This window comes from Onychostoma macrolepis, chromosome 11 (genome assembly GCF_012432095.1).
Source record: "Onychostoma macrolepis isolate SWU-2019 chromosome 11, ASM1243209v1, whole genome shotgun sequence".
In the NCBI taxonomy this organism is placed as follows: Eukaryota; Metazoa; Chordata; class Actinopteri; order Cypriniformes; family Cyprinidae; genus Onychostoma; species Onychostoma macrolepis.
Window position 1 is genome coordinate 11624360 of NC_081165.1, and position 144179 is coordinate 11768538.

Sequence of the window (144179 nt, forward strand, 5' to 3'; positions counted from 1 at the left end):
TCGTCACTAACACCTAGTGTTCTTTTACGTCTAGGTGTGTTTTGGTAGGCTATACTTTTTTTCTTTTCTTTTTCTTTGCTGATGTGATTATAATTTTTGCATATATGCTTACTGTTCCATCCTTTATCTTTATGTGCTTATCATTAAATCATAATTTATTAAGTGCATTAATGAGATGATTGTATCCATGCAATCACTGAAACAATTGCCCTGGAGTAAGTCTCTCATGTTCTTTGGGCAGAAAGACCAGCGATTTATGGTTGCCCTTTCCTACCAGAGTTTCCAGTAAAATATCTAAAAATCCCTGAAACAAGATGCATTCATATGAGAAATAACAATGCATAAGATATTAGGACTTGTTTTCCTTTGTGTATCTAGCCTTGTTTATTGTGTAGTGTACTTTTCACTTGTTGATTGTTGTATAGCTAATAATAATAATAGTAATAAATATAAAATCTGCCAATGTGTTGTGAAAAAAAGTTGCATAGCCTATTATTTTCTCTTTTTAAGTAAATAAAAAAAAAAAATTACCCCAATACTTTGGTTTACTGACGCAAATGCCATCATCAGCATAGTCAGATTTTTCTAACTAATGCACGCAAATGCATGCTCAGCTCGCACTTGCGCCTTGGGGTTTTATTATGCAGTAATTAGTTTGTCTACAAAGTAGCAACACTGAACCATTATTTACAGATTAAATCAGTCATTTGAAAACAGCGTGAGTGATTCAGCTGGACCGCGTCTTCTCTCTTTCACTCTCTCAAAGCGGCTTCACATCAGCGCATCTGGTCTGCAATACAACGAGCTGCTGCACGGTGTCGCTGATCCAAGACTTTCGCTCGCATTTCGGGACAGTTGACAGAATTGTCACTTGCTTAATCGGGTCATTGTTGCATCGTCACAAAAATGCACGTCTTTTTAAGCTAATGGGTACTCGCAAGCTCCAGAGGCGGTCTCAAGGCTGAGCTCACAGTCACATCCAAAGCCGCCTAGCGAGTATCATATTGAGTTATTTTTCGTAGTTTGTTGTTGAGTGGCCAAATACACACAAAATTACGCAAAAATGGCCGTCCTGGCGAATATCCAGGTTTTTTCTTAAGTAAACGTGAACAGTTGAGAAAGAAAACGCATGTGTATAGGCCAGGGGCGCTGCTACGGATCCTGGGCCCCCTGGACCGCATATTCACTCGAGCCCTCCGTACAGATCACGTTTCAGCTATTAAAATAATTCAGTTTTGTATGTTATGGCAAATTTTCAAAATTTCGTTTCGTTTTTTTTATTAAGTTAATTTAGAAAAACGTTTGGAGCATTTTTTTGTTCATTAAATAAGTTTATTCTTTCTTAAAGTAACGACCAAGCGGCCAGCGGCAGACCTGCAGGCTGATCCTAGCCATGTTTGATCAATTTAGCCTTCTCAAATCATCACAACTTGCCTAAAATACAATCTATAGATATACTAAAACAGTTCAAGCATATAACAATGTTTAAACGTTAAACCTAGATAAATGTGCGCTGTATGCAATAGTTTGTGCGGAGAGCGGAAGCTAAAGCGCAGGACGTGGAGGCCCCAGCGCAATCAATTGCATTTTTTTCAATGGAAACAACTTATGCCGTAATTTTTGCTCATAAAGGTAAGAGTAATGCATCATTCGGAATTGTAAAGGGTCTACTTTTATTTGTGTGCACTCACAATATAAAAATAAAAATAAAAATAAAAAAATAAAAAACTTTTTATAAAATAAATAAAATAGTTTTATAAAATAAAGAAAACGATGCGCCGTCTCGTCTTGAACAGGAGAGCTTCACAAAAATGAACCGAAATTCAGCGAATACATGCCTCACAGACATGATAAATATATCTATAGAAAGCTTTAAATTACTACTTAACGAAATAAATCTAATCGAAAACAAAAACTCTTTCATTATAATCAGTGAAGATGCACTTCTCTCTAAAGGCGCGTCTAATGAGGAAACGGCGAGTCAGGATCATCATCTTCATCTTTGCGACACTGACACAGAAAACACTAGTTTATTAGTAAATAATTAAAATATCTCCTTACTATTTCCCCCCGACTAGGGATGCAGCGATTAACCGGTTTTACGATTAACCGCGCTTTAAAACGTCACGGTTAATTAATCGTAAAGGCTCTGCTACACCGAGTGTTTCTGTTGCACGGAATGGAACTGTTGAAACTTGCGCAAAACGAAAACAAAGTTACACTAGCGGTGCACCATCTTAAAATGCCGTGCTTATCAGAGACATGGAGGCTACTAGATTAACCAGGGCTCGCAAAATCGCTAGTCCGACGTCCCGGGGCTATTGTGTTTTCCAGTCGGGCTACCAAAATGTATCACCGCCTGCCCGACGGGCTCCTTAAATACAGATCTCCCGCGGGTCCTTAAAAACTCTGAAAGTGAGTTGTATCAAAATTAAGGCCATAAAAAGTTTTAAATACGTTAAATGGTGTAAGAAATGTCCTAATTATAATTTTAAGAGTTGGGGACTGAAAGACATGAGTCGCGATACGGCAGGATTAAACTTCAAAAGGCAATGATGTCATTGAATAAATATGAGCGCGCACGTTTCAAGTCAAAACATGGCGCGGATGTCTTTATGTGAATGTATCTGAAGGAACCGACTGTCCTCAGAAACGTGTCATTGGCATTTTAATTTCATTTTACCTATATTTCCTGATAAAGCAGCATTTATGAGCGGAGCTGCTTTGTGTACAGCGTTCCAGGAAACCGCAATATTTCAGCGCTCCTAAAGCGCCACCTCGTGGCAGAGAATGAATACAACGCTGTTGTATAAGATTTTTGTTTTGTGAAAACCTGTATCTGAACTGTAAATCATGTAATTTTATGGCTCAAAACTGTGTTACCATAGACATTGTCCAACCCCGCTCATTCTGTGTTCATTTTACTTGTGCAGCTCTTAAAATGGGTCATAAATTGCCTTAAATATATTTTTAAAAATTCTGCAGATACCCTGTAAATAGTGAAATAAAATTCCTTCCTTCATATTTGAAAATATTTTTGATTGACATTTAAACTCCTATCTGATTTTCTATATTAAAAAAAAATAATAATAATAATAAAATAAAATAGTAATTTTTTAATTTGGGCTAGTTAAATTAATTTTCGGGCTACCAAAATCTAAAGAGTACCTGCCCGAAGGGCTACCAGGATCCTTTATTTCCACCAGAGAAATGACTGAAGTCGATAGTGTCCTCCTAAATGTTTGTGTGGGCAGCTCGATCTCGATCTCGATCTCACAAACCAAAATAATAGATATTTTCTCAGGCCATATGTAAAATCAGATGAATAAAGGTTATTAAAATGAATAAGTATGGATCACAGTTGATTACAATAATAGTTTAGTTTATTCCCCTCATTAGTAGCAGTGCCCTCTGTGGGATAAAGTTAATATTAGTCTTATATTTTATCATCATTTTATATTTAGATTTATCATCCCTGTTATAGTATTATTCATAAGTCAATTTATTCTTTCCAAGTTCTGTACCGAAATGTAGAAAGAATATACAAAATGAAAACACCAAATACATTTGTGATCTATTTCCATTCGTTATTTTCAAAAGGGAAATACTGACATGGATGTTTACAGAGCAGAGGTCACGTTTTTTTTAATTCCAATAGGAGAGATGTACTTTTTTTGTGCTGTATTATTGGTTACGGTGTTATTTCTGTTTCAAAAGGTAGCAATCAATAACACTTTAATATCTAAAGAGTGTTTCTGATTTTATGTTGTGAAATGAATACATGCATAATAATCGTAATAATCGTGTAACCGTGATTATTCCTCAGACTATAATCGTACCAACAAAATCTATAATCGTTGCATCCCTACCCCCGACACATTCATGGTACTTTTGCTGGGTCTTTGCAGCAAGCTTCAGCTATTGCGTGCATTTGAAGGCAGAACTTTTCAGCTGCGCTGACGGCGCGCTCTCTCTGCTGCTGCGGGACTCTAAACAATTGTTTTCATCGCTAATTGATGGATGTCTAAAATATAAAAATAAGTAGAAGCCTAAAACAGGCCCGAGGCTCGGCCCGCGTCTGAACTATGACGTGAAAATTGGTCCGATCGAAGCCCAGGGAATGCAGGGCTCTAGCGTTCCCCTCGGTAGAAATCAGCCAAAATGAGGTGCCGGATGGGATTTCGGAGGTGCCGGATCCGGATCCGGCTTGTTCCGGCACAAATTAAGCCCTGATTCTGATTCTGAGTAAAGACAAAATTGCTCAGTTTGCTGTTACAGTACTTGAATCTGTAAATATAGCTGCAAGCAGCGATGGCGGGCCCAAGCCGTCAGCGCAAACGCCACCCCGGTGGCATCAGGAAAACTGTGCCTAGTGGGCACATGCATTACAGTAACTAATTATTAATATTAACTATATTAATTAATATGAACAATAATTATATAGCTTTTATTAATGTTAGTCTCTCTCTATCATCCCTCTCTCACACACATAAAGAACGATATGTAAATCTTTTGTAACACTTTTCAACAAGTTTTCAGTTTTTAACATTATATAAGTTAACACGAAGTTAACACGAACAATAGTTTTATAGCATTTGTGACCCTAGACGACAAAACCAGTCTTAAGTGTCAATTTTTCGAAATTGAGATTGATACATCATCTGAAAGCTGAATTAGCTTTCCATTGATGTATAGTTTGTTAGAATAGGACAATATTTGGCTGAAATACAACTATTTGAAAATCTGGAATCTGAGGGTGCAAAAAAATCTAAATATTGAAAAAAAAAATCGCCTTTAAAGTTGTCCAAATGAAGTTCTTAGTAATGCATATTACTAATCAAACATTAAGTTTTGATACATTTACTGTAAGAAATTTACAAAATATCTTCATGGAACATGATCTTTACTTAATATCCTAATGATTTTTGGCATAAAAGAAAAAAATGATCATTTTGACCCATACAATGTAGTTTTGGCTATTGCTACAAATATACCCCAGCGACTTGAGACTGGTTTTGTGGTCCAGGGTCACATTTATGAATCTTGGTTAATGATATGTTCAAAATTGACTACTACATTATTAATTACAATTTCTGTTTAATGTACATCAGTTACTGTACCATGAACTAACAGAAAGATTTTTTTTACTAACACAAAAATATAGTAAAACATATGTTGTTCATACTTAGTTTGTTAGTTTTGAATTAACTAATGTTAAAAACTATTTTATTGAACTATACTAGTTAACATGAACAATAATTATATAACATTTATTAATGTTAATTAATGTTAAGTTAAAAATGTATTAATACATTATTAAAATTTAAAGTGTATCTTAACATTAGTTTATGGTCTGTGAATTAACATAAAATTTATATTTTTGTTAGTATTAACTAACATTAAATAAGATTAATAAATGATTTTAAAATATATTGTTCCTTTTAGTTCATGTTAATTAATGTAATAACTTATGTTAATCAAAGAGACCTTAATGCAAATTGTTACCAATACTTTTTATATTCTATAACTTTTTTTAAAAAATGTAAAAAATGTAAAAACACATACATATATGTGTATATATATATATATATATATATATATATATATGTGTGTGTGTGTGTGTGTGTGTGAAAGAATACTGACAGTACAGAACATTTCAGCTGATTCTATGCATTATTTTTCATTCTGATAGACATATAGGCAGCTCAGGCAGCTCTTGAAAATTAATGCTATGCCTCCATCTGGTGGTCATCCTTGGTATTACACTTCACCTTTAAACCAATTTCAGTGATAGTTTTAATTGTTTTGTGGTCCCTGAGCATGATACATTTTTTAAACTAAGCATGTTTCCTCAGAATGATTTGTTATATTTATGTAAAAAGTTTTGAAGTGTTTGGAAACTGCACTTTAAAGATATAAGAAAATTACTGCTATTTTTGTATTGTTACTTTAAAAAATCACCATTGCCAAACCGTTCGAGATATCCTAAATCCGTCCGCAATTTAAAATCTTCAGTATATTGGCATCATGTTGACAACGTTTGGTGTGAACTACTTGTTTCTGCTTGGAGGAGTATGAATTTATTTACAGTCTGTTTTCTTCAAAAACAAACATTCAAATAAAAATAGCCGACTTCCTGTCGGTCGTAGCTAATGACTGTAAATTAGAAAGTTGTCCGGCTAAATAAGAACAATTTATGTACCGAGTTTGGTGTCTGTAGCTAAAACCAACCCCCCCACTTTTGACAAAAGGTGGCGCTATAGAGTGCCTCTTCCACGCCCATTTATGAGCTTTTGCCGGTGTCTAACTATCATTAATACACATATGTGTATTGAGTTTCATGGAATTCTAAGCATGTTATCTGCCTCAAAATCACCGGAAAAGAATATTCAACTTTGACATATTACTACGGCAACAATATTTTAGATATCAATACTCCCTTCACAGTTTTACATCGGCCATGTTTTGTCATTATTCTGATGAAGTTTGAAGCAAATCGGGTAAAAATAAGATGCTGAATTCAAAGCATTTTGAAATTGACACATTTCCTGTTGCCAGTTGGTGGCGCTATAACTTTTACTCATAATAATCACATCTATTCGATCGGCATCATGCAACGAACAAACCCCTGAAGTTTGATCAAAATCAGACAATGTATGTGGATGTTATTAGACATTTCCTGTCTCTCATTTTTCGCCATAATTTATCGCCTCGCCACGGGCAAACCGTTCGAGATATCAAAAATACCTCGGCAATTTAGCATCCCCAATGTCTTGAGATCATGTTCACCGATTTTGGTGGCAATCGGATGGAAGTCCTCAGAGGAGTATTTCAAATTCCAGAGCATGCGCTTTTCAAACTGCCCTAAATAGCCGACTTCCTGTTGGGCGGAGCCTATGACATGTAGCGCGAAAGTTGTTCAGCTCAATGAGATCTGTATGTGTACCGAGTTTCATATGAATACGTGCAGGTATGTGTGAGCTACACATCATGTTTTCAGACGGTGTTCTAGGGGTCGCTGTAGAGCCCCTGTGCCACGCCCAGGTCCCAGCCTCTGCGGCGTCCTAATGACCGCAGATTCCAACGTGTGTTCAAATTTTCAAGAGTTTTTGAGCACGTTAAGGCCCCCCAAAACCCCCGGATAATCGAAAAAAAATAAAAAAAATAATAATCCTGAAGGAAACAATAGGGCCCTGCGCCATTCTGGCTTGGACCCTAAATATGATTAAAATATGAATACGAGGCAAAAGTGCAGAGTATCACATTATTGCCTGTTTCAGCACATACATGTTTTACCAACTAACTGTAAGAGTTTCATTCCCCAGTCTAATGTGAGCAATGAGCATAAGTACTGCCTTTAGTCTACTCTTCAGATGCATGAAACATGAATTCAGAAATGCAAGTTCAATCGGATTTAAATCTGGAGATTGACTTGGCCAATCTAACACCTTCCATTCCTTTGCCCTGATAAACTCCTTGACTGAACTGTCAGTGTGTTTTGGGTAATTATCATGTTGCAATATGAAGCGCTATCTAATGAGTCTGGTGGCATTTTCTTGAACATTGGTAGCCAAGATGCTTTTGTACACTTCTGCATTCATTCTGCTGTCACCATCATTTGTTAAGTTATCAATAAAGGTGAGAGAGCATGCATGCCCATGCCATGACACCACCTCCACCATGCTTTACAGATGAGGTTATATGCTTTGGATCATATGCAGTTCCTTTTTACCTCCAGACATTTGCTTTCCCTTTAATCTTAGTCTTATCTGTCTATAAAACTCTGTTTCAGACCTCTATTGGCCCACGACGTGGTACTCTCGATAATGATAGTGGACGGTGACACAAGGGGAAGAACAGTCAAATAAAGTTATTTTGGTTTTCTTTGCGCACAAAAAGTATTCTCGTAGCTTCGTAAAATTACGGTTGGACTATTTTAACAATGTCCTTACTATCTTTCTGGGTCTGGGAACATTTCAGTTACATTGCTCTCTATGGAGGGTCAGAAAGCTCAGATTTCATCAAATTTATCTTCATTTGTGTTCCGAAGATGGAATGACATGAGACAGAATTAATGACAGAATTTTTATTTTTTTTTCAGGTAAAATATGTGTGTAGAAATGTCAGCGCATTGGTGTGGTTTTCTCAGTAGCTTTACTTGTGCCTGCAGTTACTAAACGTCATTCCCAGTGAGGATATACCACACTTCTGCCTGTCACTGCATTGTTGTTGTTCTCTGGGCACAGCGGGCATCATCACGGGCATCGCATTCAGGCAAAAGAAGATCTCATCATCACTAGCCTCTTTTGTCCCATTTGTGTCCCCCAACAGACAAACCTCTGTCTCTGTCTTATCTGATAGCTCTGGTGTCTCAGTGCCAGTGGTGGGCACAGTCGTAGCAGTGATTGGCTGTTCTCCCCCACCGGGGTGATGGATGATTATCGGAGTGAATAGCTGAACACATTGAGGATAGAACGGCTCAGAAACCCACATGCTTATCTCCCCGACCCATCTCAGAGGGGGAAGGGGTGCCATCCTTTCAACATGCCATCATAGACTGTCATTATTATGGAAAGGCCTCTATTCATGCTTACAAAGTCTTTTGTTCACTGTTTCAAAACCTCTTTATAGGTCTGACATGAAAGCTTCAGAATAACTTTATTGATTATGTTTTGCCCAAGCAGATGTTTTTAGAAGTGTATCACTCTGGAAAGAAATGATCGGATGGAATAACACTTTTTAAGTAACCGGATCAGTCTTGAAGCACATTAGGAGAGACGTTTGCTGGTATTATCAGGGTGTGAGATCTGGGACACAGAGGAAGCGATTCCTGGCAATGCCATTATAACATTCAGAATGTAGGGTAAATCGTGTACAGGACGTCAAGTTTGTAAAGTTTTGTGGTCTGGACAGGACATTAGTAGGCCGGTACAGACTCACAGACGTCCTTTAAAGTGGTTTAGATGCTGCTGATAAATGTGGATTCATTCTCAGACTTCGAGGTTAAGTGATGCACTGGGCAGAGGATAAAATGTTCTCATGTCTTATTACCAGAAGAGAGAGAAGCCTTTGTGCTTATTGTCTGGATGATATTCTTTGAATGTTTACTAAATGATGTAATTATATATGATGTACTAAATGATGTGAACCAGCAGAGGGCAAGCTTTACTAAGCATCTAGGATGCTTGCTTTCTGATGCACTGCAAAGGAGTAGGCTACTGCTATTATAGGGTTCTATGTATTTATTTATTTATTCTGTGTATGTATGTATTTTTAGAATAAAAGCAGAGGGAATATTCATCTAAAACTCATTATTCATTAAAATTGTGAGAGAGGACTGAGTGATTGTGAAGTGGGCAATAAATGCCAACTTAAATTTGTGTCCGTTCCTGTTGTGTATGACCAATACTCTCAAGGCACTGAATATGCATATGGATTTTTATTATTTTTGTCTATAGCAGTGGCTAACTCTCAAACTTCAACCTTATGTGTTTTTCCCTTTTATTTTTATTTTGTTTATGTATTTTTGGTTGGTTCCTCTGTCCATCCTATTGTCCATCCTCTGAATAGTGTCAAAATGTAATTTTTTTGAATAACAAGTACATAAAGAGTACAACCATGTAGGCCAATGTGCCTCTATCTATCTATCTATCTTATACACATATAGACACATACGTATCTATAGAGATTGTTTAACTGTTGCATTAACAGTCATACCTTATTAGGAAGTATACAGCGCCAGATAACATTTTGTTAAATAATAGGGCTCATTTTCACTTCAAAAATCGTCTTACCTATTTAGTTATATACTTATTAATATAGTTGTTTTAATCTGTTTTTATTTTAATCTAATTTAGATTTTTTTATTTCAAAATATAAAATAGCTATAATACTGTGTATATCTATATATATATATATCTATATATATATTGAAGGCCCAGATTTGCACAGGTTGGTTAATGTTTTGCCATTCACTGTAACTTCACATTCTCATTCTCCCAATGCCATTTACAAAATCCAAGTCAAACAGTATTTCTTCCCTTCCTTTTACCTTTTCCCCGTCTAATATATATCATATCCTCATAGGACATATACATGGCAAATATTAATAGACGTTGACGTTGAGAAGAACAGTGTCAACAAATAACTTCATTTAAGGATGAGTCTGACACAACATTTCTCCATGCCATGCCAAATAATTACTCTAAGAGCCCTGTGCAGATGCTATTCCAAGACTGTTAATTGTAACTGTCTACTTTTTTTTTAAAATAAGACATGGTCTTCTTTCAGCTTTTTGACAACATATTTAATTCTCAATGTCTGACATTAAAAGTAAAAGTAGTAGTTGGCTTCATGGAGCATGTAACATGCAGCATATAAACATATGACTACTAATGGATGATCATTCAGGATGTGTTTATTTTGAAAGCATGAAAGTCAGTTGAAGAATACAGAGGTTAAAGTGGAGAGAGGCCAGTCCTCAGTGTATTCAAAGGTTCACAGTCAACCACACTGATAAGAACATCAGAGAGAATGAGGAAATCAACAGACATCGAACACCAAAGGCAATAGTGAAGCACTGTTAAAAAATTGCTTTGAATTGTGTAACACAGTATCTAGCTGCGGTTTCAGTATACATGAATGCTATAAAAATCTTTTTTTTTTTTTTTCTTCAAGACCCACATGAAACATTACTTACCACGCTTTTTATTTTAGGTCTTAACGGTTTTAGCTTTCAGTATTTTTATACGAAATCAAAGACAAAAAAACAGCATCTCAAAGTCTCTGAGTAGATAGAACGAATAAAGGTATGGGACAGATTTTAGAAAGGAAATATTTTAGAAGTTAAAAGAAGTGAAAGATACAAAATGACAGTGACACGTGTGAGATCCAAAGTATATCAAAGCTGACTTCAGTAGAAACCTGTGACAGCCCATGCTGTGCATCATCTTCAAATCAATAGACCACTGACAGCATAATTGCATATCGAGGCCTTCTTCAGTCAAACCTCCACTGACTCCTGTGATGTTTAGAAAATTACAGCATGTCACCACTGCACAACAATTACAAATCGTTGGCCACCGAAGGGCAAATTTTGTTACTGTTTTTGTTCACCTACATGAAATAATTGTACAATAGGTGCACTGGCTTCATCTGTCCTGTGTAATCCTGAGCTTCTCACCCTTCACTGTCAACTTCAACGGAGGACACGCCAATCAGAAACTGAGTGTTCACATGGACACTGACATTGAGAGTAGCATCACAGTATCGCAGTTGTAGACTATTGCTCATATTAAGAGGTCGACCGTTTCGTTTTGCTTTCATTAAGCTCTTTTAATCCTACATCACCTGCCATTTCTCTGTGCTAAAATTGAAATATGTTAGGCCTATATGAAAACAACCCATCAATGTATACTGAAAACAAAACATCAATCTGTTCATGTAAAAATCATGACAGCACAAAATGAGTTCTAAATTTACTGTAGAACGCACCAACTAAGAAATGAATCAGTACTGCCATCATGAGTAACAGACAGTAAACTCCACACACTAGTGAAGCGTGAATGTTTAATGAGAAAGATCTGTGTGAAAGATGAGGTGTCTGTTGCTGACAGCAGACATTTCTATAAAATAAGACAAAAAAAGCTATCGGCTAAAATCTTAAATCGTTAAGGTTAGGGTTTGGTTAATAGGGCTAGACTTAATTAGGATCATTAGTGTTTAAGACTACTTGCTTTAGGCAGGAATATATCTAACCAATGTAGAGAGCTGCAGGGAGGATGTATTTTTGTAACCCAAGTTAGCATCACCCTGATTCCCTTAACAAACAGCCAATAGGATTTTAGTTATTTCAGAAATAAGCTTTGTGACCAATGAGTTTATGATTCTTACACATTTTGTGCAAGATAATCCCGAACACAATAATTTTGAAATCTAAATTCAATCACCAGAAATAAAAACCACGGTCACACAACTTTTCTCTGTCTCTGTCTTTGAGTTGGAAAATTTGAGTCAGTATAGTCCAGAAAAATTTGATAGATAAAGGCTTAAATTATAAAAAAAAAATACTAATTCATTCCTGCAGCACATGGATTAGTCAATGCAAATTTTTTTTTGTAATCTGAACATGAAAGAAATTTTTTATTATTTTTTTTTTTTCAAATTAAGTAACTTTGAAACAATCTGTATCATATTAAGCCCTAAATAAATAAACTTGACTTGACAGGAATAAGAAAATATCTGATCCCTGTTTCATATTTGGAATTTAAAAAAGATAAATATATATCATTTGTGTTTTATAATTTTATGTTTAAGTCTAAGAAATTAAATATCTCAGAATATATTCAAATGCTTTATAGATTAGTAAAGGGAGATACAATGAAAAGATAAATGTAAGGATTAATATATTGAAGGGTTTCAAAGTAGTAATACATCTATGCCTCAGATGAAATTCTATTGAAAACAAAGATCACTGTGTGTGGCTATGTACTTTTAAAATGGACAAGTATATTATTACTCAACACATGTACAATGTATGCAAATGAGTATATAATACATTATAAGAACAAATCACATTTTCCACTGTTCATGTGGCTAGCTACCAAGCAGATTTGAGGTATTTCTTATGTTAACCTACTCTGCTCCATTTATTGGGCCACATGTCTCAACCATTAAAATGCCATTATGAGACGAATTTAGCCGCCTTAGTTGCTGCCGAAGTATTTTTTTTCATATAAATCCCCTTAAACTGATGACAACATTTCATGAGCGCATGTTCGATCAAGACATGAAATGTCCATGTAAAGCTGAAGCTGAATGTGGCAGTTATCTGGTGTCATAAACAGCAGATTTGAAAAAGCATGCTGTTCTTGGCTAAGTCTAATCTACAGAGGTTAGTAAGCTATTTACAGAAACTATACATCGCACACGAAGCTGTGTATCAGTGCTCCTGCTCAAGATGGACGTTAACAAACTGCGATGCAATAAAATAAAAAAGTAATTTTATAAAATGAGGCCTGCTTTGATCATCTATCCTAAAACATGTATGCAGATCGGTGCTAAAGTTTCCAATCTTGGCTTAATGTAAGCAGAAAACAGCTTTTTTCTTCTTTTGCGCAAAGTTAAAGTGGCCAGAGCCTTCGATACACGTCACGCAGCTTTGTGATTCAATAGAAAACAGATGCTTGCTGGGAAATGTTTTAGAAATCGGCTCACGATAGAGCGTGTTGAGATTAATGCTATGTGCTGCGGGATCAGTATTAGCATGCTTGCTGCTTATGTACAAGTGTGTGGGATCTAAACGCAGGTGGGAGAGAGGTAGCAAGATTAACCGCTCTGTTCCTCCCCTGTGTCTGATGGCAGGGGGGCTGAAGCCTCTCCGTTGCATCGCGATGTAGGATCAGGCTGTTCGGGAGCCGGAGCGTGAAGAACAGGCTCAGCTGGTGGCTGGGCAGCAGCGGCCGCTGCTTCCACGGCGGGGGCTTCTGTGCTCATTGAGTTGCTTTCAGCGGTGCTCGACGGGGCTGTGGAAGCCTCCGATGGAGCTTGAGGGTTTTCCTGAGCCCCTGCTGCAGGGTTGGGCGCACCAGGTGCTGCTGCTGCTGCTGCTTCCGCCGCCGGTGCCGCCGCCTGATGCTCTGGTGCCCTGAGACGCTTCATCATAGTCGTGACCCGTACCGCTTTCTACAGGGAGGTGGAAATCCAAATTTAATTTGGACAAGCTCAACTTCTTAACACGAAAGAGTGAACTACATCTAGAAATTACCTTCCACTTAGCTTTAGCAAAGTTCTTCTCGATTTGTGCACACACGTTTTCCTTGATGTTCTTGTCTGACGCAGCATTTCCAGATATCCTTTAATGGTAAAAGAAAACTTATTATATGGACATGGAAACTTGTTTTTAGATACAGTAATGTTCAGAAGTTTGGTTCAGTAATGATTCAGCATTAAGCTGAATCAAGTGACAATGACATTGTTACTAAAACTTTTAAACTTTAGTCATAAAAGAATCCTGAAAAATAAAATAGTAAGCATAATGCTGATAATCATCTTGGGCAGCAAATCAGCATATTAGAATGATTTCTGAAGGAGCATGTGACACTGAAGACTGGATGATGCTAAAAAATCAGCTTTGCTTCACAGGAAATTAAACATTTTAAAATCTATTAAAACAGAACACGTTTATTTTGAATTGTAATATATTATACAATATTACTGTTTTTACTGTAATAAATGCAGCATGGTAAGCATACAGCAAGAGACTACTTTGAAAAATCATACAAAAGTTTATGTAAACCAAACTTTTGAACAGTGGTGTATTTCATACACAAAATTTTCTCTCAGTAGTTAGGAATGCCAATATATTGAGTAATTGGGCGAGTAATATTAATTAAGTACATGTTCTTACCATATGGTTAGGGTTAGGATTAGGGTCACTTGCATGTAATTATGCATAATTAATTGTTATTATAATAGTAAGTACATGCCACCTGTGTAACACACTTTAAAATAAAGTGTTTTTGTCAGTAATTGTCAGGTATATTGATACTATAAGTACCATTCATGGTTGATGGCTTCTTGTGCAGTCAGTCTCTGATCCTGGTCCACCTCCATAAGACGTGACACTAAGTTTTTAGCTGCAGATTGACAAAATGGCAGATGTAAACACAAATAAACTGTCACATCATTTCTTTAAAATCAAGGTTTACATAAGACAAGTTTGTGCTCTGCTAAGCATGTGAGATTTTATCAGTATTCTTCACTAACAGTACCGGAGTCTGAAATTTCATCCCAATATGGTGAGTCAAACTCATAGTCTCCAGCAAGAATCTTCCGGAAGAGGTTCTTGTCATGGTTTTCGTAGTCATCATCATCTGCTTCATCATAGAATGGAGGATTTCCGGAGAGCCTGTGCATGAGATGAGGGGAAATTATTATAAACAGTGAGAAGGATCTGGGTAATGGTACTCTCATGCCCACACAGCTCCCTGACATGCATTAGCATAATATTAGAATTTTTTATCATTGTACAGATTTTGTGGAGACTGCAGAAACACTGTGTGTGTGAATTAGATGACTCTGATCTATTAATAAGGTATCATCGGTTTCACATTTACTCCTCAGACAGCAAATTCTAGTCAATGTGGGTGGTTTTTGGCCAGAATAAGGTACAATGTGGACCACACTTTAGCTGATAATCAAATGTCTGGCTGTGGAAGACTAGTTAAATGCTGTATGTAAATGAAGGTATTATGAACTCCTGGTTTTGGTTTACAGGAGAATATACTCACAGTATGTACATGATCACACCAAGGGCCCAGCAGTCCACAGGTCGGCCATATCTCTGTCTACCAACAACCTCTGGGGCTGGTTGAAAAAAAAAAAAAAAAAATGAACAAGGACAAATCATTTAAAAAAAACCCATAATGACTCCTATTACCATAGTTTGCTATTCTAATTTTAACAAATGCATGCCCATGTAAACAGAAATCTTGTAAAACAAAAAATGTTGTTCATCAATAAAGACCATCTGTTGCAACTGGCCCCATGAGTCTTTAAAGAGGTTTTGCCTGTTTTGAAGAGCTTCTTACCCAGATACTCTGGGGTTCCACAGGGCTCCTTGATGAGTCCATTCTCCAGTTTTGCCAGATGGAAATCACTGATGACTATTTTCGAATGTTTCAGTCGGTTGTAATACACCAGATTCTCAAGCTAGAGGGAATGAGAATGACAAGATGACATGATGCTTCGTGAAATTCCTTTTCTCAAAACAGACTTTTGTTTGTGTGTCAAGACAACTGATGTAAAACAAGTAACATTCTAGAGCAAAATTTAGGAACACTATTTACTGAACAATACATTATTAGCAGGGCTTGACATTAACTTTTTTTGCACACCAGCCACTGTGGCTAGTGGTTTTCCAAATTTACTAGCTACTCAGCATTTTCACTGGCCACAATTTTGTTGTTGGGAAATTAGTTTTATATTACTTAAGTTACTGCATACTAAAATTAAATTTTTTGCGCGCATTTTCTGTTTGACCCGTAGTTGGAGAAATGGAGATGCACAGTGTTGCCAACTTTGCAGACCCCTTTAGCGACTTTTTTCCCTTCAAAAAAACATCCAAACCTTATTTAGTTTCTGAGACTCATTGGTACTGCCGCACGAGCGGAAGGTCTTGCTGCCCCAGCGCACGCACACCTCTCTCTATCTCTGCGTCTGCTCTGTTCAGCGAGCGGTGGAAAGGAACAGCGCTTTCAGCTAAACACAGATATTATGTCGCTTCTCTAATTTTACATGCAAGTATAGTAGAAATCATGGCACAGCTATTGTCTTTATCTTATGTGTATTTGATTTCATCAGACGACGGCTCGATTATCAGGATTTTTGTGCAGATTAACATCTTGGAAGGGAGAGCTGGTTATAACCACTATTTCACAAGTTCACACTTACATATAATAATTGAGTAAAGTTTATGTGTATTTGGTGTGCGCGCTGAGAGGGCTCCGAGCTCGGTAATCATTCCCGAGCCCAGGATACTCCCCCCGACTGGGAAGAGGGGTCCGAGCTCGGCATTTAGCCCGGACCCAGAACGCTCCCCCCGAATACTCCTCCCAGTGCTGGGGTAGCACAGGCTGAAGGTGAGGAGTTGGGGTGGTGGAGGGATGCTGGAAGATGAGAGATAATGGTCTGAACCAACCCAGTTGGTTTTTCACCAACCCTGAAAAACCTGGAAGAATCAAAGAAATTATGAATGAAGAGAAGGAGGCATACATACAGCATTGGAGAGAACAAACCAAAGACCAAAGTCGTCTCCAATGTTATCTGAAACTCAACAGAGAGTACAGTCTGGCTGACTATCTGGTCTCAGTCAGGAATATAACTCACAGACATTTAGAGTGACTACCAGCTGGCCATAGAAAGAGGACAACATAAAAAGACGTGGTTACCAAAAGAAGAGCGAATCTGTAACGAATGTAGATCTAGATCAGTTGAGACGGAGGAACACTTCCTCCTTCACTGTGACAAATACACGTCCTTAAGAGTACAGTCAAATACAGCAGATTATTCCTGAGTTCCAGTCACTCCATGAAAATGACAAACTAGGAATATTACTTGGTGAAGGACCTGCTTCCTCTCTAGTAGCACAACATATTTATAAATGCCACAAACTAAGAAGTAAAGAGTGAACACATCTGCATTAGTAGTACCATTAATGTTTATATATGTGACCCGTTCTGGCAAAATGAGTCGGAATGCGCAAATTTTCCAAAATGAGTTCTTTTTATTTTCACAGTCTCCATTAAAATACCTTCAAAATGATATATGACTTGTTGGAATCGGATAAAAAATGACTGAGCTACAGCCGTTTGAAGGCAATAGAGGCAGCAGATCTGTTTTTGAGAAAAATCGAGTTAAAGATTCCAAAGCAAAATCACCAAGCAACGTTGCATATTTTCCTCCAATTCTTTTCTTAATAATAATTACTATATTATTAATCACAATATAGCTATTTTTATTTTATCTTTGTTATTAAAAATAAGAACAAAGATGCAAATAAACAGAAGTTTAATCAAGAGCAGCGAGTGATTCCGTCTTTTCTTTTAATGTATGATTAGCATTGAGAGTCTCAATTTGAGACAGATCTATATTAAGACCTACTGTAATGCATGGATCGAATATAATGTTACACATCAGATTTTCCCCCAACCATTAACTAAACGTTCATGTAAGACAACAGATTTTGATTGTGTGAATCTCGCCAATACATATTTCGCAATAATGTTCTTTATAAGGGAGATCGTGCGCTCACGGAAAGGCGCGTCTTATACACGCGCTTTGCAAATGTCAGTCAGTGCGATCGTTTTGTTTTCATCAGTATGGGTTTAAAAATAATATTTCACTGGTTTGGACTCATGTCATGGAGAATTCTATATGAATATTCACAAAGCTGGAATGCTGCGCTTTGCAACAATAGACTTACAACGTGTGGTGAGAAGCAGCAGCAGCCGTCTAGAAGTGCGCAGCGAAAAAGGTACTCTTCTCAGAAAACATGCAAATAAAGATCATTTTAGATGTTTAATTACTATTTGGAGCATTGGGATCACTAGAAGAGGGCTTAATGAACTCATTTTTGTGAAAACCTCAAATTTGACCAAAACTGACATTTTTCATTTCTTTTGCCTGTAGCTCAAAATTAGTCCGTGCGACTTCCGACTCATTTCGCCAGAACGGGTCACACATATATATATATATATATATATATATATATATATATATATGGATGTATTTTACATGTATTTTGTTTTGTTTTGTTTATTTATGGATGTATATTATATGCATTTTTGTTTTGTTTTTATTCTGCTATGTACAATGCTTTGCCAATATGTATCTAAGTATGTCATGTCAATAAAGTAATATGAATTGAACTGAATTAATGAAGGTGAGACTGCTTTGATTATTTATAGGGGTTCTCTCTCGTGCTGATTGGATAGGTGGTGTAATTACTGATGATGAATTGGCTGTGTTAATTATCTTCGCATGCTCCTCCCGAAATTTGTTAATAAAACATCACTTCACGAGTTCACACTTACATATAATAATTGAGTAAAGTTTATGCGTATTTGGTGTGCTGTCCGGGTAGAGGGCTCCAAGCTCGGTAATCATCGGCATTTAGCCCGGACCCAGAGCGCTCCCCCAAAATGCTATCATCGCGGGACAGCAGCCAAAGTGGGGCTTGATAACCCCCCAAAACTTGCATAGCTTAGGGCTAAAGTGATGCTGGACACCGCTTGTAGTAGCGGCACTGCTGCGGCATCTAAAAAGAGAAAAGCGGCTTCTGCAGAAGCAGGCACTGCTGCAGCATCTGAAAGAGAATGAGGCTTCTGTGGAATCAGCCACTGATATGGCATCTGAAAAGAGAACGCGGCTTCTACGGAAGCCGGCACTGCTGCGACGTCTGAAAGAGAAAGCAGCTTCTGCGGAAGCGGGCACTGCTGCAGCATCTGAAAAGAGAATGTGGCTCCTGCTGAAGCGGGCACTGCTGCGGCATCTGAAAAGTAGAGATGAGAGGGAAATACAGATAGGGCTCCTGCAGGAACAGTCACTGCTGTGGCAGTGGGGAAATACAGATAGTGCTCCAGCGGGAGTAGACACTGCTGCTGACACGCATGTAGGTCTTGCTTCAAGCGGAGGCGTCCTCATGCTAGAGTTGGGCAGTGGGGCTGCGGGCCATGGGTAGGGGAGGGGGTTGGTAGTGGGATAAGGAAAAGGCTGTGGATGGGTCTGCACCACTAGCGGAGGTAGCCTCACGCTAGCGTCTGCTATGGAAGCTGGAGGTCACTGGAAAGGAAGAGGGGTTAGAAGTAACAGGAAGAAAAGACATGTGAGGGCCTGTGTTGCAAGCGGAAGCAGCTGAAGCAAGCCACGGGGTTTGTGACATTTGGGGAAAAAGCTGTAGAGCCTGTGCAGCTTGCACTGCTAGCAGAGGCGGCTAGTGTCCGCTATGGGAGCTGGAGGCCTCTGAAAAGGAAAGGAGTTAGGGGAAGTATAAGGAAAGTCTGACATGTGAGGGCCTGCGTTGTAAGCGGAGGCAGCCACATGAAAAAGGGGAGTGGTTTGTGACTTTGGCGGGACATGCTGAAATGTCTGGGTAGCCTGCAGTGTTGCCAACTTAGCAATTTTGTTGCTAGATTTAGCAATTTCTCAGACAACCCTAGCAACTTGTCTTTCAAAGCAACTATCAACAAAATGTAGCCATTTTAAAAGTTTATTTGGCAACCTTTAAAGTGATAAAAAAAAAGATAAAAGGCATGCATTTTTCTCTTAACCACAAAGGAAGAAAGTATTGAAACAGCTAGCCAGTCAAGCGGCACATCGGCTGGTACCGTTAAGACACTTTGAGAGGTGCATAGCAGTATGCACTATAAGTAGCAGGTTGCATTTGTTCAATAATTGTTTATTTATGATACGTTATAAGTTTGTACTTATGATTGCTAATAATTTACTGTTGGTCCACTGTGAAACAAAAATTTATCTTATATCTATCCATTTATCGAAATTCAATGAGTAAATTAAATACAAATAAAATGCTGGTGAAAAATTCGGCAAGTTTGAGTGATTTCAGTGTGTATTCTATCATGGTTACATAATGACATTAACATCCCACGATGTCGCGACGTCATTTAACAACTTTTAGCAACAAATGATCTGCCTTTAGCGATTTTTACTTAAATTATTTGGCAACACTGGTGGCCTGCGCCGCTAGCGGAGGCAGCTTCGCGTTAGCATCTGCAAACAGAAGTTAGAGGCCCGGCTGCTTACGACGTTGAGGCCGGAAGAGCCGCGGTGAAAGGCTAAGCCGAAGCGGGAAGCGAGTGAGGCTTTGCTGCGGTGAGAACTGGGGTGCGGCCCAGGCTCATCGAAGGCCTGCTGCTGCGACCCGATGCTCGTGGAGAGACGGGTCTTGTGTGGGACAATGTTGGTGTCAAGCGAGGCGAGTTCGGGGCTTGCTCGATCTATTGACCGCCTTGGTGGCTGGAGTGGATTTGGAAGTGAGGTTGGCTGATTTGCAGGGTGACGAATAGATCAGAACAGATCCACTTTGTTTACACTCCGCGAGAACGGTACATCGGAATTAATGAGCCTCAGGCTATACTGTCCGCTTTCTGAGGAGGAATTGTTGGCGTGGCCGAATGATACGATTGCCGGGGAAGTTGGAAGTTCGTCAGAGGAGGCTAGGTTAAGCCTCAGCGTTGGGGAAATCGTGTGGCTGGTCGAGCAGAGCGGCGGCCGTGATAGAGCCTGGGGCTCAGCGGCAATGACTGGCGGAGAAGGAGTAATCCTGGGGCCGGCGGATTGCTGCTGAGGATCCGAGTATAGATCTCGTTGTTTGGATGGGGAAAAAATTGGGTCTGTGATATAATGGAAAGGAACGAACCGAATGCTGGAAGACGAGAGATAATGAAGTTGAGACTGCTTTGATTATTTATAGGGGTTCTCTCTCGTGCTGATTGGATAGGTGGTGTAATTACTGATGATGAATTGGCTGTGTTAAATATCTGCACATGCTCCTCCCGAAATTTGTTAATAAAACATCACGTAGTCTTAATGGGTTGCGGTTCAATCACTATTTCATATTCATTCCGTTGTCTGACAACCGAAACAGTAAAATATATCAATGAAAACAGTTTTATTGAGAATTTAGCTGCATCAAAATACAGTATGTGGGCACAGAGAGGGAAACAAATGTAATAATAAATAATAAATGTACATTTTGCATGTTCAGAAGAAGTGAGCTCCCATGTTAGTATTAAAAACCTGAAAAGTATTAATTTAAGGTACATTTAGAACAAATAAAAATGTGCAATTAAGTTGCGATTAATCACAAGTTACCTCATGACAATCATGTGATTAATCGATTGACAGCCCTAGTATTAACAAAACCTATCTTTCCACTGTACTTCCGCTCAATTTCATTTCGCTTCTGTACTCAGTCTGATATAGCAGACCATCTCTCAGTTTATCTCCGTCTCCGCAGCAGCCGGGCCAATCAACGAACAGAGGGCGGGCTGAGAGCCGTAGACGCTAAGCACCGAATTTAAGATTGTAGTTTAGGTGAGGGACATCTAACACGACAACGGACGGGATGATATTTGCTCTGTTGTGGAGAATATTCCCGGCATTTGCCAACTTAAGCCCGAAAAAGAAGAGTGTTTGGTTCACATTTTGAATGGAGGTGATGTTGTGGCCCTACTCCCGACAGGTTTTGAGAAAAGTTTAATTTATCAACTGTTACCGATCGTCAGCGAGAAACTGGGGAGGCCAAAGTCCGGCAAGGCAATAATTGTGATTGTGTGTGTGTGATGTTATTACTTCACATAATCTGCAAAAGTTGTTCACAGCCATCTTCACTACGGTATTTCGCTCGATGGTTTTGTTTTCACCGCATACCTATGTTTACAGCGGAAGTTCGAGGCGGCACGTAACATACGTCATAACCAACCGTTATGTGATTGACTTACGGGTACACCAATGATTTTAAAAATCAGACAAGCGCTCGCCCACGAGTAAATAAACGCTTGTCAATTATGCCCTTCCAGACTCTGTCTACGAAGCAAAGCGAAGTAGCAGAGTTTGGTATTACCAGGCTATTATATTGCAGCCATTTGCTAAAATCATTTAAGTTCATTTTTTTCCTCATTAATGTACACACAGCACCCCATATTGACAGAAAAACACAGAATTGTTGACATTTTTGCAGATTTATTAAAAAAGAAAAACTAAAATATCACATGGTCCTAAGTATTCAGACCCTTTGCTGTGACACTCATATATTTAACTCAGGTGCTGTCCATTTCTTCTGATCATCCTTGAGATGGTTCTACACCTTCATTTGAGCCCAGCTGTGTTTGATTATACTGATTGGACTTGATTAGGAAAGCCACACACCTGTCTATATAAGACCTTACAGCTCACAATGCATATCAGAGCAAATGAGAATCATGAGGTCAAAGGAACTGCCTGAAGAGCTCAGAGACAGAATTGTGGCAAGGCACAGATCTGGCCAAGGTTACAAAACAATTTCTGCTGCACTTAAGGTTCCTAAGAGCACAGTGGCCTCCATAATCCTTAAATGGAAGACGTTTGGGATGACCAGAACCCTTCCTAGAGCTGGCCGTCCGGCCAAACTGAGCTATCGAGGGAGAAGAGCCTTGGTGAGAGAGGTAAAGAAGAACCCAAAGATCACTGTGGCTGAGCTCCAGAGATGCAGTCGGGAGATGGGAGAAAGTTGTAGAAAGTCAACCATCACTGCAGCCCTCCACCAGTCGGGGCTTTATGGCAGAGTGGCCCGACGGAAGCCTCTCCTCAGTGTAAGACACATGAAAGCCCGCATGGAGTTTGCTAAAAAACACCTGAATAAGATTCTCTGGTCTGATGAGACCAAGATAGGCCAAAAAGTTCTTAATTCTAAGCGGTATGTGTGGAGAAAACCAGGCACTGCTCATCACCTGTCCAATACAGTCCCAACAGTGAAGCATGGTGGTGGCAGCATCATGTTGTGGGGGTGTTTTTCAGCTGCAGGTACAGGACGACTGGATGCAATCGAGGGAAAGATGAATGCGGCCAAGTACAGGGATATCCTGGACGAAAACCTTCTCCAGAGTGCTCAGGACCTCAGACTGGGCCGAAGGTTTACCTTCCAACAAGACAATGACCCTAAGCACACAGCTAAAATAACGAAGGAGTGGCTTCACAACAACTCCGTGACTGTTCTTGAATGGCCCAGCCAGAGCCCTGACTTAAACCCAATTGAGCATCTCTGGAGAGACCTAAAAATGGCTGTCCACCAACGTTTACCATCCAACCTGACAGAACTGGAGAGGATCTGCAAGGAGGAATGGCAGAAGATACCCAAATCCAGGTGTGAAAAACTTGTTGCATCTTTCCCAAAAAGACTCATGGCTGTATTAGATCAAAAGGGTGCTTTTACTAAATATTGAGCAATGGGTCTGAATACTTCGGACCATGTGATCTTTCAGTTTTTCTTTTTTAATAAATCTGCAAAAATGTCAACAATTCTGTGTTTTTCTGTCAATATGGGGTGCTGTGTGTACATTAATGAGGGGGAAAAAAAGAACTTAAATGATTTTAGCAAATGGCTGCAATATAACAAAGAGTGAAAAATTTAAGGGGGTCTGAATACTTTCCGTACCCACTGTATAAATATAAAATGTTGGAAAAAATAAAGATAAGCTACTGTACACTACTTTTAAATATGAAAGAAAACCACCAGTAGGTGGCAGCAAGTGACTGTCTTAATGAGTGAGTCATTGAGGCATTCATTCAAACAATTCGTTCAGATGGCTGATTCAATCAAGAACAAAGCAAGTGTCTTTATGAATGGACCACTGAATCATTGACCCAAATTAATAATTCAGAAATGCTGAATCAGTCAGTAACCATTCAGTAACAAAACACCGTTGTGCTGCTCAGAGATGCGCGACTGTTCTGCTGTGAGCTTTGTTTGGAACTATTTTCATTAAAGTTCCTCTATTATGGATTTTTGAAAATTACCTTTCATGTAGTGTGTAACGCTGCTCTAAGTGAATGAAAACATCCTGCAAAGTTTTAAATCTAAAAGTGCACTGTGTATAAAGTTATTGTCTCTCAAAAGAAAGAGTCGACTCAGAATCATTGAAACGAGTCGTTTTTAAAACGAATCCCAAGCCGTTTCATGTTAACCTCAACATGAAACATTAGCATATTGCCTGCTCACTTGTTGGTCTTTCCGCGTTGGTCTGAATGGAAATGCAAATTCATTCTTTGCTACTAGGTGTTGCTTTTGGAGCTATAAAAATAGCGGTTTCCCTGGTAACGCTGTACTCAAAGCAGAACTGCCGTCACAAATGCTGCTTTACCAGGCATTACAGGCTTGATGAAATGGAAATGAGACCAATCACCACAGATTAGCGTCACACAAAGGAGGGGTTTGGAAAAAATTCATCTGAGCGAATCGTTGAGCAAATAAGGTAAAAAATACATGCATATTATAAGACAATGAAAGTGTTTTTTGACCTTGCATGCATGTCAAGCTGTTGTTGGGGACTCCCAAAACCAAAATATGAACCTTTCATTACCCATAAAAGGAGCACTTTAACCAAAAACAATCAACATTGACAATATTGTACTAAAATGTATATTAACTACTCGTTTAAATTCTATAAAATCATTAGCAAATTTGCAAATTTTCTGAGAAAACTTCACTCTCTTGGTTGTGTTGCTTAACTAGGCTTTATGTTATAAATATAAAAACTAGGGGTGTCAACGTTAACGCGTTAACGCATGTGATTAATCAATTTTTTACACGTTAATATTTTTTAACGCAGATTAATCATTTGATAAAGTTTGACCCCAACTTCCCGTCATCGCAGCGCGGAAGGTTATCTATCATTGTGTGATGAGGGTACAGCACCTGTGTTGCCAGGGTAACAGCACAAGTGGGCTATTTTGAAAATACAGTTGCGGGAAAAATTACAGAGCCATGGTTTGCGGTTTTTTGGGCTACTTTTGTAATGTACCGCGGCCACCCAAAGTGTATATAGACAAATAAAAATTAAAATAGATCCTTTTACTAATGTGTATTATGTAAGGGATAATCAACGGCTAGCTGTGCATTAAACGATTTGAATGCACGACGTGGAGGCGAAGAACCACCCGACGCGCAGCCTCTGCGAAGTTGTTAATTATTGTTAATAATTGTTAATTATTGTTAACAATGTTAAACATTGTTAACAATGTTAATGACATTGCGCTGCAATATTTGACCGGAACGATAAAAATGACGGTTATTTTCGTCTGTATTACTATTCAACTCTAACTGTATGTTACAATGGTTACCAATGTTTATAGGAAGCGCATTAATATAGAACGTGATTAAACTGACCTGGAACTACCTGTGCGGTTCAACGAATTTAATCAACACCTTTTATAGTCGTGGCCTAATGGTTAGGGAGTCGGGCTTGTAACCTGAAGGTTGCTGGTTCGATTCTCGCGCCGGCAGGAATTGAAGGTGGGGATTGTAAATGAACAGCACTCTCTCCACCTTCGATACCATGACTTAGGTGCCCTTGAGCAAGGCACCGAACCCCTAATTGCTCCCCGGGCGCTGGAGCAAGGCTGCCCACTGCTCTGGGTGTGTGTTCCCTGTGTGTGTGTGTGTGTGTGCACTTGTTCACTATTCACTGCTGTGTGTGTGCACTTGGATGGGTTAAATGCAGAGCACCATTTCGAGTATGGGTCACCATACTTGACAATACGTCACGACTTAACTTAACTGAACACCTGCCAGCCAATCAGAATCGAGTATTCAGACAGACCATGACATAAACTTGAAATGTATACCTGGCAACTTAAGAACGGAGAGGTAGTTGTAACGTCAAACAACGTGAGTTTCAGCAGAGCATACATGTTAAAGCTTTTACACAGCAGAAATAAACTTGATAACAGCCACTATAGATTATATAAGATAATAAACACACGATTACGATAGATATGGTCTGTATGTGATTTTTTTTAAATGAATGTGTACGTCTGAAATGCTAATTTGTGCAGCGATATAAAAGGCTATGAATAGCATATTTTAACAACAGTAAACGACCAAATTCCACATGTGATCGCAAAAGGAAGTTATTACAAACACTCGATGGTGGTTTAAATTGAGTTCTGAGTAAAAGTGTACTATTAATATCATAATCATATCTGTCTTATGTAGCATGATGCTAATGTTAGCTCTAATGCACCTGCAGAACAGGTCCAATTCTTCTTCATAATGCATTTTGTCATAATACTTCACGTAAGGTCGCAAGAAATGTTTTGATGTATTTATTTAGAAATACTTTTGATAATAGTTGGGTAAATGTATACTGGGATTGAAGTGATGTGGCTTCGTAAATGTTTTATTGCCAGTTTAAAGGCTGATAATGGCTGAATAAAAACAAAAGAATAATGATAAAAGAATAATAAGGATTATGTCTCATACCTGGCAGAAGTGTGAAAGGTTCTGTTTCCTTAAACTAGTTTGTCATGCATTTCTTTTTCAACACATTTACAGGTAAATCCTAGTATTTAAAATTTGTGATTAATCATGATTAAGTCCACGACTGTGATTAATGCGATTCAATTTTTTAATCGATTGACAGCACTAATAAAAACTAAGTTACATTTTTATGTTTCTTCTGTGTGCAGTTGCGTTCATATATTTTGATTTCTCCATGAGCTTGTTTCACATACAGACAGGCTGTGTGAGCCTCAACTGGCACGACCTTGTTACTGCTGATTATCCATTATAAATTGATGTTTACACCAAATGTAATAAAATCAGAATCATTCTCACCAAAATTTCGGTTCCTCCGTTGCAGCTCGCTGTTCTAAATTAAAGGATTTGGATGATGACTGGTAATCTTTTATATGTTAATGACATTAATTAGGAATCATTTACAAGGCAGAGAGCTGAAACCATTCAGTTACGTGCAAGTTCAAGATCATTTGTGATTCATAAATTTCACATCTGAAAGAGAGGTGCACATGCATTTTCTGTGTACGTTCATTCTATGAATCACACGTACGCATATTTGAAAGATGATCATAAGATCAAATTTAGGATGGTTTCTGCGCAACATTTTATAAATGAGGCCCCACTGCTAAAAGTCCTGATACATAATCTTGATACTTTTAAGTATTTTCCCTTTGTTTTCCAGTAAAAATATCTTCTTTTTCTTTCACAATTGGCAAATTATTTCCTTTCTGTATTTTAGACACAAACCTTAGTAAATGTTAGTAGATTTATGCTTAAATCAATAAAGCCACAATTTGCCAATAAACAAATAAGAATAAACAAAATTTAAATTAAAATCTATTTTACTTGATAAGCAAACAGCTTTTGCTAATGTTTGATGCTTAACAAGAAAATTTACTGAAGAATTTACCAAAAGAGTATATCATTTATTAACAGCCCAAAAAAAAAAAAGGATTTTTGAGATTGAGATAACAATAAACAAACAGATCTGTAATCATTACACAAAAAAATGAAAGTGCTTCCCTAAAATGTAGCTTAAAAACCAAAACAGAATTGTGTGTCTTGTGTGGAAGTTTCTAGGTAATAGGGTTAATTAATTATGAACAAGATGACCACCAGAGGGCACTGTGTGGTGTACCTTTAGGTTCCTATGAACAATCTTCAGGCTGTGCAGGTAAGCAACTGCCTCCATCACCTGTCTGATAACATTACTGGTGTCCCTCTCAGAATAATAGCCTTGATCCAGAATCCAGTCAAATACCTCCCGACCTGTGGCTCTGCAAGAAAACACAACATGCTGAGCTGCTTTTTCTGTGGAATTATGAATTATTCACACCCTGCTTTAAACGTTGGCACCTTCAAAAGCTTTACTTGATCACGCAGATGTAGCAGACGCAAATCATCCAGTCCACGCCACACATACAGCGTACAGCAGGGATGAGGCATTAAAATAATAAATGCAAATCCAAACAGACAGGTAGGAATGTGACAAGGACGAGGCGAAATAATCGTGCTAGGACAGTCTGAGCGCAGGGTTTATTTCTGTTATGTCTCAGGCAACAGTAACAGCAGCTTTAGCCTCTTGAAGTCAGTATCAACATGATTAGAAGGGAACCTTTGTCGCCAAACAACCTTTTCCAGAGGAATTTGTTTTATGCAGCTTTTCTCAGTCTTTTGCAGCAATGCATTTGGTACCTGTATGTTGCCTGAGAGACAGGCGGCAGCTTTCAAATGTTTTTTTCAAAATTATACATATTACTATGACATATTATTAGGACATACAGAGTGACAACTGATATTTAAATGCATTTTATGTAAGTAGTCTGCTAAACTGTTATAAAGATTAGTGATGGGAAGATCGGATCATTTTACTGACTCGGATCTTTGAATCTCGTTCATCAAAATGAATAAATCTTTTTTTAAGTCATTGTGCTCATTTCAGCAGAATATATTCAGCCAAATTCCACGACACAACTACTTGCGCGGCATTTCGAATAGGACTGTTAATGCAATAAAACTATAATGCAACCAAGGTCAGATTATGAGAAACAGAAACAATTAATTCATTGTTTCAGATTATGCAATCTGTTAGTTTCCCTCACCTCCCGATCTGTATCGTTCTTTCTTTTGTCATGTCACATCCCTGTAAACTGAAGCTACTGTATGCAGTCTGTACCGGAAACAGAAATGATTAGTTCATCTCTCGATTATTCGGATTCAAGTAGTTCGTTCCCAGCCCCAGAGGATATAATGCTAAGCAGTCCCAGAAACAGATTCGATTAGCTCATCTCTTGAGTCTTTGGGTTCGAGTTGTTCTTTTGTCACGTGCTAGTTTCCTGGCTCAGTATCTTATGACAAATACAAACATTATATGTAAGAAACAAATATTATATGTTGGTATATTTGCTTTATCAGAGTGATTTTTCCTCATCATACTGATAAAGTTTAAAGCCTCTTTATTACCACATTATGTTAACCATCATGACAGAAATTCACAAATGTATAAATTGCGAGAAATAAAAAAGCTACAATTTGAGACCAGAAACGCATAACATTACTGTAAGCATGTTTGTTAGGAAGTTTGGGAATTATTAACTCATTTCTGTATCAAATACTGTTGTCATGTCATGTGACAAAAGAACGAGCGACTCAGACCCGAAGACTCGAGAAGTGAACTAATCATTTCTCTATCCGGTACAGACTGCATAGCGCCTATAGAGCTGTCACTGGATGAACAAATGACTCGAGAGGTGATCGAGCATATGCACGGTCAACACGACATGAACGAATCTCTCGCTGAGACGACTCATTGTTCTCCAGTCATATTAATGATTAGTTCAAATTGAACGAATCATTCATGAACGAAACATCACTGATAAAGATCTCAGTGGCTTACATTACAATCTATAAGAATTTCATATTACTTTTTATTCAGCAACTGCACCAAACTGCATATTTTTGCTTAGTTTCCTCTGGAAAAAATTTGTATTTTCCTCCTCAAGTATCAGCTCCATATTCTCACTATATCATATGAGATTATACAAAAAACCTTGATGTATCAAATACGATACTCAATACAAAAACACATATGCAGATTTTTTAAGATTGTTTTTTTATATTTCGTCTAAAGGTAAAAAAAAAAAACGGATTTGAGGACTTACAGCTCAAGGAACAGGTAGTACTCTTTCCGCGTCTCATAGACATCGACCAGCTGGAGGATGTTGGGGTGTTTCACCCTGGGGAGGAGAGATGGACAATCAGTTAGGAGACAGTTTGTGGCACACAGGAGGTTGATGCACATGTAGCTCTGTGCCCAGATTTATCCCGGCCTGCCGTCACACTCGTGCCCCATCTGCCACTGTCATCCAACGCCAGACACACACGCCTGCATCCCTACTATTTGCATTTCACATGGATTCCTTTATCCGCTATAATCATATTTAATTAAACAACAAATGTCAGTATTATCATTAATGCTCTGTGGCTGAATCACATCAGTTCAAATCAACATTTATGTATATATGCTTTATGTAATTGCTTTCAAGTATATGCCAGCCTGAAGATGCAGCTTCCCATGGTTTCTTCTTCATTTACTAAATCTGCTTTTTCTTGCCACTGCCGCCATTGACTAATCACTGGAGTGTTTGAAACACATTATTCTTATTTTAAAGTAACTTTTCAACAATACGTATTATGAAAAAGCCCTATTTAAATAAATTGAGATGAACTGAATAGCAGATGCAACAAAGTTTGCAAGAAACTTCCCTTAAAGCATATTACATTTTAATTCCAGCACGTATAATCGTATAATTTAATTCATTATGTAACACGGACACTATAAAGAAGTGTTTCAGAATTTTGTAAAGGTGGTTATGTCAGCCAACTTTTAAATTAAGAAATTAATACACTGATTATGCTTTGAAGACACTAATGTGCTCTTATGCCAGCAATTGAGAGGGGAACTAAAGGTGAACCATAAAAAAAGCTCATTCTAAAAGTGACATTTCTTTTATGTGTTATTCATGAGCTGTTGTGATTTGTGAGCGGGACGCAAACGCAGCAATGCAGGATCAAAGTGACATCAGTGACTCAGAAGATCAGCCTTTTAGATGCAGAATAATCATATATAATCATACACTGTGCAAAGCATTTATATCTAATATCTTAAAGCTTTGACATGTTTGGTATATTTAACAAAATGCTTTGCACCATTAGGTGTTTCCACTCTTTTGAGATGACTGAAAATGTCAATAATGAACATAGGCTACACACAGGGCCGCATTAAGACCTCACTGGGCCCCGGGGCTATGACTTACTGCAGGGCCCTCCATCACAATAATTATATATATAGCTTTAAATAGGATTTTTATCCTATCAACATTTTTGATGCACTGAAATTTCATAATTCTTGTTACTAATTACAATATCACAAAAAATAATACTAGCCTAAGTAAAACCAAGCTTACTTAAGACAAGTAAACAGTCATGACAAGAGAACAAAGATACATAAATCAACCCACTTGAAAAACTTAAAATACTGAATAAAAAACATTATATTGTATAAAGTAAATATACAAATAGAACTGTATAAATTCAATATAGATTAATTCTTATTTTACAAAAGTGATTCAGTCAAGGACATGGAGTGATTTTCTTTCTGATGTTTGATTCACATTATTGACACAAATGGCAACAGCAGCTATATCAGGCTGCTTTTGAGGAATAGTTCACCCAAAAATGAAAATTCTGTTGTTTTTCTTAAACTGTATGAGTTTCCTTCTGCTGTTGAACACAAAATAATATATTGGGAACAATGCTGGTAACCAAAAAGCTGCTGCATGACTTTCATAGTATGAAAAAAAAAAAAAAGACAGAAATAAAAATACACTATTAGGAGTCAATGGGGCCCAGAAACCTTCTTGTTATGAACATTCTTCAAAATATCTTCTTTTATGTTGAGGTGAACAAAGAAATTCATACAGGTTCAGAATAACTCGAGGCTGAGTAAATGATGACAGTATTTAGATTTTTGGGTGATCTATCCCTTTAAAATCACATCATACAATGCCAGGAACTCACATAGCCTACACTTCACATGCATGCTTTATCTTTAACTATAATGTTCATGTAAGACACAAATGACTGTTTACGAGGATACTCGCATTTTGACACATAGGCCTAACCATATTTGAACGTTTAAGCTCAAGGCGCGAAAAAGAACTCAAGTTTAGGCAGGTGCTTAACGTGCTGCGCGTTTTTAGGCTATAACGCGTGCATCTGCCAAAATAAATTCTGCCCCGCTTCTTAATGTCCCTGAACAGTTAAATTTGTTTTTAAACCACAATGTTTAAAATGAGTTTAAATGATAAGCTAACATCATTAAGCTAAACGATTTACATATTTCTACCGGATTATTTCTCAACCCAAAAGCGAATATAGGCCTATAGAGCTTGTTCAGATACAACAAGCAATATACATCCATCAAGTTAATAATCAAACTAACCTAAAATCTGTGGCGACAATGACGCTATGTTTTTATCTACTCCATGTGTCCGGTCCGCTTGCTGTACCATAACTTCCACTCCATCATCAGCTTTAGTAAAATAACCTAACAGCTGGGAATTTTACTGACTAACTCATGTTTTTCCCTCTCTCCTTATTTTTATTTTTTTAGAATAGCCCCTCTCTCACATTTTATTTATTTATTTTTTTTGAATAGTTGACATTTTTACTTTTCGAAGATTGTTCTTTGCATGACCATTTCCAGATTATGCCAGAACGAAGCGAAGAGAGGTGAGTGCGGACGCAGCGGTCACCTGATAGATAGTCTACACAGGTCGTTCAAAAGCAATATATAAAATAAATGCATTTGATTGGTGAAAAAAAAATGCAAATGTTACGTTTCAATCTCTAATGGTACTGCACTGAAATTTATGGAAAAGCTCCACTAAATAATAGCGCTAATAAGTGGGGGGCGTGGTGGGGCTTTGGCAATCGGCGCTACCAATGACCAGTCAATCTACTCCACAGCCAATCATGGGCCCCCTACTTGCTTGGGCCCCGGGGCTTCAACCCCGCCTAGCCCAATGGTTAATGCCCTGGCTACATATAGCTTCACAAGGCAAGAAGCTTTTTGTTAAAACTCACTGTTGTTTCACTTTTTACTAAATTAAAAAAATTATAATAAGCAATTTGCAAGCTATTTTTGTGCCATTAAACTGAATATGTTATTCAAATCAAGCTTATGTAATACAGATAGACTTTTGCACTCACATATTTGCATTGGGCAAGTTTCAGACATTATGCAGTAAAAATAAATTATTAATAAACTGCATCTATCACAATTTATCTAACACATTCAGCACTGCAATTGATTTAAGAAAAAGAAAAATCACTTTTTTGGAGTTATGGATGAGACAAAAAAAAAACTCGAGCTTCTGCAGTACACAAATCATCTTAGAGGAACAACAGTGTTTAATAGAGCTTTAAGAATCATTATTCATAAATGAAATAAATATGATTCTACTTAAACCAAATAAAATCAAAAGAGCAGATCTGAGGACACCAGAGGAAGTCCCATTCTATAAAATGATTGTTAAGGGTTTTAAAAAAGAAAACTATATGTAACTCACATCTTTAGGATGAGAATCTCGTTTTTGGCAGCCTTCCGCACCTTTCTTCCATCTTTCTTCAGGAATTTTTTGCAGGTGTACATTTTCAGTGTGTTCTTATCCTTCGCCCTGAAGATCTCACAGAACTCCTCCCTTGAGAAGAAAGTGATTTTATTGCTCTAATTACATTAGAATTTTAGAGTGAAATTAAGGAATAGTACACACAAAAATGAACTTTCTGTGAATTACTGTATTAAGTCTTCATACACAGCTAGAATACTCTATTCTAATTAATCAGTCACATTATTCGGTAAAACGTTTTCTCTAACTTTCCTACAGTGTACTAGTCTCTCATAACATTACACAGACTCACATAATCAAATTAATTCAAATCAATATTTCATATCTCTTTATATATTTATTTGGTAAGTAGCAGTATAATTAGAGGGATAGTGCACAGTCAGTTGATTATAATCACAAAATAATCCCCTTTGGGATGATACAAGAGCCATTCTGGATATATTTTGTGATAATTGCTGGCTGACCGCACATTATCCCTTTTAAAAAAAAGTACCTTCAAGAACATCTTCTGCAACTTACATGCAAAAATAAAAGGAAAGGATTGCAAAAAAACACATTTTACTCACGATTTAACAATCTGGCCCAGATCATATTTGTCTGTGATTTCTGTTGGACTGTTGTAGTCCTTCTTCTCACCAGGTTTTAAACAGCCGAATGGCATGGCCCACCCTGCCCTTGAGGGAAACAGAAAGATTGAGAGAGTTTACAGATCAACTTAAATCCAGTTGTCTGCAGTCAAAAATCATGTGAATATGCATTGTTCACCCACACCAGTCATTCTGGATTAATATGCATGCTGACTTGCAGTAATATCACGTTCAGTGACATTTTTAATTCCGAAGGGAAATAACAACTGTGCATAAACACCCCTCTTTGACATTCACAAACAAAACATATTTGGTGGCCCCGAACGTTGAGAACTGCTAAGGGATTTGTCTCTCTACCAATCTAATTTCCAGTGAAACAATATTCATGCAATTTATGGTGCTACACATGCAAAACTTGCCATCACAATGCTAGGGTGTTCTAGGTGGTTGCTATGGTTTTCTAATGGCGCTTTTGGACTGCACGGTACGGCACAGTACGGTTCAGAACGGCTCACTTTTGGGGGGTTTTCCACTGGGTACAGTACCTGGTACCTGGTACTTTTTTTAGTACCACCTCAGCTGAGGTTCCAAGTGAACCGTACTGTAACCAAAACGTGACGTGTAAACTCTGCTGATCACTGATTGGCCAGAGAGAATCGTCACTGCCTGCATCATTGAACTTGCTGCACGAGACACAACAGACCCGCTAGATTTAAATCAGCACAGCCAACGAAGGATCGAACGCAACTGTTTTGAATGAGCGCACCCTTCTTTTAACAACCAAAAAATGGCTGTTTTGTTGTCTGTTGAGGAAGTACAGACTGTCCTCTCGTTGATAGCCGAGGAGCGGATCCAGCGAGAGCTTGATTGAGCAACGCGGAATAAAAAAAAATTTCAGGAGTCACAGCAGTGCGGCTACGGCATTAGGCGGCGCAACTATAACGACATGTGAATAATCCCGCCCACTCTAAATCGGTACTAAACTGCAGTGGAAACACGAACCGAGCCGAACTGAGCTGTGCCGTGCCGTTCTGAACCGTGCCGAGCCGAGCCGAGTCGTACCAGGCAGTGGAAAAGCGTCATAAATGATTTTAATTGGTTTCCTACACTGTAAAAAAAATTAATTTTGAAAAATTGAGAAACTGACAATAACACACTGGCTCAATTAATGGCTTCCAAATAATTTTCCCCAAACAAAAAGATGCATTGTGGTAATAATTGTGGTTATAATTAGAAAAGTACAATTACCAAACATATTTAATTGTGCTCAAGTCAATCTATCAAGTCGAAGTGGAAAAACCACTGGTATGGTGAATTCAAGTGCAGTGGAGTGGAGCCTTCAGAATCAGCTGAAGGCCGAAACAATCACCAATCCCAAGAAGAGACAGATATTCATGGTGAAAATTCCGCTATAAAAGACGTTATGGTGAGTATTAAACACTGAAAGTATTTTTCCAAAGGTTTTGTGTTAGGACACGGTGTAAAGTTAGGTGGCATTATGCAGAATTGCGAGTTCATGCATTAATTGGTTTCATGATCTAGTTTTCCCAGTTACCCCATAACTATCTGCTGGTAGCCTATAGGTTTATTTTTCTCATGTCATATACCGTATGTGTACAATGCTGTTAGACCGACTTCTGAGATATTAATTTGATGCAATATGTGCACCATGTAACCACTGAATACAGTTAGTGTTGCTTAGACCAGGGGTTTTCAAACCTGTCCTGGAGGCTGCCCTGCCCTGCACGTTTTGTATGTCTCCCTCATCTAACACACCTGATTCAACTCATTATCTCATTAGTAGAGACTGCAAGACCTGAATTTGTTGTGTCTGATAAGGAAGACATACAAAATGTGCAGGGCAGGGGGGCCTCCAGGACAGGTTTGAAAGCCCCTGGCTTAGAACCAGGCACAGGTGTTGTCTGCTTCTTTCAGGGCTTATTTCCCTTTAATCAGCCTTGTAATGTTCATCCATTTATTTTTTCACTAGTGTCAGAAACTTTAAGCAGTTTAAAGCTGGATATATTTACATACTATGAAATAAACAATAAAGCATAACACTATTTGTCAATGTATATCTCATCCTCATTATATAATTAAATAATTTCTGTTCTGTCACTTGCCATATGTGATGCAGGAGAACATTATTATTTTTTAAAGGTTTTCAACTTATGCAGTGCCGCTTTTGAATCTTTTCTTTACATCAAGACATCCTGTTATGCATACTGAACGTATTCAGTGTTTTTCCTTGTTTAAAATCAGGTATTTTCACCAGATATCCTGTATTGGAATTGATTTGTAAATAAAGTGAAGTGATGATGTCAAATCTGTTGTCGGTGTTCTGTATTTTGTTTAATGTATTTCTGTTTTTATTTTTTTGTTTTATTTTTCTTTTGGGACATTGAGAAATAGTGAGAAAAGACATTTAATTGTACCAACAACACTGTTCGGTAAACAACATTTTTCTAGTGACTTATCATGTTATTTCAGATTAAGCCAATGTTTACAAACTGTTGCCACAATTGATAAAATTCACAGAAATTCAACTATGCCAACTAAAAAATGTAGCTAACATGCCAACTAAAAACAATTAGCTGTAACATGTCACTAGAAAAATTAGTTTTTTTTTTTTTTTTTTTTAATGGTGTTCTGTGTGCTTTCTAGAATATTGCTAGGATCACATAATTTTTATTTTTAGTTGTTGTTTTTTTTGGTTGGTTGGTCATTTAAATTTCACGTAAAAAGTTTTTATTATCTTTATTTAAATAGATCAGTATATATAAAATTATTTAATTTAAGTGTCATGTTTGTGATTTTTTTTAAATTTTTTTTTTCATGTGAGCTACAGCTTCTCAATTCAATTAAATTTTCACTTTATTGTTGGAATTTCTTCCAAAAATTGTCTCACATCCCATAGCGTTTACTGTCTAACATTAATTAACAGCAGTACACATTACACAATACAATACACACACACAAAAGTACACATTGGTACACATCCATCTGCAGTGCAAAAAGCTTAAGTACCTTCCATTCCTCAGAATCTTGCTGCCTATAAACCCCCTATTCTGGTTAATTAATTTTACTGATTGATGAACATAAGATTTACGTAATCTGTTCAATCTGGCATATGGTACTCTCAGTCTTCTATTATTATTTGTGTATTTGTGTATTTTGCTTTCATTTTATTACAAGTAGGCTAACAGCGCCCCCTACGGAATAAAAACTCCTTATTAAGCAGGCATTAGGACCCGGGGGAGTATGGAAGCAGAAAAATTACAATAGTTTTTGAAACATAAAGCATGCTGAATTCCACAAATCGAAAAAAAAGATGCATTGCAATCAACAGTGCTTGCATTTTAATGCCTTGTATTTCCAGGGCTTGCATTTTTAGGTTCTGAAATTTAACATAGTTGTTTATTTAAGCTGTGATATATATCCCTAATATATACAGGGAGGCAGTGTCTCCTCAAAATTGGATGAGAAAATAATCGATATTACAAAAATAAAACAGCGCAAATATGACTAAATATGATATTAAAAGTCTAAAAGTCACTCGTTTTTATAAAATAACACTGTCCAACGGCAATACCCGCAGGTAAAGTTACAGCAGAGGCTTGCCTCCCTTCAGTCCATTGACTTTCTACAGAGACCCCTATCGTGCCGTGACTTTTCTGGAGGCTCATTAAGATGAATGGGGGAAAGTCACATGAGAGGAGGCAATGTCTCCATCGCACTATAATTGGATATGATCGGTTATGATTGGATGTGATTGGTTCTTGCGATAAATTCCACCTCTTGTTTTCGTGCGAGCTCTCGGTCTGAATGAAGAAAATGATGGTGTTATTGACTAATTATAATGCAAGTAAACAACTCTCCCGCTTAAGGCCAAAGTATACTTCGGCCGTCCGTGTCCACACACCGTCCGCATTATGTCATTTTCGTCATCAGGAGGGCTCGCAAACAGCAGTGCACCCCATCCGTGTGCAGGCAATTTTTTGAGACCGCATAGACAGTGCGCGTTCAACAGCGCATGAGCAACAAAAAGGCAATGGGGTCTGGCTGCAGACTTGCACTTGCACTCTCAGTACTTGCACTCTCAGACACCTGCGCTTCTGCTAGTGACATCACTTGTAGTCTTTTTAATTTTTAAATTTTTTTATTTTATTCTATTTTTTTTTTTTTTTAATTGAATCACTCAACATTTTACAAGAGTAGCCAGGTGGTGAGGACGAGAAGAAAGAAATTAAATTACCATGTCACTTGCAATCGCGACTTGCACTTTCCACTTCCTGCAACGTTACTTGGAATCGACACAAATCATGCGTGTTGACAATGGAGACAAGACGCTCTGGTGGTTAAGCGATTAAAACTAATCAGTACCATAACAGTCTCTCATTAAGCATTTTTCTCCCATAGAAAACCATAAACACTTAATATGGCTTAGTGTATTAAGTGCTATTAAAAGACCAAATTCGATATACAGTTTATTAATATAATGTATATTTATATGTATAGCCTATATAGTGTTTTCTTCCCACACCGCAAAACGTGACATAATGTGGCATAACAGACTGAGATGATAGATTACTCCTCCTCATTATTAAAACTTAAGTAACATGTACAAGCAGAGCCCAAAATAATCGCAATGCGCAAAGTAAACTACAACCCGAATTCCGGAAATGTTGGGACGTTTTTTAAATGTGAATAAAATGAAAACTAAAAGACTTTCAAATCACATAAGCCAATATTGTATTCACAATAGGACATAGATAACATAACAAATCTTTAAACTGTTAAAATAAATGTTAAAGTTACAATTTTATGCACAAAATGAGTTCATTTCAAATTTGATGCCTGCTACAGGTCTCAAAATAGTTGGGATGGGGGCATACCATGGTTTAGTATCTACTCTTCTTTTCAAAACAGTTTGAAGACATCTGGGCATTGAGGTTATGAGTTTCTGGAGTTTTGGTGTTGGAATTTGGTCCCATTCTTGCCTGATATAGGTTTCCAGCTGCTGAAGAGTTCGTGGTCATCTTTGACGTATTTTTTGTTTAATGATGTGCCAAATGTTCTCTATAGGTGAAAGATCTGGACTGCAGGCAGGCCAATTCAGCACCTGGACTCTCCTACTACAAAGCCATGCTGTTGTAATAGCTGCAGTATGTGGTATTGCATTGTCCTGCTGAAATATACATTGTCTGGAGGGGAGCATATGTTTCTCTAAAGCCGTTATATACCTTTCAGCATTCATAGTGCCTTCCAAAACATGCAAGCTGCCCATACCATTTGCACTTATGCACCCCCATACCATCAGAAATGCTGGCTTTTGAACTGAACGCTGATGACACGCTGGGTGGTCTCCCTAATCTTCATCCCGGAGGACATGGCGTCTGTGATTTCCAACAAGAATGTCAAATTTGGACTCGTCTGACCATAGAACACTTTCCCACTTTGAAACAGTCCATTTTAAATGAGCCTTGGCCCACAGGACACAACGGCGCTTCTGGACCATGTTCACATATGGCTTCCTTTTTGCATGATAGAGCTTTTGTTGACATCTGCGGATGGTTGTGTTTCCCGACAGTGGTTTCTGGAAGTATTCCTGGGCCCATTTAGTAATGTCAATGACAGAATCATGCCGATGAGTGATGCAGTGTTGTCTGAGGGCCCGAAGACCACGGGCATCCAACAAAGGTCTTAGGCCTTGTCCCTTATGCACAGAGATTTCTCTAGTTTCTCTGAAACTTCTGATGATGTTATGCACATGATGTTATGATGAGATTTGCAAAGCCTTTGCAATTTGATGCTGAGGAACGTTGTTTTTAAAGTATTCCACAATCTTTTTATGCACTCTTTCACAGATTGGAGAGCCTCTGCCCATCTTTACTTCTGAGAGACTCTGCCTCTCTAAGACATCCCTTTTATGTTACAGACCTGATGTCAATTAACTTAATTAGTTGCTAAATGATCTCCCAGCTGAATCTTTTCAAAAATGTCTTGCTTTTTCAGTCCTTTGTTGCCCCCGTGCCAACTTTTTTGAGACCTGTAGCAGGCATCAAATTTGAAATTAGCTCATTTAGTGGATAAAAGTGTAACATTTCTCAGTTTAAACATTTGTTATGTTATCTATGTTCTATTGTGAAGTCTTTTAGTTTTAATTTTATTCAAATTTAAAAAACGTCCCAACATTTCCGGAATTCGGGTTGTACAGCCTTTTTTATATCATGAACTTTGTCCATTATGCTACATTACGTGTTTTATTTATAATTTTCAATGGGAGGAAAACGTTTAACATGCAATTTAAGACATTGTGTTCTGGGCTCGCCTGCTTGCCTGTATGGAGTTTTAATACCACTTCCTAATGCATTTCTTATCTGTCTGTATAGTTTGTCAACAATAAGACTTATAAGTTACTGAATTTGGTCTTTATCATCTTAGTCCGTTAGCCTAAGCCACATTATGCCACGTTTTGCAGTGTGGGAGGAAAACTCTATATAGGCTACATAGGCTATGCATATAAATATATGCATTTATATTAATAAACTGTAATAAAATGTATATCGAATTTGATCTTTTAATAGCTCTATCTTAATACATTAAGCCATATTAAGTGTTTATGGTTTTCTATGGGAGGAAAACGCTTAACGAGAGACTTTGCGCATTGCATTCATATTCTGCATCCACTGATTTGCAGGTCATGTCTTTTTCTCCTACAGATGAGTTGCAGGACCCTGTGCGTTATGGTACTAATTAGTTTTAATCGTTTAACCACCACAGTGTCTTGTCTCCATTGGCATCACGCACGATTTGTGTCGATTGCAAGTGACGTTGCAGGTAGCGAAAAGTGCAAGTCGCGATTGCAAGTGACATTGTAACTTAGTTTCTTTTTTCTTGTCTTCACCACCTGGATACTGTTGTAAAATGTTGAGCGATTCAATTAAAAAAATGATAAATAAATAGAATAAAACAAAAAATAAAGATTGCAAGTGACGTCACTAACGGAAGCGCAGGTGTCTGAGAGTGCAAGTCTGAGAGTGCAAGTCTGAGAGTGCAAGTACTGAGAGTGCAAGTGCAAGTATGAAGTCCTTAGATGTAGTATTCTGGATTCTCCAAAGATCGATTACATTAAATTATTGAATAAATTTATCACTGAACTTAGAGGATGGGTTAGCTGTAGTATCTGGGTGAGATTTATCCAGTGCAGGATTTAAAACAGCATTAAAATCACCACCCATCACTATAGAACAATCAATCTGCTCAAGTAATATATTGGAAATATTTGTGGAAAATGCACTGTCTGCCTCATTCGGGCAGTAAATGGAGACCAGTGCTAACCTGTCATTATGTATTTTACAGCGTATAAAAACAAATCTACCTTCATCATCATTCCCGGTATGTTCAATAGTTAAATGTAACTTCCTATCGACTAAGATAAGCACCCCCTTAGTTTTATTAGGAGCACAAGAGAAGGCTGCCAGTTTGTAATACTTGTTTTGAAAACGTGCCACATCGCATTATTTTAAATGAGACTCTTGTATCAGGACACAGGAAATCGATTTACGGTGCAAATATTCTAATATCCGGGTACGCTTAATAGGAGAATTTAGGCCATTCACATTCAATGATAAGATATTCAGAACATGCATTGTGTGCTCGAAATGCCAAGATTCTGTCGAAGTAAAGAGAAACAAAAGCAATGACATAAGTGACATGTAAACATTAGTATGTATCCTGGATACCAATCCGCCTAGATGCATAGTCCTTTTAAAAGAAAAGCAGAATAAATAAAAGTATTGATGTCTTTTGAAGGGCATAGAAAAAAAAACAAGAACAAGGAACGACAAACAACTGTGTATAAAAACCAAAGCAGACCGCACATTACTGAGAGTGCAGGTCTGCATAAACAACAGAAACAAATGTTGATCTGTGACCAGTCCACTTCAACGCAAGACATGTCCCCAAAAGGCCCACTGAGCCAAAAGCATAGTGATTGAACCTGCTCTCCATCAGCCCGAAGAATAATAATAATAATAAAGAAAAATAAAGAAAATAAATCATTATTATTTACAAATCAGCGAGACGAACGTGCAGGGCAGGGGCAAGATTCCAAAAAGAAATTAACAAGTGTCCATGGCCATCTTGTTATTGTCCTCTTCAGGACAGTTAGGATCACCACAGACCTCATCGTTAATTTTCCCTCGTTGAGCTGAGAGGATGGAGACGGTAGCCGACGCCTTCCCGCTGCTTTGTAGCGCTGCAGAATACGTCTTCAGTGACAGTGAAGTAACAAAATCCACCGCCTTTTGAGGAGAGACGAACATCATCTGCTCACCTTTGTGCTGTAGTTTAATTAACGCCGAATAGGTGAGGAAGGGCTGGAGACCAAGTGCTGTCATCTTCTTCAAGACTGGATTAAAGCTCTTTCTCTTGGTAGTTGTGGCTGGACTAAAGTCGGGAAAAAATAGTAGCGTGACATTGTCCTGCATATATTTCACCGGATATGCCTGCCGAGCACCCTTCAGGATCGCCGATCTGTCATGCCACCTTAGTACTCGGAAGATGAGAGTGCGTGGCCGATCAGAGTTTTTCCTTCCATCATACACGCGATGGGCCCGGTCAATCTCGATGTCACTGCCTTTCAGGGAAGGGATCCAATTGGAAAGATTAGCTTTGAGGAAGCCAGCTGCATCGGAGCCCTCCGCCCCCTCCGGCAACCCCACCATTCGTACGTTATTTCTCCTGCTCCTATCTTCAATGTCTGTAATTTTTTCGGTGAGTTGCTCCAGCTGATTTCTTAAGTTTGTGACTGTCCTCCTATCCTCACATGCAGCTGCTTGAACAGAATCGACCCGGCCACGTGTCTGTTTCGCCGCGATGACTAGCTTTTCAACTTCTGCTTTTAGCTCTTTTGCTAATAGTTGGTCGTTTGTATATCCAAATGTAGATCATGGAGGGCTGGGGTCAGTACAGAGTCTATCGCTTCTCTTTCAGTCGAAACACTACCGAATCGAGAGTACTTTGTTGCTCTTTAAGCGCTTGCTTGATACCGTTAGCTATAGCACCGTCGAGATCCTCTCTGGAGATGGTGGAATCTTTGAATTTTTTCTTTATTGGTGATTGTTCACTCTCTCTTTTCCGGCTGTCCTTGACTGCTGGGGTACTCATAGTGAGCTAAAATTCCCCTATTATGGATTTTTGAAAATTACCTTTCATGCAGTGTGTAACACAGCTCTAAGTGAAAGAAAACATGCTGCAAAATTTTAAATCTGAAAGTGCACCGTCTACAAAGTTACTAGGCTTGTTTGAGATGCGCCTCGCCTCACCTGAAATGTAGGCGAGAGTAGGCGGCTGCAGTGAGGGGAGGAGTGAAATAAGCGCAGTCAAGACGGGCAGTTCTGACCTCTCGAAGTGGAACAGATAGCCGAGATCAAAGGCAGATATTGCGTTATTCTCACTCATGTGCTGTGCTGTTGATAAACATGATATAATTTCAGTTCTTTTGTTTTTATATTAAAATAAATAGAATGAACAAGACACTCAAAGTCCCTGCTATTTAATTCCATACGAAAGGCATTTTTATCATCCATTTTTACTTTAATACAAACATGTATTTTAGATTTTTATAGAAATATGACAACAATCACATATCTCACACAGAGATCACACTGTCATAGTGTTTGGGAATATTCATGCATAATTTAAATGAAACCAGAAATCAGAATGATTTCAGAAATCACATGAAATCAGAAAAAAAGCATTTTAGAAGATAACGCAACATCACAGTTGTTTGAACCAATGAGCATTAAGCTGTATCGTCAGTCAGTCGTTTCCCAACATGCTTTTGATCATCGCAGTCGGTGGAGGGCAACTGCACCCGACTGCGCAATCCGACACAGCCGCCTTACCGTCGCGTGAGTTTTTTGGCATACGTCAGCATGACATCTAGGGTTGGGTACCGAAACCCGGTACCAATATGGCACCGGTACCTATGTAACCGGTATGTACTAGAACCGAATCAGAACGGAGATTTCGGTGCCTCATTTTGGTGCCATGCCTGAACGATCGATTGAAATATTTGTCCTTTGTTTATCCAAAACGAACTTAAGAAGCATCATCAGCGGCACCGCACGTGAAAAATAATTTCCCGAATGCGAAAATGCACGTGAACTCAAGTCGGAAAGCTCTAATAATACAAGTCCAACAAATCTTTGTAGTAACGCGAGCGTGTTGTTTTCACATTCCGACTTAAAAGCACAACTTGGGAAATGAGCGCATCCGAGCAACGCGTGAATGCAGAAATTACACTTGCTCTGACGGCAGCAGGTAGCCCTCCATTAACTAGCTGAGCTAAACATTCTTAAATTAAAATGCCTAAAGCTAAAAATGTATCTTGTATTCATGTTTTTAAACCTGTTGTCCAACAAAAGAGAACATTATAACCTTTTTAGTCCACAACACCAGTTAAATGCTTCCTTTTGTGATCTGATGTAGCTTCTTGTCACAGAATGAGGCAGAAAATGTTCCATAGGCTACTAATACATCGATTGGCAATGGATTATAAATATATTTAATTATTATGAAAATACCAGAGATGGCTTGAATAACACAGATAAACTATATATTGTCGTAGTCAAGAGTTTATTGTATTTGTTTTATCATTCAAAACGTTTATATCTTGTTTACTCCGTTACATCCATAGCAATGCATTTGTCCATATTGGGGATTTCCTGGAGCTTCATGAGTTCCGCTACTTCTGTGACTGGATATGTGGATTTTTTGTGCGAGGGCGCCCTCTGGCATCCAGTATGAATGAAAAAGACATCATGTGTTTAGTACTAATGGCCAATCCAATTACTAATTGGTCATTTTTATTTATTTTTTATTATTTTTAAGTATCGGTTCAGGCACCGTTTAGGCACTGGTACCATTTTAAAAGTATCGATTTGGCACCGGTATCGAAAAAAACCCGAACGATACCCAACCCTAACGACATCAGAGCAAGTCGGACATAACTCAGACCCTTTTCTAACCGGCATGCATCTCGTGGTGATCATTTCAGTTTTTTTATCGAAAAACTATTGTATGTGCAGATGAAATCAGGAGTAAATCAATTTAGGACTTTTGCTGACTAGACATTTCCCTTGATTTCACTGGATTAACATTGGATTATGCTAAAACGATGAATGGATTTCATTGTGATGCTAGTCAACAGCTGTAAACACTTAATACACTGTTAATAAATGTCATAATGATCCATTTAGATCAATTATGACTTTGTTTCTGGACAGAATGATTAAAGAACCTGTGTGCTCGTAGTCTTGGAAATTGCGTAATGCAAGCCAATGAGATTTAACCAGGCAATTCAAGCCAGCTCTTGCTAGTTTTGAGTACAATATGCATCAGATGGTCAGTGAATGAATTATGGGTGGTTGTGGGTGTGCAATTTGAGACTAGGCTATAAGACACATTGCCCCACACTAAGAAACGACTTGTACAGCTGACTTAATTAGTTTCATCATAAGACTATGGTAATATGTGAGCACTACAGGGTCTACAGAGTTTATACTGTAGCAAAACAAAAGGCAGAAAAAAAGGACAAAATGCGCATATAGTCAAGCAGAACAGGGACACACTCTCTGATTTACTGTATATACTGGCTTCTAAGACGCACAGATTGTGTCCTTAATTCTCTCCCTCTCTCATTTCACTTGTTCCTCATTTCTCCTCTCTCGCTGTGCTCTTTATCTTGTTCCTTCCCTCTTTGTTCGTTTTTGTAAACCTACAATGCAAAGAAATTTATGTAAGTGATGAAGCTCTCTGCTCTGTGATTAATTACACATCTATTTGCTGTGTAAATTGCATTGAGCTCCTTAAAGGCATAGTTCACCCCAAAATAAAAAAATAAAAATCTGTCATTCTTTACTCTTTCATGTTGTTCCAAACCCGTACAATTTACCTTCATGCATGGAACTCAAAAGGAGAAATTTTGATGAAATTGCTGTTATATATACGATGAAAGCATTACTGGGTTTAGAAATTTGTGTCAATGATCCATAAAAAGGGCCTTTCTTCATAATTTCCAAACAAAATAAATGTATAAATGGCACACTAAATTCGATACAGTATATAATATAAATAGCATAAATAATTCCAGATAATTGCATAAATGCATTAATTAAATAATTGTTAACATATTAATATTGATCATATTTTATTTGCTGACTGTTATTAATTTCCCAGAGAGAGACTGTTACTCTCTCCGCATCCATATGCATTGATATTACTAACACAGCATAATGGGCCATTTGGCATAAGCACAGAACGTATATAAAGCATTATAATCTAGGTATCTGGCCTGCAGGTCTATGGCAGAACACAGACAAGGTGATCAATAATTTGAAATGTTTTAAAGCTGCCTTTGTACTCTAGCCAATACCATCAGCTTCTGTATCATCAGTGATTTTCTGCTGACAGAAAAAAAGGTTTAAAGGTGGGTGGACATCTGAAAGAAATAGTTCACACAACAATAGAAAATTTACTTAAAGTGTTACTCCACCCCAAAATGAAAATTTTGTCATTAATCACTTACCCCCATGTCGTTCCAAACTCGTAAAAGCTTTGTTCGTCTTTGGAACACAATTTAAGATATTTTGGATGAAAACCGGGAGGCTTGTGACTGTTCCATTGAAGTAAATAACACTGTCAAGACCCAGAAAAGTATGAAAGATATCATCAAAATAGTCCATCTGCCAACAGTGGTTCAATCTGAATGTTATGAAGCGACAAGAATACTTTTTGCACACAAAGAAAATAAAAATAACGACTTTATTCAACGATTCGTCTCTTCCGCGTTTCCTCCGAGTCACCGTAGCACCATTTTGGAGCAGCTGACGTAGCGCCGTGCGGTGCGGCTGACACAGAACAGCGTACACGGTTTGAGTGCAGCAGATATTCTCCAAAATGGCACTACGGTGACTTGGAGGAGACGAATTGTTGAATAAAGTCAAAGCTTCATAGCATTCAGATTGAACCACTGATGGACTATTCTGACGATGTCTTTCATACTTTTCTGAGCCTTGACAGTGATATTTACTTGGCAGTCAATGGGACAGTCACAAGCCTCCCGGTTTTCATCCAAAATATCTTAAATTGTGTTCTGAAGACGAACAAAGCTTTTACGGGTTTGGAACGACATGGAGGTAAGTGATTAATTACAAAATTTTCATTTTGGGGTGGAGTAACCCTTTAACATTAACTCTCCCTCAGGACATCCAAGATGTAGATGAGTTTTGTCTCTTAATTGCAAAAGATTTTGAGAAATGTAGCATTACATTACTTGCTCACAAATGGATCCTCTGTAGTGAATGGGCGCCGTCAGAATGAGAGTCCAAACAGCTGATAAAACATCACAATAATCCACAATTATTGCAACGTCATTTTCCCAAGATAACAGCTCTGAGTTTTCTCCTACAATGCCTGATGTGTTTGGAGAACACCTGATAAGAGAATCACATACAGAATCTCTCCAGATCCTTCAGATTTCCAGATCCATGTTGGTGCTTCTTCTCTTTACTTCACCCCACTCATTTTTATAGGGTTCAGGTCAGGGAACTGGGGCGACCATGGCAGAAGCTTCATTTTGTGCTCAGTGACCCATTTTTGTGTTGATTTTGATGTTTTTTCTGGATCATTGTCCTGATGGAAGATTCAACCGCGGCCCATTATAAGATTTCTGAGAGAAGCAGTCTGAGAGAACTGATTTTTTATCTGTTGATATTTGCTAAAATCCATGATGCCATGTATCTGAACAAGATGTCCAGGACCTCCAGCAGAAAAATAGGCCCACAACATTAAAGATCCAGCAGTATATTTAACCGTGGGCATGGGGTACTTTTTATCCCTGTTTGCACCCAACCATCTGGTGGGTTTGCTGCCAAAAAAGCTCTTTTTATAGTTTCATCTGACCATAGAAGCCAGTTCCATTTGAAGATCTAGTCGTGTCTGATAACTGAATATGCTGGAGTTTGTTTTTGGATGAGCGAGGAGGATTTTTCTTGAAACCCTTCCGAACAACATGTGGTGATGTAAGGGGTGTTTGATATTTTTTTAGGCTTTCTGACCCCAAGACTCAACTAATCTCTGCAATTCTCCAGCTGTGATCCTTGAAGACTCGTTGGCTACTCAAACTCTCCTCCTCACCGTGCATTAGGATGATATAGAAACACAGCCTCTTCCAGGCAGATTTGTAACATCTTTAGTTGACTAGAAATTCTTAATTATTGCCCTGATGGTGGAAATGGGGATTTTCAATGCTTTAGCTCTTTTCTTACAGCCAATTTCTATTTTGTGCAGCTCAACAATCTTGTTCTGCACATTAGAACTATATTCTTTGGTTTTACTCCTTGTGATGGACGAATAAGGGAATTTGGCCTTTGCATTCTTCATATTTATAATCTTGTGGAACAGGAAGTCATGGCTGGATAATTTCATACTCCTAGTCACCCTGGTCAGCTAAAAATGCAAATTTGAACAGGAATATACTTCAGAGATATTTTACTTAAAAGAATTTCTAGGGTGCCAGTAACTGTGGCCAACATGCATTGAAGAAAAACATTTATTTAATAATGTGGGTTTCCCCCACTTTCAGTTGTTTTACTTTAATGAAATTTTTAATGTGATTTTTTTGAATGAAATATCAAAACGATAAACAATGCAGATTTATTTTCACAGCCCCTTAGCTCATATTTACCAAGCAACCTGATCTCACAGAATTCCGTGTAATGTAATGTTCACGCCAAAAATTCCGTGATGGGCTCACAGAAGGCATCAGCCGTGGTCCATGCACGGATTCACTGGTTCAACACCAGAGCTGCATCGGACCACGTAAAAAGAGTGACTCCGATGCAGTTATACTTTCACTGGAGTACCTGACCCCACCCCTACCCTAAACCTACCCAGTTCTGAACAATAATGATGACGATAAATTTCCCAGTATCGCGTCGGCATATTGATGCTAAGGGTTTCCGTGCGTGGAGCACGGCTGATGCCTGTCACTGACTTACATTAGTATCACTTCTGTGAGCCCGTCACGGAATTTTTTTCTGTGAGCCCATCACGGAATTTTCGGCGATTCCGCGATGCCACCACAGATTCGGAGGTTAATTAAGTCCGTGAACATTACATGGAATTCTGTGAGATCATGTTGCACCAAGAGATGTTTAGAAGCCTAATTTATGCAGTTGTTTTTTTTTCCATTAATCTTTATACTCTTTAGCTAATCCTCCTGTGTTTGAAAGTTTTCATATTTCTTTAAAGCATCTTGCAGTTCTACTCCATGCTAATGTATAAAAAGTGATGTAAAACGGTATATAATAAATACTATATTGCGCATTTAAAAGGTGATACATCCAAAACAGAAAACAATGTCTTCAAATTGTTGCCCTGGTTTCATCTCTCCAATGATGCGATTACGATAAAGTAATTCATAACACAGTTTGTATAATTGCAAGACCAGTTCCTCTTCAAACGCATCAGGATCCACAGAGCATTCCTCTCTTTTCATGAAGCGTTCCTCTGTGCAACAAGCAAAGAACTTAATTGGCTGAAAACTCAAGAGGTTTTTGGAGAAGCGAAGAGAGCAAGAGGAAGTAAGACAAATGGACTGCGTGAGCGACAGAGAGAGTGAGCAGAAGGAAGAATACAGCGGGGTAGACCTGCATTCTGCAACATCATCGCCAGCTCCTCATTACTGCCTCTTGAAAGAAATCAGGCGATCCAGAACTTAATTCGAAACAGGAAACTTCTAAGAAAAAAGAAATGAAAGTTCCTTTGCTTTCCCAAGGGCACTGTGAATGCTAATTAAACCCAGTGGCTGGTACATTAGACTCTGTTTCAACCTTTCTGCAGACCGTAGAGAAACACAAAAAAATAGATACTAGGGGGAAAGAGAGTGATAATAATCTCATGTAGGGAATAAGCGAAGGAAGGAGAGAGAGAAATAATAGAGATAGTCTTGCTGCGCACATCAATCATGAGTCGGGAGACTTGATAAAATGACAAGAGACAGAAAGACAAGACAATAGTATTCATTATTCACACATCAGCATCTACGTCTCTCAGGAAGGGTGGTTTGCAGCTAGTAACTGAGCATCTCATGTATCCTGCGGTATTGTGCTACCCGACCAGCTGAAACTTCACTCTCACAATTACACCATCTTCTCCAGTTTTTCAGAGCTGGCAAAATCTGTGCCTCCCTCCATCAGTCCCATCTGCCTTTAGTTTGTAAATACATGACATCAGTTTAGGCCACTGATAGAGACTGAGATCACTGAGCTTCTGATGGCCCACAGATTGGCTTACAGCAGGTGGGTTTAGACATCTGATTTGACATCGTACTGCACACTGAGCTGGGTCGAAATTGACTGGGGATTTGGGCAAAAATCCCCTAGATCTTTAAAGTGTTTCTTGTAATCTACTAACATCTGATATATTGCTTAATATTCCTGTTTTCTTTCCTAGCTGTGAGTTTAATGCCTCTTGCTGACACTTTAGTGACATGTAGCTGCCAGATATAAGTTCACTGGCTCAAAAAAAAAAAAAAAAAAAAAAAAGTGTTTTAGAATGTTTTGTTAATATCAAGTAGTTTTTAATAAAAATAAATTTCTTTGAAAATACTCTCAACACCACAAAACGCAAAATAGTGATATGATTTAAGAGCTTACAAATAGTGATCACAATGATGTAATGTAACAACAGAAAGCTGTATAATCTTACACAGCGACTGGCCAATTATAAGCAGATCACTTATAATTAGAACTGAGGATCTGAATAAATCACTAAGTATTTAAATTGAGTTAATTTATTATGCACACACTACAGATATGAATAATACCTAAAGTCATGCAGATTGTTGTGCTATTATTTTGTAAAGCAATCAGACTATGCTTTTCGCTTAAGGATGATAAAAATCCCATAATAAATGTGATTGCACAATTCATTTTGTCCACAGCTAATATTGATGGTTTAATGGGTGCAGGTGTGCAATAATCAATGTGGCACTGAGGAAGAGCTGTGTCTCGAAAACGTTTTGCACCTTTGTACACTTTTTGCACTTGTTTTTATGGCCTCTGATGAGGCATTGAATAAAATAATTTTTGAGGAGGTGTAAGGGTATATAACTGTGTGCGGATCTTATTTTCTGCTGACTGCACAATTAATTGAAATGAACCGCTCATAATTTGGGATCAGTAAGATTTTTTATGTTTTTTAAAGAAGTTTCTTCTGTTCATCAAGGCTGTATCTATTTGATTAAAAATACTGAAAAAACTTTTATTTTGTGAAATATTATTGCAATTTAAAATAACAATTTTCTATTTAAATATACTTTATATAGCTAAATTTTCAGCATCATTACTCTAATTACATGATCCTTCTAATCAATCATTCTAATATGCTGATTTATAATCAATGTTGGAAACCGTTGTGCTGCTTCATATTTTTTTGGGGACCAGTGATATTTTTTTTAAGGATTCTCTGATTAATAAAAAGTTAAAAAGAACAGAATTTATTTAAAAAATAAATGTTGTGTTACAATATACAATGCTATTCAAAAGTTTGGGATCAGTACATTTTTTCTTTCTTTTTTTTAAAGAAATTAATACTTTTATTCAGGATGGATGTGTTATTTTATTAAAAAAGTCATAGTAAAGAGGGAGTGTGCTGGATGTGAGGAGTCCAGAGTGATTTTGCCAGCCCTTTTGCTCACTCTGGATGAGTACAGTTCTTGGAGACTGCAGCTCTTGTGGCAGGTTGAACTTCCTCAGCTGTCTAGAGCTTTAAATATCATGTGACCATTAACCAACATCAGAGAACCGTTAACATCCAAATGTGTTGTTAAATTATTAAAATAATAACTTAAAATCTCAGGGGGTACTTCAAGTAAACATTTTACGTCTAATGGTTTGGCTGAAAAAAAACATTTGGGAATCCCTGGCATAGAGACTTGAGAGTAGGCTTTTTTGGGGCCAGAAAAAAAATCTGGCAACCACCCTCACATAATGGAGTGGTTTTGCACCACTCACATTTTCTACAGATTTCTAATCTATCTTAAAATGCATTGTAATAAGCTAAAATAGTTAGTTTTTTAAGGTCACAGCCACAACTGCTCTGATTAAATGAAAGTATTTGACATGAATAGACATGCTGTGAATAAATAAAATAAATAATTTCTTGGGTGCAAATATGGCCTGTTTAGACTGGATGGGATTCAACTGAAGAATGCATAGTGTTTGTGCCAGGGTTCTAGATGGCCCATGAACATAACAGACATGTCATTGAAGACTTCATCCAGCTTCTGTTTTAGTCTTCAGTCAACGTGACTCTCAGATCTCATCTCTAGACAGCTCCCCCTGGCATATTTCTTACTTTAAAATGTGAGGACTGACAAAGGAGCATCTGCTGTCCATCCACAGTCATTTGGGCTTCACTTTATCCTGTTTGGGCTGTTTGGAGTGTTTTTAAAGATTTTTTGAGGCTCGTTTCAAAGCAAAGCTGCACCATCTCAAATGTGCGATGATATGTTTGAGTTGGGCACTAATAGAGTCGCTGCTTCTACGAAATGCTCCAAGCCTCATCACGTTGTTGGACCAATGGAGAAAAAAACATAAGATATCGAGCAGTGTGAAAGAGAGGAATGCTCTATCAATTAATTCTGTCTAGCGCCACTCTCTGACAGTTCTCACGAGCTCTGGAACGACTGCTCTTTTGAGTTATTCTCTGTGCATTGTTGAACCAAGGCTCCTCCGATTCCTCATTGTTATTCCTGTCCTCCACGTGGCTTTTTCTCCTTCTCTCTGTCTTTCTCTGTTCTCTGGCTGTCTGTTTTGCAGTGGTGTACTCCATGATCATTGATGATTTTGTTAAAGAATGAAAAATGCAATTCATGCATCATACAGCATCTACACAAACAACACCTTTGTGGTTGGAAGGGTTGACGCACCACTGTTGCAGCTTTTTATCAGACAAAGGAAAACTACCTCACTTTTATTGTGAGTATAGACTACAGAAAGAATCTAATCATCACCGTCATCGCTACATAGAGAGTCCTCAATACACCAATTTGGTCACTAAATAGGGTTTTCTCCTTTGACTTGCTAAAGAACTTGAGGTGTCCTAAGATCTAAAAGCTCTAAGCTCTGTCAGGACTTTCTCCAATTATAACATTCAGGGTTAGAGACAGTTCCGCTGTATGCTGTAATGCATGGGGACAGCAGATTGTACAACAAGCTTGAACTATGCAGCAACCTCTGATTGAAGCTCAATGCTTTCTTTTTTGAAGTCACAGCAGCTGTGCCAGAGAGAGTTCTTGATCCAGGCTTACTACAGGGCAGCTGAGGAACATTATAAATGATAAAAAACAAATATAAATGCAGCTCCAGTACATATGGCTGAGAGTACAGGGAATTGTGTAAATGCATATACTGTACATGCATATCCAGGGCTCGCAAAATCGCTAGCCCGACGTCCTGGGGCTATTATGTTTTCCAGTCGGGCTACCAAAATGTATCACTGCCCTGCTGCTGCTTGGTGTACAGCGTTTCCGGGGAAACCGCAATATTTCAGCGCTCCTAAAACGCCACTTCGTGGCAGAGAATGAATTTGCATTTCCAATAAGCCTTTCTTGCTGTTTATGGTCAGATCAATGCAAATATCAACTCATGTTTTTACGCAGCAAACACATAGAGTTGTAAATGAGAAAGAAGTTGATGTGCCTTCTAAAAATCTAAACAATTAAGACAGCAATATTTATACGTTTTATACGTTTGGGGACACTTAATTGCTAGCGATTATCGCCGATTTGATTGCACAGATACTATTTAAACTAAACTGAGCTAGACAATGACATCTCTGAATTCAATAATGAAATGCCTTTAACTGAAAATTGAGTGTTTAATCTTATCATTATACATTACTGACACTCTATCCTCCAATTTGATACTGTTAAGTGCTTTGACACAATCTGTATTGTTAAAAGCGCTATATAAATAAAGGTGACTTGACTTGACTTGACGTTTTAAAGGGGTGGTTTACTGCGATTTCACTTTTTTCATTTTAAATAGTGTGTAATGTTGCTGTTGGTGCATGAACAGTATCTGCAAAGTTGCTGTGCTGAAAGTTCAACGTAAGCGGAGATATCGTCTTTTAAAAATCAGGAAGTTTAATGCCTACAAAAATGACTCATATGGGGCTACAACAAGATACTTCCCGGGTTGCATACGTAAAAAACCCATAAATTTGCATCAAACCCCTCCCTCCGGAACATGCCAAAGAGGGGGCAAGGCCATGTTCTGCGGCTTTGTCGAAGAGGAAGTGTTATAGTGGAGAGTTGTAGCCATGTAAGCCACAACCTGTAAGTAAGATTTCATCATTTTAAATGTATTTGCATGTATAAATTCAGACGTAATGTTTTAGTTTTATCAAGGACGTAAACAAATGCCAACGCTGGCTTTAGTAGCCAGTTAGTTAAATGCTATTTCGTGTGTCTATGACAAACGCGTTCAAACATTTTGGACCTGAATTTGTAATTATGTACTAATTTTGTAAATGTATTTTCCATGTATACTTTATGACGTAATTTTTCGATTTGATCAAGAACGTAAACACAAGCCAACGCTGTTTGGTTATAGTAGCCAGTTAGTTTGATGCTATTTTGTGTGTATAAGACAAATGTGTACGAACTTCAAAAAATTATAATGTTATAAAACGTTTTGTAAGAGCCGTGCTTGTGGAAGTTCTGCTTGACTCTCTTCATTACCGCTTTCTGGGTCTGATTCTGGCTCAAACTGATACGGCAATATTGACACCATTATTTACATTTGACCGGAGCACATGCAGCTGTCGCCCGTGAAGGTAATGGGCGTGAAGTTTCCGGACAATGTGCAGTACGCAGTTTAGCCAATCACAACACACTGGCCCAACTAACCAATCTGAGCCCATTGCCTGTTTCTGAGGGAGTGGTTTCAGAGAATCAGGAAGTCAACCGGTCGTTCAAATGACAGAGGAGAAAGCGGCTTACAATAAAGATGAAAAATATGAAAAAAAAAGGCGTTTTTTAACAAACGAAACACGAAGACATGTTATATTGCACCCCATAAACACAATCAAGCAAAGAAAAAAAGCAGTAAACCACCCCTTTAAATTAACATAATAATTTATATGCTTGATTGATCCCTTTTCATAAAAACTGTCTATAGCCTGAAACGCTGTTGTATAAGATTTTTGTTTTTGTGAAAACCTGTATCTGAACTGCAAATCATGTAATTTTATGGCTCAAAACTGTATGTTACCATAGACATTGTCCAACCCCGCTCATTCTGTGTTCATTTTACTTGTGCAGCTCTTAAAATGGGTCATAAATTGCCTTAAATATATTTTAAAAAATTCTGCAGATACCCTGTAAATAGTGAAATAAAATTCCTTCCTTCATATTTGTTGATATTTGTGTATTGAAAATATTTTTGATTGACATTTAAACTCCTATCTGGTTTTCTATATTTAAATTTTTTTTAAATAAAATAGTAATTTTTTCATTCGGGCTAGTTAAATTAATTTTTGGGCTACCAAAATCTGAAGAGTACCTGCCCGAAGGGCTACCAGGGATTTTGAAATTTTGCGAGCCCTGATATCCATATGTACATCAGCGTGCAGAGCTCCTCGGTACAGCCTAAAAATCAAGACACAAATGCCTACTGATAATAAACACTACGGTTCAAAAGTTTAGGATCCATAAGATTTGAAATGGCCATTATCGTTATTTTATCGTTCCATTTAATATCTGAAATTTGCTGTCAACCAATCAGGAATTCAAGTAGTACGGACTATACAAATGTGACGTTGACACATCCAACGAGCCCGCTCAGCTGTGAACTCTTCATAGGTAAGTCGCAATGGCAATGCACCAGCGTTAGAGTTTATCCGAGGATAGTGTAAGATGGATTCAACAGATCTTACGCACCTGCAGCGCTTCTGTGAATGGAACAGAATAAAACTATAGGCTTACATATAAAGGAATATACTGTATATGCCTATACACTAAATATATTTCACTTAAATCATTGACTGATTAACGAAACAAAAGAAAAAAAATGTGCTGAGCAAAGCCTAAGGTTCATTGTGACGCATTCCAAAGTTCTCGGAAAGGAAAACGAGATGGCAGAAAGTAGTTTTCTTTATTTTGCAAAAGCTTTACAGTTCTATTTATTTTACAATTGCATTTGTTTTGCAAAAGCTTGACAGTTTTGAATGATTTCTTGCATCTGTATAACCAACCAGCGTTGGTATGGCCATGTCATGCCAGCGCCTCTCGCTCACACAGACACAACATATTTTTGCAACATTGCAGCCTTTTCATTATCAAAATAAAATACAGTTAAAGAAACGTATAAAAAGTTCTGCTCGGAGTGAACCAATTGACGTTTTCAAGCCCTGTTTTTAACATTTATAATAATTGATGTTTCTTGAGCAGCAAATCAGTATATTAGAAGGATTTCATAAGGATCATGTGGCACAGACTACTTTATTTTCTGATAAACTGAGGTTGTGAAAATCATTCCTAATCATGATTCCATGATTATTTTTATTATTATGTAAATGAAGATCACACCACATTATATGAGCTACTCATGTAGACATCCTGATATTTACAAGCAGTTCACAATCTTTTTTACTCACAACTAAGAAAAAGTTGTGAAGGTCTAAAGCAGCACAAAGTGTGTGTGAAGTGACCATGTGACTGATTTAGAATTTTAAACACACTGCATTTATATTCTGCAACAACATCAGACAGATTCATTTATGCTTACCAGAAGATCTGGCAACAAGCATAAATGCAGGGTGATGACAAGCCCGAAATACTAACACACTTTCCAGTATTTCCATGACAACAGCAGACTGCTCTCTTACCACCACTGAAATAATATACACACTGAACAGCAATGAAACTAGCAAGGGATCATTTTTATGTGCATCGATGCATCATCAACTTCTGTCAGACTTTACACTCTCATTTGACAGAGTTATGCATTTACTCAAATCTTTTGCTACACATAACATCGATGGCAATTCCACTGCAGGATGGCCAAATGAATCTTCAAGACAGTGAGGAGTGACGTGCACATTTTCAGTGACTCTAGAGGAGTCGCTGCCATAAATATGTCTCTTCATTACAGAACGAAAAGTTTATGAGCACACACCCCTCCCCGATCCCCCTCAAATAACCATGTGCACTCTCTAATCTCATTAGATGTCTATGCCTCATATGCTGCTTCAGCTACACACATTTTAATTGGCTTGCATAAAATTGACATTACGAGAAATATTTTAAGCTCACACGGCAGATAAATAATAATGAAAGTCAATATGAATGCAGGCCGCACAGTAATTGAAGGTCCATTCGGAATGCTGACTGCAGTAGTCAGGAGAGAAGAGACCAATTACAGGCTATAAATTCTAGTGGGCTTGGCATCCAATTGGATGGAGTGTGAGTGTGTTTTCAGATTCATCTGATCACTTGCAAGTATCATTTTCACGATAAAACCACAGAATGTATATTTTTGTGAGAATTACCTAATGCACTAAATGAGTACTCATTTTCTAGATCATGTCATGCATGAACCTGTCCTACCATGCTGCTAAAAAAGGTGTTCATTTATGACAGGTGCATGCAGGCCTGTTGGGAGCACTACAGTACACTGTGCTTCTTTCCCCCCATTGCCATCCTCTATATTGTAGTTGTACAGTCTGTCTCTCACATTCTAAATATAGCAGACGTGTCTTACAGTGTCAGCTGGCAAAGACTGTGCCATCTGCATTACAACTACATGAACAAATGCACAGAAGTTCACTTCAGTTTTATTCTGTTATGGAATATCTTCTCATATTCTGGTCCATTCAATTCACTCCACTTCTGTTACCAGCTAAGATGTTTAGTTTAATAGTGTATAATAAGATTAATTGTGTTCATTTCCGGCTGAGCTTCCACTTGGAATTAAAGTCCCCATTTGTACCATAATAAAAGGAAATCAATAATATGACTAATCAATGGCTATTCTACATTATTCAGGGGTAACTGCACTCTCATTTGCCCCGCTCAATATGCACCAATAATACTTCTCAGCCTATCAAGCATAAAGGGCCTTTCATTACAGAAATATCATTTTCATTAAGAAATGTTCTTACAACAAGTGTCCAAAGACTACATAGTGAATGAGAGCAATATTGCTTGTTATCTTGTATGCTCTCAGCAAAGACACCTCTGCAGTGTTTATTTATTGCCCCAGGTTGGAACACTTTATGGCTTTTACCCTACATTGAATATATTAGATTAATCTGATCTTATATTATTCACATGTGTAGTCATCATCTTTTTAGTAAAAGAAACCCTGATTTGTTTTCCTCGGTTGGAAATAAAAAGACTGTAAGACCCAGGGAGCAATATTTGAGCTAAAAGGCTCCTCTTCGATGTCAGCTCTTCATGGTGGTAATAGATGTTGACTCCATAGAGGTGACAAGAAACAACTCCCAGCAATCACTGTTTTAACAGTAATGCACTCTGCACTACAAGACGAGACAGATAAAGTTTCAAACCACACAAAAAGCCAAATCCACAGTGCCTGGGGAGTAATAGTCCTTTTTCACAGTTTGAAGGCATCAGTTTGATTGGCTGCACAAAGGAGAGTGTATTAAAGGATTGTGGGAGCAAATAGACTAGCAGAAACTGTTTATATTTGAGTTGCATCTACTCATATGTATTACTTCCATTTAGTAACGGATGACTGCTAAAATATAATGGATGGTGCCCACTTTCTATTATGAGATCTTCGCAATAACTTCCTGTCAATAAAAAGACATTGAAGTGATTTACAGTACTGGTATAGGGTATTTTTATGACAAGATATTCAGACTTTTGACAGCATTGGTGAAAAAATGTTGTAGCATAAAGTTACTGCGCTAGTTGAGCTTTTACTGCTTTGATGATTGAGGTGCCATTACAGTACAATGGGATGCACTTTTTGGTTTACAAATGAGAAGATCCAAAGATACTATATGTTTGCAGGGTAATTTTGCAATCCATGCCACATTTAGAGCCCCCCACTTTCAAAGAGAGCAGGAGTCAGGCTTATATGATAACTGGCAGTGGTCTTAATTAACAGTTTGTTGACTTTTTCCCTTCAAAAGGAGATGAAGGGGCCATCTGCTATTTTCCCCTATTTTAATCTTGAAAGCGCTGCCTTGTAGCTTTCATTCCTATTTCTCTTCATGTTGTGGAAATCCATCTCTTCTCAGAAGAGTGCAATGGGTAGAGATGAAATGCTCATTAAGACTGACTTAGCATCAGTATTATGTATCGATGAAAACAGTCATAATGCAATTGCTGCATGGCCGATGCTGTTTAGGTCTTTGGTGTCCAGTCACAAGGGAAAGCTAGCACCATCTTCATGCAGAACATGTTCCAGAACTAAGAACTCTAAATCGAAATATTACTTTACAGGATCTGCTCACAGATTTCTTGTGCTTGGTAGATGCTGCATGGGTCTTTGATGTTTAATCAAACAGGAAACAAGATACGTTAGTTTTGCAGAGCAGAACTCATTAGTAAGCAGTTTAACAGACAGATTCTAAACTTGAACAGACAAAAATGGTCCCACAGTATTTAATATTTATATCTCTAGGCCTAACTTCTACAAAACATTGTCTGAGCACTTTGAAGACTGCAAAATATGCTGACATAATCAAGCACTAGAATGTATTTTTTCATTTTGTTTAAAAAACACATTTTGTCTCAGAGCAAACCAGTTTTAAAAGAAAAAAAAGTCAATCTTTGCTAAATAGCAAAAATATAATAAGTATAACAGTTTAATTCTAAAATAGCACAGTAAATGAATTAAGTAATGTAATAAAATGCAGTAAATTAAATTTTGGAAAAAGAGAAAGTTCCTGTCTAAGGCAAATTATGCCTGGCAAGCATAAAAGGATTCATTCAAGCTTTTTAGATGTAGAAAAAAAATATTGTTGTTCATAAATATATAGAATACTAATCTCTGAGGCAATGCATTATGTGACACTTGGTCTTATGAACAGAAAATTTATGTTAAAAACATAATGTCTCTTTCACTCGTCTAGAAATCAAGACTTAAAAAAACACCAAATCATTTGAGAAAATGTCTTTGATTCACAAAGCAAGATGTCATTTCAAGCTAAATTTGTCAGAAAGCTGTGACTTACATAATGGAGGAAAACAATATGTGGGGTTTGCTGAGACAAAAGGCAAGGAGAGACTACATGGGCAAAAAATATTAGCCAATAAAACAGAGAATACTGAGCCAATGGACAATACAAATCATCTTTATATGGCATAGTATGGAAAAGTAGATTATTAAATAATCTACAAATATCTCCAAGTTACCCACTGCAGACATGCATACAGAAATTGCAACAAACACTGCCATCTGAGGCATATTAGCTTGTTTACTTCATAGACAGAATCACCACATGCTCTCAACAGATGTCATTTTGAACCCTACGAGGCTATAGAATGACTTTCAGTACAAAACCTTTTTTATTGGTTCAGGTTCAGCTTCTGAGTTCTCATCTCAAGCTATTTAGTGCCTTAATATGACTAATTTCTGCATCCATCAGCTTTGGACTTGAGTGTCTCTCTGTCCATGCCTCTGAGTGTTCATCTTTGAACATCACAGAGTGCTGGAACATGCTGTAATTAGATTGGAAGCAACCCACAAACACATTACGACTCGGAAAGAGAGCCAAAGACTGAAATTTGCAAGAGTTACTTGGGCCTTTATGTATTCTCATGGTCTGATTATTTCAGTGGTGTTATCACTGTGTACTGGCAAGCCAATAGTTTTGTTACTCTTCGCTGCCATGCAGACATGCTGTTGCTTAAATCTTTTGCACCTTCAGATATGACAGAGCTTAAAGTGATTAATTCATAAGAAAATAGACAATACGATTGCTTTGAAGTACAGTTGAGAGCTTATGTGGTAGCAGAAATAACTATAGATGAATATGTGTGTCGGTAGTCAAATATGTTAAAATGTTACAATTATTTTAAATTGTTTTACTTTTATATTTTCTTTTTTTATATTTTAGATTATAGATTTCATTTTCATTTTTTGTGTTGTCATTTTTATTAGTCTAGTAGTTCTAGTTTAATTTGTTATTGTTATTTTAGTAATTTAACTTAAAAAAAAGAGAAACATTGCCATGGCAAGTTTTAATTTTTATATATTACATAATTTCAGTTAATGTTAATGATATTTCAAGTAATGATTTTTTTTTAATGGTTTTAGTTTTAATTTCCAGTTATTTCCAGTTTCCTACCCCATACCTAAACATATCTACTACAATGACTACCTTACTTACTATGAATAAGCAGCAAATTGGGAGTTTATTGAGGAGAACTTTTAGTTAAAAGTGAATGTGTATTCCCAATTCCCAGTTCCCAAAGTGTTACTGTTTTAATTCTTGTATATGATTTCAGTTCATGTTAATTTTATTTCAAGTAATGAAAATGTTTTCTATAGTTTTAGTTTTAATTTTATTTCCATAACGATAATAACCCTGACAACACAAACAAAAAAAGTGTACTTCTCTGTTTTGTTGTGTTTAAATGCATGCACACTCATACACACATACACAGTGCTCTGGGAACTGAAGCATGTCTCACACATCCTGTCTGCAAAAAATCTGTCCTGGACGCTCATATGGGTGACTACCAGCTCTTACCCGAGAACAGCAGGGCCTTCCTCTCTCTCTCTCTCTCTCTCTATCTCTCCTCTCTCTCTCTCTCTCTCTCTCTCTCTCTCTCTCCTATTCACTCACACCTATTCAATCAAGCCTTGAGGAAACAGATCAAGCAACACAAGAAAATGAACCTGTACTTTTTATCACCATAGACAAATCCTGCTGTTCTGCAAAATCAAAGTCATACAATTAACTTTATAAAAAAAAATAAAAAAAAAGGATGGGTCACAATATTGATTATAAAATGTCCAGAACAGCAATGAAGATGTAAATGTAATGTAAAGTGGTGAAAAACATATGTAACATTATTAAAAAACAGTTACAAATAGTTTGTTTAACTTGCACTCTGTATATATATATATATAAAACACTGTGTCCTGACCCAAAGTTTCCAATGCAAGCAATTTGTCAGTTTACAATGAATTTAAACTGATGCACGACATGACGCAATGAGATTTCACTGCTACCCAGGAAGATGCCAAAGAAATAAAAAGCACTCCTTGTGTCTAGTTAGGACAAAAACTCATGAATTGGATTCACGTACTGTACATTTTGTATGCTTTTCCCCTAACTAAGACATTGTGTAATGTGAAAATGCCCTTGCACTGAAGCTTTCGTCCACTTTATTGCATTATAAGGTGCTGTATTTAATAGCAAGACAGTTTAAGGCAGTCATAGCCAGAGTGAAAGATGAAAGAACGACTGCTGCTCTTATAAGCTTTCAGACCAGCATTGTGAGCCAACAAAAATGCCCTCTGCCGCATATGTTAATAGAGCTGAAAGCCGTTTCACTGCTCAAAACAGCCCCACCAGGCATTACAAAGGATGAATTCCAGCATCCTCACACCCACATGGGTGAAAGAGCCCTCCTCGCTCGATTATCTCTCCCAGTCAATTGCGTGTAAGAGCTTTTTTTCTTTCCCGCGGCCTAAATATAAATGGAGGTGCATTGCTGTAGTGTTGGTCTGAACTGGACAGTGACTAGTCAGTGTTTTTATGTCAGTACATAGTGTGATTGGAGAGAACAGCTCTGCAGAGAGAGAGAGAGAGATGAGTCACTGAACGGATGACAGAGGTCAGCACGGTGGGAGGATGAGGAGTGCTGAGTGATGAAGGTGAGAAACAGCTTGGTTAATAGAGGACTAACGCCCCCGTTAATCGTGCCACGCTAATACCAGCAGAAATTGTGTGTGTGTGTGTGCATTTGACTGCGCTCCAGCTGACGCAGCTCACTGTGTGCAATTCGACAGCGTTTATTTTTTGCTTTTGCTGTTGCTATTGAAAAAAAACCTCCTTTGAAACGGTTGGTTAGCTTATTAGACTCACACTGCAGGAAGTCTGCCAAACCTGTCCAACACTTATCCAAACACCCCATCCAGAACACATCGCAAACATTTCCAAGAGGAAAAAAAGTCACAAATGACACCTCTTTAATATTGCAGTTGTTTTTCCAAGACACGAATAGGGTTAAATAGATATCAAATTGAGACTTTTGTCTTCTCATTTATCTCCAGAGAAAAGGACTTCAGTAATCTTATGTCTCTCAGAAGAGATCTCAACAATGTCACACAGATTATACCAAAGACAAAAAAGATTACTGCTCTACAAATAATTCCAACACTAACTTATCTGAGCTATGCTGTCCATATTTATTTTATAACTCTATTTCTTCTACTGTTACTGCATGTCAACAACTGTATCATTTGATGTTGATAGCTAAATGAAACATAAATCCATTACTCCATTAAGTCTCTCGAGCTTTGAAAAAAACAACCTCTAAGCAATAACGTTTTCCTCTTGGTTACAACATACCTAATTATCTGCTACACATTATCAACAGCCTAAAGAGCTATTCACACAGGACACGTTCTATTAAAATAAAACTGCAAATGAGTTTATTTAACTACACATTGTCATAAGAACAACCAGTCAGGCTGATATTGAACCTTAAGTACACGCAAAATTTGTTTAGAAATTTGTTTAGAAATCTTAAGAAAACGTTGAAAACAATGATGACCTCCAGTTCGGTGAGTCAAATTCAGTGAGTTATGACTGATTCAGTGAGTTTAATCAGTCCGGGAACTTGTGAGTTTCTGAAACTGTCTAACTACTTTTCCTTTAGAGGACAACTTAATTTGAAAGACATACAGTATTTTCAGACTATAAGCTCAGACTACTTTTTCTGTGGTGCTGTAGATTCAGTAATGCCAGAAAATCCAGTGAAGAAAACAATGGTCCATGGACACTTAAACACATCTTTCAAACAGTGTGAAGCATCACAACAATCAAAGATTTCCATCTAGTGCATGTTCACACAAAAAGCGCATCCAGCGTGAACAGTCCCTAATGTGTTGGTACAAGGCAGCGTCATTCTTGTATTACAGTTTTGTGTTTACAGCTACAGAAAGATGTTTTGTTGTAAAATAGCTCCACTGCAGGAGAGGTATGTCAGTCGTTTCACAACATGGCTCAAACACAAGTAATATATAGAAAAAAATCTCAAGTTTAAGCCCTTCACTCCTCACACACTAATCTGACCATTCTGCACTGCTATTGTTTGTTGCCTTGGTTACAAAGTCCCTCAATGGCATTTCACTCTACAGTTCCAGTAAATCAGCAAGCGAAAAAAAGAAAACGCACATGGTTTGGGAGCATGATGTTATACAAAGCTAAATTTAGGAGCCGCCTGTTCAAGCACTCATCGCTGAGAATTAGGAGGAAAAAAAAGGAAATGTCTCACTTTTTATCTACGATCAAGCAGTTAAAATAGAACATTTACATGGACAGGAACATGGAGATGAGGTCTTTGTGTGGGTAAGTGGAAGCACAGCGAACCACGTGAATGAAAGCCTTCTGAATTAGAGCTTTCAAATACGCTTGGAAGTATTTGACGACATATCCCACGCACACTCAATTCATCTGCTGGATATGCTTTGCCTGACAAAGTCGACTACATCTCTGTAAATCAATGAAACTGCTCCTTCTCACTACTTAATCTGTCTCATCCCTCTCTGAATTAATCACCTGGTATAAAAATACAGTATTGATAAATAATAATCAGTCAACAGTCCTGTCACTACTTACATCTCCCAGCATCCCTCTTGATTCCCACCTGCACTTAGTCAGCCATCATCACACATGGAATGACCAATCTCTTATTGACTTGTTTTGGATTGGATTAGACTGTCACCTAGCACAACTGATACCACCAGGCAATTCTACCCTCACCCATTGACAATATTTAGACTTGGTGTTGTGGATTTGTGGCTCTCCCCTTACAGTTGAAGAAATCAGTGAGGTGTAGGATTTTTCCATCAGGTTTGTCCTTAAGGCAAGGATATCAAGATCAGCAGTTCTAAGTCAGCCCTTTTCGAATAAGTCACTTAGTTCCCTGCCAGTCCATAAGTCTGCTCCAGTCTTGTCAATGCTCTGTCAGATTTTGCTCCAGCCCAGAAGTCAGCTCAGAAGTCCATCCCAGCCTTGGTACTCCATCAAATACCCGCTCAATCCACAGAACATCCTTTCATCACTCTGATCTAACTCCTGAGTTCACTCCAGTGTCGGCTCCAGAGACAATGCAAGCTCAACTGCCACTCTAGGCAAAACACTGACATGCCGCCCCCACTTCACACTCACAATTAGGGCCTGTTTACACCTGGTCACTTATGCATTTTCGCAGATCAGATATCTATCTGATTTGTTTAAACGCTTCCATTTACACTTGGCCACATAAATGTGTTGACGCAAAACGAATATAAATCCGATCTTCAATTCTCGCGCTATATATATATATATATACATATATATGTATAGTTCACGTCAACGAAAGCAACAAATAAGTGCCTACATTTTATTCATTATCAGCTAATTTCAAGATCAAAGACTGCAATAGGAGAGAGCGCAGCATCATGGAAAGATAAGTATGTCTTACTAATTTTAATGAAGATGATTGTGTGTTGAGCATCTGCGTCTTACTTTCAGTTTCATCTGCGGCAGTTTGCGCGCCGATGTGTGTTGCATTAGCGCTGGCATATAGCCTATCTGACTATAACATATTGTATAGCATATACCACGCTCTCACACATTTATTACTTTAACATTTTGGGAGGAGTAATTTACATATGTGGTTTCAACAACCAGATGCATTTAGATTTGTCCGGTTTCGTCTGAAATTTGGCCCAGACTACCTCCTGAAGTGGTTTAAGCGATCGTGTTTAAACCCATCTCGAAAGTGTTTTGGAGGGCATTTAGGCTACACCTAGTCTTTTCACAATATGATTGCAAATCTGATCAGAGAAAACGCATGAAGTGACCAGGGGCCCGTTTCAGAAAGGAGGTTAAGTGAAAACTCTGAGTATGTTAACCCTGAAATGAGGGAAACTCTGGGTTTTCAGTTTTAAAATGGGGGGTTTGTCAAACCCGGAAAAGCAGGGTAAGTCAAGTCTGTTTCTGAAAGAGAGGTAAACCTGGTCGGGAGCAGGTTTTCTTCGCTAAACCCAGAGTTTCTTTCAGTCTCCACCCCTGTTTTAAAGCGTAAACGATGTTTAAATACCTTATTAGTTCATTTGAGCAGTACCATTTTAAATGGTAGTTTTCTTTAAAACATCGGAGATGCAGAGCACATTAGTAAGGCCGCTGTATACAGACGGATAAGGAAAGTGTGCGTCACTATCACACTCATTCTGAAAAATTTTCCTGTATCTCCTGTATACTAATTAAGAAATGCAACCGGTTGGATTAGAGAATATTTAATTATGTGAAAAGAGTGTTAGACTATGTGGAAAAAGCTGCAATGCATTGAAATAGACACTGAATTATATTATTAATGTCAAATGTTTGTAAAGTCATTTAGCCTACACCCATAAACCTTTTGTGCTTAAAGCTTTACCTTGATTGAATTGTGTGTGTATATTTCATTTTTAGCTTCTGCCACGTTCTTGTTTCTTTTTTCTCTTTTTCCTTTTTTTTCGCCATGGGATACCATTAAAATTAATATTATTTAATAATTTACAGTTTTCACCTCTGATATTATAACAGTTATTAAGAATTAAACTTACATATTGACGGAAGTACGCGGACGTCTTTTTGTCAGGTGCTGTTGCCATGGTGAATCGTAATTTCTGAGCGCCACTGATCATGACTTTTCATAGTTGTGGTGCACACGCTAAACTCAGAGTCAGCGTACTCAGAGCTGAATGAACTAACACAATTCATTGGTTCTGAAACCGAAAACGCTGAGTTTCCCATTCTACGGTACGTCAACCCAAGAGTTCAAGTTTAAACCCAGAGTTGGTTGAAACTCCTTATTGAAACGGGCCCCAGGTGTATTCTGATTATCATATTCTATGTTTATATTTTTTTCATACTGCAACATAAAAAAACACACCCACTAGTACAGCTGCAAATGCAAATTAAGCGAATGAAATGTCATCAGAAGATTTCGTAGAATTCCCGGGCGAACAGCTCGGCATAAATGCTGTTCAGGACACGGAAAGCACAAGTCTGTAGTTCATTTTCAATAAAGGAGAACAAAATCTGTTCAAGCCGTACTCGTACAGCTGAAATCCCGTTTTGATGACATTTATGAATGTACATGTGGGTGTTTTGCATGTAGAGTATTGATGCCGCTCAGGTGGGGGGTGGTGCGGGATCGGCATGAAGCAAAGTTTATTTAGATTTAGAATAACTAATGGGGTGATAACTTGTTGATTTGAGTGCAAATTCCAAATGAATGCCCAAAAGATAAAATAAAACCTCTGTCTTTTTTGCCGCCATGACTGTACTGCAGCCCTAGACAGCTGCCTAGTCAGCCCAGTGCCCGCTCTCGTCCCAGAGCTCAGCCCAGTGACACTCTTTCCCAGAGCTCAACACAATACCTGCTCTACTGCCAGAATCCTCAGCCAACAGGGCCACACCAAGTCAGAGTCTCCCACTATCATGAATGCCTGAGGCTCCTGATGTCATGGTCATTATGCCAGAACCCAGCCAGATAGTCCCAAGCACGGAGGATTCAGAGATCCTCCTTCCAATGATTGCTATACCTGTTACAGCGGTGGCCATAATGTATGTTTGAGCTGCACATTGCTTTCCCACTCATATCTAAGTGGAAGTGTTCATCCGTGAACTTCCTGTCAGCCCAGAGAGGTCGTTCTTAAGTTTCCCGTTTGCCCACATGTGGTCACGTAGGTTGTTCCCAAGTTACCTGTATGCACTTATGTGATCATGGAGGTCGTTCCCAAATTTCCTGTCTGTTATGATGCGGCCACGACGGCCATTGCCAAGTTTCCTGTTTGCTCAGATGTCACCACAGAGGTCGTTCCTGAGTTTCCTGTCTATCTAGATGCAACCAAAGAGGTTGTTCCCGAGTTTTCTGTTTGCCCAGATGCGACCATAGAGGTAATCCCTGAGTTTTCTGTTTGCCCTGATGTAGCCACATAGGTTGTCCCCGAAATTCCTGTATACTCAAGCACGGCCATGGAGGCCAATCTATGTTCCTTCGTCATGGCCATAAAGGCCGATCAAAGCCCCCTCATCAAACGCCCGTCTCTCAGCCAGTACACCAGATGCTCATCCTTCAGCCGGCACTCCGGACGCCCATCTCTCAGCTGGTCCCCCAAATGGTCTCTAGCCAGCCACTCCTCCAGATGTTCTCAAGCCAGCTGGTCCTCCGGACGGTCTCAAGCCAGCCATTCTGCCTGGTGTTAGTTTTATCTGCTTGGCTGTGGTTTCCTTCTGCTCCACCGTGGAGATCTCCTGCTCAGCCAGCCCCCCAAGAGCTCTCAAGCCAGACAATCCTCCTGATGATCTCAGGCCACCCAGCCTACCTGGGGTTAGTTTCGTCTGCTCAGCTGTGGTGGTCAATAAACCACTGTTTTGGAAGTTACCATTGTGTATCTTCTACTGTTGTGACAGCTTGCTACAGGGAGACATTCATCTAACGATCCCTCAACATAGTGTTTCCTCCATGATTGCGTTGAAATTTAATTGTGTAAAATATAATTAAAAGCAACTATTGCATATCAGCCTCTAAACACAGTCTTTTTGGGCAGTCTGTTTAGACTAGCTTTTGATTTTGAAAAGGAGGCTTTTTTCATATCTATTCATATTTTGCACTTATCTTATGCAAGCTACATGTCCACACAGATGTGGCACAATCGTTTTCTGGTGCATTTTTACTGAAGAGGAACATGAAATTGCCTTTGACTTGTCTAGTGCAGAAGGCTTTCTTAAATAGTTCCAAGAGTGAATATCAGGCAATACATTCAGCTTTTACACACAAGGGTGGGCTGCAACTCCATCAACTGTGTACAAATACACTACCTGTCAGAGCTCGAGGAGATTGCTCTTTATTGATCCCTACATAGACATTCATGCAAACACAGGCCAAATACTCGAGTCCTGGCAGTTTTAATGAAAATGGATTTTACCCTGTCCTTCACCTGAAAGTGTGACTCTGTCCACTGGATCATACAGTGCTGTTACACGGTGTCCCTCTGCAAATATAAATAAATCACCGCATTTGTTGACAGACAACTTAAAAAAACCCGAATAAGGACAGGCAATAACTTACATGGACATTTTAATGTGTCACTCGCTGTCAATCAAAGAATATTTCTTTTGGGGTAGAAACCGAGAAAGAGCATGCAAGACACCTTGAGAGCAGTATAAATCCGTTGTCAAAAATGCTGCAGAATAAAAAACAGTGTGCCCTTGAGATGGCATGAGGGGAGCATCCAAAATATAAGTGGATTAAACAGACTTTCTGTTTCATAAAAACAACTGTTTGCATATCAAAAACATAGCCATTATAGCTTGTCTTATAATGCATTTCTTTTTCTGTAGTTCTGAATTAAATTGAGAATGATGGATGTGTTAAGATAATGAAATGTTACAATGCACAATAAAAAAGTTTAAAAAGCATGTGAGAAAAGATGTGATGCTCAGATGATGTCATGGATCATGGGAATAAAGTCATCATAATTCCTCAACGATTCAGAGAGATGAAAATGTCTTCAGTGGCAGCATGAATCAATGCGGAGGTGAAATATTAATCAATTTTTGATTTAAAATTCCCCTTCAAATTCGCTATTTATGGACGCTATCAGCTGGAGTGGAGCTTTGAAGTTGCCTCATGCCACAAGTAACCCTTTCAGCAGAGAGCTGAGCTTCAGCTATGTTATACTATTTTTTATTTTTTTGTCTCTGAGAAAGTCTTGACATCACTGTATGCTATGTTTTACATGAAAATAAAAGAACCAATTCCCTTCAGTCAATGTAACTGAGCGCCTAGATGTCTTTTTTCTTCTTTTTACTACTGGATAAAGGAATGATCTGCCAAAAGACGATTGATACACTTGTGGTGATGGACCATTTTGGACACATCACTCTGTCCCCAGAAGCAGCAGAAAGCCTGCAGCCTAAAAAACATGTTCCAGCTGGGACATATTCAGTAGTATCAAATCTTAAATCTCCTGGTAGGTGGTACAGAGCTGAACAGGATCATTCTCTTATTAAAACCTGCCACAACTATACTGTAGAATAATTTGTCACAACGACTATGCTAAAGTAAAATCTCTAACCTCTTATAATTTCTCCCCAAGAGAAACAGTGCTGCCAGTGATGATGGCTCCTTACATCATAAAGATCAAGAAAACGGAAGCATCTAACCTCTATTAGTCACCACACAACCAAGGATGGTGCACTTTGTTTCAGTGAGTTTAATGCATGCGACTCAATGTAGCTTAACCATTACACCACTTTATTCTCAACACCATTAGCATATTACGCTGATCAATCACTGCTTATGCTGATTACTGTGAAGAAGAAATTCACTAAATACCAGTTAGGAAAGGATCTCTGGGTTGTGCTAAAGCTAACATGCTCCTGGCCAACACAAGTTACTTTAAACACACATCATTTAGTCAGACAAAATATGGCTGCTTCCTCCAGTTTTGCTGATGGTGTGGCATTTTCAGCTTGTGTGATTTTTAACCTCCACCAGATCAATATACTCTTAAGAGTTGTTATCTTTCAGGAAAGGTCAAAGGAATGCAAACACAGAGCCCCAGGGGTCAGTTACCTATTGATTGAGGTCTTCAACACTAATGACCTACAAAGAAATATTCAAATGAGCATGCTGGTTCCTGACAGAAGATGCTAAAACAAATATCAACTTGTATTGTATGAACTCATAGATTAAGAGCTCTATTTTAATGATCTAATGGCATGGTCTGAAGCGCATGGCACAGGTGCACTTAGGGCATGTCCCAATCCACTTTTGCTAGTAGAAAAAATGGTCAGCACGCCAGGCACATGGTCCAAAAGGGTTGTACCTATTCTCTTAATGAGTCATGGGTTTGTTTTGGGCATAACGTGCAATAAACCAATCAGCGTCTCATCTCCCATTCTTTTTAAAAGCCAGTTGCACTTGCACCATGGTGGATTTGCTATTTACGTGGTGGAATTTACAAGAGCAAAGACTGAATGCTTCTCCAGAGGGGAAACGGATCTGCTCATGCGTGAGGTTAAAGCATACACAATAATAATCTTTTACATTGTGGTCCTTTAATTTTTAATATTTGGCATCTTTGTGTGCTGCTGCGCATCCCTGTGTGTGTAATAAACAGAGTGTACGCACGTTGTACCTATAGGCGCATATTACTTAAATAAACGCGTCCTTAAATTAAAAAAAATAAATAAATAAAATACTGCGCCATTGACTTTAGACCAGGTTTTAGTTGGTCAACTGCCTCAAAATAGCAACGTGCGAACAATGCGTCTGAACACACCTTGTTTTCAGACCAGCACGCCCATGGGCGAACAGATAGGCACAAGTGCATTTGCTATTTAAACAACATGGTGCTCGACGTGAAAATGATAACTGTGTCAGGCTGAAACTAGCAAAAAACACTTGCGTTGCGCCAAGCGTCGCATTGAGCCAGGTGTATGATAGGGTCTTAAGTGACAGTTTGAAGCTGATGGCATCAAGACTGTCTTTTCTTTTTTCTGATTTGACTACAACGTTAAAATTTACAGTTAAACATAAACAGGTCATTTTAAGGCTGCTCAGTGACTGTTAATTCTTTTTTTTTTTTACATTTCTCTGAACAGCAATAGGCAGCCTGTATAAAGGAACTTTTTTGTGGTAATACAGATGCAGGTTCTGTGCTGCATTTGCAGCATAAAGATGGCATTAGGCTTTTCTGTCTGGATCATTTTCCACCAGTTAAAACATATTATGTGCAGACTTCATCTTAACATAAAAGATGTTCTTATATCTTGATACTGTCCAATGTTTTAGAGCCTGAGTGCAATGTACTTCTACCTACAGTATGTGTTAAAAATAAAGCAATAGTGAATACGCATGGTATTCTATGTGCATTTGAATTCCTAAGAGATGAAAAAAGCAATGTCAGACCTTATGCAGAGAACTGATTCATTAAGCATTCATTAAGTTTTTAAGCGTCACTGCTTTTTATAAAGCATCAGCATTTCAATGAATCAGCCAAGTTTCCAACTGAATGGAGTCATTTGTAAGTACTTCTTGTGCAAAATAAGAAAAATGTAAAAAAAATAATAATAATAATAATAAAAGATTCCCAGCACAAATCCCTGCAAACATTCACTATAATGGTCAAGTTGCTGGCTTAATTTGATGTCCACTTTATTACAATATTTGTCTAGATCTACTTACTGGAATACAGTAAGTCAGACCACAAAACTCACTCAGGAGCCGTGGAATAGCAGGTGACATGAATCTTGCAGCATTTCCTGATCCTATTCACTTGTTCAATATCAATATCATTCCTATCAATAAAAGTGGCAGCATTTAATTTACTTGAAGGCAGTGTTCACAATACGCTAGCCATGCAAAATCTTTAAATACTGATTACATGACTTCCCAGCATTCACAGTTCCATAATTCAAAGTACAGTTCAATTTCCTTCAAAAGTGTGATAATATTTATGTCATGTGTCAAAAGTTATAATCCATCTCTTCAGGGGAAAATAATAGTGGAAGACATTTTCTAGTAGAAGACCTCATAAAAAGGCAGGGATCTGCAAGAAAAAGACATGGGAACTCACTTCATGACCAGTGGATTTCAAGGAATAGTTCACCCAAAAATGAAAATCTACAGAAAATTTCCTCACCTGCAGACCATCCAAGATGAGTTTGTTTCTTCATCGAAAGAGATTTGGAAAAAAAATAGCATTACATTAGCGCATATTTATCTCCTGATTCACATAAGATGATTTTTTTTTCACTGGTGAAAAAAATATTATGAATAGAGAAACGGTTTGTTAAAAACATCTTGGAGGATTTATTACAATACATTCACTTCGTTAACTGATGGACTGGAGTCATGTGGATTACTTGAGGATTATTGTGATGTTTTTATCAGCTGTTTGTATTCTCATTCTGGCGGCATCCATTCACTGCAGAGGATCCATTGGTGAGCAAGTGATGCAATGCTAACTTTCTCCAAATCCGTTCAGGTGAAGAAACTAATTTACATTTAAAAAAGTATTGGCATTTTACTGTAACAGCAAAATAATTCAGTGTCCGCTAATGACAAACGTCTTTGGGTACCTGTAACAATTCTGAAAAGTCAATAAATCAAAGTAAAAAATAAATAAACATCTTTAATGGCCTGAGGGTGAGTAAATGTTCAGCAAATTTTCATTTTTGTGTGAGCTATTCCTTTAATAAATGTGCTCAGTGTCTGTAAAATACAATTCAAGGGTACATGCAATTTATTTAAAACAATACACTTCTCATTATCCATGTCAAAGAACACTCATTAACAGCATGCACAAACTTAATGACAAAAGGGGTCAAAAGTTTCCCACATGTGCTTGCAAAAGACCACCTGAGACACAGAGATATACCCCATATGCTCTTAAGAGTTAAACCCACCATGTGTGAGTCTCTTTTTTTATTATTATAATCATGCTTACTCTCCTCAAACTAACAATGTAATTTCTGATCATCTTGATATGTACTGCCAGCAGAACAGCTCCTGTTAGGCATGGACACAAGAGGATGCCTGCAAAATGTTGGTGCAACTATCCAGAGTCAGTATGGACAGTTGTTCACATTATGGACTTCAGTTCTCAGCTCATGGTCCAACAGTATGGAGGAACTCTGGTGTTTACCACTGGAGTAATACTGCATTGTAAGATAGCTGCTTTTATGACGCTAGCCATATTTCAGCACCACGGACAGCAACACTATCTGCGCAGCCCACAAGAAGCACTTAATTTAAGTACAACAAACTTCAAGAAAGCAAGTTATAACCCAGTCCTACCTGGTTTCATTTATAAGCAGAAAAGACTGATGGTACATCCCAAAGGAGTACCTTAGGAGTTCTGGTGAATGGCTAATATATACGATTATTATGTAACACTAATAGACTCTTGCATATCACATTATGCAAAGTGAGAATGACAATAACAAAGAATGCATATGCAAATACTATTTTATCCTGTTTTCTATTAGCATAACAATCTCAACAATACTCTAAATAATAATAGAAACAACATAATAATGGTTAGCATTTACATTATGTGGGAACTAAATAAATTCACCATTAAAAGATTGAATAATTGTCATAGATGAATAACAGACCATATATGTTTAGGCAACTATTGAATAAACTAGTGAGTTGGTTAAGTAAAAATTGGGCTAACACTATAAAATATATTTGCATGAACACAATATTGCTTTATGTAACTGTTTGTTAAAAGGACAAATTGGATTTGGGGGAGGGGTATTTTTGTGTTAACAACTGATTATGCAGCACGAGATGGTCAACTTTTATACTCCATATTCATAAAGATGAAATGTGATTAAGGTCTTCCCTCTCAAAACAAACGAAAATAAAACAAGCTCTTAAGCACAGATTGTTTGGGGCTAGTGTCTTTATTATGAATGAATGCATGTGTCTATCGTTCCCTAATGATGGCTCTCCTTTCAACAAGTAGCTCAACGTTTACCAGTTACTATTTTGCATAATGTGTTAGACTAAAATGAGCAACTTGGTGTATATTAAATCACATCATATCGTCGAATAGGCTAAAGACCCTAAAATTAAGCTGCTAAAAGATATTACATGACTTTTCAGTATCACTGTTATTTAATATAAATAGGTTATACTATATTATTTCTCGTATAGATTTTTTTTGTTTTGTTTTGTTTTCGTTTTAAGATTACAAGAAAACCATTTTGTTTTAAACAGGTTTAGACGCATCACATTATAAAGCCTTCCGCAGCAGTGCGTCTTTCATGCAACGCGTCACATCAAATAAATATATAAATAAAGATTAACATATTTCTTACATTTAGTGTCTATTTTAAATGTATTTTGATATTACTCGGTACTTATGTAATTACACTGCGCTGCAACATTCATTCAACACTCATGTAAAGTGTGACCAAACCAGTGTAGGGCAGGCTATACTGAGTAACGTTCAACATCAATCTGCTTTTTAAAGTTATTATTTGTCGAATATAGCCCACAAAAAGCTTTTCTTCGACGGATTTTACGTACTAATCCACTCCACCGACATAAGTTCTGTTCAACACGGTGTCATTAATGCAAAACTTACTTTTCCAGTCGTGAACAGACGTGAAATGTCCTCAAGTTCTCAGTCCAGAAGTCTTCTGGACAAACTGAACTTCTTTTCGCTGTCCGTAAGTTTTGACGGCTATTCTCTGCTCGGTAACGGTCGCAAATTCCGCGGATGCCTTCCCATCTGTTTCGCGCTGGCGGGTTTTTTCTCAGTAGCGAGAGGATGATGGAGATGAGCGCGCGAACGAGAGAGAAAGGGAGAGGGTGAGAGCAGCGCGAGTGAGAGAAGTAATGCGCGCTAATGTGACAGGCGTTTGTAGGGGTGTGGCCATCTAATGTCATCAGAGCAAATATTAAGAACATAACGTGTTATTTTAACTTGCTCTGTTGCTGCTCATAATATATTAATATATATATATATTAAGCATGATAAGTAGGCAAATCACACTTTTACCTAAGCCTATGTACTAGTCCCACTGGGCAAAAATAAAAAATAAAAATAAAAAGAGAGAGAGAGAGAGAGAGAGAGAGATAAATGTTTATATAGCCACTTTATGAGATAACATGAAAGAAAAACCCTCATTGATATATTTTCAATGTTCAAATGGATAAAACTGAATAGATTGTGTAAGAAAATATTATATTTGCAGCATATGAAAGATGATCAGCTTGTGCATCATCATAAAGACAAATTATGATTAAAGGATAGACTATTAAGGAATAATAAATAGGAAAACACCAAACTGTTTTATTCCATTATCAGTAAGCATGACCAGTAAAATGATAATGGTTATCATTAACATTATTTGTCCAATGCACCATTAAAATGACTTTTTAAGTAATAATTAATACTGATTAATATTTCTCCATAAATGCTCATTCAACTGCTTTAAATGAATGACTGAATACATGGTTAAGTACATTGATTGCAAAGTCAAAGAATAGAAGGGTGAAGTACCATAAAACATAGGCTTTTTATAAATGTCTAATTGTAAAACTTGTCTATACAAGTGTCTAATTTGGGGGGAAAGGAATTCACTGTCAACAGCTGATTGTGCATCACAGGAAAGACTTTTGCACATTATCATAAGGAGAAAGTGTGATTAAGGTCTGGCACTTTCAACTTGAAACTAATTTACAAAGTAACTGCATGCAAAGACAGTCTCTTAAGCACAAATTGCTTGTTTGTCTGATTGGTTTCTTTATGAATGAACGCATGTAATTCCCTAATGATGGCTGTTGATCTTTAGATGATGTTTACCGCCTTTAGCCAGTCATTATTTGATATGATCGTCTCATATTATTATTCAATTAATATATACACAAAGGTGTACAACAGAGTCACTTTATGATTGAAAGAAACTGTTCTCCTACTCGTTTCACTGTAATTTTTGTAGAATTATGTTTGAAGTGTTCAGAAGGACATATTTTGGTTCACTATCTTACAGAGACCATTTCACACCACTTCATCCTCAGTGAAACAGCTGAGCAGAAGGGGTCGAACTCAGTCACCATGGGAAATTTGTTGTTGCAAGCTACATTCTTGCGATAACAGTTTGCCCCTAAGGGTCTCAATGTCTAAAAGAATTAGTTGAAGCATAAGTGTAGCATATCTGCTTGAGTGGCTACTCGTGTTCACCAAAATTCATCTCATAGAAAATATGATGAAACCAAGAAATAGGATTCAAGCATGTGAATGCCATCTCGAATTAATCTATGTACGACTGAATTTTTATCTACACCATACAAAAAAAATAAAATAAATTTTAAAACAAATCTAGTCTCTTATGACTAAATAAGATTTTTTTTTTTTGGCTGATTATGCACTAGAAGCTGAGCTATTGTAAGCATGAACAGAAAAGGATCTCCTGAAATAAATCTGAATGTTTGTACTATCCAGAAGTGGTATGGACATTTTGGAGGAGCTCTTATCTTTCAAATGTATTGTATTTTGAGAGCCTTCTCCATGATAGCAGGCAGCAACACTTCAAGTACCAAGTAATGTTAATAAATAAACAGCTTGCATAAATTGCCATTCTGCAGGGGACGTCCTCTGCCACCAGCCTCTAAAAACTGTCAGAGCTCACACCAAAATCCACCAGAGACAACACTAATCTGCACATCCTCATATTCATTTGACACATTTTAGTGTTACAGTACTGTAAACTCAAGCAAGCACCCGCCATCAGTTTCATATCAGTGTTAAAAAAGAAAAAAAAAAGAAAAAGATTTTTACATGTAAATTAAAACAAATATTATTAGAGTATGTTTTTACAAGAAAATACTATTTCAGTATTTCTACTTTGCCATTAATTTGTAATTGTTTGTGAAATTTACTAGCAACAATAGTCAAAATTGATTCTACACATTTTTTTTTTTCAGCGCAAAACAGAAATGACTTTTAATCAAAAGGGACCAATGAAACAGACCAGAATTTTTTGTTGTTGAATCACCGTTGCATTACCAAACTGTTTTTAAAAAATCACAACAGTCTTTCTAAACATTTTAGAAAACAGACTGACAACATACTAATATCTACAAATAATCATAAATCTTCTGATGATGGGTTGAAACAGAATTTGCCAGAATTTTCATCACCATTATCATCACATTTAATTAATCTCATTTAAAGGAATAATTGACTGAAAAATGAAAATTTGTTGACAATTTACTCACCCTCAGGCCATTCAAGATGGAAATGAGTTTGTTTCTTCATCAGATTTGGAGAAATTTAGCATTACATCACTTGTTCAGCAATGGATCTTCTGCAGTGAATGGGTGCCGTCAGAATGAGAGTCCAAACAGCTGATAAAAACATCACAATAATCCATACGACTCCAACCCATTAATTAGTGTCTTATGAAAAGCGTGTTTGTAATAAACATTCTGACGGCACCCATTCACTGCAAGGGATCCATTGGTGAGCATGTGATATAATACTAAATTTCTCCAAATATGTTCTGATGAAGAAACAAACTCATCTACATCTTGGATGATCTGAGGGTGAGTCCATTTTCAGCAAATTTTCATTTTTGGGTGAACTATGCTTTTAATGTTAATACAACAAAATGACCCATTTAATTCCATTAATTTAATATTTACACCTTGATGGATTTGAAAATATTGTCTTTAGAGCTTTTCAAACATAAAAAGCATTATGTTTTTTTCTGTATTTAAGTGTCTATACATACCACCAGTATTATCTCCACTAAGGTGGTCCTCCTTTTTATTGGTATTTAGTATATGAAATTTGCCAGTCAAAAACGACCTTTAAAACTCAAAAGGCCAGAAGCTTTATTTATCTTATTTTTGTTTGTTCCTTGTCTCTCCCCCATGCTAAAAATACAAAACTGAACTAAGGCTACACTCGCTGTTTTTCAATATAGGGTAGTGCTCATCTGTGGTATCACAGTGTTCATGCACTGTTAACATCACCACATTACACAAGCCTGTGTTACTATGGTTACAGATTATCACAGGCAAATATGCACAGCATGGATATCATGACTGGTGAAATGGAAGGGGGACAAAAAGTGATGCTTTACATCTTCAAAATATACTGAGATGGTTATAATCATCTATGAAATTTACTGATAGATCAAAGCACATTCACCAACATTTTTAAAACACATTCACATAGTGATCAAATCTGGGAATGTCTATGCTTGAAATGATGTGTTCCAGTACAGTCAACTCAAATGATGCATTATGGCTTCAGAATGAGCATTTACAGTTTGCTGTGCTGAGCATTCATAAATTCTGAAGACCTAGACCTCCTGAGATATGACCTACTGTTCTACAAATCCACATAAGATGTCCCCTGACACTCACAATTTATAACGCATCCAGTGATGACTTTTTTTAATTTAGTGCCACATCATATAGCAACCCAAAATGTCAGAGGCTCTTTCTAGAAGACTTAAGTAAGAAACAGGATTTGTGATGGGATTTATGAAAGAACCCTGGGGTTTGCAAGTTGATGTTGATCTGGTTGGATCTCCTTCTTACCACAACAGATCTCTCAGCTGAGTTTGTAGCAAGGATTTACTAATCACTGTGATACCTCCTTTGAATTACTACATAAAATCAACAACAAATCAAAACTAACACCGTTAATTCTCTTATTGTCTTAATATGAATAATTCATCAGTGTGTGGTATCAAGAAAAAACGTCTTGTCTTCTTAATTCAAAACATAATAACTTAGTCCACCTCTGAAACAACTCTCCACATGGATGATTTTTCCTATTCACAAATGTAAGCGGTTGGTAATGCTGACTTGATATCTGCATTACAAAGGAAGAGGAATATTGGGGAGGTTTCCATCATGTTTGAGGTATTTTACTCCAGAATGCTTCCAAAATTTGAGGCAACAATGAATTTCTGTCCTTGAAGTCAACATTAAACCAATCCCCTTTTTTTGAGTATCTTGTTTCACATAAAGAAAAAAATACTTTAACTGAAAACAAAGGTTCCAAAAGGGGTTTTCACAATGATGAATAACCATTTTGGGTTTTGTGAACCTTTGTGAAGAACATTTTTGCAGTGAAAATGTTCCATGGGTGTTAAAGGTTCTTCACAGAACCTTAAATGCCAAAAGAACCTTTATTTTTAAAAGTGCATGTTGACTTCATGTTGCAATCATCTTGAGTTTTAACATATATTGAAGTCAACTTAAAATCACTATAGGCTGAAGTTAAGGTGCTTTAAACAATTGCAGTTAGTGAGTCCATGCCATTTGAAAGCGCACTCTTAGAAAACACTCTAAGAAAAGCAGCTAGTTTTTATATTATAGTTTACTGTTGTGACAACGCATTGCGATGCTTCTACTGAACGTGACACATAAGCAATCTAAACAAGTAACTTTATGACTGTAAGACAGCGAAATTAACCAGAGTCTGCTGAAAAGCAGTTGGATAAAGCTAAAAGAAAAATATCTGTTGGACCAATTCATAAAATATAAATGAAGCTTTCCAATTGTATAGCCTGCACAGACGGAAATTACTGCTTCATCGTGGCATCCACATTTTTTTTTTAAATAAGTCTAAAAGCACTTTCACATGATTTGCATCAGCGTTCTCACATTGAAAATACAGGTGCATCTCAAAAAATTTGAATATCATGAAAATGTTTTTTTTTTTTGTTGTTGTAACTTATTTCAGAAAGTGAAACTTTCATATATTCTAGATTCATTACATGTAAAGTAAAACATTTCAAAAGTTTTTTTTTTTTTTTGCTTTAATTTTGATGATTAGAGCTTACAGCTCATGAAAGTCAAAAATCCAGTATCTCAAAATATTAGACTATTCATATTTGAGTTTCATTAAATGACCATCTCTACAGTATAAATTCCGGGTATCTCTTGTTCTTTGAAACCACAATAATGGGGAAGACTGCTGACTTGGCAATGGTCCAGAAGACAATCACTGATACCCTCCACAAAGAGGGTAAGTCACAGAAGGTCATTACTGAAAGGGTGGCTGTTCACAGAGTGCTGTATCAAAGCATATTAAATGCAAAGTTGACTGGAAGGAAGAAATTGGGTAGGAAAAGGTGCACAAGCAACAGGGATGACCACAAGATTGAGAATACAGTCAAGCAAAGCCAATTCAAACACTTGGGAGAGTTTCACAAGGAGTGGACTGACGCTGGAGTCAGTGCATCAAGAGTCACCACGCTCAGACGTCTTCGGGAAAAGGGCTACCAAGCCACTTCTGAAACAGAAACAACGTCAGAAGCATCTTTCCTGGGCTAACTTCAACTTTTATTTATTTGTATAGCACATTTTAACGCAATTCTATTGCCCAATGTGCTTAACAATTTAAAAGAAAGCATATACAAAGATTAAAACAATGACATCTAACATAATTAGTAAGAATAAACCACTTGATGAACCAACCCACATGTGACAAATACCCTTTATCGGGGTTGTTCCACTAAGCAGTGCCACTAAGGACTGTTGCTCAGTGGTCCAAAGTCCTTTAGCATCTGCCCACAGTGCCAAAACCACTTCCAAGTGGTGTGCTGACCATGATATTATTGTGTTTGATTGGCCAGCCAACATGCCTGACGTGAAACCCATATGGAATCTATGGGATATTTTCAAGAAAAAGATGAGAAACAGTCGTCCACCAATCCAGATGAGCTGAAGGCTCAATAGTCTCTCAGCAGTGCCACAGGCTGATCGCTTCCATGCCACACCTCACTGATGCTGTCATTTTTGCAAAAGGAGCCCCGACAAAGTATTGAGTGCATAAATCAACAAACTTTAAAGAACTTGAACTTTTCTGTTTTGCAAATCCTTTTTTTTTTTTTTTTATTGATTTTAGGAGATATTCTAATATTTTGAGATACTGAATTTTTGACTTTAATGAGCTGTAAGCTCTAATCATCAAAATTAAAACAACAAAACATTTTTTACTTTACATGTAATGAATCTAGAATATATGAAAGTTTCACTTTTTGAAATAAGCTACAAAAAAAAAGAACTTTTTCAAGATTTTTGAGATGCACGTAAAATGTTGATCTTAAAATGGTGTGATAACATCTAAATTAATCACTTTTATTCAAGTCAAAAAGGATTTAAAATCACTGAGCCACAAGTTGTTTCTTAGTTACTGTAGATGTAGACCTTCCTTAGAAAAATGTTAAAGGGACTGGTGATTTTCTGCCAGGACATTATCCATTGAGTTTATAAACATTTTCTTTAGCCCTACAGTAAAACGCAACACAATTCAATATGTAATTCAAAATATATAAAGAAATAACCACCTGTGAAAAATCAACTCAAATGCACATATCACGAATCAACCTAATAGGTTACACCAACCAAACTAAATCATTTGAAAATATCTCCTTAAGATAACTACTGCAGGTTACCACTTTTCTCTTTAGTGTTAAAACATACAGGTTAAGAGTTGTGTAAGACACAATGTCTAAAGCATTTCATAACATTTAAAGAACAAAATTGCATTACAGTAAGTCAGTCTAGATACATGCTAAATTCCCCTTCCGTGGCACTATTTGCTGTGCTCATGTGTGTTGAAGCTCTGACGCAAGTCATGTGAAAGGGACTTAACACCTCTCTAATTGTGTTTATGTCTCCAGAGCGAAGCTTTTAAACTACTATCTTTGAACGCTGCACCACAAAACAGAGCAAATGAGAGCTGAGAGGTGACTATGAGCTTTCTAAAGCATTTAAAATCAGTCCAAATGTCTTGCAATCTTCCCATTTTAGAAATCCTAACTCAGAAAATATTATCCCTCTATCTTCTAAACTACCTCTATATATCCCTTCTGGGTCAGTCTATTGTGCTAAACTCTTACCTTAGTGTGGGCAAATCTTAATTTTCTTTGTCTCTGAGAGATCTGATCTGGAAATATAATTAAATTCCAAGAGATGCATTGTCTTCTCACATTTTCCTTTAACACTTTCATTGTACAATCTTTTCAGAAGGTGTAGTTTGTACATGGACTCTGGGTAGAAAGACAAAACAGTTAACCTGAAGATAACTGAATCAAAACAGCAGTTTCTATATTGCAACTTAAAGCTGAAGTGTGTGTTATCTTTGCACCACTAGCATCCTAAAACAGAAATGGAAAAATAATGTATTCAGTTGGTTGGACAAACATAGAGTTAAAACTAACATCACTAGTTGAGTCAAGCTTATTGAAATGTTTACATTATGCAGGAAATCAACCTGCTAATAACTTACAGTTCTCTCGACATAATAAACTGAGACAGGAGAAAGGGTTTGAACATCAGAAAAAAATCACACACTTCACCTTCATAGGTGTTAGGAAAATGGGTAAAATGATTATGTCCTGCAACAAACAGCACAGATTGACCATTATCATCATCCAAAGCCATTTTCTCAGATTATACCTCTGATTAGGTCTCGTCAGGAAGAAAAATGAGCCTTTATGTCAGAGTCAGCTTTTAAAGGTCTCATTCTCTGCCTCTTTTCTGACAGGCTATAATTAGAGAGATTTTCCACAGAAAGATGTTTAGAGGTACAGGTCAACAGTTCACTGATGGATGTGACCTGAGTCAGACTCTATGAAGGAATAATTGACAACGGGCCGTTAAATTATTGAAACATAATGCCAACCTGAGGTGGTTATAGGGCTACAATGTGAAACAGAGTGGCCGTTACACCTCGGGTGTACATTATTTTTCAATAATTCAACAGCACGAGTCAATTATTCCATTCATGGTTACCCCTCAAGACATTGTTCAGATGTTTTATTTCAAGACATTTGTCAGGTTTTTGTCCTTAAAACACTCGTGTGTAGGAATTATTTCTTACACATCTCATCCCATGTCTCTGCTGCTAATTCCAAAACGTCATTTTAGAGCTTATAAGGGAGGTTTGAGAGATATGCAAATTAATGCAGTTATTAGAGAGAAACGAAGTGTGATCTATCAGTGTCTTTACAGCAAAACTGTACATTTATTTGCTTCAAGAACAGCAACATCTCTATACTAAGAATTGTCATTCATTTGCAAACTACTGCAATCGCGGGACAGCGCGATTCTGTGCACGTTTGTGTCTGTAATGTATTTGTGTGTGTGCAGAGAGGGAGAGAGAGAGCGGGAGGAAGACTAAAATAAATTAAACGTTCTCAATATCACTTTTTTCCATCCTGATAGTCTTTTGTGTTGTCATTTTAACTAACAAATTAAAATAAAAACTCCCTAAAAACATTATTATCTATGAAGAGTGATATGATTTTAGGAAAACAACGGTACAAACATCAGTGCGTATTAACAATTGATTTGATTTAGGAGGGGAAAGGAATGAATAACATGTCAGCAGAAAGCAAAATCTCTATAATGTGCATTAATATATAAAATGTGAAAAATGTTTTACTCTGAAATATGCAATTCTATTAAAAATGAAATGACAGAAATATGCATTATAATATCAACATTTGGTGTTAAAACAAAAACATAAAAAATAACTTAAAGTTCTTGTGTAAGTTAACAGTCAATTCTATGCAGATCTTGTTTGGTATCCTATTCATTCTATTGTAATACTCAGGTTATAATTGATGATGTTTAAGGCCTATTTTTATTTAGAGTTTTCAGACGGTACAGCAGAACAGGATGACCAACTAAGTGTGCATCAGGCTTCAGTATTCACTATGTGCAAAAAGTTACTTTGAAATATGTCAACAGTTTGATTTCCAGTGAGCAACAACAAAACCTCAAAGTCAAAATGGCTGACATTGATATGATCTTGTGAAAACTACGCCTGAAAGCTGTTCATGTTACAATGCACACTATGTTTGCAAAACCTGAATATAAAAACTCAAAACTCAGAACCATACAACACCAAGAGTAAATCCACTTCATTCTTTCAGACAAGTGACACAACATGTCAAAAAGACATCTATCTGCTCGGATTTCAAAATCGCACATGCTACTTTTATTTCTTTGAAATGGTAAAATACAGAGTAAACACCAGTGAGAATATAGAAACAGTACATTGCAGAAGATTTGCAGAAGTTCTCTGCTGGCAGACTTTCTCAAGTTTCCAGCATCATTCCAGTGATGCTGATTTACATTCTGCAGATTTGCTTATTTGTCTCGGTCATAAAAATGATAAAGTTCATAAGGTTCAATCTTGACAACCTTGCACCTCGTAGCACAATCCCTCACACAAATCATTTAAATCTGTCAGTGTATATACTGCAGGTGTTCTCAGGATCATCTCAGCTGTTTTAATCTCCTGCATATAAAATTAAGACATGCTTGAATTCTCCTGCACTGCAGTGGAAATTACTGACAGAGGTATGGAAGATCAATACATTTTATAATTATTAGCAGTGCTTGCCAAGACAAGTATCATTATTACTATTGCTCAAACTTTTACATACGGTATCTGAACAAATCCTTAAACTTTGATAAGTGACTCAGCATACACTCAAATCACATGAGAAGTGATTGTTATGTTATGTCAAAGTTTAAAGTTTTCATATATATATATATATATATATAGATAGATAGATAGATAGATAGATAGATAGATAGGTGCATCTCAATAAATTAGAATGTCATGGAAAGGTTCATTTATTTCAGTAATTCAACTCAAATTGTGAAACTCGTGTATTAAATAAATTCAATGCACACACACTGAAGTAGTTTAAGTCTTTGGTTCTTTTAATTGTGATGATTTTGGCTCACATTTAACAAAAAAACATCAATTCACTATCTCAACAAATTAGAATACTTCATAAGACCAATAAATAAAAAAAAAAAACATTTTTAGTGAATTGTTGGCCTTCTGGAAAGTATGTTCATTTACTGTATATGTACTCAATACTTGGTAGGGGCTCATTTTACTTTAATCACTGCCTCAATTCAGCGTGGCATGGAGGTGATCAGTTTGTGGCACTGCTGAGGTGGTATGGAAGCCCAGGTTTCTTTGACAGTGGCCTTCAGCTCATCTGCATTTTTTGGTCTCTTGTTTCTCATTTTCCTCTTGACAATACCCCATATATTCTCTATGGGGTTCAGGTCTGGTGAGTTTGCTGGCCAGTCAAGCACACCAACACCATGGTCATTTAACCAACTTTTGGTGCTTTTGGCAGTGTGGGCAGGTGCCAAATCCTGCTGGAAAATGAAATCAGCATCTTTAAAAAGCTGGTCAGCAGAAGGAAGCATGAAGTGGTCCAAAATGTCTTGGTAAACGGGTGCAGTGACTTTGGTTTCCAAAAAACACAATGGACCAACACCAGCAGATGAAATTGCACCCCAAATCATCACAGACTGTGGAAACTTAACACTGGACTTCAAGCAACTTGGGCTATGAGCTTCTCCACCCTTCCTCCAGACTCTAGGACCTTGGTTTCCAAATGAAATACAAAACTTGCTCTCATCTGAAAAGAGGACTTTGGACCACTGGGCAACAGTCCAGTTCTTCTCCTTAGCCCAGGTAAGACGCCTCTGACGTTGGCTGTGGTTCAGAAGTGGCTTAACAAGAGGAATACAACAACTGTAGCCAAATTCTTGACACGTCTGTGTGTGGTGGCTCTTGATGCCTTGACCCCAGCCTCAGTCCATTCCTTGTGAAGTTCACCCAAATTCTTGAATCGATTTTGCTTGACAATCCTCATAAGGCTGCGGTTCTCTCGGTTGGTTCTGCATCTTTTTCTTCCACTCAACTTTCTGTTAACATGCTTGGATACAGCACTCTGTGAACAGCCAGCTTCTTTGGCAATGAATGTGTGTGGCTTACCCTCCTTGTGAAGGGTGTCAGTGATTGTCTTCTGGACAACTGTCAGATCAGCAGTCTTCCCCATGATTGTGTAGCCTAGTGAACCAAACTGAGAAACCATTTTGAAGGTTCAGGAAACATTTGCAGGTGTTTTGAGTTGATTAGCTGATTGGCATGTCACCATATTCTAATTTGTTGAGATAGTGAATTGGTTGGTTTTTGTTAAATGTGAGCCAAAATCATCACAATTAAAAGAACCAAAGACTTAAACTACTTCAGTCTGTGTGCATTTAATTTATTTAATACACGTGTTTCACAATTTGAGTTGAATTACTGAAATAAACTTTTCCACGACATTCTAATTTATTGAGATGCACCTGTATATGTACAGTATAAAACAATGCACTAAAACCTTGAAAATGTACCTATACACAATACTTGAAAATGTCACTCTACATTTCCTTCTTGCTAAGAAATCTCAGAATCCTTGAATGTATTCTGCTCTGTTCCTGGAAGCAACTGTAAAGCTTTGAAGGAGAGTAATCATGTGGACAGAGAATACATGGTGACTGAGTGGCAATGCTTTCTGCTCACCAACATGTTGCTGTTTTCCATTGGTGGTGAGAACAGAAGAACCATTACACCAGAACGGTGACTGAAAGCCTTAATGATCTAACGGATATCCACACCGTCTCTGACTGCAGGTGGTACGGTTAGCAAAAACTTTCCTCCCAGTCGGGTCCGGTATATTTTTAATCTTATTGGATCATTTGCTGAGTATGGCTCCTCACACCAGCATTGACTGAATCATCATAATTAAAACTGATACAAAGTAACGAACAGATACATTCTGAAAATGAAGGGCCACTTATAAAGGACAGATTTATGACAGAGATCTTAGCCTCATTAAAAGAGTGGGGGAAATGTGAGCAAAAAGGCGCTTTTTACCCGCAGCTTGCCAACGCAACTCTCCAGAGAGACCCTGCAACTGCTAGAAAATCACAGCACCGTAATGAACCCCACAGGAATACCCCCACTCTGATATAGACAGCTAAATAAAGCTTCAAAAATTTCTAACAAAAACCCCATTCCTTGAATAGCCTGGAAAAAAGTAGTATCTATAGATTTGATTTATTGCATACAACATCAACCACATAAAAAACAAGGTTTATATATATAGAGAGAGAGAGAGAGAGACTGAACAAAATTATAAATGCAACATTTTTGTTTTTGCCCCCATTTTTCAGGAGCTGAACTCAAAGATCTAAGACTTTTTCTATGTACACAAAAGGCCTATTTCTCTCAAATATTGTTCACAAATCTGTCTAAATCTGTGTTAGTGAGCACTTCTCCTTTGCCGAGATAATCCATCCACCTCACAGGTGTGGCATATCAAGATGCTGATTAGACAGCATGATTATTGCACAGGTGTGCTTTAGGCTGGCCACAATAAAAGGCCACTCTAAAATGTGCAGTTTTACTGTATTGGGGGGGTCCGAAAACCAGTCAGTATCTGGTGTGACTACCATTTGCCTCACGCAGTGCAACACATCTCCTTCGCATAGAGTTGATCAGGTTGTTGATTGTGGCCTGTGGAATGTTGGTCCACTCTGCAATGACTGTGTGAAGTTGCTGGATATTGACAGGAACTGGAACACGAGTACTAGAACTCTTCAATATTTGAGAGAAATAGGCCTTGTGTACATAGAAAAAGTCTTAGATCTTTGAGTTCAGCTCATGAAAAATGGGGGCAAAAACAAAAGTGTCGCGTTTATAATTTTATTATATATATATATATATATATATATATATATACATATACACATATACATATACATATACAGGCCTGTACATACTTAATGGCAGGATCAGAGTGGACTCTTTAGGGAGGTTCACGTGTTGTTCAGGTCTTGGAGCTAATGTAGTTGACTATGCCATCACTGACATGGACCCCTCCTCCTTCAGTGCATTCACTATCTTACAACAAACTCCGCTTTCTGACCATAACCAAATTAACATTTATATTAAAACACATCACACACTGTTATGTTGTGTTGCTAATAAACGCACGATGAAGGAGAGTAAATCCTTTTTAATAAATTCCAAACAGAAACAGAGACAATCCAGGAGCGAGGGGTAGCAAAACACTTAGAACAAATAATTGCAGACAAAGCAGCAAGGCTGAACACAGGATTTAAATACAAAACGTAATCAAGGGGAAACAGAAACAGGTGAGGAGTTAATTAACTAATGAGGAGAACTAAGGAAACTGGGTCAGCATGTGACATATCGCTCCCTCCTGGCCGACAAAAACAGTCCAACGGAGGAGGGACGGGGACGGACGGACGGGGACGGACGGACGGACGGGGCAGGAGAAGGGCAGGCAATGGGGAAGGGACAAAGTTCATAGGGCCAGGGTGGAGTCGATGGAGGAAGGAGCCAGGGAGGAGCCCGGTGCAGGAGGAGCCAGTTGGCAATCCAGAGACCAGCCAGGATGGCGGCCCACGGCAGGAGGAGCCATGGTGGAGAAGGGGCCGACAAGGGAGACAAGGGAGCTAGGAGCCGAGGTGGAGCCGATGGGTCGGAGGACCGAGGTGTAGTCCAAGGCTCGGAGGCTGGAAGTGGAGACAGGGGATCCGCATGTCTGGGCGGAGCTGAAGACTAGAAGTCCCGAGGCGACGGAACAGAGTGCATGGCAGGTGCTGACTGAGGGTGAGCTGAGGGACTGACAGGCATCAGCGGAGCTGGAGGTGAGGAACTAGCTGGTTTGAGAGGAGGCGGGAGAGGGAGGCTGGGAGGGACCACAGGAGGACTTGAGCTGGACGGGACCAGCGGAGACACAGGAGATTCATGGCTGGACGGAACCAGCGGAGACACAGGAGATTCAGGGCTGGACGGAACCAGCGGAGACGCAGGAGATTCAGGGCTGGACGGAACCAGCGAAGGCGCAGGAGATTCAGGGGCACAGGTTTGTACTTCTCCAAACCAGTCGATCAGGTCTATCTGGAAGATGTCCATTAGTTCCTCCTTATAACTCCCAGAAACCAGATGTAGATCACCCTCAGTCGTAGGAGTGTGGGCGGGGCTTCCCTCCAAGCCCTCGTACACCACCAAAACTCCCTCGACGACAGACGATGTTGCCGGCTCACGCACATGGTCAGAGGCTGTTTGGGGCTCAGTCGCAGCGGGCTCAGGCTCTCCGTCTGCAGTGGGCACAGGTAGTATCTCCGTATATCGGGGTGACGGCAGGCTGGTCTCTGGTTCGGGAGTGGGGCTGGAGAGCTCCTTTTCTAAGGGGCTGACGGAGAAAAACAGTCCATTATTCTCCAGCACCCACTCCACACAAGCGGCGAAATCCTCTTTGGGACCATTCGCTGGCAGGCGTGCATTACACCGCTCGCTGAAGCTGGAGATGTAGAAAATGCATAGCGAGCGGCCAGGGAAGTGGGTTAGGCACGCCAGATCTAGAAAGTCCCTTGTATGGTCCTCCAGCGAACGGTCCATCTGCTCCAGGCACAGGAGTTGGACGGCTGGCTCGACCATTCACTGTTTCGGTCTGCTATTCTGTTCCGTTGTGTTGCTAATAAACGCACGATGAAGGAGAGTAAATCAAAACAGAGTCTTTTTCATAAATTCCAAACAGAAACAGAGACAATCCAGGAGCGAGGGGTAGCAAAACACTTAGAACAAATAATAGTAGGCAAAGCAGCAAGGCTGAACACAGGCTTTAAATACAAAACGTACAGAAACAGGTGAGGAGCTAATTAACTAATGAGGAGAACTAAGGAAACTGGGTCAATATGTGACACACACACTAACACAAAACATACCCAAAACCTGTGAAATGTATCAAATCCAGCCAGGATACAGATGGGCTTCAGACAGCACAGACAAATTTATTCAAGCCCTCAATTCTGAAGAAATGAAAAATCTAATCACTACATTTATTAACAAAAAATTTGAAATAACTAAAGATGATGTTAATTTGGCTATAAATTAAAAATAAATTACATATCGTTGCCTTGGAATTATAAGGTTCTATCTGCGTTCTGAGTGGTTTTGAGATATTGAGCTTCAAAGTTTTTGCATTACATATAGCAAAAATTATATGGGGGACAAGTCTCTTTCCTACATGAAAATGACAGAGACCCTAAATGTATTCTAAATGTACAATATCAAAATCCTCTCAAATTTTTAAATGGGGATTTTTGGAACAGGTCAAATGCAGATAGAACCTTCTAATTCTAAGAAGTCATTTTCCGCTTGGAATTATAAGTTTCTATCTGGCAAAACATTAATTGAAGCAACAATTTTCAAGAAAAACAAGGTTTTTTTTAATAATTTGTTTTAAAACATAAAATTAGTGTTGTAACAATGTGTCAACATGTATGAGAGAGGTACATTTAATACTTTATCACATTTATTCCATATTTTAGGAGAAATTTTTTTTTTTTGGTTAAGTTAGGCACGAAGGGCAATACTAAATATTTTGTCCAGTGCTGATGTTAATTTTAGCTGGATTATAGTGGGTAATTAAACACATTATTGAGGGAACAATTAAGGCAGCTAACGTTACTCTAATCCATCTGACCAGGACTTTATTCCACAGAAAGCAGCACAGGGAAAATGGCATTCTCTTTAAATCAGTATGGCCGAGATAACATGCTGATGTTTATTGTTGTAATTAAGACACCAGCATTTAAATTGTTGACTATTTGATTGGTCCTCTTGCGAGCATTCGAAGTGCTGATTGGCTGATTCGCAGATAGAACCTTATAGTACCAAGTTAGAGTTCGACTTTGTAGATAGAACCTTTTTGTTTTCTAAATAAAAAGTCCTAAAATGTACAGAACTTTAAAAAAAAAACATCACATAATGTAAATAAGTTGTCATAGAATAAGAATATGTGAATAACTCAATTTTGACAAAAATGTCAGATAGAACCTTATAATTCCAAGGTGATGATATACAAAAAATGTAGTAAAAATACATACAAAAGATGAAAAATGGTTTGACTCAAACTGCAAATGTCACGATACCAGGAAGCACGGAGACGAGGAATTCACAAAACGAGAGTCTTTAATATCCAACAGGGTAACACAGAGCATAGGCAAGGAAGACATTCAAGAAACAACAAACACTAACTGAAAGGACTGGGGCTTAAGAACACAGGACAATCAGGGAGGAACGAGACACACCTGGAATCAACTTAACACAATCAACATGAGGGAGAAACTGGGTCACACGAAACACGTGGGGAGCAAAACACAACACAGACAGGTCCATAACCCTGACATTACGTCCCTTCCCGGAAGGTGTGCCCTCGCACCGTAGATACAACATGGGGAGGGGTGGGTGGGAGCTTGGGTGGCGGCTCAGGAGGAGGACGGACACTTGGGAGGGGGCTGGCAGACAGAGTCCAAGGGGGTGACGACGGAGGGAGGAGCCCAGCTGGACCCAGGCCACAGCCATGATGTTGACCCAGGGTGGAGCCGATGGAGGGAGGAGCCATGGAGGAGGGATGGCCGCCGACTCCAGGGGGCCGACCTACAGCAGTGGAGCAGGTGGTGGAGGGATGAAGGGACGGAGGTGAGGGATTCTCCAGCCACGGCGACGATGGAGGATGGCAGACCCATGGCGCTCGCACTGCATTGATGGTGGGCTGAGGGCGAGCAGAGGGGCTGCCAGACTACAGCAGTGGAGGAGGCAGGAGCGGGTGGGAGGGCGGGCATTTGTGAGCCTCCGGGCTTCCAGGGCTGAACTTTCCCTCCAAAATTGAAAGTCACCATTGGCTCTTTGAAACCCCAGAGGTATGACCTCTATATCAGATAAAGCTCTCACATCAGTCTGTGGTTCTTTTAGATCCTAAGAGGATGAGGAGGATGTGAGCTCCAAAGATCCTCGGGTCTCAGCAGATCTCTTTCTTAGCTCTTTTTCACTTTCTACCTGGGAAGAAACTCCCAATCACCACCGAGCCAGAATAACATCTTTTGGAGTTCATCACTCTTCAAACCCGGAAGAACCTGAAGAACTCCAACACCACCAAATCTTGAAACCATCAGAACTTTCATCCGAGACTGCATCCGGACACTCAGTCAACAACCAAGGCAATGCAAGTATCGTACATTTAACTAAATGAATCAGAGGTTTAGTATAAGTTATAGACCCCGTTATGAACGGTGCTGATGGTTTTACTCAGGTGGTTAACTGACTCTTTCCATAACTGCTTTCTCTGGTTTCTCTAATGGCTTCATTCATCCACTTTAGCTCCCCTTTGTATGTACGCGTGAGTGTATGTTTATTCGTTTGTTTGTTTAGATTAGTTATGTGTGTTAGCATTTAGTTAATAAAAGTTGTGTGCACAAATTACACGAGTTTCTGGTTCTGCCTTGCAAATTAATGTCTTTTTACTATTTTGACCCTCGCTACATGCTCTAATGCATATTTATATACATTTCCCTTTTGAGCTGATTTGCTACATATGTATATAACTCATCCAACCATATCTTTATGGACCTTACTTAGTGCATAGGGGCACAATCATGCTGGTACAGAAAGGGGCCTTCCCCAAACTGTTCTCACAAATTTGGAAGCATAGCTTTTGTCAAAAATGCCTTGGTTTGCTGAAGCATTAAGATTTCCATTCAAACCCCTGAAAAACCCATATCAAGCCCCATATCCCTCCTTCACCAAACATTACAGTTAGCACAATGCAGTCAGGCAGGTTACAATGTTCTCCTGGCATCGGAACGGAAGAGATTTCCACTGCCTCAGAATCCGGTGGTGGCATGTTTTGCACAACTACATCCAGCTCTTGGCATTGTATTTGATGTGAGGGTTGCATACAGATGCTCAGCCATGGAAACCTATTCCATGAAGCTCTTGCCACACAGTTTTTGGAATTAGCAGAACGTCCGCGACTTTTACGCACTATGCGCCTCAGCACTCAGTGACCCTGTTCTGTGACTTTACATGGTCTTCCAAGTATCTGTATTTTAGTAACTTTTCCCCAAAGTCAAAAAGCGTTCTGTGTTCTGCATTCTACATTCAGTGCTGCTGATACCTCAGACAAATGTATGTGACTTCCTTCACAGCATTAACATTTCATGTCACTTTGACAATTTAAGTTAAGATGTCTGTCTCAAGGTACATTACTGTCAAAACAGAGAAATCATTTCCCTACAACCTCCCTATAAAAAAGCAAACCAAATCTCAACAAGAACAGCATGAACAAGAACAGCAATATCCTACAGGGTTCAGTGAATCACTGCAGCACAGGGCCAAACAGGATATCCATTATTTATTGGAAGATCACTTCAGGAACAAACTAAGTTAAATAATCCATACTGCAATCATTTTTTTAAAGTATTTCTAGGAGAATCCCAACTTTTTTTTTCTTTTTTCTTTTCCTAAGTAATTGTTTGAATTCATTCACACACACTGTAAAACATGCACAAAAAGTTCACAAGTCTGGGTAAAAGTGAAGGTGTAAGTGTGAAACCATATAGAAATCACTCCAGATGTTCTGTCAGGGCTTTGCCATTAGCGTTTGGGTGGCATTTATCATCTAAACATCTTGTGGTAGAAAAAAGACAGAATCTGTCTGTGACACACTGACAGAGAGCTAAACAGTGCTATCTATAACCTAACATTCAGCATCCTGAACATACTTAAATATCATAGGGATCATTCACCATCAGTATTAAGCAAGGGGCCAGTATTTGTCTTTATATCCATCATGTTACATATGTTATAGGGTTAGTTTGCTCAACAACGATAACTTTATCATAATTTATTCACTTTCATGTGACTTCCTTCTTCATCATGCCTATGAATCATGTAACAATGAAACAGTTAAAGGCATAGTTTATCAAAAAATGAAAAAGCACAAGTAATAGTGAGCATTTTGGGCCACGATTATTATCATATCATGTCACTCTTTGCACGGTTACATTATAAAGTATACTTAAAACCAGTGACGTCCTCTTGGGCAGCAGATCAGCATTTGCATAACCAAACAGCCACTTATCTGCCTTCTGTCGCTCAAGCAGGGGTCCAGAAAAACAGTGTGTTTATCATCGATGCCATTCGGCCCCAGAGGAATAACGTCATGGCTTCAGTACCAGACCTGGCCTTCCGTTACAGACGACACAAATTTATCAGCCAGATGACGTAAGGTGCAGAAAAAAAACAGTTTTTTTTTATTATTTTGTGCATATGATTGCGTAGGATGAGGCACTGATGAGATTAGCTAATAAAAGTGCAGCTGCATTCATTACACTGAAAATTACACTGTTTATTAGCTGGACAATCTGGTTCCTTTTAAGAAAGATATGAATTTGCATCTTTCGTTCTTTCTGAATGTTTCCAAGATATTTTAATTTACACACGTTACATTTTCATGAATTTCTTAGGAATCAAACTCATGGCCATCACCATGCATTTTAAAGAATATTAATTTTTCAATCAAATGTTCCATGTTCTTTATGGACTGTCATGAACTTAAATCACACCCAAACTATTTCTTATGCCACACACTAGTGCACATACTTGACACCAACAGTGTACCCGGATTTATTTTTAATATGGTCATCTGGTCATCATAGATAGGGGAACATTAGGATTTTTTTGACGTGTATACTGTGTCTGCCTTTTTAAAAATAGCTAAAAAAAAAGACTAAAAAAACCCTCATCATGTCAAAGTCACTGTACTTAAAACCATCTTATTTTTCTCCTAAAAGCTAGAGTCTCTAGTGACAGCAGTGCTACGTCTGTACGAAGATCTCTTGCCCAAAATGACGTTATTCAAAGCACAGCAGTTAATGCACTAAATCTCTGAAAACAAGCAATCCACATTAGTGCAACGCATGAATGAGATGACAGATTTCAGTTTGAACTCAAGAACACTTTTAATCTCCTCACTGATTGTAGGCTGTAAGGCTTCTGAATAGCACTGCACATATCATAGATACAAGCAGCCACACTGTACACATTTGAACACTCATTATTGTTTACAGCTAATTAAATCTTACACTGGTCATATTAGAGCGAACTGCTCACATTGTTTATTGCACATTATTTGAAAGAGATTTTAAGGGCAAAGGATAGATGTCTAAATGAGATTTTAGCTCCCTTGGGGCTCCACTTTAAGCCTGTTGAGAGAACGCTGCAAAGAGATCTATCAGAATCCTTTCTTTTTCATATCTGTTGCTTATCCACATGCAAAGCGCAATTCAGTAGTTCAGATTGCATTACAGAATTTGCCTCTGTCTCGCAGGTTTCAATGGGCTTTGAGTAGAGTAGATTATGCTAGCAATATGTTTGGTCATTTTTATGCAACCCTTGGATTTGTTAGAGCACTGCTTTTGAACTATTCACATTTTACTTTCAAACACCAATCAGTATTTTAATAAGTCACACAACAAATTATACAGGTTACAAAGACTTTTTTTGTCAGTGTCTTTTACTATTCATAAGGAATTTATCTTTCAGAACATTCAGTTCCACATTTGACTGCTAAGAACCACCCATAACACTCTAACTACCTAGCAGCCACCCACCTAAGCAACAGCATAGCAATGTCTTAGTAATGACTAGAGATGTGTGCTATGGATAATTTTACTGACATTTAGTAGAATTGTAACGAAGTCAACGAGACGTGAGACATGTGGATCCATGTGCGAGCTTTATTACAAATGCGTGGTCCGAAAACAAGCAAGGGTCAAGCAGTGGAAAACAGGTATATCACAGGCAAGGCAAAGAGTCATCCAAAACGGGCAAGGGTCAGTCAACAGCGATCAATATCCAAAGGGGCTAGACAAGAGGTGTAAATCCAAAACGTGAGCAAAAGGCCAGGCAGGGGAAAACACAATCCGAAACAGGCAAGGCAAGGCAAGGCAAGACTAGGAAAACTATCAGGGGCTCTGTAGAGTAACTAAAGCTAGGGGAGCGATAAGCGCATACAATACTCGGCAGTGAGAAAGAGAAAGTCCATGGCTTAAGTAAGGTGTGCAAATGGGAATCAGCTGTGTGTGATCACTGCAATGAGCTGTGTGCATGTAGTCAGTGCAATGGATGATGGGAACTGTAGTCCGGAGGTGACGTGCAACAGTTAGTGTAGTGCAAGAGTAACTGTGGTGAGTGAGTGACCTCTGGTGGTAAGTGAATGGAAGTTCACAGACCGGATTCATTACACTGAATGTTTAGATTAGATTAGATTCAACTTTATTGTCATTACACAAGTACAGGTACAGGGCAACGAAATGCAGTTTAGGTCTAACCAGAAGTGCAATAGCAGCAAGTGCAGGATATACAATGGTTGAATAAGTGCAGGACAAGGATATGTACTGAATATATGTATAAATATATACATATATATTGTCTGCGTACCCTCGTCCTGTTCTGTCACAGTCAGAAGGGCTGTCCCTGAACTCTCGTTCTGCTCTGTCACGTAGAATGTACGAATCAGGAGAGCACCACAACGGAACAGGAACCCACAGCAGGGACTGGGACCTAGGGAAAACTGAGACACAAGAAAGAGACAAAATATGCACAGACCCAAGGATTGAGGTAGGGAACATGGGAAGTCTATCAATATTTTCTCTGGTGGCAACTGAGCGGGCAGGCAGTCCATAACTAAAAACATTGGTGGGAAGGGGACAGACAAACTGTTCATTAAAGATTTCTTTGGCAGTGACAGACAAGACAGACAGTTCACAATCAGCCACCATGGCTGGCTCAGAACGGGGCGAGAGTTCAGAGATGGCCTCCTCGGCCAGTTCAGAGCAGGGCAAATGTTCAAAAGCGGCCTCAGTGGCCATGACAGAGCAGAACGAGAGTTCAGGGACAGCCCTTCTGGCTGTGACAGAACAGGACAAGGGTACGCAGATGGCCTCCATAGCTGTGACAGGGCAGGACAAGGAATCACAGAATGCCTCCATAGCCGTGACAGGGCAGGACAAGGAATCACAGACGAATACCATTGACACCTCTGGAGGTCAGTGCAATGGATGATGGGAACTGTAGTCCGGAGGTGACGTGCAACAGTTAGTGTAGTGCAAGAGTAACTGTGGTGAGTGAGTGACCTCTGGTGGTGAGTGAATGGAAGTTCACAGACCGGATTCATGACAAGAATAGTCTAAGAAACTCTCAGAAGGCAGTCAAACATATTGTGTGTATATGTGATCCAGTTTAAATAATTAAACTATGAACCAAATAGTCAGATAATTTCGGATATTGAAATTATTCTTTTTTTTCTATCAAATGGTTCAAATTTACACACTGACGGCAACAAAAGCCAACCTAGGCTCATTGAAAATATGTGCCTCTATATACATTTCTGCAAAACTGAAAAAATGTACCTACATGTACAAATCACTGCAGTTTCCAGCCGAAATGAACACTAGAGGCAGTAAAACTCCGACAACTTTTATTCTTGTTCACACAAAGTATGATTCACAGTTCTCATTAATAAAGGCTAATTTTCACGCAATTATTTGCAGAATATTATAACAATTTTAACATCCTGCACAATTTGAAAACTGATACTTTTGAACGTTGTCGTCACATAGGCTATACAGCTTCATATGCATGAGTTTTCTAATTAAGGTTGCTAAGCTTGTTTTTTTAACAATAACTGGAGAAATTCCGATTTTACCTGCATATGTAAGGTCACTCACTGTCCGGGACCGCGTTATTTGAAAAGGTTAACTTTAATGGAACGAAACCAGATTGGCTGACCTGTACTCACTCAAAGGATGGACGATCTGACAGGATTACCTCCGATTGAGTGACTCACATCTAACATGTATAGTAAAGACAAACTCACCGTGTATCTAGTCAACAAAATTATAAACTCAACACTTTTGTTTTTGTCCCCACTGGGCCGAAAACCAGTCAGTATCTGATGTGACCACCATTTGCCTCACACAGTGCAAGTATGCTGGCCATGCAAGAACTGGGATGTTTTCAGCTTCCAGGAATTTGTACAGATCCTTGCAACATGGGGCCGTGCATCATCATGCTGCAACATGAGGTAATGGTCGTGTAAGAATGGCACAACAATGGGCGTCAGGATCTCATCACGGTATCTCTGTGCATTCAAAATGCCATCAATAAAATGCACCTGTGTTCATTGTACATAAACATACGCCTGCCCATACCATAACCCCACCGCCACCATGGGCCACTCGATCCACAACGTTGACATCAGCAAACCGCTCACCCACACGACGCCATACACGCTGTCTGCCATCTGCCCTGTACAGTGAAAACCGGGATTCATCCGTGAAGAAAACACCTCTCCAAAGTGCCAGACGCCATCGAATGTGAGCATTTTCCCACTCAAGTCGATTACAACGACGAACTGCAGTCAGGTCGAGACCCCGATGAGGACGACGAGCATGCAGATGAGCTTCCCTGAGATGGTTTCTGACAGTTTGTGCAGAAATTCTTTGGTTATGCGAACCGATTGTTGCAGCAGCTGTCCGGATGGCTGGTCTCAGACGATCTTGGAAGTGAAGATGCTGGATGTGGAGGTCCTGGGCTGGTGTGGTTACACATGGGTCTGCGGTTGTGAGGCCGGTTGGATGTACTGCCAAATTCTCTGAAATGCCTTTGGAGACGGCTTATAGAGAAATGAACATTCAATTCACGGGCAACAGCTCTGGCGGACATTCCTGCAGTCAGCATGCCAATTGCACGCTCCCTCAAAACTTGTGACATCTGTGGCATTGTGCTGTGTGATAAAACTGCACATTTTAGAGTGGCCTTTTATTGTGGCCAGCCTAAGGCACACCTGTGCAATAATCATGCTGTCTAATCTTTTTTTTAATCTAAATTTTGTCTGTACATGCTCCTGTTAAGACTAGAACTGTTCCTTCTACTCATACTTCTCCCTGGTTTACCCCCGACCTTCACATCCTCAAGAGCTCCGGTCGACGGCTTGAACGTCTCTATAGGAAAACTGGCCTCACTGTTCATCACCAAGCCTTTCTTGAACATCTCAAAAATTACAAATCTGCCTTACACTTAGCACGCTCTAGTTTTGTTTCTGCCATGATTAATAAAGCTAGTAACAGGGCAAAAGCACTATTCGACACAGTAAATAAACTTACCAAACCCCCAACTAATGATACTGCAGGTTCAGCTGAATTCTGCTACTCCTTTCTAAATCATCTTCTAGACAAGACGGCTGCCGTTCCCACCAGGGCTTTTCGAGCAGCACTATCAATTTTAACTTTGAGCCTAATCCCTCTGGTCATTCCCTATCCTACTTCTCTCTTACTAATCCTTCCTCTGTCTCTGAGCTTATTTCTAAATCCAACTCCTCTACCTGTCGACTAGACCCAGCTCCTACTTCTCTTAAAACAGTGTCATTCGGTAATTTCTGCACCTATCTCTCATTTCATAAATGCATCGCTTGTCACTACTACTTTTCCTCAGTCACTTAAAATCGCTGCAGTTACCCGGTTCTCAAAAACCCAATCTCGATCCTTCAGTTTTATCCAATTATCGTCCCATTTCAAACTTGCCATTTGTTGCTAAATTACTGGAAAGTACTGTAGCAGCCCAGCTTCGTCCTTCCTAGTGGCAAATAATTTCTTTGATCCATTTCAGTCAGGCTTCCGTCAAAACATAGTACAGAAACTGCCCTTGTAAAGGTAGTTAATGATTTATTACTCTCTTGCGATACCGGCTCTCTATCGTTACTTCTGTTACTAGACCTCAGTTCTGCCTTTGACACTATCTCTCATGATTTACTCATCTCTCGACTTTCGGCTGTGGGTATATCTGGTACTGCTCTTTCCTGGTTCTCTTCATATCTATGACAGACACTTTTACATTTCTGCTCGGGATTTCAGATCCCCTACTGCCCCCCTGAAACAAGGCGTCCCCCAGGGTTCCGTTCTGGGGTCTTTGCTGTTTATTATTTACATTTTACCACTGGGTCAGATACTACAGCATCACGGCTTTAGCTATCATTTTTATGCTGATGACATCCAAATCTACACGTCATGCAGGCCTTCCCTATCCACCCAAATCGACAAAATTTCTGTTTGCGTGCAGGATATTTAAACTTGGCTTAACTCTAATTTTCTGAAACTAAATATGGAAAAAACTGAGATCATCATCATTGGTACTCCAGCACTTACCACCAAAGTTCCCGCTGACTTTACTTGTGTTATTACTGGCACTCTAATCACTCCATCTAGTATCGTTAGAAATCTCGGTGTTATGTTTGACCCATCTCTTTCATTTCACTATCATATTAACTCTCTCTCTAAATTGGCATTTTTTCACTTACGACGAATTGTCCAGCTCCGTCCTTTCATAAGTACCAAAGATGCAGAAACTCTCATTCACGCTTTTGTCTCAACTCGTCTCGATTACTGTAATGCCCTCTTCATTGGCTTGCCAGCTACCACTATTGCTAGATTACAGTATATTCAAAACTCAGCCACTCGTATTCTCACTCGCACCAAGCGTTCAGCCCACATCACCCCTATTCTAGCTGATCTGCACTGGCTACCAGTGGCCTATCGCATCAAGTTTAAAATTATCCTGCTTACTTTTAAAGCCTTGAATGGTCTGGCCCCTTACTATCTCTGCAATCTGCTCCACCCCTATTCTCCACCACGTTCATTGCGGTCCTCTGATTCTCGCCTTCTCACCATCCCTAGATATCGCCTCTCTTCCATGGGGGGCAGATCGTTCAGTGTTGTTGCCCCTAAATTATGGAACTCTCTACCCAGATCACTCTGTCTTGCCAATAGCCTGTCTGAATTCAAATCGCTGCTCAAAACTCACTTGTTTTCAGATTGTTATCTTTCTTAGTTAACTTCTGTTTACTTGTTTTATGTTGTATATTACTCTTTGGATTTCTGATGTTGTTTTCTTTCTGTTTATTGTTCGATGTTTTCCTCCCATTTCTGATGTTTATTGTAAAGTGTCCTTGAGCTCTGGAAAGGAGCTATATAAATAAAACTTATTATTATTATTAATCAGCATCTTGATATGCCACACCTGTGAGGTGCTCAATAACACAGATTTAGACAGATTTGTGAACAATATTTGAGAGAAATAGGCCTTTTGTGTACATAGAAAAAGTCTTAGATCTTTGAGTTCAGCTCATGAAAAATGGGGGCAAAAGCAAAAGTGTTGCGTTCAGTTTCAGCAGGCAACTATTTTTACAGCTACATTATTATTCCAGCCACAATTACTCATAACAATATATACGATTACACATGATTAGGCATATAAATCGTCAGTTTGTTGTTTTACACACATGCATACAGACATTATTTCATAAACGACATAGTACTGAGATCCATAAGAAATCTTTAGAAGTGCCCATAACAACAAAAGACAATACTTTATTGAACCTTTTCTGATAAGAAGTGTGCGCTGCCAACGCAAGCATTTTTGCCAATCGTTTCTGTCCAGTCCGCTCGTTTTATCGCGTTTAACTACAGCTGTTGTCGTTTTTTTTTGTCTGGCAGTGGCAGCAGGTATGCGTTAAAATTTAATTTTCAATATTTCAAAATTCTGAAATTTATTCTCGCAATTCCGCAATTCTGATAAGAAAAATCAACTCGTCATTCTCTCTTTTGAGTTATATCCCACACATCTGGTTATATTTTCCCAATGAACTGCATATGTGAATATTATGTAGACCAATTGTTTAAATCAAATTCATGCTTTAAAAGTAGAGTAATCATAGCAAGTTTCATTCATTAGTCTGTCCATTTAAACATCTACGTTTAGCTTCAAATGGCGTTTTGACGACAGTATTCTATAAAAATTATTTGCATTCCGATTCTGACATCCAAAGGCACAACAGTACATTTTATCTCTTATTCTGTGGATTTTTCCCGTTTCACTCCACTTGTTACCGTGTTTCTGCCACCACAATGCGCGCGCAGCTGCGAGTGACGTAGCTGTGACGTCTACACAAAATTGGTCTATAGGAACCCCTGTGAAGCTACAGTTCAACAAAACAGCTCAAATCCACATAACTGTGTCCTAATTACACACGACGCGACAATGACAAGCAATTTGGCTGTCCACACCAAACAAGACGCTATACCGTGACAGAATCAATCAAATATCGCAGCCAATCAGAAGTGTGTGTGGGCGGGCTCTCTCTGGAAGCGCACTGCACTGGCAACGAAATGGAAAGTTTATAATCTAATTCATAAATATCTACGGCGGCCATACATTATTATAATTTTTTTCTTTCTTGTTTTCTCATGAACACGACTTAATTTTCTCGTGAGCTCATCATAACGAGTTGTTTTCTCGTGATTATGACATAGCAAAAGTAGTTTTCTCGTGATCACGACTTAATTTTCTCGACTTCACAAAAATAGTTTTCTCGTGATCACAAGAAAACAACTCGTTATGTCGAGATCACGAGAAAACAAGAAGGAAAAAAATAATAATGCATGGCCGCTTAGAACTTCCGTAAATATCAAACCTTTTTAACATCTTTAAGTGTACATACTGAATGACTGCTACCATCTTTGTCATGGAAAATGCTTGTTAGTTCGTATTGTGTTCGCAGTTTTGTACATGTTTGCTTTAATTTATTTTCAAGATCTGAGGTAGGACTATCTGTTGTTGCTTTCAGTATAAAGTCACACAAAATGATATTCAAACATTCAAATAAATATTTTGTTAGGACAAAACGCTGATTAACATGGAACATTTACCTTTTATCGCATGTTGCGGCGTTACATCGCGTGTAGTTAGGACACAGTGTAAGGAAATTAAAATAGCATGGTTGCATCAACAAATGCGTTTTATATCACTTTTGCATTTGTTAACACTATCGGATAAGTTTAGGGTTGGGTTTGGTGTAGGGGATATTTCCAACATGATAGAGCATTAACCTTTAGCGACACTCCCTGGATATTTGAATTCTGACCAGCCACAATACATACCTCAAGTAGTGTAATAAAAGCGCCGCAATACGTGCCTGTACAAATGTAATAAAAACGTGCCACGATCATGTATTGAATGTGTGTTTTAGGGCCACTCTCTGGACATTTCACTTTAAAACTGCCACGAAACGTGCAGTAAGGTACGTAATTACTGTGTTGCAGAAATTAACGAGGCACCTATTTTCATGAGCCTGGGTTGACAAAAGCAGCAGATGGGCTGAATGAAAATGCAAATTCACTCTCTGACAGCAGGTGATGCTTTTGGACAAGCAGAAATACAGCGAGTTCCATGGTTAACCTTGTAAACAAAGCTAATAATCGAATAAACACTTGCTAATAAACACTATTTATACTGAGATAACAAGTCAGTTCCATTTCATTCATAATTTTTCCCCATTTAAACAGGTAAATATGCTCATTCACCTTGCTCGTGTTCCCTAACGGACATTTCTCTGAGCCTGCAGCGAGTAACATGAAGAAAACACATGCATGCAAGGTCTGAGATGAAATGAATTTGTTTTCTGCTCCAGTAAATACACTTTTCAAAATAAATATTTTTAAAATGTAACTAAATGACTAAATTTGGACTAGTCTGCTAGTATTTCCAGTGTCTACTAGCAGCAGCAGTTCTGTTTAATCAACTAGTCTTGCACATCCCTTGTAATGACAGAATATAAGAGCATCATGGCAGTGAGTTTTTCACAGGCCAGTACTCACATTTTCTTTACAAAACCACTGTAATCATCCACTTTTCATTGAGGTCAGAGGTGCAAATAGCTGTCTGCAGGCTTTCAGTTCAGCCCAATCAGCATAAATATGGCCCAGCTACTAATGACCCTCTTTATTGCAGTTCATTTACTCCTCCTTTCACATTCCTGCATATGTCCCTCTTTCTTTTTCTGTTCCCTGTAGACTTTCCTAGGGAAGTGTGAGCTTGTGAAAACACATGACAGCTGTACCCATAGGAAAAATGTATTGCTCAGTGATTGCTTTTCCTAAGCTCAGGAGACTTGGAAGAGAATCTCATATATCTCTCATTTGTGTATCAACAGCATTTCAGATGTTTCTCCAAAAATCCCTTAGTATATAAAATTTTACTAATATTGTAAATACTGAAACTATCATTTAAATAGCTTTGAACATTTCGGAATATCAAGGGTTACTAGTTTAAATGTTAAAATGTATCTTCAATGTCCATCACTGTATATATACCACATTTTCTAAACATACTAGAAAGGACAAGTGCAAGATGTTTAGTATAAGAGCAATACCTTTTTTTGTTTGTTTTAAATGTAACACTAGCATACCAGTGTGGGGTTTTTTTTGCTTTTTTTGCTTTGTTTAGCATTAAAATTTTGTTTTGTACAGCCCATTTTTGCATGTATATAAATATAGGTTATGGTTTCCTCTGTTAAATCATTGTGCAATAAAACACTGTCTACATAAAACAACAAATATTACAATGCATGTATTGTCTTTGATTTAAATGGTGCGAATAAATGTCATTGAAGCTATCCCAGTGGGAAGAAAAATAAAATAAAAAGAGATCTCTTTAGCATTTCAAATATTTCTCCTAGACAGAAATGAGGTTACCTTAAGATTGAATGGAAACTTTTGCTTGAGTCTCCTGCTTCTCAAACTTGTCTCCTGAGACAAAAACTCTAACACTCTCACAATGGTCTCCTTTAAAGCTTTAGAAGAGATCTCAACATCTTTATACACTGTGCTCAGATATTTCTCTTTAGCTAGAGACTCTGGATCTCTCACATTTGTGACCCTGGACCACAAAACCAGTTTTAAGTTGCTGGGATATATTTGTAGCAATAGCCAAAAATACATTGTATGGGTCAAAATTATCTATTTTTCTTTTATGCCAAAAATCATAAGGATATTAAGTAAAGATCATGTTCCATGAAGATAGTATGTTAAAACTTAATTTTTGATTAATAATGTGCATTGCTAAGAACTTCATTTGGACAGCTTTAAAGGCAATTTTCTCGGGTATTTAGATTTTTTTGCACCCTCAGATTCCAGATATTCAAATAGTTGTATCTCAGCCAAATATTGTCCTATCCTAACCAGTGTTGGGCATGTTACTTGAAAAAAGTAATTAGTTATAGTTACTAGTTACTTCTCACAAATAGTAACCGTGTTAGTAACTGAGTACCATCATTATAAAAGTAAGTAATTACCAGGGAAAGTAACTATTGAAATAACTTACTTTTTTTTTTTTTAAATGTTCAAATATGTCAAATAACTTGGATACCCCCAATATTAAATATGTTAAATGAATGAAATGGACACTAAATAGAATAAATTATTATTATAAAACATTGTACATTAATCTACACTATTGAGATCTTGTTTGAAACTTTAGCGGAGACAAATGTGAGACCACCAGAGTCTCTAGCTAAGGAGACATATCTGAGCACAGTGTGTGATGTTGTTGAGATCTCTTTTAAAGCTTTAAAGGAGACCATTGTAAAAGTGTTAAAAGTTTTTGTCTCAGGAGACAAGTTTGAGAAGCAGGAAACTCAAGCAAAAATCTCCATTCGATCTTAAAGTAACCTCATTTCTGTCTAGGATAAATATTTGAGATGTTAAAGAGATCTCACTTTTGATTTTTCTTTCGTATAGGTAGGGATGGCAACAAAAGGTCCAATTAAGACTTTGCACTCCCAGAGGTCTGTGCTTTCAATGGTTTGTATCCTCAGTAGGATCAGGAAGATCATAGTGCAGGAAGAACTGCCAACCTCAGAGGGAGCCTGCAGAGGTGGCAAGGGTTGTGCACCATTCAGAATTTCATTGAGGATATCTTTGAAATTCCAGTTCAACCCTTAGAGGTGGCAAACTCGATGTTGAATTGCTATTTCAGTTGGAATTGAATGAAGTTGAAATAAAACGGGGGAAAAAAAGAATATCTCTCAGAATACACATAAATATGGAAGCCCGTTTCCTCTACTGAATAAATAATAATTGCTTTAATTCTCACAATTTTGTCTTGCAATTGTGAGTTTTAAAGTCGGAATTGCTCTGACTTTTTTTCTCACAATTCACAGAAAAAGACTGATTTTCTGACTTTATTTCTCAGAACTGTGAGTTTATATCTTGCAAATCTGTCTATTATAACAGATAACTTTTATAACTATCTATAACACACAATTGCAATTTTATATTGCGCAATTATGACTATATAACTCACGATTTCAAGTTTATATCTTGCAAATCTGAGAAGAAGAAAAAATCAGAATTGCGAGATGCAAACTCGATTAATATCGAAAATGATATTAATAAACAATGTTTGAAATTTAATTAAAATAAATGCACAGTTTTAATAATAATAATAATAATAAAATCTTAAAAGTTCATTCTCAAAAGTAATGCTTTTTGTTTTAGGCTAATGAAATTTCCCTGTCTTGTAACTACTGGATGTTTGATTATTTTAAACTGCTATTCATAAAGTGTTTTTATGCAATTTTAATTGAACATCCAGTTGCATGTGGTCAATTAAATTCAAATCCACACTCATTAACTGAAAAGAAGCCAATTCTTGAATACCTTGTCATTCTTCTTCCCTAAAAGGCCAAGGAGGAGCATTCAGTCTGTACCTAGATGTGAACAGAGGGAGAGATAGAAAACAGAGGGAGAGTAGAGGCCTTATTGCAAAGCAATCCCCTCACACTCCAGTCATTTTGCTCCTTAGCTCCTTTATGAAGTCATAAAACAAATCCATCATCCCCTCTTTTCCCCACTGAGTTAAGAAATCCGTGATCCCTATTTCTCCAAGTGGAAGACGAGCTATGAATATTTGAGATGCAGGTGATTACCGAGAGCTGCAGGCACTCCGGTGACAGAGAGATAGAACAAGCTGCTTCAGCACTTCCTGACACATCCTTAACTGCTATCATCTGGAAGCAGCACGGCGGTCCCACCTTGGATTGAGCGGCATCAACACCCACGTACTCCGTCTTACAAAGCAGTTTAACTGAGTCAGAACTAAGCTGACATTTTGAAATGAAAGCACAGAAATATGTTTAGCGTGCTGTATTTCCACTTAGATTCCAATTCAACTTTATGCCAACAACCGAGTCGAAAGGGGGTAGGTGAGAAATATGTTTTTAGTTTAGCGAGCACTCGGCGAGAAACATTTGTTAAAGATGGAATGGCGTGAGAATTAATTTAAGCTGACTGTGCCGTTGACTGTACATTTATTTGCTGGATTCCTGGTGGAAAACGCAGGTAAAGGAATCAGCTAGTGCTTCAGATTGCATCTGATAACTCGTTTATTCAATGTCATGCATGCATTTCCATAGACTATCCTACAGATTGGGTCTGTGGAGGATATGTTAAGTCCTTTGAACATCCCAAATTCATTTCCATGCCTGATATCAAACGACTGATATGGTTCTATTAAAATTCTCATATAGCCTTGGAAGAAAGTTTTTTGTTTCATTGGAGAGATTAAGGTTAAAGGATATAAATTCTGCATAAATGAGGCAGGCAGGACTAAATAGCGCTAAAGGATAAGTAAAGTCATATATATTATATATATATATATATATATATATATATATATATATATATATATATATATATATATATATATATATATATTTCTTTTTAGAGTAGACTCTGTTCTTATTGGTAGTAAATAAGTAGCTGTAAATAGCAACATTTACAGGCTCTTTAAATCAGCTTTTAAAGCTAAATACTTGACATTAGTGGCTTTGATCCAAACTCCAGATCTTAAAAGTTTCTTGACACCAGGGAAAACATCAGCTTTAGCTAAAAGCCTTTTAAATTTAATTAAAGCACAGTCTGCCACTCCAAACTCTAGATAAGTTTGTGTTTTTTGTAACAAGGTACCTTGATAACAACCCTTATGTTTGTTGCTGCGATTGCTTACTGACCCCATTCACAAGTCTATATGATATTTATGACCCCTAATGTATCTCTATGGAATATTTTATAGGATGGTATTTGGTGGAAATTATGGTTATTTTGCTAGTTTGATAAATTAAATCGGATGAATTTGGCTTTTAACTCACTAGGCCATAATCAATGTACTATACAGGCTCCAATAAATGTGCTGCTGTGTCCTCTACAAAATCTCTTCATGTGGAAAGAATGAAAATATTGTTAACTTAATACATTTTCCCTTGTAATACTATAACACAGCACATTCCTAAAGGAAATAATGATTACCAAATAACTTGGCCCATGTAAGAAAACGCATGGACAACTCTTTGAAATTTTCCATGCAATCCTTTGATAAATTGCTCCAATATAAGCAAAGAGTGTGAGCCAATCTCCCAGGCATTTTAGCACACTCACTTGTGGAGAAGCTCTGGAGGAGCACAGAAACACTTAGCCTTGAGAGGAAATGATGTATGCCTGATAACAGTACCTGAGACCAGAGGGAGCGGCTCTCTGTGACTTTCACAGGTTTGCTGGCATCCATTTAAAGTCCTTGGAGAAATTGTTCATTTGCCTTTATCCAAGAGAGGTGAGAACATCATGCACAACCCAAGCTCTAAGAGCCGTATCAAAAAAGGGATAGAGAAGAGAAGAACAGGACAGAGATGCATGTAGTTACGCAGGACATGAATGAAATTGTATTTGTGCAGGTCAAAAGAGGTTTACAAGCTCTAAGCATCGTGATTCAAATCAGGTCGGATGGTCAAAAGATAAAAAAAATAAACTGTTATCAATGGCTACATGAATATGTAGATGCATTTGGTTTATTTTGAGATATCCATCATATTGGATCTGCCATATAGCACACCATTTTAATTTTAAATTACACTCTAAATTACAAAATAGTTTCCAATAGGGGTTTTTGCAGCAATGCCATATAGTCTAATCTTTTTTGGTTCCGCAAAATAACCTTTCAGTATACATTTTTTTCAGTGAAACATGCAATTTTGTTAATTTTTTTTATTTAATTTAATTTTTTTTTATTTATATAAAAATATTCTATGCAATGAAAAGGTTCTATGGATGTTAATGGTTCTTCATGGAACCACAGATGCCAATAAATATTTAAGAGTGTAGAAACTTTCTAAAGCCAATGTGTTATTGCCAAATTTGTAATAATTGCCAAAGTTACTTAGCATTGTGGCTAAGTATTAGCTAGTTAACAAACGAAATTGTAAACTGTTGTAAAGCAGTGCAAAACTACATTTTTCAAAATCAACTAATCAGTGGCCCAATTCTGTCATGGGATAAATAAACATAAAAAAGGTAATTGCAACTTTTTAAAACAGAATTGCAAAATTTCAGAATTCAGGGGGAAAAAAGTCAGAATTGCGACTTTTACTCAGAATTCTGACCCAGAATCAGCAATTTTGAGTTTACATCTCGCAAAATCTTACTGATTTTTTTTTCCTCAGAATTCCAAGGTTACTTCTCTGAATTTGGGGTTTACATCTTGCAATTGTGTTGTTGTTGTTTTTTCTGCCAATGAAAAAAAAAAAGGTAAATGCAAGTTCTTTATCTCACAATTCTGAGTTATGAAGTGCTGAACTAATTTTCTTTGCAGTTAATATTTACTGGATTCAATAACTGTCTTTGACTGTTCTGCAGCATGCAGGTTTGAGGCTGTTTTGGGCTGTTTATTGGCCAGCATTTGCTTTGCACTGGCATGGTTTCAGGTCTGAAGTTATGTTCAGATAAGTCAGCCATAAACTCAGTGCTACATCATTCATAATGCAATGCTGTTTAGATCAAAGGTTAGAATAAGAACTGCATCATCCATCATCTGGTCCTCTCTTTATTTTTCACTGCAACTATCATTCTGCACTTTGCAGAGATGTCGACCACAGCTTTGGCTAGAAAACAGTTCAGCTGTTACTAAAAATCTTTTCTCTGAAAGATTCACATCAGTTTCCTTCTTAAACCCTTAAACACAGTAACGCAGCATCCCAGATATCTCCAATGTACTTTTAATTGCCCTATTCATCACTGTGATTACAGTTAACATGGTTTCAAAATTTATCTTTACTTTCTTACTTACTACATGCTCGGTGCGTGTATGTCTTCTTTCATCAAATGTATGTAATCTTTCATCAAAATGAAATAACTTACTCCACCTGAAATTACTTTCCTGTCGCAAAGCCCTTGTGTTTTTCAGCCTGCTCCTTAAACCTGTTATATAGAGACCACTTTTTACAATCCAATCAATTGTTGAGTCAATCCAGTGACACAGAAGACTAGATTAATGATGCTGAAATTTTGTTTTCCCATTACGGGAATAAATAACATATTAAAATAAATTAAAATAAATAGAGCAGAGTTGTTTTAAATCATAATAATATTTGGAAATGTTGGTGTTTTTACTGTATTTCTGATCAAATAAATGCAGCCAAGCTGAGTATACTACATTACTATTGTTACACTGAATATCACATAACAGCCTCAATAAACCTGAATCTATGATTTTCTCAATAGATAGTACAAACACGCTGTTGTTTTGCCTCTAGCCACCCAGCTGCCTTTAAACTGCAGTAGTGTGCAAATGTGAAACTTTGATATGTTCATAAATATAAATGGAATATGTTCATGACATTGAAAGATGACCTATCATTTCTGAGAATGGTAGAATTTTACACTGCAATACCTCTGCAATGCCAATGAAAGGTATATGCCTGCTTTACAGAAAGTCATTCCTTTTTACCCTGCACAGGAAAACAAGACAACTACACTCTTACAAACGGTCACAACTCACCAGAGCCAGTATTAAAATGAGTGATTATACGTAGTAAGATCAGCCGAGAGACACCCACGGTAGATGCATTACATTAATCATTCAAAACAAAGATGCTTCTCACATGATTCAGCCTGGGTAGATAATAAGGTAGCATTAAAAAAGCAGGTAGAGCTATATTTGCATCATTTTACCAAGGGTGCAGACTTCAAGCAATCTCTGCGGGTCTGTTGCAGTGCATGACCATGTTTTAAATTGGCAGTGTAGAGAGAAACTATACCAACATGCAGAGGCAGGCCATGAAATTTTAATGTTCTACAGACATCTGTAGATACCAAACCCCTGCATTCAACTGAGTAAGTTAAGAAAAAGAGAGTGAATGCCCCAAAGGGTTTCTAAAATGCTTATCCATGTAGGGTTGGTACTAATGCAGGCTTTAATTGCTGATTTAATATGAATAAGGCCTCAACGCATATACATTCCTATACATAAGTATAGAAATTGTTCTGCCAAAAATAAATATTCTGTCATTGGCTCATCATGTCATGTCTTCTGAAACATAAAAGAACTGATATTTTCTTCCATGCAGTTAAAGTCATTACGTCAGTAGGATCATGACAGCAAATAAATGATGACAGAATTTTCATATAATATATATAATTTTTATATGTCACTCTTACGGTACACATTAGACAATGGAACGTGAGAAATTGCCTGCATAATAAACTAATAGTTGGTGACAAATAGCACATTTCTACAATGGTTTTCGTAAATTAAAACATTTGCTTTTGCATGACGCAGCTTCCACACCACTAGCTTTCAGTGTAAATCAAAAAACGACTGATGCAACATGAGTCAAAAAAATAATGAGTGCACTTTTAAACTAGGATAGTAGTAGGTATTTTAGCATTAAAAAAAAAAAAAAAACATTACCAAGATACTGAGGTTCAATCCTGTAGGCCTCTGTACAATTTTACTGTGAGAAACACAATCTAATTTCATCCACTGATACTGTCAGGAAAATAATAAGCTTTATGACAATGTGGAAAGCTGCTTGGGGTTATGTAAGAGCATAACTACGCAAGATTAATGTGTTTTTTTACTCATACACGATACGTGTAAGGCTGGAGCGAATGATTAGCCTGCAGACATAACTCATTCACCGCAGCTGGATTACAGGAGGGACGCAGACCCATTTAATCACACACTGATAAGACTAATCTGAAATAAAACCAAAAGAACGGTTGTGTTTGTTCTGTTGATGCTTTTGCTATAAAGAGAGCAATAACTGCCTCTGTATAACGGCTCCCTTATAATCTGTCAAAACAATTTCCTGCCTAATGGCTCTGCTTTTCAGTTTTTAACGAACATGGAATGGCATATATGGCTGTTTTTTCTTCCCCTCTACTGATTCTTCTCAGAAGAAACAAAAAATGTCATGTACTAGATTTAGAAGAGGTAGACCTCCATCAGGCTATGGATGTCAATGTCTAAGCAGATACTGTGCTATTGTCCTCAGGGTGCCTGGCTGGGATTGTAAATCACAAGGGGAAATGTTGCCAGTTCCTTCAGGTGTAGCATCATTAGATTTCCTCACCTCCCACGACCACTGGGACCTCAGATGTGCGTCAAACAGTAAATGTTAAGATCTGCAGGCCTCCAGCTTTACTGCTCCAAATGACGTTCTTCAACAAAGCAGAGATGGGCTAATGTAATAAAAATTACTTTTTTGTGTGCGTAAACAGAAACATATCTCAGTTTTCAGAAAAATATTAGGCAGGACAACTGTTTTCAGCATTGATAATAATAAGAAATGCTTCTTGAGCGAAAGCCTGTCATTCTATGGTCACTGCTACAGAAACAATGCAACATCTTCACATTTTTGAACAACTGCAAACCTTCCTCCAGTACTATACCAAATCACTGCTTGAAGCACCTGTCAAAGGTCATGCAGTGTCATGAATAATTAATTATGAGACTGTGCCTTCTCATGGGATGACAGTAATTAGTCTCTTCTTACATAGATGAAGACTACAGGGCACATACATCACATTCAGTGAGATAAAAGAATCTGGAAAAACAAAATACTTAATAACACTTTTGTAAACGTACAAAAAGGTGTGACAGGCAATTAGAGGGTCTGATGAAAATTTTGATTAGATTGCCACAAAAACTTTTTTTCATTGTATGTGGAACATGCTGAGCCTATAAAGATCTATAAAGGTTAAATATTCAAAGATTATTATTAATAATAATAATAATAATATCTCAATTTGAAAAACTGTCCCAGTGTACCTGAATTTAGCCCATATATATTGTTAATGTGGTTCTTAAAAGTGGACTAAAGACTCCCTCAAAAGCACTGCCTGCTACCATAAGGTTCACTTTATTCAGATAAGATGTTTGAAATAAAGAGGGAAAACTTTTCCCAGGAACTCGAAAGATTTTTTTTGCTTGGATTGCACAAATGTATTTCACACTTTACAGTCATCTCCTAGTGATATACAGTTGTCATAAGATGCCCTAACCAAGCAACAAACCAAGCAAGACCACATAATGATTAATCAATAATGAGAGAAACTAAAAAAATCCCAATTTACTAAAAATATGTCTAACCTGTGCTTAAAAAGTCTAATCTATATTAAAGATACACATGGAGCTGATATAAAACATAGTCTGCCAAAATATGATTAAATCATCCTGCCTTATTTTCTCACATAGATCACTGCTGCAATAGTTAGCACATAGTTGCATGTGTTGCTTTACATTTAAATTCCAAATGCTGCAATAATGTTTATTATTGAAAATTTGTATATGTGGAGTTGCACTCTATCCAGCGGTTCATAAACCACAAAAACTATCCTTTTAAAACCAATTAGACTAACAACTACTACGATCTTGAAAATATGCTGTTTTGCACATCACTACTAATTAACCAGCCTGCTGCAGCCACCAGCATCCTGTGCTGAGGAGCAGCGTCTAAATCACAGCATACGTGCATGACCAGCTATGCAGAGTCACACTTTTTTCTTTCATGCTGAGTAATGAGCATGCATGAAACGCGACCAACCGAGAGCAACATGTAGATGAACTTGGATAGATCAGTGGTGTGTAGAAACAGAGGAAGGAATAGTACACTACAGACTTCCAAGCATGTACGCTTTCCCTCTTCTCCCACACACACTGTCTGCATTACAAGCAGCTGGTAGGTGGTGAGGTGCCGTTGACGTCTACTCGTGGGTTGCTCGTCTGCATGGAGTTTTTAACCTCTCTCTTTTTTCTTTCTCTCTCACTGTCCATTGACGGGGAAAATGCTAAGATGAAGAAATGGCAAGAGATGGTCTATGCCAAAAGTCAGCTTTCAATATCTGTTTGTTTTTATTTTTTTACTATAGTCCCAGATATCCGACTCATCAGGGTTGCCATAGTTATGGAGAGGCAATGGAAAAATACAGCAGTGGGGGAAGTGAAAATCATCTCACACAGGACAGGAGAAAAGATCAGTGTGGCTGTTTAGAATGCAGCAATGAGAAATAAATGAAATACACTCATTTAACAGATGTCATGATGCTTTGTTATTTTGAGAAACTGAGAGTGGTGCATTTGTTTGGTAGGCAATATAAGAAGTGAAAAATGCATAATGTGTAAACATAATGAATATTCTATTAAATGTTTACTACTACTAATGCCATTCCTGTTTGACTCTATTTCTTCTGTGGAACACAAAAGAAGATATTTCAAAAAATGTTTGTGTTTTTTTTTTGGTTTTGTTTTTTTGTCCATACAATGAAAGTCAATGTGGTCCAATGTTGTTAGGACCCAGCATTCTTCAAAATATCTTCTGCAAAGCCAGAAAGTAAGTCATACAGGTTTGGAATGACATAAGGGTGAGAACCGATGTTTCAGTCCTGGCTGTTCCTTTCTTGCAAATGAGAACCATCGCTGTCAAGTCTAAAAATTAGTGAAATTCACTATTAAAAAATTATCCAGTGACTTGTGCACTATATATCAAGTGTTGTGAAGCCATAAGATAACTTGTGTGAAAAACAGACACTTGTTTACAAGTTACTAAATCAGTTATTCACTAATAATTGCCCACTTCCAGTGAAGTTAAAGGGACAGCTCACCCAAAAATGAAAATTCTGTCATTTATTATTCACCTTCACGTCATTCCAAACCCCTAAAACCTTCATAAACAAGTCACAGCACATCCGGGTTCTATGTCAGAACTCCAACTCCTGCATCAGCAGCACCATAAGCATGTGTTGTGGTACTCTCGTGAAAGCATTGCGAAGACTGACAGGGAAGAGGAGAAATTGACCCTTCGCAGGGAGCTTGACTGACAGGCGATCTGACCAATCATAATGCAGATTTCCGCATTTTGTCCGATAAACAAATCAGACAGGAGAGTAGATTAACTTTGGTGGACTTAAACTTGAAAAATGGTGTGTATTGACGTCTTTCTGTGGGTGTGACAAGAAACCTTCTGATGTTCATTCTTTTTGTGCTTTAAGTAAATATGAAAAGATGATCGGTTCACGTGCCGCTTGAACTGAGATGCTACAGTGATCTGTCATGACACATTAAAGAGCCACAAAATTAATTTCTTAAAAAATGATAACATTTGAAAGCTAAAACTTTGTTTCATACCAGAAGTAACCTGCTATGTCTTGTCTGTCAGAACATTGTCAGTTTCCTCTTTGCTCCACGATGTATTTTTCACTGCATGAGAACATGATGTGTGGAGTGAGGGCTCCATAGCTTGTCAAACATAGCAACAGTAATTAAGAGGGCGGGTCTTTGCGAAGGGTCAATTGTTGAATAAAGTTGTTATTTTTGTTTTCTTTGTGCACAAAAAGTATTCTCGTAGCTTCATTAAATACCGGTTGAAACACTGATGTGATATGGACTATTTTAACAATGTCCTTACTACCTTTCTGGGCCTTAAATGTGGTAGTTGCGTTGCTGACTATGTAGTGTCAGAAAGCTCTCGGATTTCATCAAAAATATCTTAATTTGTGTTCCAAAGATGAACAAAAGTCTTATGGGTTTGGAACAACATGAGGGTGAGTAATTAATGACAGAATTTTCATTTTAGGGTGAACTATCCCTTTAACCACTGCAGCTTTTTGTGTTCAATGGAAAGCAAAAGTCAAATACAGTGTTATTTTATTATGTTATTTACATACTGATTTACTATTTTGAACCAGCGTATATTTTTATATTTTAATTTTGTTTTCATTTTAGTAAAGGTTTTGAAAAGGGTGAGTAAATAATAGAATTTTCAGTTTGGGGTGAATTATTATTTTATTTTAAGTTAAATTCTTATTTAATTTATTTAATTTATTTTTTTTTTTTCATTTTAAGCTACCATCTAGCAATCATAAATCAATGTGCTAGCAAGCACCAATGTCACATTCGCAATACAAGTTTTGCATAACCACTAAAAATTAATGTTTAACTCATTTTCATTTCGTGTTAATAATCAAAATCAAAATTTAAAATGACTCTATTTAAACATTATGTTTTTTACAATGATGTACCTTTTCCAACAAATTTCTTTGTATGGATTCTTTGCAGCCCTGTAGTGTAGTTATGCCGACAAGGTTTTCACGTTAGCTGCCTGAAAATAGCCTGTGTTCTGAAGAATGTCCCTTCGGTTCAACACAGCTCTTAAGTTGATTTCTGTTTAATGAAGTGTCTACTGCATGAACTCAAGAGTTCAGGGCTTTTATAACCTGTGAAGATGACAGTGATGAAAGACCAGCGCATTCATCTCCACAACAAATCACCATGGGAACTACATCACACATCCATCGGCACAGCAACTGCCGATGCGTATGGGGTCCTCCATGCTCGAGGAAGCAGGAGTGGTTTGGATGGAGGAGTGATGAATGGAGTGTTTATAATCGGAGAGCTGCGAAAGAGTACTTCATCGCTCTCCCATCATTTTGATGATCCTCCTGTCTGATTACTCATTTAGCCAATGAAACTGATTATATAACAATATACTTTGCACCTATATCTATATATTTGTTGTGTTTTAGTGTTGAATCAACACCAAACTTCAAGCTTTGGTGTAATAAATGCTTTGACCATGTCCATTTAAAAAAAAAAAATGTTATTAAAAGTCTCTTATGCTTACAAAGGCTTCAATTATTTGATACAGTAAAAATAGTATTATTTTTAAATATTATCTATTTGAATACATCCTGTGATGACAAAAATTATAATTTAAAAAAAAAGGGAATTTTGAAGTGGAAAGACTGACACAGTATTTCCTTGCAAAACATTATTTATTTAATATTTGCTTTATTTACAACTTTAATAAATCATTTGTTTTCAATCTCAAGTCAGTTACTGAAATTTGTGAAATGATTATCATTTTGGTGCAATATTATTTTTTTAATCGCTACTTCATATTATGGTCTCAAAGATCTCAAAGACACAGTTTTCAATGCCAATTCAAACTATTATCTTTAAATAGTCCTCCACTGACCCAAGAGCATTTCCACCTCTAACAAGGCACTACCATCAGCCTCTGAGGAGGACCTCTTCTTCAACAGGCTTCTTACAAGACTCTCTAACAGGTAGAGAGGTTGGGGATTTTCCCAGGTACAGGAGCCACAGGTTGATGTGTGATCTTTAATTAAAATGCACTGCTGGACAGGATGCCGCAATTATATCGCCCCCTCTGCTGAGTGAACCGTAGGGGAAGGAGGGGTCCCTCTTCAGCATGAATCATTCACCCGGCCAGGGGAGGGATGAATAATTCACAGGCCTTACTGGGATCCATTGGCTGTATAATCACTATCATCCAATCCAAATAACATAACATGCTCAGCCATGATTATTATTCACTGGGAAACACACAGGGTCAGTCTTCAACTTGCAGTCTTGCAGGAGACATATACTTATGATGTTTCAAACTCGATTAAATGGAAATAAACTTACAGGCAGTGAGTGAATCAAGGGCATGTTCTTCAGAAAAACATCTTGGTTACGTATGGTAACCCTCGTTCCCTGATGGAGGAAACAGAGATGTTGTGTCGACACTAGGGGTCACTCTTGGGAGCCCAAACACCTCTGACATCTTTGAGAAAAGGCCAATGAAATTGGGTGTGCAGAATTTGCATAGCTGGCCACACCCAGATATCTGGGTATAAATAGGCCAGAGTAGCATCTGCTCACTCGTTCTGTTCTAAGGAGTCGAGAAGCGTCTCAAGCCACTCAGAGGCAGTTCGGGGTTGTGGCAAGAAGGACACAACGTCTCCGTTCCCTCCATCAGGGAACAAGGGTTACCATACATAACCAAGACGTTCCCCTTCTGTCATTCACTTCGACGTTGTGTCGAGTGTACGACACTAGGGGTCCCTATACTAAATGCCACAACCGCCGAACTGCGTCACGAGTCCACAGGGGCGCAGATGTTGACAAGCCAGCGTGTCACGACCGAATGCACCTCTCCCCCCCGTAACCTTCCAACACCCAAGACTTAAGACCTCACTCTCCAACATCCAGAGTGCCGCCATAAAGGCAAAGGTCCCCTCAGCCGGTTAGCCTTTTACCTATAGTAATACTCATGATAATATTTCAGCTAAAAAGTCTTCGTAGTGAACGTTGGGACAGTGACTATTCCCTCATGGGGGAAAGGCACTACGGAGATCACATCCTACCCGATGGGGCGGTAACATGTGAATATCCACCTATGGACTTACAGAGGAAGTACCACATAGGGAAGATTCTGAGGTGGGCTCCGAGTAAGGGGAGAACTACCAAGAACCCAGAACCTGTTGACAGGTAGAATATCTGTCTAGGGAACACTGATTCTCAAGGCCAAGTCAGTGGAGAATACACACAAAGGGCCGCACGAGGAGCCGCTACCTGTGGAGCACTAATCCAATACGAGAGTTCACTCAAGGGGACTTACCTCGTAATGGGTTCTAATAGTGAGTTGCTCCGCCGAACTCCGCTAAGTGGAGCGCTATACGATGGAAAGGTAGTCCAGAGTTCATAAAGGAACTTGAGCTGGACTGAATAAGAGCATAACCACACTGTGGGGAGTAGCGCTGGCAGCAAGTTCTACACCCTACCAGTCTCTTGAGTCAGAGAACTGACGTTCAGGACTCTAGAAGAAACTGGTTCCATTATAATAAGATTATAATATAGATTATAATATCTAGCAAATGTATTAGGTGTAGCCCAACCTGCAGCTCTACAGATATCTGCTAGAGAGGCCCTGTTCGCTAAGGCTGCTGATGCAGCCATGCCACTGGTAGAGTGAGCCCTCACTCCCAGAGGGCAGGGTAGGCTTTTGGCCCGATAGGCCGTTAAAATTGCATCCACAATCCAGTGGGAGATCCTTTGTCTGGAGACAGACTTCCCCTTCTGCTGTCCTCCAAAGCAGATAAAGAGCTGTTCAGAACGTCTGAAACTCTGAGTGTGATCTAAGTATGTGCGTAGGGCTCGCACTGGGCACAACAATGACAGGTTGGGGTCCCCTTCTTGAAAGGGTACAGCTTGCAATGTTACCACCTGGTCCCTGAAAGGAGTGGTGGGAACCTTGGACACATATGCAGGCCGAGGTCTCAGGACAACGTGAGAGTCTGCCGGCCCGAACTCCAGGCATTATTCGTTAACGGAGAGGGCTTGGAGATCCCCCACCCTCTTGACGGAAGTGAGCGCAGTCAGGAGGGCCGTCTTCATAGAGAGGGCACTGAACTCAACTGACTGAAGGGACTCAAACGGATCTTCCTGTAAGGCCTGTAAGGCGATAGTGAGATCCCAAGAGGGAACGAGGCGTGGCCTCGGAGGGTTCAACCTCCGGGCGCCTGTGAGGAACCTGATAATCAGATCGTGCTTCACCACCGATTTGCCTTCCACCATGTTGTGGTTAGCCGCAATAGCGGCCACATTCACCTTAAGTGTTGAGGCAGACAGGTGCCTGTCCAGACCTCCCTGGAGGAAGGCGAGCACAGACCCAATACCACTTCAGGTCATACAACCACCTTGTCGAGGGGGCTCTCGCCTGAGTAATGGTATTCACCACTGCTGGTGAAAGGTCTCTGAGTTCCTCCTGGATGCGTCCAGGGACCAAACATGAAGGTTCCAGAGATCCGGGCGCAGATGCCAAATCGTGCCCCTCCCCTGAGAAAGAAGGTCCCTCCTCAGGGGTATTCGCCAGGGAGGAGCTAATGCCATGAGCACGAGCTCCGAGAACCAGGTCTGGTTGGGCCAATGAGGGGCCACAAGCAGGAGCTGCTCTCCATCCTCCCTGACTTTGCACAGTGTCTGTGCAATGACGCTCACTGGGAAAATGCATACTTGAGTAAGCCCCTGGGCTAGCAGTGTGCCAGTGCGTCTGTGCCGAGAGGAGCCTCAGACAGGGAGTAACACAACTTGCAAACGGTCGATTCCGACAAGGCAAACAGGTCCACCTGTGCCTGGCCAAACTGACTCCAAATCAGCTGAACCGTCTGGGGGTGAAGCCTCCACTCGCCCCTGAGCGAGACCTGTCGTGAGAGGAGATCTGCTCCACGATTGAGGTCGCCTGGGATATGAGTGGCATGCAGAGACTTGAGTCTGTGCTGGCTCCAAAGTAAGAGATGACGGGCGAGTTGTGACATGCGATAGGAGTGAACACCACCCTGGTGGTTGATGTACGCAACTGTCGCTGTGTTGTCCATCCGGACCAACAGGTGCTTGGCTTGGATCAAGGGTCGAAACCTCCTCAAGGCTAAAAGCACTGCCAACAACTCGAGGCAATTGATATGCCAATGCAGCCGAGGTCCTGTCCAAACCACTGATGCTGCATGCCCGTTGCACACGGCGCCCCAGCCTGTCTTGGAAGGATCTGTTGTAACAACAATGTGTCTGGACACTTGCTCTAAGGGCACTCCTGCCCGTAGAAAAGAAATGTCTTCCCAAGGGCTGAATGTACAGCGACACGACGGTGTGATGTTCACACGGTGTGAGCTGTTGCGCCATGCCCATCTCGGGACCCGGATATGAAGCCAGTGCTGAAGCGGTCTCATATGCATCAGACCCAGCGGCGTGACCGCGGCTGAGGATGCCATATGCCCCAGGAGCCTCTGAAAGTTTTTGAGAGGGACCGCTGTTTTCTGCTTGAGAGCCCTCAAACACTTCTGCACTGACTGGGCACGGCCTTGAGAAAGACGTGCAGTCATCGTAACCGAGTCCAGTTCTACACCAAGAAAAGAGATATTCTGCACAGGGGAGAGTTTGCTCTTTTCCTAGTTGACCCGAAGTCCCAATCGGGCTAGGTGGTCGAGGACCATGTCCCTGTGTGTGCAAACCAATTCCCACAAGTGAGCTAAAATTAGCCAGTCATCAAGATAATTGAGAATGCGAATGCCCATTTCCCTGAGAGGGGTAAAGGCAGCTTCCGCGACTTTCGTAAAAATGCGAGGAGACAGGGACAGCCCGAAGGGAAGGACTCTGTACTGATATGCTCGTCCCTCGAAGGCAAACCGAAGAAACACCCTGTGCCTTGGTAGGATTGAGACATGAAAGTACGCATCCTTCAGGTCTATTGCCATGAACCAATCCTGATTTCTGGCACATGTTAATATGTGCTTGAGGGTTAACATTCTGAACGGAAGCTTGTGAAGGGCCCGATTCAGAACCTTCAAATCTAGGATCGGTCAGAGCCCTCCGCCTTTCTTGAGTACAATGAAGTACGGGCTATAAAACCCCTTCTTCATTTCGGATAGGGGGACAGGCTCGACTGCATCCTTCTGGAGAAGGGTTGCAACCTCCGGCCGAAGGACAGAAGCATTCTCACATCAAACCGAGGTGAAAAGAACGCTCCTGTACTTGGGCGGGCGCCTGGCGAACTGAATCACATAGCCGAATCGAATGGTTTTGAGAAGCCATCGCGAGGGATTGGAGAAGCTTAGCCAAGCATCCAGATATCCTGCCAATGGTCTCAGTGGAACCAGTTTCGAGTGGAAGGCACAGTGGTAGGAGGTGAAACGTGCCTTGTCCATGGTACCGGTCACATGCGCCACCAACGGATGAGGGAACATGAGTTCGCCAGCATGCGTCAAGTGGGCTAAGTGACAGATTTCCTGCATCTGAACGTGAGGAGACAGAGTGTCTGTGTCCAAGCAGGTTCTGATGCATGGTGTCAGCGTTAGGCCCTCAAACATGGGAGGGCCAATGACACTGTGTGTGAGACCCAGAGAAGAAGGAAATTGCTCTTTTATTGACCATGTGGTGGCTATCTGCCAGGTGACAGACAGCCGTGATGGAGCCAAATCCACCTCCCGTCCTCCCGTCAGTAGTGAATACGGGCTGGCCAGATGGTCCCTCCTCCCTGGGTCGCCCGTCTCAGGAACGTTTTGCGGCCCTACGAGGGTTCCTAGTGGCCTGATGACGGGCTGGCGGTGCCACCTTCCTGCGAGTGGTGGGCCATTGGTCAGGCTTGACTGAAGGCCCAGGCTGTTGCGGAGACTCTACAGTCCTCGCAGGGGGCCGTCCCCGGCGACGAGCAGATGGAGGTTGCTGACTCGGGGGTGCAGGGGCAGGACCTGACCCACGCCGAGGCCAGATGTGCTTGATGGCCTCCGTCTGCTTTTTTACTGTGGAGAACTGCTGGGCAAATTCTTCCAGTGTCACCAAAGAGACCAACCTGTGAAATGGGGGCGTCAAGAAAGCGAACTTTCTCGGCTTCCCGCATCTCGGCCAGGTTGATCCACAGGTGGCGTTCCTGGACCACCATGGTAGACATCGCCTTTCCCAGGGCCTGCGCTGTGACCTTCGTAGCCCGGAGAGCATAGTCAGTCGCTGACCGCAGTTCCTGCAGTACCTCTGGGTTGGGACTGACCTCGTGCAGTTCTTTCAACACCTTGGCCTGGTAGACCTGCAGGATGGCCATAGCGTGCAGGGCGGACGCAGCTTGTCCAGAGGCAGTTTAAGCCTTCGCGGGCAGAGATTTACATTTACATTTACATTTATGCATTTAGCAGACGCTTTTATCCAAAGCGACTTACATTGCATTCAAGTTACAGTTTTTACATTTTATCAGCTCTTGCTTTCCCTGGGAATCGAACCCATGATCTTGGCGTTGCTAGCGCCATGCTCTACTATTTGAGCTACAGAGATGCACCGCAATCGCTCTCTCCACCTGGGGAACCTCCGCATACCTCCGCATACCCTCTCGCTGGACCCCCATTGAAGGTGGTGAGGGCAGAGGAGCCAGTGTACCGTGTTCTGTCCAAAAAAGGGGCCTTTCACGATTTCGTCAGCACCTCGTGCACTTCCGGGAAGAAAGGCTCCGGGGCCGAACGTGGCTTAGCGTCGTGCTCAGCACCCAGAAACCAATCATCCAGTCGCGAACGCTCGGGGCAGGGTGGGGGAGACAACTCCAGTCCGATGCTCTTGGCTGCCCGGGCAAGCCAGGCTGCCATCTCAGTGTCAGCCATACGTCAGCCATAGGGGCCTGCTCAGCCGAGTCATCCACTTCCAATGGCTCAAGCCCGCCCTCCGATGCTGTGATCGACAGCTCGTCCTGCTCACGAGTCCTGAACGAGAAATTGAGCCCGCCCATAAACGGGCTCTCAAACTCATCCGGAAACTCGACCGGTAAACACGAAGCTAGGGAAGAATGAGAAGCCCGCGCGAATTGACCTAGCAAAACTATCCCATCCTCCCCATGCTCTCCCGTAGTGCACATCGCTGTGGCCTCATACCCAGAGGTAGAAGGACCAGAATGGCAAGCAGCCGCGGTAACTCGGGGGTCTTTTGGCGAAGAACCCGAGCTGCGAGCGCAATGTGCCGAAAGGAAGTGGCTCGCAAGCGGGGCACGAACCATCCACGAGCGCTGCCTCAGAGTGAGCGTGGCCCAAACACTGAATACAGCGCTCGTGCCGTTCTTCCTTCGAGACATGCCAACCGCACCCAGAAACACACGGACGGAAAAGCATGACGAATCACACAATCCTACAGTATTTTTGCTCTTTTTTTTATTTAGAAGTTTTGCTCTTTCAGAGGAAATTTCTTCTTCCAGAGATCGCCGTTGAAGCACCCAGGGATGCTCTCACAACACTTATCAGTGCTTGAGAAGGGTGAGACCGCTGACTGTGCCATAGATCCAACGACGAGGCTTCGAGAGGTGAATGACTGCAACTTCCCCGTGAAGAGACGCTGCATTCGGCCCCCAAAAAACAGAACGAGTGAGCAGATGCTACGCTGGCCTATTTATACCCGGATGTCCGGGTGTGGCCAGCTATGCAAATTCTGCACACCCAATTTCATTGGCCTTTTCTCAAAGATGTCAGAGGTGTTTGGCCTCCCAAGAGCGACCTCTAGTGTCGTACACTCGACACAACGTTGAAGTGAACGACAGAAGGGGAACAGGCTATTTTCAGGCACCTCACAAGGATGGAAACCTCTACACTGGTCCTTAAAGGGATATGCCATACAAAAAAAAAAGAAAGAAAACTTAATTCCAAACCTGGAATTAACAAACATTGTATAAAGATTATAATATTGTTTAAAGAAAGTTCTTTTAAATTATCACACATTCTTCACATAGTCATTTTTACCTCTGAAAAACACAGTTGGTGGTTACTTAGGGATAGTGCACCCTAAAATAAACGCTCTTTCATCATTTACTCACGCTGTTCCAAACTTATATGACTTATTCCTCCACTGAAACACAAAAGGAGACCTTCTAAAATAATACTGCTTCTTTTCATAAAGAGAAACAGTGACCATTGGCTGTCCAAAAAAAAAAAATCACTTTAAACCTCAAGCATCCTTCGGTACAAATTTGGGCAAAATCATTTTGTTTTTGTTTGTTTGTTTGTTTGTTTGTTTTTTAAAATTGTTTCCTTAATCTGAGTGGTATGAGACTTGGCTACTTTTCCTAAATTTGCCCCCTGAATGCACACACAAAAAAAAATTGACTCGATTCAACAAAGTTGAAAAAAAAAAATCCTTAATTTTTCCTTGGTGGACAAAAATGGGCACCCATAGGAAATGAATGGGAAATACTAAAATTGGTCTGTAATAACAGACAAAGCAATAATGACCACATAGTTTGGAAACTGTGGTTGAGATAATCTCAGAACATTCTTTATATAAAAATTCACTGAAAATGTTTCTGCTGGTCTTGTACTTCAGGAATATCACAGCAAACCTATATTCTTGTACGCGTTTTGCATATTCATCCATCATCCTGTTTGGACTTTGCTGGATCAAGTTCTGAGAGATTTCTCACTTTCTCAAGTTCTCAGACTAGACTCACTGTTTGCCAATGCCTATTATATCGCTCTGACCGCACCATTCAGATACACACGCACACACACACACACACAACACCACACAGTCAGACGAGGCGAAAAATCACACTATATACGCCTCCTTATAGTGCCTCTATCTACCCTTTATGTATTTGTTCTATTCCTGAAAAAAAAAAAAAAGCGTAAGCTTCATGACCCAACAAATCTTATATAATATAAACATTTCAGGCAAAAAAAAATAATAATAATGGTACACTTTTGCCTGGAGTTCAGATTGTACAAGTATACACACATTTTTTACACACATTTTGCTCTTCATGCTGAACTTAATCCATTATTCACTACATCTACCAGCATTCAAAGAAGCACAAGCAAGGCCATTTGATGTGGTTTGGAGGTGTTTTGCAAACATTACTCCAGTTTTACGCTCTACGGCAGCAAAATGTAGGGAGCTTAAGAAAGCGAGTGATATTTTGTAAAATACTTGTGAATAATTACATTTTTAATAAAAGTCAGTCACAAATGCATTTGTAAAGCAAACGCAGACCTGTTAATCTATAAACCAAAATTCTGGCTTTGCCTCTGGCAACCTACACATCCTCATTGTCAAAAAATCTGTTACCTAGGCAACAGGATCACGACAATAAGGCCATGCTAGGGTAGAAACAAACGTAGTGATAGCAGAGAGTGGAGGCTGGATTGGTGAGACACATTTACGTAATCACAAACGCTTCTACTGTACTGATCCTCAGTGCCATCTCCACGGAAACACTCTGAAAAGCGCAGCTGCAGTTCCTTCTGTCCACTGCCGTGTACAAATCACATATGGAACATTTGGAATTTTCTGTTGTCCCTGAACATGAAACCAGACAGATTTTTAAGTTCTCAAAATAAACATTGTGGTGAATTGTACGTCAGCTGCTATTTCTGGTAATCAACAAGAGATCTGATGCAGTAAACAGCATTTTTGCATGCTTTCAAACAGTGTTATTATCATTAACTAAAACTAAAACGATTTTCAGTACTGAAAAACAAAATAAAAATGAACTGAAAAAAAAAAACCTTTTATTAATTTTATTTCAGATATAGAATTTCTCAATTTTATTTAGATTAACTTTTTTTTTTTTTTAAAAACATCGAAAAATTTAACATAAATTAAAATGGTAAGAGAAAATATGAAATTGAAATCCTTTTTAAAATATTAACAAAACCTATAATCATACATGATGCTAAAATAACTGCTTTCAACAAGAGATAGATTTTCAAATTCATGTTTGCCTCTAAACTGTACTTTCATGCAAGAAACAAAATGAAAGCAATTACAACTTCAAAAAATGCAATCATGCAGACACAAGTAGATACTATTTTAATAATTTATTTACACATAATTTAAGTAGTTAGGCATGATCTTTTATTATTACTTCTTATCAGTGAAAAATATCAGTGAAAATTATTTTGTCTACCAAATCAAATTCCTGTGGTGTAACCAGAAAATTATATCATAAAGAAATCATATGTCAATAAATCATGTCAAAAGAATATTAAATAATGCAACCTTTTATAAAGGTTATTTCAAAATATTTTTTTTTACATTTTTCAACATATTTCTATAATAGATATTTTAATTAAAAAATATTTTATCCCAGACGGCGGCAAGAAAAAAAACTGTCATCAAAAGTCAGAAATCAAACATTTCTCTTCAGATTCTTTCAAGATCAAATGACATGAGATGAGTTATGTTTTACTGTTATAGCTCAATGATTACTGTATGTTAACAGTTTTTTTGTTTTTTTTTTCACCTAAGGAATTTTAGAAGGATCATCTGAGACAAAGCTGATACTTAAATGATGCGTAACTGAGAACTCCATTAAGAGCTGTGAGCCTCTGAGTAATAAAAAAAAATCTTCCTCTGGGTACAACAATGCCGTTCTAGTGCAACTGTAGTACTGAAGTGTTTAGAGATGTGTTTATGTAAGTAGCAATAGTCAGTCAGTTTTCATAAAAATCTTTATAGGACCTGCAGTGTTGTCTCTGATTAACCTTCCAATCTCAACACAGTCGAGCTGGAGAGACGGTGTAAACAGGACTGGTTCAAATCCTCTCCTCAACAGGGTGAGACTTTTTTGTGGTCGACCTACATTTCTCATGCCTAGAGGACAGCTTCCATCCAAAATCCAATTACAAGCAAACACTCTGATCATCCAGAGAGGACAGTGTATCACAAACATAAATTTCATGGATCTGAGTCTATCGTGGATGTCATATGCAGATTTATCTTAAAAATCAAAACGTCGTGAATTGTAGCAAAGTCCCTATGAGGTTAAGTTCACTCATAGACCACAATGATAATGCCACATGGGCAGCTATACAATATGAAGGTGATCCAAGAGTCAAGGTTTAGCTGTTTAGCATGATTCAATAAAACCTCAACGACATATATTCTGAGAAATGTTTGCAAGCTACATGAAAGCAACAAATATTTCACTATATAATACTAGATAAAGCAGCTAAGCAACTGCCAGTGAGATGAATGAGAATGCTAATGGATAACTTTCTCCAGGAACAATTTCTCCAAGAACAATTACATTTTAATAATTTTAATAAAATCTAAGACCAAAATGTTTACCCCCCCTTTCATTTTTTGGAAAATGGACTTGATAAGTCACAGTATATAGCACAGTATATATTAAAGCAATAAGCCCCGTGAAGCCGTGGTTTACAGTGAATTTATAACAGTCAAGGGGCGTTGTTAGGCACGACGTGAAGCATCCATATACGTAGTAAGGTTTCACAAAATAAAACAGAGAAAATAAAGTGTAGTGATATTAATAAAAACAGTATTCTTCCACCAAACAATGTAGTTCCAGTTGTGGTTGCAACACCTAAACCTGATAAAGACCCCAACATTTTAGATAACTTTAGACGAATTAGATTATTAAACACTGATTATAAAATTGTAACCCTTATATATGCTAATAGATTAAAAATGTTTTTACACAAAATTATAAGCGAATCTCAATCTGGCTTTAAGATCTATACACAATAACATTTGTTTAGTGTTTGATCTTTTAGATTACAGACATCTAATATAAGACGATGGTTTTATTCTCTTCATTGACTTTTATAAGGCATTTGATTCAATTGAACACCCCTTTATTTTTGATTGTTTAAGATTGTTTGGTTTTGGGGAGAAATTTAGAAAAATTATAAAATCTCTGTATGAAAATTCTAATAGTTCTGTTTCCTTACCGGGAGGTACATCACCCAGAATTTCTATTAATCGTGGCATAAAGCAAGGTTGTCCTATTTCCCCATTATTTCCCCATTTATTTTTATTATAACCACAGAACTGCTTTCCATCTTTATCAAAAACTAAACAATAGCCCCATTAGAGATACTTGGCCAGACAGTAATCATCAGTCAATTTGCAGATGATACTGCCTTTTTTATTAAGCAATTATCAGAGGTCCCCAAAATACTACAATCTATTCACACTTTTTCCAAGGCCTCTGGTTTAAAAATAAATTTGAACAAGTGTGAATTAATGCCAATCCATCAATGTCACTTAATTGAGGCTTATAACATCCCTATAAAATCTAAAGTTAAATACTTAGGAATGCTTATCTCAAAAGATTCCACTGAAAATGAACTCATGAATGTGTCAAAAATAATAGACAAATGTCAAATTAAGCTCAATTCTTGGTTATTGCGAGATATAAGTTTATTGGGTAGAATATTTTTGACTAAGATGGAAAGCATTTCAAGATTAATCTATCCAGCATACACAATTGCTATTTCAAATAGAGCTATTAAAAAAAAATCAATCAGATTAATTTTGGTTACATCTGGAAAAAGAAGACACATTACATTAAAAAAGTAGAGATGATAAAACAATATGTAGCTGTCGCAGATAAAGATTTCTTGCTGAATATTTTGGTCACTTAAAAGTTTTTTTTTGTTTATTATAAATGTTGTGTAATAATTGAATACTAGTTTGGGTATTGTATATTTTATCTGCATTATAGTTGCCAATAGTGACACCTGCAGGAGAAAATAAGACTTACATTAGACTTACCGGTCACGTGATTTCTTACAAGCAGCGTGATCTCAGAAAAGACTTGCACGCAAGTTGAGAGGTGTAAGATTGAGAAGAGTGTTTGTTCGGAATATGTCTCCTGAATCCTGATTGGAAAGCACACGGTATGTTTGTTATCTTGTTTATCATTTGTTTTAATTTAAGGTACAGTGTGTACTGATGTAAGTTTAATAAATTTTAGGATTAATCGAACTACGTCATGGAGAATTCACAAATTATCACAAACTTGATTGTAATTTTATTTATTTATTTTCACGGTGTCCTTTTGATGTTTGTGACGTTTACTGTCCTGACGTTTGCGAGGAAGAAATTAAAAATTGAAAGCATAGAAGGCATCAGTTGAAGCGTGGTTTTTCTGGTCACGGAGAAGAATTCAGGAGCCGTTATAGTGAAAAAACGTGTTGTCACACCCCTGGAAAAATGCAAGAATCATCGTGGAAAAGGAAAAATCGTTGCCAGCCCTCGATGTGACGAGCATACGGTCGACCTTGGTGGAAAATTGCAGCCATCGGTGGAAGTAAAGACGTCGCCATTCAAGGGAGCAACGCGGTTTCGTCAGAGAAAGAACTCCATTTTGCATTTCATGTGACTGTGGTGCTGCAGTAATAACGGATAGCCATAAGGAGGCAACGTTGCAAAGTTTTGGACAGTTCGGTTGTCAATAAGAGTTGCTACATTTGGAATCACAGGTCAGACTGTATCTTTTCATTTTGAAATCTCATTTCTTGTTTGATGTTTCTTTAACATGTATTTTAGTTGAAATTGTATGCAAATGGTCAAAACAAATATTTGCATTGGATAATTTTTTGGGTTGATAAAAGTGTGCAACTTGTTCAAAATTGACACTATGCAATTTTCATGTGGTACTATGGCTTGCTACAGTAGCAGTTGTTAAAGCTGAATAATAGTGCGGTTTAAAGTAAGTCACCAACATGGATCAAAATAGATCAGACAGTATTTTAGACCAAGTGATTCAAGCTCTTGAAGATGAAAAGGCACAATTAGAGGGAAAATTAGAAGCTGAAATTGATGTCTCAGAGAGGCAAAAATATGAAAGTCGCTTAGCTGAAATCAATGCAGATCTGGAAGTTAATAAAGCAAGACTCCAGGAATCTTTACAAGTTGAGCAAGAAGTTAGGCGATCTGAAAGAGAAAGGCGTCCAACAGAAAAAATGCTTGAGTTGAGATGTGATGAGATAGCGAAAAAAGAACGGAAGTTTATGTTCACATACTTAAACTTTAAAGCTGAAGTTCAGTTTATCAGATCTAAACTGAAAGAAGAGTGCTCTAAAACCTTGTTAAATGATATGATGGTGACTGCAGAAAAACGTGAAGCAGAACTAAAACAAATATACGAGGGTATTCGTGCTTTGAACGTCCCATCTCAAGATATAAGAAGGAAAATGGATAGCTGCACTTCAGTTACTAGTGAAATAACTGCACTACTGAAAGGACGTTGCAGAAGTTGGCACTAAGGAGTTTGATGCTGAGGCTGTAAAAGAAACACTCCTTCAGTTACTGCAAAGAGATGACGCCAAGTCAATTTATGGATCAACTGTGTCAAGAGCTGAAAGAGATAGTCAGCAGGGAAGTCATATGTCAGTAAAAAAGGCGGAAGCAGCAGCACGCCTAGCTGCCAAACGTGCTGAACTAAAGAGAGAAAGGGAAATTTTAGCACAAAGAAAAGAGGTGCTAGTTCAACAAGATAAGTTAAAGATGCTGGAGAATCAAAGGGATCTTGAAGTTATGGAAGCTGAATACATTGTGTATGCAGAAGAGGAATCAAAATTGAATGCTGAGATAGGAGAAACTAAAGGGAAAATCACTTTGCCTCAATGTCAGAATCCATTGCAACACAACAACTCTTCATGCTGCAAAGTTTCTCAAGAAACTTTAACACCCCCTTGCCCTGGAAATGAGCTAGAGGCGAAAGTAGATGAGGCTTTGTTAGTGAAAGCTCTAAAGGAATCCCTGGCAATGACTAAACTTCCAGCTCCAGAACCATTCACATTTACAGGTGACCCACTCAAGTTTACTGAATGGTGCACTTGCTTTAAAGCCTTAATTGAAACAAACTGTACAACTCCAGCACATAGGTTGTTCTATTTGAAAAGGTACATAAGTGGAGATGCACTTAGTGTATTAGAGGAACTTTTATAGGAGTGATGAGGATGCATACAGGCAAGCTTGGGATGCCCTGAACAAGCGCTATGGACATCCCTTTGTAATCCAACGAGCATTCAGAGCAAAGCTGAGTAGCTGGCCAAAAATTGGACCCAGAGAGTCACTGAAGTTAAGGGAGTTTAGTGATTTTCTCATCCCCTGCAGAAATGCAATGCCTCATGTACAAGGTCTAGGAGTTTTGGATGATTGTGAAGAAAACCAGAAATTGCTGCAGAAGCTTCCTGACTGGGTAACAACTCGCTGGAATAGGAACGTCACTAAAGTACTAGAAGAAGGGAAGCTATATCCAAGTTTCACTGAGTTTTCAGACTTTGTGGCAGAGGAGGCACGCATTGCATGTAATCCAGTTTCCTCTCTTCATGCTTTAAAACATGCAGACGAAAGGTCGGGAAAGGAGCAGAAACGTCTAAGGGCCAGCGTTCTCATGCAAAATGTTAAACCCATTGTGAAGAGTTTGAGTGCAATGGAAAAAGGTTCCACACCCAACCCTTCTGCTACTCCGGATAAGAAACAAATACAATGCATCTGCTGTCAGCAAAATCACTTTATTTACAAATGTGAAAGGTTTGCAGCAATGCCTCTCGAAGGAAAGAAAAGGTTCATCATCAACAACAAGATGTGCTTTGGTTGTCTCAGAATTGGTCATATTTAAAAAAACTGTAGGAAACGAGCTATTTGTAATATTTGCAGACAGAGTCACCCCTCTCCACTTCATGAAGAATACTCCCAAGATGGCAAGGCAGTGGATTTACCTGACGAGAAGGTTTCTACTAGCTTATGCAGTGTGGAGGTGGACAGTGGCAATCACACTTCTATGATTGTTCCAGTATGGCTCTCTTGTGCAACGAATGACAGTCCAGAAATTCTAGCCTACGCATTACTGGACACACAGAGCAGTAATACATTTATCAGCCAGGATGTCTGTGACAAATTGCAAGCAAACACAGAACCTGTAAAATTAAAGCTGTCCACAATGACTGATAGGGCTTCGATAGAGAATTGTCAGAGAGCAGTTAGATTAAGAGTGAGAGGTTATAGTCTGCAAGAATACATTGAGTTGCCACCGGCATACACTCGAGAATATATTCCTTTGGAACGAGAGAGCATTCCTACTTGCAAAAAGGCTCAGAGATGGATTCACCTGCTCAGTGTTGCAAAGGAGATGCCAGATTTGTTGGATTGTCCCATAGGGCTTCTAGTTGGCTATGATTGTCCAAGGGCTTTGAAGCCAACTCAAGTGATCTCAGGGAAGGACCACGAACCTTATGCAGTCAAAACAGACTTAGGCTGGAGTGTAGTGGGATCCATAACACCCAACACTTGCTCTAGGAATGCAGCAGGGTTCTGTCATCGCATTTCCTTGAAGGAACTCCCGGCTATCACACCTGCATCGGTAATCAAGATATTGGAAGCAGACTTTCGAGATACAGACTGTAAGGAGAAGGCAATATCACAAGAGGACATTCAGTTTCTTCAACAACTGGATGAAAGAACCCAACACAACAAAGAAGGTCATGTGGAAATGCCCCTACCTTTCAAAGAACGTCCTCAGTTACCGAACAATAAACAACTAGCCATTGTTTGTTTGAAGCACTTGAAAAGAAAGTTAGAGAAAAATCCCAAGTACAGAGAGGACTACGTGAGATTTATGGACAGTGTTTTTAGAGATGGTGATGCTGAAGAAGCAGAAGTCACATCAAAGGAAGGAAATACATGGTATATTCCGCACCACGGGGTGTACCATCCCAGGAAGCCAGAAAAAATAAGAGTGGTATTTGACTGCTCAGCCAAATTTGAAACTACGTCTCTAAATAACCACCTTCTCACAGGTCCAGACTTGACAAATGCTCTGACTGGTGTGTTGTGTAGATTTCGAGAGCATCAGATTGCTATAGCCTGCGATGTGGAGAAGATGTTCCACCGCTTTCATGTCAGTCCAGACGATCGTGACTTCTTAAGGTTCTTATGGTGGGAAAACGGGAACACCGAAAAAGAACCCAAAGAATACCGTATGCGAGTGCATATATTTGGAGCAGCATCTTCTCCAGGTTGTGCGAATTATGGCATGAAATATCTCGCCAGCAAATATGAGAAGGATTATCCACTGGCAGCAAGCTTCATTCGCAAACATTTCTACGTGGATGATGGTCTTGTTAGTGTTGATACCATCGAGAAGGCCAACAAGTTGGTTAAGGAAGCACAAGAAGTCTTAGCCAAAGGGAAACTACGTTTACACAAGTTTGTGTCAAACAGTAGGAAAGTCTTGAGTTCAATTCCAGAGAGTGAACGTGCCAGTGGAGTAAAAGATGTAGAGCTGAACTACAATCTTCCAGTACAGAGTGTACTGGGAATAAAATGGAACATAGAAAGTGATATGTTTTCATTCAAGGTTGACCATTCTGAAAGAGCTTCTACCCGCAGAGGGATTCTTTCAGCAGTTGCAAGTGTGTACGACCCGTTGCTCCTTATATTTTGATTGGGAAAAGAGTGCTCCAGGAGATGTGCAAACGAGGAGTGGGATGGGATGACTCTCTTCCCTTGGATTTGAAGCCAAAGTGGGATACATGGCTCCATGACTTGGAGAATATCCAAAAGATTCAAATACCAAGATGCTTCATTCCTGAAAATATGGCTGGAAACCAGAAAATAGAACTGCATCATTTTTCAGATGCCAGCAGTGAAGGTTATGGACAGTGTTCATATATCAGGATTGTGGCTGATGAAAAAGTGCATTGCACACTGGTCATGGGGAAGGCCAGAGTGGCCCCTACAAAGGTTTTCAGTATACCTCGCCTTGAGTTGACTGCAGCTACAGTATCTCCTGCAGTGAGCCGTGTTCTCAGAGAAGAGCTGGATCTGAGGGTGGATCGGGAGTTTTTCTGGACAGATTCCCAGATAGTGTTAGGGTATATCAAGAATGAAGCCAGACGCTTTCATGTCTTCGTAGCTAATCGCGTCCAGAAGATAAGAAACCTCACAGATCCAGAGCAGTGGTTCCATGTGGAAACAAATCAGAATCCAGCAGACTGTGCGTCTAGGGGTCTCAAGGTGGCAGACCTGATGGACTCAAGTTGGTGGAAAGGTCCTAAGTTTTTATGGGAACATGAAATTGTCACACATGAAAAATTCCCAAGGCTTCTTGTGGGTGATCCCGAGGTAAAGGTCCTAAAAATAAATGCCTGTGTAAGAGGCAGCTTTCTTGAGAGACTGTCCAGGTTCTCGGACTGGGATACAATGCTCAACACTATAGCTAGGATCAAAAGACTAGTGAGCAGAGACCGATCAATGTTCATTAGTGTAGAGGAGAGAGAGAAAGCAGCTCTTGTGCTCATCAAGGCAGCACAAAGAGAAGCCTTTGAAGAAGAACTGAAATGCCTTAGTCAAAAACCTGCTAAGCTGTCCAAGAATAACAAGTTATACCAACTTGATCCTATCCTTCAGAATGAACTACTCCGGGTTGGAGGACGGTTAAGAAAGTCTAACGCAGCATTAGAGTTGAAACATCCAGTAATTCTTCCTAAGGAAGGCATTGTCACACAGCTAATACTTGACCATTGTCACAAGAAAACTCAACATCAAGGTCGAGGTCAAACACTGAACGAACTCCGAGCCAGTGGATACTGGATTTTGGGTGCAAGTAAGGTAGTGGCCAAGTTCATCAACAATTGTTTGCAGAAAGATGCGAAGACCAGTTGAAGAACAACGTATGGCTGACCTTCCAGCTGACAGAGTAGAACCTTCACCTCCATTTTCATATTCCGGTGTTGATTGTTTTGGCCCCTTCTACACAAAACAAGGTCGGAAGGAATTCAAAAGGTATGGGCTGTTGTTTACATGCTTGAGCTCCAGGGCTGTACATTTAGAGATGCTTGAAGATCTTTCCACAGATGCCTTTTTGAATGCGTTAAGATGTTTTATAGCAATCAGGGGAGCTGTGCGACAAATCGGGTCCGACCAGGGCACAAATTTTGTGGGGGCAAAGAATGAGTTGGAAAAAGGTTTGAAAGATTTAGACCAAGAGAGGATATCTACCTATCTGACAAGTAAACAATGTGACTTCCTAATGAATGTGCCTGAAGCAAGTCATATGGGAGGCGTTTGGGAGCGCCAAATAAGAACAATTAGAAGTGTATTGAATGTTGTTCTGGCCCAAGCAAAAGGAAGACTGGATGACACATCATTAAGGACATTTTTCTACGAGGCAATGTCAATTGTCAATAGTCGTCCACTTACCACTAACACAATAAATGACCCAGAGAGTGTTGAGCCTTTGACGCCAAATCATTTGCTGACAATGAAGACCTCACTGCCTCTCCCTCCTCCTGGTAAGTTTGTTTGTGAAGATTTGTATGCTAGGAAAAGGTGGAGGAGAGTGCAGTACTTGTCGGAACAGTTTTGGAGCCGATGGCGCAAAGAATACCTGACCAATGTAAGCCTCAGACAACAGTGGCACACGCCTAGAAGGAATGTTCATGTTGGGGATGTAGTAATTGTCAAAGAGGACAATGTTCCCAGAAATGAATGGAGGCTGGCTAGAGTTGTAGAGACAAGTGCAGATGATGCTGGATTTGTGCGAAAGGTCAAACTCCAAATGGGGCAAAGTAAGTTAGGAAAAAAGGGTGAACGTTTGACGCAAGTATCCTTTTTGGAACGCCCAATCCAAAAATTAGTAGTAATAGTTGAAAATAACTCCTAAACTATGAGTAAAACCATAAAATGGTACTGGAGAATTTAGTCTTAATATCTAAATTAGTGTTATTCAAATAAACTTCAAATAAAAGTAAGTGACACTGATTGAAAAGGGATGGAAATAACAGTTTAAAGAAAATTTACAGGCTTTATGGAGTAAAACAAATAATACTTAAATAAATCCTTGTAATTTTGGTGGCAGTGTAGCTGTCGCAGATAAAGTTTTCTTGCTGAATATTTTGGTCACTTAAAAGTTTTTTTTTGTTTATTATAAATGTTGTGTAATAATTGAATACTAGTTTGGGTATTGTATATTTTATCTGCATTATAGTTGCCAATAGTGACACCTGCAGGAGAAAATAAGACTTACATTAGACTTACCGGTCACGTGATTTCTTACAAGCAGCGTGATCTCAGAAAAGACTTGCACGCAAGTTGAGAGGTGTAAGATTGAGAAGAGTGTTTGTTCGGAATATGTCTCCTGAATCCTGATTGGAAAGCACACGGTATGTTTGTTATCTTGTTTATCATTTGTTTTAATTCAAGGTACAGTGTGTACTGATGTAAGTTTAATAAATTTTAGGATTAATCGAACTACGTCATGGAGAATTCACAAATTATCACAAACTTGATTGTAATTTTATTTATTTTCAGTTTTTTCACGGTGTCCTTTTGATGTTTGTGACGTTTACTGTCCTGACGTTTGCGAGGAAGAAATTAAAAATTGAAAGCATAGAAGGCATCAGTTGAAGCTTGGTTTTTCTGGTCACGGAGAAGAATTCAGGAGCCGTTATACAATATAAAGATGGAGGTTTACAAGCTATTGATTTTAATTCTATAAATGGGACCCTTAAAATTGATTGGTTGAAAACCTTTTTAAACAATAACAATTTTTGGTTTCATATTCTCAGAGAGTTATTCAAGAAATTAGGAGGAATAGAGTTTCTGTTAAGTTGTGATTTCACTGTTCAAGTCTCCCAGTTAAATTATCCCAGTTTCACCAACAGGTCTTGTTATACTGAAAGATTTTATATAACCATAATTTTACACCACACAATACACCATTATGGAATAATAGATACATTACAGTTAGAAACAAATCATTGTATGACAAGGACTGGATGGAGAAAGATATTTGGTCAGTGTCCCATTTAATGGTGAATAATGGTATTATGTCATATGATAATTTCTGTGTTAAATATTTAAGTTGCAATCGGGCTAAATTTGAATCTGTTATTAAAGCTATCCCTAATTCTATTATTTGTCTAATCAAAGAAACTCTTTTATTCTAACCCCATGACCTTGTGTTTACCTCCACTGTTAATTGAAGGCTGTGAATTCAAAGAAGGTCAACTTTCAAACAAGAGTATTAGAAATATGTTTAACAACATTTCTTATCCTATCGTAGTTTACAGAAATTCAATTTCATATAATTTCCAAATAGATGCCATTCATACTCTTAGAACTAAATACATAAAAGTTCCTTTATCTCCTAAAATTAAAGAAATTCATTTTAAAATTTTAAATGGGATATATCCATCCAGCGAGTACCTAAGACTTAGATTTGGATTTGACTCTAATAAATGTGTATTTTGTGATGACATTGAAACCACGGATCATCTTTTTTTTGTTTTTTTCATTGTATGTATGTGGATGCTTTATGGTCTGATATTCATGACTGGCTTTACCCAAAGGTACGTTACCTTGACAGCTTCACGTTAAAGGACATTATCTATGGCCTTGTAATGAACAATAGCAAAGATGATTTTCTGGTCAATATCATCCTTATGATGGGAAAGTTTTATATACACAAATCTAAATACTTGAAAGTAAAACCAGCCTTTTGTACATTTCATAATGAGTTTGTTTTATATACAAAAGCCCTTAAGGTGATGAAGGGGAAGAATGCAATAAATCTGTTTTCTATTATTACAGAATATGATTTACAAGAAAAACCCTAGCCCTTTCAATGTTTTATGTATTTTATTTTATTATTATTATTATTTTTATTTTTTTTTTGCCTCTCTCTGTTCCCTCTATTTCTGTTGTATGTGTATGCACCTGTTCTGTATATTGTAATGTAAAGATGTTTTGACATTGCTAAGTTGTTTGTACATTAATTATTGTTCAAAAAAAAAAAAAGAAGAAAAGAAAAAGAAAAAAAAGTTGTGGTTGCAACAAAGTGGTTGCCAAGCAACACACAAAGTAAACAAAGGTGTAGGTTTGTTAGAGTAATTTACAACAGCTTCGAATGTGGCTCAACCAATCAGAATCAAGGACTGGAACTATCCGTTATATATATATATATATATATATATATATATATATATATATATATATATATATATATATATATATATATATAATATTGTGAAGAGGAAGATGCGATATGCCAGACCCAACAATGCAGATGAGCTGAAGGCCACTATCAGAGCAACCTGGGCTCTCATAACACCTGAGCAGTGCCACAGACTGATCGACTTCATGCCACGCCGCATTGCTGCAGTAATTCAGGCAAAAGGAGCCCCAGCTAAGTATTGAGTGCTGTACATGCTCATACATTTCATTTTCATACTTTTCAGTTGGCCAAGATTTCTAAAAATCCTTTCTTTGTATTGGTCTTAAGTAATATTCAAATTTTCCGAGATACTGAATTTGGGATTTTCCTTAGTTGTCAGTTATAATCAGAAATAAACATTTGAAATATATCAGTCTGTGTGTAATGAATGAATATAATATACAAGTTTCACTTTTTGAATGGAATTAGTGAAATAAATCAACTTTTTGATGATATTCTAATTATATGACCAGCACCTGTATTTTATCCAAAGGCTTTTTTTTTATAATTTTTTTTTTTATAGAGGGCATTTTCCCACTATTCTCATTAACGCAACGCGCATTTTCTGTTTGACCCGTGGCCTAGCCCGTAGTTGGAGAAATGGAGATGCACAGTGTTGCCAATTTAGGACTTTGCAGACCCCTTTAGCTACTTTTTCCCCCTCTTCAAAAAAGCGCCTAGCGACAAATCTTTGGGGTTTTCCCAAACCTTATTTAGTTTCTGAGACTCGCTGGTACTTCCGCACGAGCGCGAGGTCTCGCTGTCCCAGCGCGCGCGCACACCTCTGTCTCTCTGTGCATCTGCATTGTTCAGCGAGCGATGGAGAGGAGCAGCGCTTTCAGTTAAAAACAGATAGTATGTAGCTTCTTTAATTTTACATGCAAGTATAGCCGAAATCACAGCACAGTTAATTGTCAGTATCTTGTGTGTATTTGATTTCATCAGAAGACGGCTCGATTATCAGGATTTTTGTGCAGATTAACATCTTGGAAGGGAGATCTGGTTATGTAGTCTTTATGGGTCGCGTTTCAGTCACTGTTTCATATTCATTCCGTTGTCTGATAACAGAAACAGTAAAATATATCAATGAAAACAGTTTTATTGAGAATTTAGTTGCATCAAAATACAGTATGTGGGCACAGAGAGGCAAAAAAATGTAATAAATGTACATTTTGCATGTTCAGAGAGAGCATTGACTTGGTATGATGTTGGTTCAATAGAATATGTATATATATATTTTTTAAATAGCGTGGATATAGTAAACTACTTTTGCCATGTTGCTGTAGCTTAGCTTGCTGCATTTCCCAGGGCTGTAGCTTTAGTGTAGTTAAGCTTCATTTAAAGAAGAGTAACTGGATAGCTTAGCTTACTATATTTTCCAAGTAGCTTGCCCAACACTGCTAATAGACATGAAACATGTCTAGTCTTCATGCTCTATGTCGACTATGGTTTCAATAATAATAAACATACATTTGCATAAAGCATCCATATTTGTCCATGCCCATGTTGATTAGAGTACTAAAAACTTGAAAAGTATTCATTTAAGGTACATTTAGAACAAATAAAAATGTGCGATTAAGTTGCGATTAATCACAAGTTAACTCATGAGAATCATGCGATTAATCACAATTAAATATTTTAATCGACTGACAGCCCTTTTATATATATATATATATATATATATATATATATATATATATATATATATATATATATATATATATATATATATATATACTAGTGCTGTCAATCGATTAAAAAAATTCAGTCATGGACTGTGATTAATCGTGATTACTCGCAAATTTAAAATACTAGGATTTACCTGTAAATGTGTTGAAATAAAGAAATGCATGAAACCAGTTTAAGGAAACAGAACCTTTCACACTTCTGCCAGGTATGAGACATAATCCTTATTATTCTTTTATCATTATTCTTTTGTTTTTATTCAGCCATTATCAGCCTTTAAACTGGCAATAAAACGTTTATCAAGCCACATCGCTTCAATCCCAGTATACATTTACCCAACTATTATCAAAAGTGTTTCTAAATAAATACAACAAAACATTTCTTGCGACCTTTACGTGAAGTATTATAACAAAATGCATTATGAAGAAGAATTGGACCTGTTCTGCAGGTGCATTAGAGCTAACATTAGCATCATGCTTCATAAGACAATTTATGAGATTAATAGTACACTTTTACTCAGAACTCACTTCAAACCACCATCAAGTGTTTGTAATAACTTCCTTTTGTGATCACGTGGAATTTGGTCGTTTACTGTTGTTAAATATGCTACTTATAGCCTTTTATATGGCTGCACAAATGAGCATTTCAGATGTACACATTAAACTAAAAAAAAAATCACATACAAATATCCTATCGTAATCGTGTTTATTATCTTATATACTCTATAGTGGCTGTTGTCATGTTTATTTCTGCTTTGAAAAAGCCTTAACATGTATGCTCTGCTGAAACTCACGTTCTTAAGTTGCCAGGGATACATTCCAAGTATACACATTAGTAAAAGGATCTTTTTAATTTTTATTTGTCTATATACACTTTGGGCGGCCGCGGTACATTAAAAAAGTAGCCCAAAACGGCTCTGTAATTTTTCCCGCGACTGTATTTTCAAAATAGCCCACTTGTGCCACTACCCTGGCAACACTTGTGCTGTACCCTCATCACACAATGATAGATAACCTTCTGCGCTGCCATGACGGGAAGAAGTTGGGGTCAAACCTTATCGAGCGATTAATTTGCGTTAAAAAAAATATTAACGTGTTAAAAATTTTTGATTAGTCGCATGTGTTAACGAGTTAACGTTGACACTCCTACTATATACATATATATATACACACACACACAGTCATGGCCAAAAATATCGGTACCCTTGCAATTCTGTCAGAAAATACAACCCTTCTCTCAGAAAATTGTTGCAGTTGCAAATGTTTTGGTACTCACGTTTATTTTTTTGTTTGCATTGGAACAACACAAAAAAAACAGAGAAGAAAAGTCAAATCTGATACAATTCCACACAGAACCCAAAAAATGCACTGGACAAAATTATTGGCACCCTTAACTTAATATTTGGTAGCACCCCCTTTGGAAAAAATAACTGAAATAAATTGCTTCCTGTAACCATGAATGAGTTTCTTACACCTCTCTACTGGAATTATGGACCACTCTTCTTTTGCAAACTGCTCCAGGTCATTCAGATTTGAAGGATGCCTTCTCCCAACTGCTGTTTTGAGATCTCTCCACAGGTGTTCTATGGGATTCAGATCTGGACTCATTGCTGCCCATTTCAGAATTCTCCAGCACTTTGTTTGTAACCATTTCTGAGTGCTTTTTGAAGTGTATTTAGGGTCATTGTCCTGCTGGAAGACCCATGACCTCTGGTGGAGATGCAGCTTTCTGACACTGGCCACTACGTTGCACCCCAAAATTCTTCGGTAATCATCAGATTTCATGATACCGTTCACACAGTCAAGGCATCCAGTGCCAGAAGCAGCAAAGCGACCCCAAAACATCTTTGAACCGCCACCATGTTTGACTGTAGGGACTGTGTTCTTTTCTTTGAAGGCCTCATTTCTTTTTCTGTAAACAGTGCCATGATGTCCTTTACCAAAAAGCTCTACTTTTGTCTCATCTGTCCACAGTACGTTCTCCCAGAAGGATCCCAAAAACTCCAGTATTGCTTTTTTATGCTTTTGTGTCAGCAGTGGCGTCCCTTTTCATTCAGATGGCGATGGATAGTGCGAGCTGACACTGTTGTACCCTGTGTCTGCAGATCAGCTTGAATTTGTTTGGAAGTTAATCGAGGTTCTTTATCCACCATTCGAACAATCCTTCGTTGTAATTTTTCATTAATTTTGCTCCACTGCAGTTTTCTTCTGGAAATGCAAATCTGTCAACATAAATGAAATTTGTCATGCAGTGTCAGAAAAATTGCATATCACAATTTGTTTTCTCACAACAACAACAACAAAACATCCTCTAAAGTGATTTGGGCTCTCGCTGTGGTGAGTGGGGTCGAGGCTTGGAGTCAAGAGTGAGCATTTTTGGGGTTATTTTTGGTGTTTATAGTAAAGCCCTGGTGTGTAATTATTACCATAAAGCCCTGGTGTGTAATTATTACCGAGGGCCGTCTGAGTTATACATTACAGTTGTGAATATCAAATTTCTGTTATTGGCTTATATGTGCACTGTTGTTTTAATTACCTTTTGTGTCTGACTTCACCCTCTCTTTCTCTAGCCCTTGTTCACTTTCAGTCGGCACCTCTCCAGATCAATCATCAAATAAAAACTTATACGTCAGAAACTTTCCGTCTTACAGCCAGCTAAAGTTTCCAGCATCAGACAGCCTCAGCACTGTGTGGAACTCAATATTGGATTGAACATTCAGCTCTGAGAAGCAGACCGTATACCTCAAAAATAATGATCACCATTTCATTTTTAATAGTTCTTTGACAATATCTAGACGGGTGAGAAGACTCCATCATTGATTTAAACAAGCACTCTGTCTCTGTATGGGTGTGGATAACTGTAGCTAAGTATAAAATGGCTTTCTGCACTGCTGGCTAATGGCTTTACAAGCCTAAAATATTGGGCCATATTTCAAATGGAGAGTAATTTCTGATGTTATTGTGTGTAATTGGGAGAGGTGGTGGCTGGAGTCAGCACTAATACATTTGTTCCATCAATAGAAGCATTATGTTGCTGACAGAGAGATCCACACTTTTACAGAAGCTTCTGTATACAGTAACTATACTGAAGTTCACAGGTCAACATGGAATTATATTCTTAACTGCCAGAAAAATTGTACAAGGTTCATGGTACAAGAGCTTGGCACACTTAAAAGAACAACTTTCTCTTTTTCTTAGGGTCTACTTACTCCTAAACGGTGCATATTAGTACCTATGTACTGGAATTGAACAAGCTTCATAACATAACTTCGCAACACTGACACAGTTACTAAATTGCGCTGAAAAATGACACTCTTATCTTCTGCAGAGCATGCTTTACAGATGATCCATTAGCAATATTATTTGCTGTTAATTAACGTGAAGCTGCGTTGAAACAGTCTGTACTTTATCCATATGCTATATGTAAGGATACAATAACGTAATGACATAACATTTTCAAGAAAAATAGGAAGAAACAAGGATTTTCTGAAACCTAGAATTTAATTTGCCTACAACAGCAGTCCTCAGTGATCATACATATTTTATACACTCAAATAAATGCATAGTATTTTTTTTAAGAATTTAAAAGTGTAAAATTTTTAAAATTATGTGCTAGTTTGCCTTACTGTAACTACTATTTGCTTTCTTTTAAAAAAGGGATGAGATAAAATTATTTTCTGTGATTATCAGCATTAATGTATGTTGTCGATAGAGCTTATGTTATACTGAATACAAAACATTGATTTGATTTTTCCAATAAGCTTCAAATTTGTGAAGCTGTGCATTTCAGTTTTAACTGCAT

The 144179-nt window shown here is 38.5% G+C and overlaps 1 protein-coding gene across 3 annotated transcripts; it reads right to left on the minus strand.

Moving 5' to 3' along the window:
• Nucleotides 1–10399: 10399 nt before the first annotated feature.
• On the minus strand, nucleotides 10400–75507 carry camkvb (CaM kinase-like vesicle-associated b). Of its 3 annotated transcripts, none has more exons than XM_058790861.1 (12): nucleotides 75287–75507; nucleotides 43184–43327; nucleotides 33834–33941; nucleotides 33208–33339; nucleotides 29737–29811; nucleotides 27714–27852; nucleotides 15591–15711; nucleotides 15291–15366; nucleotides 14772–14908; nucleotides 14558–14636; nucleotides 13766–13853; nucleotides 10400–13683 (listed from the first exon to the last, which is right to left on the minus strand). In XM_058790861.1, exons 3-12 carry the CDS (start codon nucleotides 33926–33928, stop codon nucleotides 13327–13329), a joined length of 1299 nt encoding a protein of 432 aa, XP_058646844.1. In that variant the 5' UTR covers nucleotides 33929–33941; nucleotides 43184–43327; nucleotides 75287–75507; the 3' UTR covers nucleotides 10400–13326. The 3 variants fall into 3 exon arrangements, with proteins under 3 accessions (XP_058646844.1, XP_058646842.1, XP_058646843.1); XM_058790859.1 differs by lacking the exon at nucleotides 43184–43327 and adding an exon at nucleotides 72830–72857; XM_058790860.1 differs by lacking the exon at nucleotides 43184–43327.
• Between the last annotated feature and the right edge of the window lie 68672 nt (nucleotides 75508–144179).

Excerpts from the sequence above, each read along its gene's own strand:
- camkvb (XM_058790859.1), bottom strand. Across the intron at positions 15,712-27,713 it reads TTGTTCATAGGAACCTAAAG|CTTGAGAATCTGGTGTATTA; the intron begins GTACACCACACA and ends CATTCCCTCTAG. Across the intron at positions 13,684-13,765 it reads TTGCTAAAGCTAAGTGGAAG|AAAGCGGTACGGGTCACGAC; the intron begins GTAATTTCTAGA and ends ACCTCCCTGTAG.